Source organism: Cydia splendana, chromosome 19, assembly GCF_910591565.1.
Source record: "Cydia splendana chromosome 19, ilCydSple1.2, whole genome shotgun sequence".
NCBI lineage: Eukaryota > Metazoa > Arthropoda > Insecta > Lepidoptera > Tortricidae > Cydia > Cydia splendana.
In genome coordinates this window covers 2,273,074-2,394,969 of record NC_085978.1, presented here as the reverse complement: position 1 = coordinate 2,394,969, position 121,896 = coordinate 2,273,074, and the positions used below count along the sequence as shown (strand labels likewise).

The following is a 121,896-nucleotide window of genomic DNA, read 5'->3' as shown; positions in this document are numbered from 1 at the left end:
AATGTATTATGGTCTACATACATAATGTATTACAAACGTACCTACCCAGTTAGTTACAGAGACTGCTAAAATTATTAGTTCATAACCCTTCCTTTAGCTTTGCCAGGCTGAAGGTAATATATTTCCCACATACGGCACTTCAAACTTGTGTTCTATTTTCAATGAGTAAGACTTGTCAGTCTTACTCCATTAGTCCTCCATTGTCATATTTGAACTATCAGCCTGATAAAAGGTTAATCGGATAAAAACAGGGAACACATCACTTCCAAATCAAATAAAACCCAGCATCGATTTGCATCATATTTATTGATTGAGTCCTCCAAAACTTTGTTTTCGCTTTACTCGGACTTACAAGGATTATCTTTTCTTTCGGCTACTTAAATTACATTATTAATATTACAATTTATAAAGAAATCACAATGACAGGGCGCGCCGCGGCGCCCGCCCGGCTTCAACAGAACTTTAATATAATCAGTCGTTTTTACATAATATAAAACATTTACAACACGCCGGCCGTCGACACGCGCCACCTCGCTTATATACAAATAAACCCTAGTATACAATAACATACAAAACAATAACACTCGACCTCTCATTAGGTCTTCCATTCATCCTCGACGTAAAACTGATTTGATTCTGTCTGAAGCTAATATTAATTCATATAAAATTATAAAGCAAAGTATTGAGTAAATTTTAAGACGATATTTACCCATAATTTTGTTAATAATTGAAGTGTTTAACTCTTACTGAAATAACAGGAATTGTAAAATAATGTATAAGTAATCGATTTATAAATTGCAAAAATAATAAAGTATAAATAATAAATGGTGGCGGCGTCCGACGGGCTCGGTCTGATTTATGCTGAAGACGCGTCCCTGGCCCTCAAAGCGACATTTAAAAAAACCAGGGGTCTATTGCATTATAAAATACAAGCTAATCATAGCTTTTATTGTGCAATAAGCCCCAGAAGTCGATCATGAGAGCTGAACCCTCGCGGAGCTACTGCCAAAACTAAGTCGTACATTCCTTATGTTGCCAGCGACATTCGACCCGCTCGCGTCGCGTCTAAAACCCAAAGCTAGATCCAAGAACTAACTCCACCTTAGATTTTACCGTTTACCAGGCTGACAAAATGACAAATGACTTCAAAAATGACAATCGAATGTCAGTCTCACTCATCGAAAATAGAACACATGTTTAAAGTGCCGTATGTGGGAAATATATATCCCTTAGCCTGGTAAAGGGTTAAAACCCAAAGTTAGATCAATGTACTAATTCTAGCTTAGATTGAAGCTAACGCAAGCGAGTGTCAAGTATGAGATCTGTAGTAGTATATAGTTTGGCGGTGGGTCCGCCGGGCGGCGGGACGCGCTCGCGCAGCTCGGGTGCACACACGTGTAGATGGCCGGCGCGGGCGACGCGGGCCCCGCATGTGGCCGCTGGGGCCGGACCTAGCTAACGAAAACAAATCTCTATCGTACCTTAACTAAGTATAATTACAAATGCACAGAATGTATACATGATGGTGTTTATACCGATTACCGTGTACTAATATTTATAAACGTATATTGGGCCGGCGCCGCGATATACGGGTGCTATGTACAGGGAGCGCCGCGGGCCGGCGAGCGGCGAGGAATCTGCGCGTACACACGTACACTAGACGTTAGTCGTTACACGTTAGTCATTAGTCGCTAGTGGACGCCTAGCGACCGGGGCGACGGAAGACCTGGGTGCGGCCCTGACCTCCTACACCGCCGTGCGACACGACTAATATTACACCTTAGCTATTCGCAATAAGATTTAATATTGGTCAGTCACCATGTCAACTATAATGACAAGTAACTGGCGTTAGAATAAGGTTTAACTTTTGCGAAAAGCATAGACAAAGAATGAATATGCACATATTGATGTAAAATATTGCCAATTGACTCTAGATGGCGCTGTACAGCACTATACATTTTGTTGTACCTAGATTTTCGAAACTTAGCAGTTTACAATCTTATCCATAATACCAACTGTATATCATCAATTAGATCAGCTGTGAAATACACGCCTACATTTTGTAAATCGTCCTTTGTTCCTTTCTTTATCTACAATGAAAATCAAGCAATATTATAGTATTGTTTTGGTACTTAATATAAAATTTGAGACAGCGATATAGGAGCGTCAGGTCCGCTATATCTTGTGCCACAAAAGAAGTGGCAGTGACGCCGGGGCACCTAACTTCACATTACACCGATTCGTACAACATAACCAACAAAATTTCAAAGCCCCTAGCGATGGACAAAATCAACGTAATAAATATTAATATACACTATAGAAGCGTCCACAGATTCCTCGTACACTTAAAGCTTGCCACAACTCGTTATATATTCCCTGCTTTAATCGCCTAACACTTTAAAATTTACAATTGTCCGTAACACTCACTAAGTCAGTCACTTAACGTCCGTGACGCTCGAAGCATACACTATCTTACATTAAGCCAAGCCGGTTGGCGTAGTCAAAGTTTAAAACCTTCTCCTATGTTACTGAGGACGGCTGTTTGTTTCACGTCCAAGTCCAGTGCCCTCCGTATTATTCAACTTCCGTGTCGTAATTCAGTCCTTAAGTTTAAAATCTGAGTATTTAAGATTCTTCCGAGGACTGTTTCTAAGCTCTATCTTGTGAAATTTCTTTAGCATGACATCTACTGTCTTATTTCATTTGTTAAATTAGAGCTTAGTTTGCTTAAATTGGTGTGAGGTTCACTCAATTCGTTAAGAAATAAGCAAAAATTCTAGAATAGATTTTCAGCAAGTTTCGTGCCGTGTTTTACAGGAGCTTCCGTACTAGCTTTTTATTCACACAGCAGATGTTCGGTTACATCATAGTTTTATATATCTTCACTATTTTCTACATCTTCACTATTCGACTCGAGTCCGGCACATGTGGCCGTTCTAGATGTATATTAGTGGCCTTTAGCCTCGATGTGAAGTCACTCAGCGGACGCCGCGGTGGAGCGTCGGAGTGGCTTTCGGCCTCGTCGCGGACTAATAGTCATCACTTCCAACCCTGACGGTGTTTAATTTCTTCATCGGGCCATTCGGTCGCCCGGGCGGCTATTTCGAAAGCGTGCCTCAGGAGACTCTTGGCCTCCGGCCTCGGCGTGGGCGCTCAGCAGACGGCGTGGGCGGGCGGGCGGTGCATGCGGCGTCAGTCCTCGTCGGAGAGCGGCTCGTAGCGCGCCGACATGAGCGGCGCGGGCTCGGGCGCCGCGGGGGCCGCCGCGGGGGCCGCTGTCGCCGTCCCCGCCGCCGCCGCCGGACCACCGCCTGGGGAAACAATCTCATATTAATATCGCCTAGTTTCTACAAAACATTAAAAACGACATAACTTTACACCTCCTTTTAACATTTTTTACAGTACATATGGAGCACCATATGTACTAGGGTGGTAAAGTTGCTACTTTACCACCCTAGTACATATGGTGCTAGAGCGGGATTAAAGACAATACGTGCCTATGTCAAAAATTTAAAGGGCCATATGTACTGTAAAACGTTATACAGCTGTCGCAGCTCGTGTCGATTTGAAACACGACCAAGAGGAGGAGAGAGAATTTATCGCCACCTTCGAGCAACACGGAAGGGAGGCGGCATTCGCACTATTTCCCCTCTGCCGAGGCAGAGTTGGGCAAAAATTAACTTGAATAAGAATAAGAATAAAAATAGAAATTTTATTCTTATTCAAATCGATTTGAATTAGAATAATTATTGCACTAGTTATTTTAGAATAAAATTAAGGTGAATAAATCATGTGACTTTTATTTTAAATGCGGAATAAAAAACAGAATAATTATTCTAGAAGTGAGACTATTCTAAATAAGGTTTTATTCAATTAAAATGTTATTTAGAATTAAGTTAATTTTTGTAGTACAATCGGTTATACATATTTTGTAAGTTGATTTTCAGCCTTCTATTTAAAAGTCGGATTGAATTGATATTTGTCACTTTAGTTTAGGTACAGTACACATTGAAGAGTTCCGCTATATACTATCTAGTTATATCATCCGATCAGGGTGCTTAGCCAATATGCCAAACGTTAACGCTCCGTAGAGTTGCGTATAGTCTCTCTCTATCACTCTTACATATTAGTGCGATAGAGAGACAGATAGCCTTTCGTTGTCGTAGCACAAACAATTGGCATGTTGGCTACGCACCCAAGGTGCCTAGCCAAAATGACAATTTTTCTTTTTAATTTAATAGCCAAATCATTAGGTAAATTTAGCTGTTCTGGGGGCCTAGCCAAGATGCCAATCGCTTGTGCTCCGACAACGAAGCACTTTCTGTCTCTATCACTCTTACATATTAGTGCGAGAGAGAGACAGAGATAGCGTTTCGTTCTCGTAGCGCAAACGATTGGCATATTGGCTACGCACTCAAGGTGCCTAGCCAAGATGCCAATTTTTGTTTTTAATTCAATAACCAAATCTTTGGGTACAATTTAGTTGTTCTGGGGGCCTAGCCAACATGCCAATCGTTTGCGCTACGACAACGAAACGCTATCTCTGCCTCTGTATCGAACTAATATGTAAGAGTGATAGAGACAGAAAGCGCTTCGCTGTTGGAGCGCAAGCGATTGGCATGTTGGCTAGGCCCCCAGAACAGCTAAATTTACTTAATGATTTGGTTATTAAAATAAAAGCAAAAATTGGCATCTTGAATAGGCACCTTGGGAGCGTAACCAACATGCCAAACGTTTGCGCTACGATAACGAAACGCTATCTCTGTCTCTCTATCGCACTAATATGTAAGAGTGATAGAGACAGAAAGAGCTTCGTTGTTGGAGCGCAAGCGATTGGCATGTTGGCTAGGCCCCGAGAACTGATTGTACCCAAAGATTTGGTTATTAAAATAAAATAAAAAATTGGCATCTTGGCTAGGCACCTTGGAAGCGTAGGCAACATGCCAAATGTTTGCGCTACTACAACGAAACGCTATCTCTGTCTCTCTATCGTACTAATATGTAAGAGTAAGAGACAGAAAGCGCTTCGTTGTCGGAGCGCAAGCGATTGGCATGTTGGCTAGGCCCTCAGAACAGCAAAATTTACCTAATGATTTGGTTATTAATTAAAAACAAAAATTGGCATCTTGGCTAGGCACCTTGAGTGCGTAGCCAACATGCCAATGGTTTGCGCTACGACAACAAAACGCTATCTCTGGCTTTCTATCGCACTAATATGTAAGAGTGATAGAGACAGAAAGCGCTTCGTTGTCGGAGCGCAAGCGATTGGCATCTTGGCTAGGCCCCTAGACGAGCTAAATTGAACCAAAAAGAATAGATAGTATAGAGGGGTCCTGTCATTGTAAATTTTGTAGTCACTGTAAATTGACTGCCATCTATCGACATACGACTAAAACTCAAAATGAAAACGTATAAAGTTATCAAAAAATGTATATACTCGTATATGGATAAATGATTTTATTATTTTTATATCAGTTTGATCCATGTTCATTCACTGATATCTATGTGTTAAAATTGTTAAATATGAAACGGTGTCGTCACGCCATCTAGCCGAGGATAGGCTAAAGGTGTGTGCGCCATCTATTCGAGAATGACTTTTACTTGAATTCCGAGGCACGTTTTTTCCTTAGACTTTATTCGTCTTATACGAAGTTACATATGTCTTTGATTGAACCTAATGATTTGGTTAGTAAATTAAAAATAATACGGTTACTGAAACTATGCGACAGTCAATTTGTAAGATTTTATTCCATAAAATGGGTATCAATTAGACAAGAGACTAACTACTATTACATCTACCTAACTATTATACGTAATTAGTACCTATACGATACCCAGACCACATTTTTATTCGTGGAATATTATTTCGAATTAAAATCATGATTATATTTATTTGATTAAGAATATGTTATTCTCATTCAATTTTTTCTCATACGAATTATTCCCGACCAAAATTATTTGAGTATTTTTGACGGGAATAAAATCGAGATGATTTTATTCCTACAAATTCTTTTTGTTATAAAAAGAGGTCGGGGACATCAAATTTACAAAAAGAAAGTGTTACATTTCACATGTAATATTTTTTTTACATATTATACGTTTAATTACATTCAAACACAATTAATATATTTTAGTCTCATGTAATTGTTGGATTTATCGATTTTGCTCGCTCAGTACAAATTGCGGATCGGTCGAGCGACAAATCCGACTTCTCATCTCTCAGAATACAATAACATACTTCAACGAAAATGTGTTACTCGTCCGTACACAAAAAGAGATCGAGGTTTGCAAGATTTGTCTTTGACGTGTGTCATTTTCTATGTATTTGTGTCGTCATTACAGTTTGGATTTTGTATGTAAGTGTGTGAGAAGTGCGACTGTGTGCACCTTTCCCCCCGCGAAAAATGGCAGAAAGATTTGTACGGTGAGATATCGCTTGGGCCCCTCCCTTCCGATGTGTCGGAAGCCGGTGTTGCTCGAAGATCGCCACTCATTGCGAATTTCCTACTTTTCGCACTTATATCGTAATGTACTATTTTGGGACTTACGCTCAGCGGAGTCACTTTACATGACTTTCACAACTTGATTACACACTATTGTTGTTAGCAAGGTTGAAAATTCTTAACAAAAAAGTTATATTGTAAAGCATGTCTGTGGTATAACATACCGTCACTCGTAGAAAGAGCGCTAGAAACCGATCCCGCCGCAGTCGCAGGCACGTTTCACGCCGAGTAAGGGTAACATTCCATTTCTGACCACAGCCGCACTACTAATACGAAACGCGTCGATGTTATTGTCAATTTCCATAGTAAAATTAATGGTAGTGCTGCTGTCGTTAGAAATGGACTGTCACCTTGAAGATACGCATAGACGGTAGCGGGGAACGTCAGCTGAGATTTACACTCGCCATCACTTCACATGACTTGCACGAGTTGAATATGTACGATCGGTGTTATCATGGCATAGAACTATTCGAAAAATTGCAGAAATGTTGTTTCTAAATAGACTTACCATCACTAGTAGAGGGAGCGCTGGAAACCGGCCCCGCCGTGGTGGCCGGCACGTTGAGCGCGGAGTATGGATACGCGTAGGCGGTAGCGGGGAACGCCAGCGCCGGTTTCCGCTCGTCGGCGTCGCTGCGCATCACCTCCACTATGCGGTTGGTCACGTAGTCGAACGGCGTTAGCATGGTTGAGGAGTTGCAGCCGGAGAAACGACGCGTGCTGTTCGCTCTGGAATTAAAATGATTAACGTTAAAAGTTGTTTAAAAAGTAATAATAAGAAATATGAACTAATCATACACCAGTTTTACTAGTCAATGTCATATGAAACTAAATGATGATGATATAGATACATTCGTAAAGCAGCAACACATATCTAGGGGAAGTGAGAGGTACTTAAGCAGTACAAGTCTTTCGTTACCTTTATTTGCAATAAAATATAAAATAATACGAATACAACAAGTGCGAGTCGGATTCGCGCACGAAGGGTTCCGTACTATTACGCAAGAAACGGCAAAAAATCACGTTTGTTGTATGGGAGCCCCACTTATTATATTCTGTTTTTAGTATTTGTTGTTATAGCGGCAACAGAAATACATCATCTGTGAAAATTTCAACTGCCTAGCTATCACGGTTCATGAGATACAGCCTGGTGACAAACGGACGGACGGACAGCGGAGTCTTAGTAATAGGGTCCCATTTTTACCCTTTGGGTACGGAACCCTAAAAATGATGCGGGTGACAGTGTACCTGTTGGGGTGGTGGTTGTCGGGCGGGCTGACGGGCTCGAGGTAGGGCGCGTGCTTGGGCGCGTCGCGGCGCTTCCACTCCTCCGCGGCCGGGTACTCCGGCCCGCCCGCTCCCAAGTTGTATCTACTGCTGCTAAAAGACAACACAATAGGGTATTGGACTACTAATCAAATCAGTTTCTTTTTCGAACTGTCAAAACGATTTTGCTACTATACAATTTATATGAAACACTAGCATGTGACGTCACAATCAAATTACCTACTCTTTATAGTTTTATACGGGTTTAAAAATATAAATTGTGTCTAAAACTAGCTGCTGTCTACATTTCTCTATTAATCTTCTGGTGCTTTATTTTATGCATGGTGTAAAATAATTTATTTTAAATACAGTCAAATACCCTATTCATAAATCCTGTTCTTATATTTCACATACTAAAATGACAGGGTGATTGCTCAAATTTGTCGATCTGATCTGATTGGATTTGCAGTCGAATAGGTACATAAAGTAATCGAACATGGCCGATTGTATTGTCATTTCGGTATTAGGGCAGGAAAATTGAGCAGGGAACGTATTACACTGTGGCCACTGGCCGGGCACGGCAGGGTCGGCTTATGCTCGTCGATTGGTGTTAGGATTAAGAACTCTTCAATAAAGAAATCCCTCTGTTGGAGGCGACATACCGAAGAAGAAGAAGAAGGAACTATTTATTAGCACAATAAAATAACCTTAAAACTAAGAATAATTACACAAAATGAAAAGTTGCGCTAAATGGTCCTCACTCAGCTAGGTGTCGCGGTATGAGCCACATGGGACATACCGCGACGCTGGTTTCAGTAAGGCCCAGTGGATGGACTAGGTGGCACTCAGTAAAGGACACCATGTACAAAAATAAAGGAAAGCTTAAATAAAATTAACATTCTAATTACTTAAACAAAAACAAAATTAGCCTATAAGTCTTCTGGATGTTTGTGTGTATGTATGTAAATGTTAATGCAATTGGTGTGAGTGTGCACGGTTGCCTAAGTGTTGAATTCATACTGGCTAAGCTATATACTCACTTCTGATGATGGGGTGGTTGTGTGGGGCTGCAGAAGTCCCTCGTGATGATGTTGGAGGCGAGATCCCCGAGCTTTATACTGGCTGTGTGCGCTGGAGGTTCCTCTCGAGGTGGAGACTGCCGTTCTTCACGTAGCGTCGGTGAACATTCGCGAATTATCGTCTGCAAACACGAGAAATATTTATTATAATATACAAAGTTTTTCAACTGTTTACAATGTTTAAGGTTTTTGAGATATAGTCCGGTGACAGTCAGACAAAGAACGTAGGCTTAGAAATAAGTTCCGACATACTTACCGGTCGCCTTTAGGGTGCCTATACGTGCCCTCAATGGGCGCGAGATTTAAGAGCCCATCAACGTTTTTAAATATCTATCGTTAAATTTAAATAATCACAATTATTTACCAGTGGCGCTAGTGAGCGCGTTGATGGGCTCTTAACCTCGAAGATCGGCTACGTCAGCCATCTCCGGGCGCATTATTAGCACCAAACTAACTAGGACTCGAAGTGGTCGCCATGGTCGGAAATAGGCCAGAAGGTAATGTTCGTATCAAAAAGAATAGATAGTATAGAGGGGTCCTGTCATTGTAAATTTTATAGTCACAGTAAATTTACTGCCATCTATCGACACACGACTAAAACTCAAAATGAAAACGTATAAAGTTATCAAAAAATGTATATATATGGATAAATGATTTTATTATTTTTATATAATTTTGATCCATGTTCATTCAACTAATATCTATGTGTTAAAATTGTTAAATATGAAACGGTGTCGTCACGCCATCTAGCCGAGGATAGGCTAAAGGTGTGTGCGCCATCTATTCGAGAATGACTTTTGCTTCAATTCCGAGGCACGTTTTTTCCTTAGACTTTATTCGTCTTATACGAAGTTACATATGTCTTTGGTTCGTATTAACGCTTACTACCTGCGGCGGCACCGCTTCCGCTCGTCGAGATCAAATCAGTGACTTGGGAGATATATTGTAGGTACTACTCACGGGAGGGAAGCGCTGGTCGGTGGCGGACTGGCTGATCTGGTGCGTGATGATGGCGTCGATGAGCGAGGCGGCCGTCAGCGTGCCTTCCGTGCGGACCGCCGCTGCTGGCGGCGCCGGCGCCGGCCGGCTGCAATACAATTAAAATATTAATATTATATATGATTATGTGTTGTCTGTTTTTAATTGTATTATTGTCTGTATTCCCTATTAGCTTTAAGTTAATTATAAGCTAGGTCCCCACTGAAATCAGCGCTGCGGCTTACCGCAACATACTATTACTTTATTAGGCTGAGTCTGAGTGGGGGTCCTTTTTAGGGTTCCGTACCCAAAGGGTAAAACGGGACCCTATTACTAAGACTTCGCTGTCCGTCCGTCCGTCCGTCTGTCACCAGGCTGTATCTCACGAACCGTGATAGCTAGACAGTTGAAATTTTCACAGATGATGTATTTCTGTTGCCGCTATAACAACAAATACTAAAAACAGAATAAAATAAAGATTTAAATGGGGCTCCCATACAACAAACGTGAGTTTTGATCAAAGTTAAGCAACGTCGGGAGTGGTCAGTACTTGGATGGGTGACCGTTTTTTTTTTTGCTTTTTTTTTTGTTTTTTTTTTATATGGTACGGAACCCTTCGTGCGCGAGTCCGACTCGCACTTGCCCGATTTTTAACGTCCATCTGACATGTCTTGTTTTTAATTTAACTGGTTTTGTAACTATGATGTCGTAAATAAATGTATTTTCACCTCAGCAGCTCGAATAAGGGTACTTTGCTTCTTAAAAACAGTGAGCAAAATGCGATTTTGCTCACTGAGTCATTTTGTCTCACTCAGTGAGCAAAATAGCATTTTGCTCACTGAGTGAGATAAAATGACATTCAAGTGACCTTTATAGTCAAATGTCATTTCAACATGCGGGGTACAAATAACTTGGGTTCTATTATCTCTGTCCCTCTAGGCATTTTCTCACTGCTTAGGGTGAAAAATTTTGTGTACTACACGAGATCAAAGTTATTTACATCTAGTGCGCTTTTGAATCCCTTACTACGCTCAAGATTCTAAATTAAATTCACTCGCTACGCTCGTGAATCTATTATAGAATCTTTCGCTTGCACGGGACTCAAAATAAGCACTCGAAGAAATATCAAACTTTGATCTCTTGTTGTACAAATAACTATTTCTTTCTTTCTTTCATATAACCTCCTAAGTCCTGAGTTCCTTTAAAAAGAACAAATTGAAATTGAATTTTGATACTCTGGTTCTTAGGTGGATAAAGCAATTACATATACGAAAAGCTGCTTAGAGAAAATCTTCTAGACATTATGTGCCTTGAAATAAACGTCTTGTATTGGAGATAAAATGGCCTCTATACATTGTTATAAACGTCGAAGAATCTCTATTATTAACGTCGGTCTGGTAGACCACCCACGGCTAAATATATATCTAGTCCAACTGTGAATAAAACTCTTACTTTCTGTTGTTGTCGTTGTTGTTGTTGTTGTTGCTGCTGCTTCTGTTGTTGCTGCTGCTGTTGTTGTTGTTGTAGCTGTTATAACATAGCGCTGTTATAACGGAGGGTACTTACGTCTCCTTCCAAGTTTCAAGGTGCGGCGAGGCAGGATGCCGGTGGCGCGGTGGCTGCTGCTGCTGGTTCTGTTGTTGCTGGTGCTGTTGTTGTTGTTGTAGCTGTTATAACATAGCGCTGCTATAACGGAGGGTACTTACGTCTCCTTCCAAGTTTCAAGGTGCGGCGAGGCAGGATGCCGGTGGTGCGGTGGTTGTTGCTTGTACGGCGCCAGCAACCTTCTCTCGCCGTCCGCGTTGGAGCTGGCAGGCTGCTGTTGCTGTTGTTGTTGTTGCTGCTGCGCCTGTTGTTGTTGTGCTTGTTGCTGCGCCTGTTGTTGTGCCTGTTGCTGCGCCTGTTGCTGCGCCTGTTGTTGCTGCTGATGTTGTTGCTGCTGATGTTGTTGCTGCTGATGTTGTTGCTGCTGATGTTGTTGCTGCTGGTGTTGTTGCTGCTGTTGTTGTTGTTGCTGTTGTAAACAATTGACACATTACATTATAAAACAAGTCAACGAAGCAGCGTTTATCATTTTATTTTATTTATCGTATGGCATTTACATTACATTACACTGTTCATTAACAACTTAGTTTATTTATAATCTAAATCTACATTTTTCCAAGTAGGTGATGGCTGCACTCGTTATGGTTTTAAAATCTTCCACTGGGCCATCGTACTTTGTTATTGGGCACTCCAACACAATATGCCGAACAGTTTGCTTTGGGCAACCGCATTCGCAGCATTCTTGGTCGCTCCATCCCCATTTTTTCCATCATGGTATCTCAAAACATGAGATTGTTCAGATGGATGTGTGGAATGAGCAAGGTTCGGATTAAGAATGAGTACCATAAAACTTCCCAACTATAGTCCAAAGCTCCCAACTATGCTCCAAAATTAACTGTATTTTTTTCGTTCAGGTGTGACCTTTACTGTATTTTTTTGTAGTTCTAAGGCAAGATATGTTTATGAGTACCGGACGGTATCGGCCTGTCAGTTAGAACAAAATTTTGACAGTTCCGAACAACTGACAGGCCGATACCGTCCGGCGGACTGTTAATCAGTGGGCCCCTTTACGGTATATAAGGGGAAGTTTGAAAGTAGCACCAGTAACGGAGAAGATGAGGAGTAGGTTAGCGTGGTATGGGCATGTAATGAGGAGGGATGAATGCCATATAGGCAAAAGAATAGGGATGAATGTTGACGGACGGAGAGCGGATAGTAGACCCAAAAATCAGTACTGCTACTTGACAATAGATGTTCCGACGTGATAATTCCGCTACTCGATGCTAAATGTCGACTGCGAAAATAATAGTCGTTTTGGTTCTAAAACTGATGTATGGAGTGAGCTCTCTATTCATACTATATTTCTCTATGGCTGAGGTGACGAATGTGGTTAAGAGGAGTAGTTTACTAACCTGCTGTATCATGTTCTGCCTCTCGCTCATCATCTGCTGCTGTTGCTGGTGTTGCTGCTCTATCGCCATATGTCTCTCTCGCTCGTGCATCGCTGCTATCGCGCGTTCCCTAAAACATTAAACACATTTTAACATGACGTACAATCTTTAATGTTTCATGGTCTCTACAGAACAACAGAAGTTAGTTTAATAATAAGTTTTTGGTTTGTCACAGAGTTCCTATGGCCACCTCCTGTCCCCATCATCACATCCATGTCACAATAATATTTCATTGTCATCCGATTTACATATGTATTGTATGCAAAATTTCAGCTCAGTCGGAAATCGGGAAGTGGGTCAAATTTGGCTTCCAAGATTTGACCCACACTAACTAACAGGCCAAATGAAATAAAACCTTGTAATAATATATTCCTAGTCATACTGACGACTAATAAAAATATAGTTGAACTTACCTTTCTCGGCTTTGTAAGGCCAGCTGTCTGTCTCTCTCTAGCAGTTGCGCTTGCATTCCTCTCCTCTCGCGGTCCATAACCGACTGTCAACATAAACCAACATTAGATACAAGATTATTTTACTACAAAATATCTGGGAGACCGAGCTTTGATCGAAAAACATATAAAAACTCAAAAATACGCGTTTTCCCAGAGATAAGACCTAGTTAGATCGATTTATTGCCCCCGAAAACCCCCATATAGCAAATTTCCGAGATCATAAATAAATAAACAAGAATTGCTAGTTTTAAGGTATGTATTATTAGATTAAACAGTGAACAAAAGCTATACACTATAGTTCGTTTTTTTAGCATTAGAAAAAAGGTAAACAATCTTGACGTGTCTTCTTTATTGAAGAAATATGTAACATTTATGAATCATATACGATTATTTACATTCTTTTGCTTTCATAAGTAATAGTTACTGAGTTTAAAATGCGTTTTCAATTAAAAGGCACGTCAAGATCGCGTAGTCTTTTTCAGCTCTTTTCAAAAATCATGTAAGGCATTTTTGCCATAAAATGTATATTTTTGGGATATCGCGTAATTAGCGTAGACTACTTTTTTTTTAAATTTAATAGTTTTTTAATATACAAATGTATATCTGCTTGACAATGTGTGATGTTCTTCCATTTAGCGCCACTTGCTCCATCCCACTAACCCGGGTTTAACCGGTTTAACCTGGAGTTATCATGGTTACCAGTACAATTTGACACTGGGTTAACGGTTTAACCGGTTAACCCCTGGTTGGTGGGATGGTGCAAGTGGGGCTCAATGTGCTACCTGGTACTGCATGTGCTGCGGGTGGTGCGGGTGCTGCGGATGGTGGTATTTGTGCACGATGCCCATGTCGCGCTCGCGCTGCATCTTCTCGTGTATCCTGCAAGTAAACCCTTTTTAGTAGGGATGCCACTAATATTCGGCAACTATTCGGTATTCGGCCTATTTGGCCACTTAGCCGAATATTCAATATTTGACCGAATGTTGCTTACTATAGTCCGTTTTTTTTAGCTTCAGAAAAAAGTAAACAATCTTGATGAGTCTTTAAATTGAAAAATACGTTTTAAAAATAAGTCACGGCAAATATCTAACAATTATGAATCTAATACGATCATTTATATTCTTCTGCTTTCATAAGTAATAGTTACTGATTTTTAAAAAGCGTTTTTCAATTAAAAGACATGTCAAGATCGCTTACCTTCTTTCTAATGCTAAAAAAAACGAACTATATTCGGCCGAATACCGAATATCTGTTACACCTACCTTAAAAGAAAAATTACTTAGTAAAAATAACCGCAAACCACTATATTAAATATTTAAAATGTATTCTTGGAAAGTAGTTACAAACTTTTTTGAGCATTTGATGATTGCCTACAAATAATTCTATTTTATCATGGGTCTGATTTGATTGACTGTAACTACATTCAGTAGTTCTGAGCAATAAAAGTTAAGTTTTTAATCCCGATATAAGTTTACATATTGCGAAAGAGCGAGTCATACGTTTTCTTTAGTGTTCAAAGTTTTAGGCGGCCTAAATGTGCAAACTAACCTCATGTCGTGCTTGGCGTCAGGCTTGGCGTCGGGCGCCTGGCCGCGGGGCACCGGCAGCGCCGACGCCGACACGGCTGCGTCAACCAACGACGTGAAAGCTTCGTGACCTACAACAACATATTCAAATAAGTAAAATATGTACAAATCTATAGAATTCCAGTATGAAATAATTTTGATAATTGAGGTTTTTACAGCTTGAACAACTAAAAATTGGGTTAAGAATGATAAAAAGAAGAGCGACTTAGATCTTTGTATTCACACACTCCATTCTTAGAAAAAAAACAAGCATTGAAAGTATATTATATTATGTCATAAAAACAGATGTACAGTGGCGTTCAAAAGTGCATAAATAGGTGTCGACCGTAATGCCTGCCTTAATATTACGGTTGAAACATATCCATGCACTTTTAAACGCGAGTGTACAATTTCGTGCGAGTTACACAATGTTTGTAAAAAGTAGGAAAGTTATCGGACATTTCTCAAAAATAAGTTAATTTCTAGAGTTTCCAAGATCTTTCAATGTTGGATGTTTTTAATGACGTATTCATATTCATTTATTTACTGCTTTGATTTACAAAAAGATCTCGATCGATAGGAGGTAAACGAGCAGACGAAACGCCTGATGTTAAGCTTAACCTTGGACATCTGCAACACCAGAGGGGTTGAAAGTGTTTCATAATTTCTGTCGACATTAACCGTTCTGTAAAAAGGGGTGAATGTGATCATATATCAACTCACCGGGTGGAGGTGGCGGGTGCACATGGTAAGAATGTCTTATAACAGAAGGCTGCGAGTACGGCGACGCTGGTCGTTCGCGTTCTCTTCTCGCCCCGCCCGGCATCTGCTTCGACGTGATGAAGTCCGCCATGATTATCTGACGCTGGTCCATGCCAGAGTAACGGCCGAAGGCTGGGTTCTGTATACAAATAAGATTGTTTTTTTTTAATATTCATTTCTTCTTGAATTTAGGTTTATTACAAGGCACTAATGAATGTCAAGCACTACCACAAATGGTCCGTATCATTTAATTTTGATAAAAGAACTGAAAATCGATGCAAATTTAAAAATTCAGTGCTAGTAACGTTTGATTCAATTGGTTAAAAATCAATCAAATTGTCACCTCAAGTTTGTTACAATTGAATGTTATGCTGGACAAATTAGCGAGGTCCCAATTTGAAATATTTTTTTTATTTTATACGGGCCAGTTTTCCCGAAAACGTGTAACTTCTAAAAACAAGCTTCCCTTTCTGATACAAGGAGCTAAAAAGCACCAGACAATTTCGAAAACATGACATACTAACCGGTGAGAAAGACTGTGGACTCTGCGGCCTCTGCGCATTCTGCGCTCCCGGATAATACGCGCCACCCGGACTCTTCCTCTTATTATACATCTCGTGAAACCGCTGCTTGTCCGGAATATGGTGTCCATGAGTCCCATGCACCGGGGTCCCGGCCGTTATGGACCCGGGCTTCGTGTCCGGGGGGGTCCGTCGCGGCTCGTAGCGGGACTCGAGCGGGGTGCCCAAGGTTATGGAACCCTTGGGGTTCGGCGCGGGTTTCAAGGTCGGGCGTGGGGCGGCGGCGACCGGTTTCGGCTTGGAGTTGTAGAGGGTTGGAGACTCGCGCTCTAGAGGACGGTACTGCTGTTGGAAGTCCGAGTTGCGGTATTGCGGTTGAGATATTGATACCTGTGGAGAGATGAAATATGTGAAAGAGGGAAGCTGTGTAATCAAACTGTTGAATCTTTGTGGGTGATCGGGGTTTCAGATTGGTGGGAAGTTACAGGCTTGAAATAACATATATGTATACGTCCTATTAGCCTAGCGCAGGAGCGGTTAGAGTAAAAATGTTGTTGAACTAATCGGGCTAAGGATCGGACCCAATGGCTTTGAGTCGGGCGTTAGTTTTTCCACACGAAAACTATTAAAGGGAAATTAAGTTCAATATAAAATGGGAAATATATTCCCTTTACCCTTCTCTCTTCACACTTAACGACGGCTCCGGTGTGTAAAACTACGCCCTCTTTGGGGGCGTTGGACTGCGCGAGGGGATTGGAGATTATCTCTGAATCCCCTATAATATTTGCTTCTTCTTCCTCGCGTCGTCCAGGCATTTTTGCCACGGCTCATGGGAGCCTGGGGTCCGCTTGACAACTAATCCCAGGAATTGACGTAGACATTAGTTTTTACGAAAGCGACTGCCATCTGACCTTCCAACCTAGAGGGTAAACTAGGCCTTGAATATTGGGATTAGTCCGGTTTCCTCACGATGTTTTCCTTCACCGAAAAGCGACTGGCAAATATCAAATGATATTTCGTACATACGTTCCGAAAAATTCAATTGGTACGAGCTGGGGTTTGAACTCGCGATCTCCGGAATAATCCCCTGAACGGTGAATTCCCTGTAATATATCCTTCTGTATTATACTAACCGTTTTGCCAGGCTGAGGGAAGGCGTGCTCATGTCTCGGCTTCTTGACACTGAGGTCGAGCAGAGGCTCGGGTCGCTCGCGCTGGTCCCGGGGCTCGATGTGCAGCACGACCACCCCCTCCTTGGGCGCGTCGGGCTGCAGGGGGGTGATGGTGGCGGGGCGGTTGGGGGAGCGCGGGGGGGCGCTCACGTGGCCGCTGTTCACCACGCTCAGCGTCGCCAGCGACTCGCGCGGCGCGTGGGAGGTCACCTGTGGACACAAGGTAGGGTTAGAAAACAGTTAACTTTATAATAGAGGGTTTTTTAACCCCTCTGTTTTCCGGGAGTCTATGGGCGACGTTATTCGCTTACCATCAGGCGATTCGTCTGATCGTTTGCCTTCTATATCATAAAAAAAGTTTTGTCATACATTGTCAGGTAGGTAAATATGTACATGAACTGAAAACTGGACAACTTTCAGTATGAAGCCACAATGTTGTAAACCCAAAATATACTTTTGATTGTAAAAACATTTTGCCTTTTCGCATTATCGGTTGACGCGTTATCCCGTTGCCAAAGTTAAATACCGTTCAGTATGGCCAACAATTTCAAAGAATAGTGTTAAAATCACACCTTACTAAATACATTCTACGTTCATATGTATATGATCTGAGAACTGTTCTAAAAAGAGACATGTTATTTTTAAACAGGCTTAAAAAATCAGAGAACATTGTTTTTTTTACCGACCTTGGGTTTGACGCTGGGCGGAACGGGCTGGTTGTTCTTCAGCAAGCTGATCTCGATCATGTTGAGCACGACGTCGCGCACGGTGAGGGGCGGGGCGCCCGGGCCGTTGCGCAGCAGCGCGGGCGCGGGCGCGGCCGGGGGGGCCGGCGCGGCCGAGGGGGGAGGGACCTGCTGGGAGATTACATACTTCCTTAGTTATAGAACGCTGTCTTACACACCGTTAGACTCTAAAGCCCCCTTGCACCATTCCACTAACCCGGGGTTAACCGGTTAAGCCTGAAGTTACCATGGTTACCGGTACAATTTGACACTGGGTTAACGGTTAAACCGCTTAACCCCGGGTTAGTGGGATGATGCGAGTGGGCCTACGTTGTATTTGACAAATCAAAATTAAAATTTAGAAAAAATAAAAAAGAGATTAATGAAATTTTCCTTTGAATTTGGTTCGGACATTTTAACGTACCGAATATATATTATGTACACGACTGCGGAGGCCACTTGGCAACCACCTTAGTTACTTGACAGCTTACAACAAGCTGGAAGAGATCCCTTAAAGGGATAAGTTCGCCTTTGTACTAATGACGAATGTTATTTTTCCTGTTTTGTTTTGATTTTTGTATAATAAAGTGTTTTACTACTACTACTACTACAAATATCATATAGCAAAAAAATTTATCCCCCCAAGTTCAAAAGTGTCGAAACGTAGTAATTGTATTCTGTATCGAGCATTTTAGTCGCTTGCAGCACTAAGTGCGGTCGCACTATGATCCTGTGTTTAAAATTTAAACACACTACTACACATTTACCCCCTTATTCATAACCGTCTACTAAAGTTGACAAGCCGATAATAATCGTTTGTCCCTTTCCGACGTATTGGTATGATGCAAAGGGACAAACGATTATTATCGGTTTGTCAACTTTAGTAAACGTTTATGCATAAGGAGGTTAAACTTTAAATGGACAAACCTTAGCCTGCGGCGCGTCGTTCTCCTCGTCGGCTGTCTCTGTCGCACTGGAGTCGTACTCGTCGCGCCGCGGCCGCGCCGGCGCCGGCTCGGGCGGCGGCGGCGGCCGCGGGCTCTCCGCACTCGCCGTGTCCGTGTCGCCCGAACTGAGCACGCTGTGCAATACACAATACACTATTTAATATGACGAATATTAAAATCTAGTTTCGGTAAGACAGTGAGCGGTTGTAGAGTCATATGTAGAGCGAGGTGATATTTTAGTTTTGGGTTGATTATAGATGTAAAAAGGCCGCTATGCAGCATGTAATGTGAAGAAAATCCAAGTCGTAAGAGCGTAAGAGAAGGAAGAGCTGTAGAGCCATTTGTAGAGCAAGATTCTGATTATTCTTGAATGCCTTATAGATGTAAGCAGTTGTAAAGATCTGTATCTGATTCTTTCACTGAAATACTTGTTCAAGACAACAAAGAAATCATCATCAGCGGAGACATGATGGATTGATAAAGCGCCCATCACTTTTTAACGCCGCGTGATTTAAGTGACGAATACTATCTTTATCACCCTTTCAAGTCCGACCAACATATCCGTACTGCTTAAATATCTTTATGTCATTAATCACCACACAACACGCAGTATGCGTTTTAACTTTGAGTATAAGTGCGAGATACGAGATTTTGAAGTAGTGATGATTTATTAAATCATATGTGTACCCCATACATAGTTACCACATTTTTCTTTTGATTGACAGACAAGATACGAGTTTTTTTTCAAAATAGTCACGAAATACCAATACAAACATACCTATCATCGGTATCGCTGCCCTTCGGCGGCGGCCGCTCCGCCACCAAAGCGTCTAGTTGCAGTTTCTTCCGATACGTGAAGTAGAAGGCCTTGAAGCTGGCCGGCGTCTTGCCACTGCCGGCGGCCATCTTCTCCCAGGACGTCCCGTGTTCTCGGAGCAGGGTTCTGAACCTGGACGCCTCCTCTTCGGTCGGGTCCGGGGTTGGGTGCTCGCCGACCGTTTCCAGCCAACGGGTGATTTTCTTGAAGCAACTGAGACAGCATTTGCTGAGGTCGCTTGGGATGTCTGCGGAAGAATTGTTTTGTTAGAAAGGAAGTTACAATATGTCCAGTATTTAGGCTGTAAGCTGTTAAATGAGGAATTCAGCTGAATATAAAAAGGGTTCTTTTTAATAGTTGATAACATAACTGACGAAACTAAGCTGAAAAAAGATACTTTGCTGATTTAGACGGCTCTGGGTTGGGTAAAAGACATTTAACCCTTTACCAGGCTGACAGTTCAAAAATGACAATCAAATTTCAGTTTTACTCATCGAGAATAGAACACGTTTTAAGTTCCGTATGTGGGAAATATATATCCCTTATAAAGTATCCCTGGTAAAGTGTAATATATGACATAGAGAGCGTATGAAAACAAACTGTTTCTTCGGAAGACCGTCAAAAGGACAAAGAAACAATCAACTTACTCCACTCATCAAGAAGAGGTTTCTTGACTTCAGGCGAGAGATCGTGCCACTTGGGCGGCAGGTGCCGCAGTCGCTTCGCTCGCACCTTCGGCCCGTGGCACGACGGACACCATGTGTACCTGCCAACAATATAGTCATAGTTTAGTTTACATTACTTACGTATTCAAGTGAGACTAACGTTTGACCTGGATGCAGACCTCTGCAACCAGGTAAAGACCTCTTTAAGGATCGGTATCCTTGAGACCTCTGCGAAAGAGCCGGTACTCCACAAGTTTTGCGCTGACTGTTAGTGTCAAGTTTTTCGTCGAGAAAAGCTGTTTGAACAACACCATCAGAGCAGAGGTGAAGTGACCGCGAGGATAACTCTTCACTCCAATATATGACATCTAATTTTCTTCAGAATGCGAAGAGTGCCACAGATACTGACAGTATATATTAACAATGAACCCAATCCACCAACAGGTACTACTAGACGGTTTTCAATACTTAGACGCCGCTGAAGCATGGAACCCTCAAATATCTGATAGCCCTTGGATAGATCGCAGTGTCAGCAGAGGCCAAGGTATTCATGGGTGCCCTAGAGATAACTACACACAGCTCACCTGCAGCGGACGCACCTCGTGTGGCAAGCGTCGCACACCCGACTGCCCGCCGCGTCCTCCCTTAACCCGTAGAACAGCGCTCGGGAACGCGACACGGCGCGCGTGGCGCCGGCGGCGCCGCATACGGCACACGCCGCCGTCGTCGGCGTTGGTGTTGACGCCGGCGTCGGCGTTGACGCCGCGGCCGGCGTTGACGGCGTGCTGATGCGCTCGATCACGGCTGGAGACAATAGAGAAACTACAATTACAACAGTGAGCAGTCATTGATTTGTCAGTTCGTTACTTAGACAAGGAATGATTGGAGAATTATGTCTCTAAATAAGACATAAGGAAATTAACGAGTTAAAATTAATGATTTGACAATTTTACATAAAGGAGAGCATGGCTTTGAAATTCCCTGATTTTTGAGAAATATGAATGTACCTATGTATGCAGGGTAAATCGACAATTACTGGCCACTGTTTAATAACTAGCCACCTTATATAAAAAGAATTCTGTTTATAGGTCAATCGTCGGTGGCTTTCAATGTAGAATGAGTGACGAAAGTAGAATAGGACTAATTTAAGAACTTGACTAAAAACTAATGGGACGACCCAAGACGATACCATTTTTAGTATAAGGGGGCCAGTTATTAAACAGTGGCCAGTAATAGACGAATTACCCAATATGTTTTACTGTATAATATTTTGCACATAATAAAACTCGCTGACTTAATGTTTAATTACTAATGATCTGCTTTCAACAATATTACCGCTAATACCGTGATAAATAAATTTAATAAAACACTGTTTTTACTTCATGGGATATATTAAATACCGGTTAAACCTCGTGCTCGGCCGATAATCGGGCCGGTATAAATAATGAGAGCTAAGCTCTGTTAATCTGCTTTGGCTTGCAAATTGCTCAGAGCGGCGCGGCCTGGTTCCCAGTCAACACACTGAGCGATTCAAACGAACCAGTATAAAATGATTTGTGTTTACTTTTACACGCTTTGATTTAACCCTTTACCAGGCTGACAGTTCAAAAATGACAACCGAATACTGATCGAAAATAGAACACATGTTTGAAGTGCCGTATGTGGGAAATATTTATCCCTTAGCCTGGTAAAGGGTTAACTTGCCCTGTTAGTGTGTAAGGTACCATCGAGTTGATCAGATGATGGAGACAGGAGGTGGCCATAGGAACTCTGTTATAAAACAACGCAATTAACCTAATTGTGTTTGGGGTTTTTAGAATTGTCTCGACGAGTATTAATTGCCTGTGTTAAGAAAAGTACAGTCAGCGAAAAAACTTGCAGGTACCAAAAATGAAATTAATTACAGTTAATGATATCGTTAAAATCATTATATAACTACTGGATACATGGACACCCAATTTTTATTGAAGGAAAGTACTTTGGCGGATATTTCAACAATTTGTCAAATTGACAGTTTAATGCTTATCGGACTTCTCTTTATATAGGATTCAACTCATTGAACATTTGTCAAATTCCTCCTAATATGTTCACTTATACTGTTTGTATGAGGCGAACGCTTGTTGCCCTGTAGGTAGGTGTTGCAACAGCAGCCGTGAATATTGCATGGCCTGCCCGTCCGGCTGATTCTGATTTACGGATTAAGCCAGATTTGTTTGTACATTATCAAACGTACATTGTTACCTGCACTGCACAACTAACCTACTGAAACGGACGTTTTTTTAATCCTTAGCGAGCTTCTGTGAGGTGAATGTATATTAGGCAAATTTTGCTGTAGAACCAACCCAATCTGTTTCGTATGTTTTGACTAATCCGCTGTGAAAAAAACCGAGTTGTATACTATGTACAAATAGAAGGTAAATTTTTAAATAAATAAGTATGAAAGGAATTATGGGCATTGATCAGTGCATTTATCGGTTCGGATCTCCTATAAGCTTATCAAAGCGTGATTTTTTTAACAATCACAATCATAATTAATAATAAAAACCGATTCATGCTTTAGGGCATGTGCCTTTAACGGGTGGAATTCAAAATGATCAGTAAACTATGGATTTCATGTTGGGTGATCGTTGATCAACCCCATAAACAAAGAATACTCATATTTGCCGTACCACAGGTTACTTGGCCAAGGATTTAAATCCACCCTTACAATGACGCCCAACTTAAAAAAAAGTATCTACACACGCGGCAGCGTGCCAAGCCAAGTTCAAAAGAAAAAAAAAACCCGACTGCAAAAAAGCTATCTTTAGAAAAAAATAAAAAAAAAACTGAAAAGAAAAAAACAAGTTCAGTAGTCGAGAACATTGAATCAGTTTCATGATTAACATTTCGTATGTCAATTTGGACCTTAGAGTTTAAAAATAATGTCCAAATCGCTTGTGACGGATCCGGAACGAGGCATACGAATCGTTATGACACAGATAAAACAAACTATCATTCTTATACGAAACAGCAACTTCAACAGTCGGGACCCATTATTGTCGTCAACATTAGTGCCGCAGCCTAGACTTTTAATGGGTCCCGACTGTTGAAGTTGCTGTTTCGTATAAGAATGATAGTTTGTTTTATCTGTGTCATAACGATTCGTATGCCTCGTTCCGGATCCGTCACAAGCGATTTGGACATTATTTTTAAACTCTAAGGTCCAAATTGACATACGAAATGTTAATCATGAAACTGATTCAATGTTCTCGACTACTGAACTTGTTTTTTTCTTTTCAGTTTTTTTTTATTTTTTTCTAAAGATAGCTTTTTTGCAGTCGGGTTTTTTTATTTTCTAAATTATCTTTTTTTTATTTAACACTTTTTAGTTAGTATTATAAGACGGCAAATTTCGCAATCTTGTCATTTCATTGAGGGAGTTAATATCGTGAGGATTATTAAGTAGCTTGCGGTGGTCTAAACTACTGATAATTAATCCATTTAGAGACCTAATGCGGCTCAAAGCTACATATGCTTGACCTTTTGCAAAAATGCGAGAACTTAAATCAACCACAGCTCGGTCTAAAGTCGTTCCTTGTAGCTTATGTACAGTAACACCCCAGCACAATATCAATGGCAACATTTTTCTCTCTATTTTGCCCTGTCCACGAAGTGCATCGAATTCTGTCGTCGATGGTTCGAATCTTACGCCTACTCCAGGGACATTGTTTTTATTAATAGCTTTGTCGTCGGACGATACAGTAAGGTAGGTATACGCGCGCGAGCGAGCGCGAAAATTTTTCGATATAAAAATCGCATTTTGATAGACAGTTGTAAATTTTTACTTTTAGTATGGCAATCAGTCACATCATTTTATCACGAAAATTGACAGTGCCGCAGCAGCAACGTTGCATCAGAGTACCTAATGCTGATGCAGTCGCCACCCGAATGTCACCTTTATCATACCTTAGAAAGTTATCGAAAACGCGAGCGAAGCGGGCGCGTTAATTTTTCGATATAAAAAAACGCAATTTGATAGACAGTTGTACATTTTTACTTTTAGTGTGGAAATCAGTCACATCAGTTTATCACGAAAATTGACAGTGCCGCAGCAGTAATGTTGCAACAGAGTACCTAATGCTACTGCAGTCGCCTCCCGAATGCCGCCCCGGGCCATGGCCCCCTTGGCCCTATGGTAAATACGCCCCTGTTTATGCCACATCGTATTAAATTCAGCGCCATCTGTTAGTTTACCAGGGTACTCTATAGTGTTAGCACATATTTGAAAAAAGTTTGCCCCTCCTTCCTAAGTAGCGCCATACGATTCAGGAGCAAACTTAAGTCAATCGAGTGTTGTGGCTACCCCCCCTTTTAGGGGTTGAAATTTTATAGCCTATAACCTGGCCGGGGATTTTCTCGGCAGATTAGTAAAGTTTTCATCAAAATCCGTTCAGCCGTTTTCACGTGATGCGCGTTCAAATAAACAGACAAACAGATAAACAGACAAACAGACAAAAATTCTAAAAACTGTTGGAACGTGTTCTGTTATCAATTCTAAGTATTCCCAGCCAACTTTTTTTCAAATATCTTCCATGTACAGACTTTCGACCCTCTTCAGCTTTATTATATGTATAGATAGATAGAAGATTTATTCCAAATGAAGTAATATCTCACCGTAAGCTGTAGCCTGTAAGTGACGCTTTAGGTCGTTAAAACTATCTTTCGAAGCAGAAGCACTCTGGGTTTGTCAATAGTATTTTATACAATCGTGATCTAATGACAGCTTTTTCAACCGAGTACCGCGTTTAGGTCACGAAGCTTATTTAATTTTTCTTAGGTACCTATTCTAATCAAATTTAATGATAAGGGAAACGTAAAAAATATAATTTAAATAGGTAATACATAACGATATGACACCACTTGACATATAGTATGTCAACTTTTTATACTTGCATACATACATAAATACATACTTAAATAAATACGTACGTACATATAGGCTTCATTATCATATTTTTATTACCCGACTGCGCGACGCAAAGGAGGGTAATGTGTTTATTATCAGCCTATATATGTATGTATGTATGTATGTATGTATGTATGTTTGTTCCTATGTGGCACTCCAGAGACCAAACGCGTGAACCGATTTTGATAATTCTTACGTCAATCGAACCGTCTTACTTTTGCGTGTGTCACTAAAGACATGACAGTAATCAAAATTCAATATGGCGACAACCAGACGCCAAAATTGAAAAAAAAAAAAAAAAAAGTTAACGAAATATGTCGAGTGGGGTATCACTGAATAGGTATTTAAAAATTAGTTATAGGTTTCTTTTACAGTTTTTCATTTAAAGTGACCATTTAAAATCTATAACGTTATAAAGTTATAGTAATTCTGTTCAGTATTAATACTGCACTGCGCGACGCAAAGGAGGCCAATGTGACTATGTGACTAATGACTATCCTATAATATAAATAAAAATATGATAATGAAGCCTATATGTACGTACGTATTTATTTAAGTATGTATGTATGTATGCAAGTATAAAAAGTTGACATACTATATGTCAAGTGGTGTCATATCGTTATGTATTACCTATTTAAATTATATTTTTTACGTTTCCCTTATCATTAAATTTGATTAGAATAGGTACCTAAGAAAAATTAAATAAGCTTCGTGACCTAAACGCGGTACTCGGTTGAAAAAGCTGTCATTAGATCACGATTGTATAAAATACTATTGACAAACCCAGAGTGCTTCTGCTTCGAAAGATAGTTTTAACGACCTAAAGCGTCACTTACAGGCTACAGCTTACGGTGAGATATTACTTCATTTGGAATAAATCTTCTATCTATCTATACATATAATAAAGCTGAAGAGGGTCGAAAGTCTGTACATGGAAGATATTTGAAAAAAAGTTGGCTGGGAATACTTAGAATTGATAACAGAACACGTTCCAACAGTTTTTAGAATTTTTGTCTGTTTGTCTGTTTATCTGTTTGTCTGTTTATTTGAACGCGCATCACGTGAAAACGGCTGAACGGATTTTGATGAAAACTTTACTAATCTGCCGAGAAAATCCCCGGCCAGGTTATAGGCTATAAAATTTCAACCCCTAAAAGGGGGGGTAGCCACAACACTCGATTGACTTAAGTTTGCTCCTGAATCGTATGGCGCTACTTAGGAAGGAGGGGCAAACTTTTTTCAAATATGTGCTAACACTATAGAGTACCCTGGTAAACTAACAGATGGCGCTGAATTTAATACGATGTGGCATAAACAGGGGCGTATTTACCATAGGGCCAAGGGGGCCATGGCCCGGGGCGGCATTCGGGAGGCGACTGCAGTAGCATTAGGTACTCTGTTGCAACATTACTGCTGCGGCACTGTCAATTTTCGTGATAAACTGATGTGACTGATTTCCACACTAAAAGTAAAAATGTACAACTGTCTATCAAATTGCGTTTTTTTATATCGAAAAATTAACGCGCCCGCTTCGCTCGCGTTTTCGATAACTTTCTAAGGTATGATAAAGGTGACATTCGGGTGGCGACTGCATCAGCATTAGGTACTCTGATGCAACGTTGCTGCTGCGGCACTGTCAATTTTCGTGATAAAATGATGTGACTGATTGCCATACTAAAAGTAAAAATTTACAACTGTCTATCAAAATGCGATTTTTATATCGAAAAATTTTCGCGCTCGCTCGCGCGCGTATACCTACCTTACTGTATCGTCCGACGACAAAGCTATTAATAAAAACAATGTCCCTGGAGTAGGCGTAAGATTCGAACCATCGACGACAGAATTCGATGCACTTCGTGGACAGGGCAAAATAGAGAGAAAAATGTTGCCATTGATATTGTGCTGGGGTGTTACTGTACATAAGCTACAAGGAACGACTTTAGACCGAGCTGTGGTTGATTTAAGTTCTCGCATTTTTGCAAAAGGTCAAGCATATGTAGCTTTGAGCCGCATTAGGTCTCTAAATGGATTAATTATCAGTAGTTTAGACCACCGCAAGCTACTTAATAATCCTCACGATATTAACTCCCTCAATGAAATGACAAGATTGCGAAATTTGCCGTCTTATAATACTAACTAAAAAGTGTTAAATAAAAAAAAGATAATTTAGAAAATAAAAAAACCCGACTGCAAAAAAGCTATCTTTAGAAAAAAATAAAAAAAAAACTGAAAAGAAAAAAACAAGTTCAGTAGTCGAGAACATTGAATCAGTTTCATGATTAACATTTCGTATGTCAATTTGGACCTTAGAGTTTAAAAATAATGTCCAAATCGCTTGTGACGGATCCGGAACGAGGCATACGAATCGTTATGACACAGATAAAACAAACTATCATTCTTATACGAAACAGCAACTTCAACAGTCGGGACCCATTAAAAGTCTAGGCTGCGGCACTAATGTTGACGACAATAATGGGTCCCGACTGTTGAAGTTGCTGTTTCGTATAAGAATGATAGTTTGTTTTATCTGTGTCATAACGATTCGTATGCCTCGTTCCGGATCCGTCACAAGCGATTTGGACATTATTTTTAAACTCTAAGGTCCAAATTGACATACGAAATGTTAATCATGAAACTGATTCAATGTTCTCGACTACTGAACTTGTTTTTTTCTTTTCAGTTTTTTTTTTATTTTTTTCTAAAGATAGCTTTTTTGCAGTCGGGTTTTTTTATTTTCTAAATTATTTATATTATAGGATAGTCATTAGTCACATAGTCACATTGGCCTCCTTTGCGTCGCGCAGTGCAGTATTAATACTGAACAGAATTACTATAACTTTATAACGTTATAGATTTTAAATGGTCACTTTAAATGAAAAACTGTAAAAGAAACCTATAACTAATTTTTAAATACCTATTCAGTGATACCCCACTCGACATATTTCGTTAACTTTTTTTTTTTTTTTTTTCAATTTTGGCGTCTGGTTGTCGCCATATTGAATTTTGATTACTGTCATGTCTTTAGTGACACACGCAAAAGTAAGACGGTTCGATTGACGTAAGAATTATCAAAATCGGTTCACGCGTTTGGTCTCTGGAGTGCCACATAGGAACAAACATACATACATACATACATACATACATACATATATAGGCTGATAAACACATTACCCTCCTTTGCGTCGCGCAGTCGGGTAAAAAGAAATGGCGACGCAGCGGCCGTGTGTTACACGAATAGGTATAACAACAATTGTCAACAATAATTACTAGAAATTATCAACATGATACAGTTACGAATCGCAAATCCTAGTAAATTGACGGTCGACGCAGTGCGAGTACTTTGACGTGCAATATTGTATTCCAGCTGTCGGGTGCCGTTCAGATTTACGGATTAAACCAACAAACTATGTTACACTGGATAAATGTAAGTTTCATGTTCGTCATCAAACAAGACCTCAATTTAATATTATTTTACATTTACATACATACAAATTTCTACCACAGTCTATATAAACCGGTTGTCTCAAAAGCAAAATAAAAATCGATCAAGTAATCTTTTCAACAAAAAAGAAGCCCCCTTTTGTGAGCTACGGTAACAGACACATACAGATATAAAATGTATAATCGAAGGATTTGCGTCCGATATAAAAAAAATCCTGGTAACTTGGTTAAAAGTTCCACACTGTTACATTTTGACTGACTGACAAAATGTCGTAGGGAAATGATTTTAACCCTGTTTCTTCATTCAACTTAATAATCCGTTTGTCCTTACAAAACGCTTGCAAGCGTCTCTTCAAACCGCGTTATGGACAAAGTTAACATTCTAACTATCCCAACACAGTAATTGGCGCTAAACTCGGTCTGTTGAAGTTGCAATATTAACTCGGCGATAATTAACTTTGCCGACAACTGGCTTCATTATGCGCCGCAAGGGTTGGATATAATTATGTATTTAATTTTGTTCGTTCTACAACTAAGTATTGGTATGTTGTTTAGCTAAATATTAAGCTTTTTTAAGGCGTTTCCAGACGAGTCAATTTTTCGCCAATCCGATAAAATTGTCCGATGGAATCAGGCCGTGCTGATTTGGCCCGGTAGCCTTAGATCGTATCGGTTTCTGATCAAATCGGTCGATCTGGTCACCACTTCAATAAAAGAGGGGGCAAACGAGCAGACATATCGCCTAATAATAAGCAATTACCGTCGCTCGTGGATATCTGCAACACCAAAAGTTGCAAATGCGTTTCCGGCTTTTAAGATGGACGCTCGTTTCTTGAAGGTTGTATAGGTCCGGAAATACTTCAGGCGACAGTTCATTCCATTCCACACTGTAGCTGTACGAGGAAGTTTCTGGAGAAATGCATATTTGAGGACTGTCACCTTCTAAGTGGTTTCTAATCTGTATTACAATAGGATTTTATATCTGCTTATTTGTTACTCGATGGTGATTTGCTGAGAAACAGTTACGTTGTGGGCACTAGGATAGTCAGGAGACGATTCCTAACTTAAGTCTGTCTGAAAACCAGCGCTCGGCCCTCTGCTTGGCGTGCTTGGCATATGCTGAGAATGGAGCCGATTGCCCAATCATTCGTGTATAATTTTCTTATTAAATTGTACCTATTTTAGTATTTAAGGTTTATATTTTGTACTTAGTTCATAAGGTATTTTTTGTGGCACTAAATACTTTTCTGATTCCGATTCTAAGTGATTCAGATAAGGTGTGAACACGGCCGCTGAAAGCTTTGGTCAAATTTCCTTTAGCATAGGTATCACGACATCTATTTCAGTCACGTCAAAACTGCGCTGATTTGGCAGCAAGACTCAACTTCGCTTCATGTTGTTACTTGCCAAGTCACTGCAGAGTTAGTTTAGAACACTGTGTGTAACCAACTGTTTTTATTTTGCATTTCTACTCATAAAGCTACGTATGTGTCACGATATATTTGTGCACGTTTGCCGTCACTATTTGACGCCGCCTGTACTCGCAGTAAAACAGGGCAATTAGTGAATCCGAGTGATCTGTGTACTAGTTGTAATTGCCCGCTCCGCAAACTCCCGTATTGATCTTACGAGCGAGTCTAGGTATTATGCGGTCTAGGTATTATGAGCGTTTATCAATGTTGGGCTAACGGTGCACTTTACCCGCTTTAGCTTACGTTGTGAAATGCATACAATATTTTGAACAACTGTAAAGTTCTGTAAGTAGTTGAATAAATGAACTCGATAGCTTAATATCTAAGTAGACAGACAGACGGAGTAGACAGACAGGCTTAATTTTTACGGTATCGTCTTGGGTCGTCCCATTCGTTTTTCGTCAAGTTCTTAAATTAGTCCTATTCTGAATGCGTGACGAAAGCAGAATAGGACTAATTTAAGAACTTGACAAAACGATACCATTTTTACAGTTTTGGTACGGCAGCATAAAAAAATTGCGAAATATGGACGTAAGTCCCACTGCCAGCCTACGGACGAGAGATTTCATTTCATTTTTCATTTCATTTATTCTATTCTTAAACAATACAATCATTGTGTCAGAAATCACATTAAATACATTTTATAAATAACAACAATAAACCATTAATACTAATACTAAATAACAATTATAAATACCTTAAGTTAGGACCTATGGGACCTATAGGAGAAAATGCGATATATCGCATGTATAAGTGTAAAGTTGTATAAGTATACTTATACAAGCTATACAATACAAACTAGGTAGATTCTTTTTAATAGCATAACGAACGATAAGTAAATAAATTACACACATAGGCAAAAAATATATGAGAAAATGATAGATTTTAAAATGGCACTGATATTCTCATGTTAATAATACGCGAGGTTTTTGAGTTGAGTGACACCTCTCTAAAGCGCGATACAAAGATAAATAGAATAACTACATATAATATAGGTAAATAAAAGTTCACATAACAAGCAGATAGTCAAACGTTTAATCCCTAGATGTCGCTGTTTGCAAGTCGTTAAACTGTCGCGCTCGGCTGGCCGCAAACAGCGACACGCCGGGACGGTGGGGAGCCAATTTTACAACGCAAACACTCAAGACCAATCATTTCATTGGGTTATGTTTACATAAGTATTTGTTTGTATTACGACTGTGGAATTATAGGTTATTGAAATGTTTTAGGGTAAAAATAAGTTTTTGGCAAAAATTTCATTTTTGGTACAAGCTTTTATCACCGACTGTACTTTTTTTTCCACAGGCAACTAATACTCATCGAGACAATTCTATGAACCCCAAACACAATTAGGTTTCGTTGTTTTATCACTGAGTTCCTATGGCCACCTCCGGTTTCCATCATCAGATCAGCTCGATGACATCATAATATTGCATTGTCACCCGACTTACATATGTATGCAAAATTTCAGCTCAATCGGAAACCGGGGAGTGGATCAAATTTAACTTGCAAGATTTGATTACACACAGACAACGGTCAGGTGAAACTAAATAAAAGCTTGTAATAAAGCTAGGTATAAACAACATTTTCTAGTTTAAGGTTCGTCTACACCGCCGTTCAAAGACGTTGACGCACCGTTTACGCAGCAAAATGTAAGACAAAAACGCAACGCATAATACACATGATTGCGTACCTATATGCTGCGTTTTTATAAGGGCCGATCGATCTAAACAGTCGCTTGACTATTCAAATAACATCTGCCTGCAATACTTAACTATTTCGTCGTGAATTGCACACCCACTATCTGAAAAACATCTACCATTTTGTCTACCGCTTCTCACATCAACTATTTTTGCAATTTATTTATTTTATCAAATAGGAAGATTAACTCCTGGGCATTTTAGTCTTTTTTATCATCATCGTCATACTTTAAAAGCCTGGCTTTGTCGGTGGAAGACGCCAGTTTTCGCGGTCTTCGGCCAAGTTATTTAGGTCCCTGTAAGACACAACTTTAGTCTTGAACTTGGTCACTTTTTATTTGGTGTAGGACATTTATTTCAGTTTATAACTTTACTCTTGTATAGGTGTCTCAGTAAAAATTAAAAATGGCCAATAAACCGCAAAATTTCTTTTGCGTCTCCTGTGAGGTTTAGCCTTGTATTTGTACCCAAGTAATAATACAAATAGCCAATGAACAGCATTTTTAGGGCAAACGAAACACGTCACAAACCCCAATTACCCCGTAAGCACTTGGACAAAGCGGTTAATTGTCCAAATGGATGATTTGCTATTCCGTGTACGGTCCGGGATTACGGTGACGGGATTAAGTCCCGGATCAGCGATACATCGCCGGTTTTTGACGTTTTTTTACGTAATGGATATTACGTTGTGCGTCTTTGTTTGATTAAAATTGTCTACGGGTTGCATTATTAAATAATCTTACTTTTAAAATGAATATCTGGGAAACCGAGCAAAACATATAAAAACCCAAAAATGCACGTTTTCCCAGAGATAAGACCTAGCTAGATCGACTTTTCACCCCCGTAAACCCCATATAGCAAATTTCATCGAAATCGTTAGAGCCGTTTCCGAGATCCCCGAAATATATATATAAATGAATAAATATACAAGAATTGCTCGTTTCAAGGTATAAGGAGAAGCATGAACAGTGATCGTAAAATAATTACGACAGCAAAAGGTGTGTTGTATGTAAAGTTTGAAAGTTCATGGGATGACAGCTAGAGCTAGCTGACGTTACGCAGGCTGTCAAATGTGGTTACGAGGTGGCTGTTTGTGAGGAATCTCTAAGTGACTGAAAGACTTGTTGCTGCAGATAAGTTCGCAGGAGTGACTTGATCATAATATATGAATATTTAGAGACAATTTTTAGCGACATTTTAGAAAGAAAAAAAAATTAAAATACGAATGATTGAACTAATAACGGCCTCCACACGTACGTTCTTTTTCGTTATTTAGTTTATTATTTCATTTTTAATGGGACAATCTAATAATACGAAGTTGTTACCTACCTAAATATTCAGTCCTACGTAAAGAGCATAAAATGATTAAAAATATTGGGCTATTTCGGAGTTTTGAAAAAAACCGGTTCCGAGCCTTGATCATAAGTCATAACCCATCCCTTGAAAGTCTGAGACCAAATAGTTTTTAGATTTCCTTCAAAAAAGTATCTAAAGGACAGATGTTAACGATATTTAATAACAAAATATATTTAATAGCAATAGAATATAAATGAAATCAGAAAGCTCCTCGAATTGCATGTAAAATTATAAATGAATGTATTCCGACAAAAGATCTGTACCGAGTACCGAGCAAACACTTAATTCACTTAGAGGGTCCCGCGGGATGGTGGCTCGGCTTAGCACATCCACGACCGCGGCGTTTAGACATTTACAATTACAGGTAGGTACAGTCCGCAGCAGAAGTTGGTAAGCGGGCCAGGTGTTCAAAATGATCTTGACGCGACTTTAACGTTACGAGAATAAGAGTGTGTCAAGGTAATTTTGAACACCTCGCCCGCTTAGCAACTTCTGCTGCTGACTGTATTAGTGATAAGGGGCCCACTGATTAACAGTCCGCCGGACGGTATCGGCCTGTCAGTTGTTCGGAACTGTCAAAATTTTGTTCTAACTGACAGGCCGATACCGTCCGGCGGACTGTTAATCAGTGGGCCCCTTAAAAGCGGCGCGCCCCTCTCACGCGCCGCCCGGAAAACGCGCCTGTGTGACGAAGCCTTAAAGCTTAGACAAAAGAGGAAAAATTCACTCTCTCTGGTGAGACTCGAACTCGCGACACTGGATCACTAGCCCATGCTCTGCCGACTGATCTATCGAGACCACACCCGAGGACAGCGAATATTATATCATAGTTTGCCAAAATAAGAGGGATATTATTCTATGGGCGGAAGTAAAGCTCTTAATAATTACCTACTCTTAAATCACATTAAACATTTTTAAAAAAGAACATTGGAAAAAATACAACACCTTATTTTTTATCAGGTTACAGGTCATTCAATTTCTAGGTTTATTTTTTATGTAATGCAATTATATGCTTAAACTAATAGTCACTGTTATGACATTCAAGTTTGATTCGATTTACGAGAAAAAAACTCGAAAGAGTTACACACTAAAACTCATTATAAGTCAGAACAGAACTTAAATACAAATTCGTAAACTTCACATCACTACCAAACGTGTCTCAGGAATATGAAGAGGAAAAATCTTGATTCAATTTGTGATAACAGAAAAAAATTAGGTATAGAAAAATAAATACGGAGTCGGTCCGTGTGTAAAATATTCATGCGCCGTCGCGATTCTTTGCGTAGGACAACGTTTAAACAATTCGCGGGGCCCTGGGGACTCTGAGATACGAGTATGCGAGGCATAGCCAAGATTATATCATCCATATCAGAAAGAAATAGTACTTTTAAAGGGCGTATCTACCTCAAAGACAAGCGAAAAATCACAACTTTTAAATCGACAAAAAACGTAAATACCCCTAGCTAAATTTCAACAATACACCAATAACAATTCATATTCAAAACATGATATTTTCCTCTCAAACATCACCAGTTAAACAACCTCGGTTCCCTCGCCGCTGTAAGGTCCCTAGGGGCCGAATCTGAAGATTGGTCCCGTTCCCGTTTTAATCGGGATATAGACTAACAATCAACTTTTGTTTGCCTGATTGTCCCCTGGGTCCCCTTGCATATTGGGGTATGAATTAACTAACACGTATTTTTGTTAAAAAAAATACATAATTTCTAACCTATAGGGTTGTATTTTGGCGAGTTTGACTTCCTTTCCGACTGTAATGATTACAAATAAGAATAACTACTATTGCTAGAGCCGTTCTTAGAACCCTTGGTGCCTTGACCAGGATACCAACCACACATCCCTAGCCATCCCTATAAATGGTCCCGGCTTACGACTCCCGCTCGCAGTCCGCTGTCGGCTGCGGCCGGAGCATGTTGTCGCTGTACCGCGCGTGGCTCGGGCCGAGCCCGTGCGTGGCGCGCCCCGCGCCGCCGCCCGGCGCCCACCGCCCCGTGCCGCGCCGCGCCCGAGCGCCTTCCCCGGTCACACCACCAGCACCATCCCCATCATCGACAACCTCTAGCGAGTTGGACGTCGAACGCATCGAACCAGAGATAGACGACAAGCGGTCATCCAACACGGTCTTAGACATCGCTTCTTGCGACGGCCCCGTCCGATTCAGTCGCGTCCTAAACACAGCCTGGAGAGAATCATCCCCTGATCGCAACTGGCCGTGTCGACATCGTAAGACGCGGACGACCATCCAGTACTACCCGTGCAAGACGTGCGGCTCTAAGTTCCCGAGTTACTACTTCGTGCATAAGCACAGGAAGAGATGCCACGCTGAGGAGGTGGAAGCCGTGAATCTGTCCGGCGAACCGGAGCCGTCAACTTCTGGCGTTAATTAGGATTAATAGATTGAAGAACCCGACCGCATCACAACATTTTCAAAATTCAAAATTCTGATGTGTTTGTGTTTTTGAGACTGGAGTTGGCGAAACAGTAATATTATAAAGAAGGATTATCGAAAAGAAATTAGCTACTGGTTGCCAAGATCTCGTCAAAAGTGGTCACAAGTTGGATGCAAAATGCAAAGTTAGCATAATGTTCTCCACGGAAAACGATATTTACACAATAGAGTGTTGACAAAAGCAACATTTTAATAGACGACAAGACCTATTTGGTATGACAAGTTGCTGAAGTTCCAAGATTTGTTCAAACAGTACCTAAAGCAGCAAAAATTCTGCATTTTTCGAAATGGAAAAAGAAGTCTCTAAAAGAAAAGCGTCGACAAGGCATCTAAGCCGCTTAAACGCCGGACTATTAATGTTTAAGTTGTAAAAAGACTACATTTTCAAGATGTCGACTTGTCAGTTTTCTTTTGCAAGTGTTTTAGTGCCAAAAAGAAATGTTTAAAAGTGACAGTGGTCGGGTGATAGTTTCTCAATTCTTTAGTGTACAGTCACCATCAGATATATCGGAGCGGCCAAGGTGTTCACAATATCTGAACACACACTCTAACGCGCTGACAATAAAGGCGTGTTCAGATATTTGTGAGTGCCTTGGCCGCTCCAATATATCTGATGGCGAGTTAAGGAAACATATCAGTATTCGCGTGTGATGAAACGAGCTTATTTTACGGGCCATAGGTTAAATTGATTTATTGTCACTGTTAAATATATGTTTAAATGACGCTGCGTTGTTTTATTCTATTCGCTTCGCTTTCGTTTTTAGGGTTCCGTACCCGAAGGGTAAAAACGGGACCCTTACTAAGACTCCTCTGTCTGTCTGTCACCAGGCTGTGTGTCATGAACCGTGTTAGCTAGACAGTTGAAATTTTCACAGATGATGTAGGTATTTCTGTTGCCGCTATAACAACAAATACTAAAAACAGAATAAAATAAATATTTAAGCGGGGCTCCCATACAAAAAACGTTATTAGAAAATTGTGAAATTACCGCACTAGGGCGATAATTAGCACCATATGTACGGAAAAATTTATTAATTATTGTCTGTGTCGGAGTTTGATTGATTAACGTTAATCCCTTATATATTATACAAAGTTAATTACCATAACTAAATACTATTAAAATAAAAGTAATCAAACGCCTGGATTCCCGCGTCGATATCAAGTTTGCGCAAAAAGCTAGATAATTAGCGAGTATATTAATGAATCCAGCCGCGTTTCATTACGGCAAAACAAACGAACCGCTAATTTGTTGGTTTACTTCAAAAGTTTACTCACGAAATGTATGAAATTACGTAGAAACAGTCGCCTAACTAAAGGTACTATAGTTCGTTCTTTTTAGCATTAGAAAAAAGTAAACAATCCTGACGTGTCTTTTTATTGAAAAACACTTTTGAAAAATAAGTGACGGCTAATATGTAACAATTATCAATCATATACGATTATTTACATTCTTTTGCTTTCATAAGTAATAGTTACTGATTAAAAAAAACCGTTTTCTATTAAAAGACACATCAAGATCGCGTAGTCTTTTTCTAATGCAAAAAACGAACTATAGTTGGAAACCGGCGACGTGTCGCGACTGCAGATGACGTCGCGGCGACACGACTGGTTTCTATGTATTTTTATTTTCTATATTGTAACGTCGCACTCTCAGCGTGACCTAGCGTTACAATATACAAAGGTTTTATAAAAAAAAATAGATTTGAGCTATTAGTGCTATTAAATTATTGAACGGCCTCCTAACCCAGTCGGTAGTGACCCTGCCTACGAAGCAGGAGGTCCCGGGTTCGAATCCTGGTACGGGCATTTATTTGTGTGTTCATCACAAATATATGTATATTATATATGTCGTCATCGAATACCCACAACACAAGCGTTATTGAGCTTACTGTGGGACTAGGTGTCGTATAAATTTATTTATATTATTTATTATATTGCACATGTCGGACACGTGTCTCATTTATTTAGTTTGCTATATAAACTTTCCTTTCTCAAATAGTTCACTGTATATCGAATCCGTAAAAAAATAAACAAACCATGAGACCCTCTAAACAAATAAACGTGTTTGTAATACGGTGGGGGTCCAAAACCGAGAGCTTCGCAGTCAAATAGGACATCCCCAGAATCTATCAGTAGGTAGCTGGTAGTTAAACAAGTTTTCAATAAAAAATAATACCAATTAAGTTATTAGGCCATCGTACTTTAGGGCCACGAAAAAAAAGGCTAAGATACTGCTACCGAATTCAATCGATGAAGTTTTGTTCATAGCCAAGGTGTAACCTTTTTATGCACATCTGAGCACCATTAGCTATATCATAAAATAGACTAGCAACTCATAAAATAGACTAGCTATATCATAAAATAGAATAGGCTAGACACTCAATATTTTTCTGAGCATCTCGTGTGCCGATGGCCAAAGCGTTAGCTAGCACGTCTAGAGGTTTACCCCCTTTATGCATAAAACTTAGTAACCTCTTACAAAATTCTGTTAAATTTGGACTCTGACATAAATGTCAGATAGGTTCAAACGCTTATCAACGGTTTGTTAGATTTGACAGACGTTTATAAATAACGCCATTAGACACGTTAAAAACGCCACGGAATACATTACCACCTAACGCTATTTTGGGGAATGTCATTAAAATTGTTTTTTTTTCCTACCTGTCTCCGGCGTCGCCGCCGGCTGTGTCGGCGTCGGCGGTTGCGCCGGCTGCGGCGTCGGCGGCGCGGCGGGCGGCGTCGGCGCGACCGGCGGCGGCGGCGTCGGCGCGGGCGTCACCGTCACGGTTGGCGAGGGGGAGGGCGAGCATGTCGTCGTCGTTGTTAACGTTGTTGGGGGCGTTGAGGAGGTCTGTTGAGAAGTATGTAAAATGAGAATACTGTTGTTAAATACGCCGAAAGTTGGACCAGGAGACATAGTGGAGAACCAGGGAAGATGATCGCCCACCAGAAAGATGGGTGAACGAATTAGGGCGACACGCGAGCCATAACTGGTTCCAAGTGGTGAGGGACAGACAGAATTGGGTGGATTTGGAGGAGGCCTATGTCCGTAAGCGGACAAACTAAATGCTGATCAATATAGATAAATAGGTATAGAAGGTCTTTGTTGATTTTCCCAAATTTAGCGCTGCATCCCCTGAGTTTTGACATGATAAAGCATGGATACAAAAAAGTAAATTTTAGGGGCTCTAGAGGAGGCAAATTTGACGTAAGCAGTTTAATAAGTAAACGCTCAACTTCAAGCTCGGTTAATAATTTCATTCCATACTAATTTCATTGCCAGGTAATGTTTATCAGGCATTTTTTTGACACGACTCTTTGGCCGAACTCTATCTTAAGTTTGTGGTTAGACTAGGGTAAGAAATTAATGTGCCAAACCCATCTGACACTTTCTCGTCACGTTTATTTAAGACAAGTAGCCAACATTTATAATATTTGCTATAAAAAATATAGTACAATATTAGGTATAGAAAACAAAACTGACCGTTTGCGTCTGCTCAGGCTGCGGGGGCGGCGTCGGCGAGGGCGGCGCGGGGCTGCCGGCGGGCACGGCGCCGCCCGCCGTCGCCGTGGCCGGCGCGGGGGGCGCCGACGACGCCGGCGGCGGCGAGGGGGGTAGGGGCGGCGTGCGGGTGATTTCCGTCCTGTTCAACAAAAATAAGGTTAATGCAAATACTCGAATTATTTCTGAAGAATAAAACGTACGAACCCTTTGAACGCCGTGCCTATTACCATTCTCCCTAGGATGCTTCATATTGAACGGTAAGATTGTTTAATGATTGATCAACTAAGCCCAATACAAGTATGCCTATGCAACCACCATAGTTTTTTTTTTTAATAAATCCTAATCCAACAAACTCACAGGTCGCCTAATGATAAGCAGTTACTTGTAGCTTGCGTACGATTAACTCCATGGGTGTCACATGCACAATGGCACATAACCGACCCTATAAAGACCTATAGGTACCATCAGCCGTAAAAGTGCATAAATAAATAAATATTAAAGGACATTCTTACACAGATTGACTAAATCCCACAGTGCATGGTGATTTTATCAATGAATTCATTCATAATTTCTCCATGCAATTTCGCAGCTCACTGTACCAATGATACAATCTCTTTAACAACTCAGCTCGATAATTAACAATAGGTCAATTAACTATTTCTAAGCGATTGCCAATCATTTATTTTACGATGTTAGTATGAAACAGAGCCAAAGTTGATGACTACATAAAGCACAGCCAATGTCAAAAAGATGTACCTACCTAGGGCGACACGGACTGCAACCCTACGAGATACAGAGGATTACGGCCCAAAGAATCTGGAATTTCCTGGATTCAACGGGCATTAGTAGTGAACTTTAAAGGGCCGTCACAATAGATCACAGCTTGGTCGACGTGGCACTCAAAAGCCCACAACACCCCAATAATAATAAGCACAGCCAAAGCCGCGCGCCGCGCTAGTCTGCCGTAATGAATGATTAAGGGGCGGTGCGCAAACGCGCCACGGCAAACATCATTAGCGGGATCCGCCACTCTTTTAATTACCCCTCCCCCGGGTAGGGGGGATTGGGATTTTAGGCTGATATCTAGTGGATTAACAGGATATGTCAGACAGATTTTTTCTTAACTTAAACCTTCTTTAATAAATGGATACAGATTTTTTTTTGTATAAAATATCTTCCTTGAAAATGGGATAAAAGATGCTTTGACGAAAAAACGAAAATTCTATGTGTTTTCTATTCAGAATGACGTGACGAGCTATACTGTTCTGTGTATGTTCATACTTTTTTCGCACTGTACATTCCGTTATGAAATGCATTTAAAAATAATGGGACTCCTTTTCTGGATCGAAAAACTGGGCATAAAATCTTCCAAATATAAAAAAATTGTGAACAATTTTTTAAACGGCCCAAAAACCTGATTGTATGGGAAAACTAGCCCATTTTGCCCATTTTTAATTAATCCATTCGTTAAACACTTCACTGCCTAACTTTAGGGCCAAAAGTTTAAGTTTAGCATAATAAAGATTTTATAATTTTATCCTCGCAATATAATATGCTGAACGGGCACCACCAATCAACGCGGAGTATTTGAACATCATTAAAATCTGACCAATTAACAAGTAACAACGTAATCACGGGGGTGAAGCCAATCAAATTAATCCCGAGAATTGGGGTTCCATGGCATGGGAGGTAGAATCATCTGTTAATATTCATATTTTGTTTTTTTGCTTGCTGTTTTTGGACAAATAGCTGTAATGCACAAGCGACGCAAAATCGGCGTGTCGCGATGGTAATGTTTGCAAAATTCTTAGTGAGTATGATTTTTTTACAGCAAAAGTCTGCCTTGTACAGTCAGCAGCACAAGTTGCTAAGCGGGCGAGGTGTTCAAAATTATCTTGACACGCTCTTGTTCTCTTAACAATAAAGTCGCGTCAAGATCATTTTGAACACCTGGCCCGTTTAGCAACTTGTGCTGCTGACTGTACCATCGCCCACACTGTTAATTAAACTGTCCATCGGCGGACCTTACGCCTTTTGTAATAAGGTCCATCGATGGACAGTTAACAGTGTTGCTGTTTGTATGAAAGTGGTCACTCAATAGGATTCGAGAATTGGGCGGTGTGTTATAAGCCTGTCCGATTTCTAAGATCAAGATCGCCATAGATTTAGAGCGGTTTCGCACTACGTCCGATCCGAATCCGATCCGAACCCGTGAAAATATGGTCCGTAGTAGCCGTAGAACTAGTGCGTAGAGATCGGATCTAGTGCGTAACTTAATAGAAATAGTTTTGCGGCTACTACGGACCATATTTTCACGTGTTCGGATCGTATTCGGATCGGACGTAGTGCGAAACCGCTCTTACTATGGCATACTTGATCTTAGATTTTAGCAAGTCTCGATATTAGAAATGTTCCCGCCGCCACGAATACTTGTAAGAATGAATAGTCTTTAAGGATTCTAAGATCCGCCAGTTCTTCAGTTTGATATTCAATTAAAGTTAGCTAATCTTAGTTTTAATTTTATTCTAGGTTCGAGTTAAAACTATATTCTAGGTTCGAGTTAAAACTATCACTAAGTTCACAAATCAATAAAACTACGTAAAATACCAAGCAATAACGAAACAGACATAAAAACGGCCAGAAACCCGCACCGCAACGATTCTTGTTTAGATTTTTCCGCAAACACGGCGCCATCTTTCTAATTGCATTAATTAAAGCGATCGACCGACAAGCAAACAGACGTTTTTTGCCGATTCCAAACTTGGATTGACTGCGACGCATTTCTGTTTGAACAGTTTTTGAAGGCTGAATTTGTAGGTTTGGATCCTGGTGCGCGGGGAAAAAAATGTAACGTACCTGTCTTTGTGGAATGCTGTCATATTTTTAGAATAGTATAGTGTAAATGTTAAAAATATGAGGACATATCTTTTTCGTTTACTTAGCGCAATAAAAGGTTTAAAGTTTTAAACCAACTAAAACTGAAAAGGAATGTCAACTTTGGTACAGTCTCACTAAAACATAATTAAGCTTGAAGTTTTCTTTAAGTTTCATGCAAAAAGGCTGAACGGTATGAGTAAAAATTTGGCACACTGGTAGTTTATAACCGAAGTCACCAGTTATGATTTTGGCATTTTAGCACATTAGGTACCTAGGAGGGTAAAACGAGAGATGTAAGTTTTCTGCGCGGTCTATGTCACGGACAAAAGCTATTACATTTGTATAATATAAAGAACATAATTTAACAGGAATCAATTACTTTTCATGTTCACAGACTTAACAGAGAAAAAGCTTGTTAACATAAGATCGTCAAAGATGTGTGTATCGCGTGTTGACAATTACTTCTCTGATTACTTATATTTGCCCGCCCCGCGCGGGGGAACGCGTTTGATTCCTGATATTAATAAATAAGAAACAAACTTGATTTGCTATGAAGTATTTGAACAAATTAAATTATTTTTCAGAAAATATTTTAATTTGTTTTTATCAAGTAGAAACACTACTATATAAATTATAAACTGAAATAAATGTCATATACTAAGGGGGCGCCACAAGCCTTCAGTAGGAAGTGCATATACTTGGAAAATTTGACTAATGTCGCTGTGGCCCGGTGGCCGAGTGGTTCAGGCACCTGCCGCGATAGCAGAGGACGCTGGTTCGATTCCAGCCTGGGGCACTGGAGGCCTTGGTCACTTTTTCTTAGTATATGACATTTATTTCAGTTTAAAACTTGATTTGTCTTGGGCCTTGAGTGAATACGGAAAATAAAATGGAGTTTTTGCGAAGAAACTAAAAGAGCGTATACACCGTGTTTTTATTGAATTCCGTTAACTTCGGGGTATAGTTTAGTACGTTTATAAGAACTAAATGGCATAGTTAATTTTCAAAAAAAAATATTTTTTTTTTCTTTTTTGTTTTTTTTTTTTGTTTAAAAAGTAATTAAATGTAGCATATAGCGTTGTTGTAACACGGGCATTACATTTAACTCAACCAAACAATTGAAATCTGTGACATATCAATGTCATTTCGTACATCAATCGACCGAGATTGTACTTAAGTTTAGTAGCAAATGTATGAACTCATTCTAAACACTAATCAATATGTAAGCCGGCCCTAAGGCAAGTGTACACGCTTGTAGAGGCCTTATAGGAAAAAAATAAATTATGGATTATCTCCGAAATGGACTTAATTAGAACATCGGTGTCTTTGAGAAAGTTACTTGATTTAAGCTCAGGAATGCACCCTTGAAATTAACGGAAATCAAAAAAAACACGGTGTATAGGTAGGTAGGTAGATATTTTATTGAATGCCCATCAAAATTTACTTTGGTGCATAAAGTACTTCATCTTATACCTTTAAACGAGCAATTCTTGTATATTTATTTATTTATTTAGGGGCTCTCGGAAACGGCTCTAACGATTAATATGAAATTTGCTATATGGGGGTTCTTGGGGGCATAAATCGATCTAGCTAGGTCTTATCTCTGGGAAAACGCGGATTCTTTATATGTTTTCCGAGCAAAGCTCGGTCTCCCAGATATTAATACTTATGTGTTAAAGATCTGGAGGTAACGAAACGCTAATCAATCTGTCGCACTTATATGGAAGAGTGATAGGGAGACATTACCGTTTCGTTTGCTACGGCCTATGGCGCAAGCGATTGGCATCTTGGCTAGGCTCCCTGCTAACATATACATGTATCGATTTTACATGCGAATAAAGCAACATTTATAGTTCATAAATTTTAGACATTCAGATCATATCTATAAATTAACTATACTTACTCACAATTTAGTACTTTTCGTTGCTGAACTAGCTTCACAATCTCATAAATGAAAGACCAACTTATACAACTAATTCATATCCAACATTCAACAACCAGCTGAATTAATATCGCAATTAAATGAACTCTTTTAAAATTCAAGCGAACTCAATAAAAAGTATAAAAGCCCGCAAAAGGCGGTCGGGGAGCGCAAAAAACCATTCTTCTAAAATAAAAGATTGAAACGATTAATATGGGAGATGAAAAAGCTAGTTATGGGCTATGGCGAAGCTCATAACGCGAGTGAAGGCAAATATGAAGAGGCGGGCTCGCTAGTAGGATGATTGCTTTACGTGTTTTGAATGAGGGACTGAGGGGAAATTGTTTTTGACGAGGTAACTTGAGGAGCAATTTTATAAGACACCTTTGTAATTATTGAGTTGTTTTTGAGAAAATATCATTTTCACGTTGTGATTGAAAGGAAATTGGGTAGCTTGCGGACTAAATAATGAAAGTATGAGGAGCTAAACAATTTTCAGTGTTCCGTACAAAACTTTGTTCACGGAACACTTATTAGGAGACGATATCGTGTCAAAGCGCAGTACTCTAATATACAGTATACACCGTGAGGTTGAAATAATGATGTAAATTGATGTTTTATTATTTTGTTATAATAGACGCCAAATAAATCCTAATGCTTAGAAAATTGTGCAGTGTGCACAGGATCTTACGAAGAAAACGAAAAGCATAATGGCTTGTCTGAACGTAGCTGTAAACTTATAAGATGTAAGTAAAAGTCTTAGTCAACATTTTATTACTTGATTTTGAGTTACAGGACAAAGTATGTATCTGAAAGTTGATCTCTTATAATAAACTACAACAATACATCTTATGATCCACTTTAGCGGCCTCGCGGTCTCCGAGGGCTGTGAATAATTCATTTCTCGCTGTTGACTCGTCGTAATTAAAAAGCTGCGGTATTCGCGGCAGTATGGTTTTATTAGTTGCCAGTATTTGTGGTGGTGATTGGATGGATTGTTTCTTTTTTCATTGTTTGCGGGTTTGTGAGCGGTTGGGGGGTTAATTTTAACTCGGCTGACGAGGGAAGGGTTGTTTTTCAAGTGTATCTAAACATATTCAGATACATTTCTTTGTCAGGGACTTTAAATATGTTCTACACAATATTTAACACATAGAGATGTTATAAGATTCGTTTTAGGTGTCCATGTCCCTCAAATTTTGTAGTATACTGGAAAAAAAGGTATCGATCAAATACGGCTTTAAAGATAGCTACAAAAGAGAAAAACAAAAAATAACGAAATAACCCATCGTTGTGTTAAGAACAAAATTACCTAGAAACATTCATTATGTTATGTTCATATTTCAACACTTACAACATTATTAAAACACACACTTCAATTTTATTCTACCCTAATCCATCCATTCTTAACGCTTAAAATTACTGAGATGTGTATATTTTTTGACGCCTTCAGTCAATTTGCTCAAACTTTAGCGCAGTTTATTGCTTCAAATATCTGGAGACCGAGCTTTGCTCAGAAAACATATAAAAACTCAGAGATAAGACCTAGCTAGATCGATTTATCGCCCCCGAAAACCCCCATATAGCAAATTTAATCGATATCGTTATAGTGTAAACAACTTTATTTACGGTATTTGACACATTATGACTGACGTATATAGAGATGTAACTAACGCAAATCGATTGTCACAGCAAGCGATTACGATTGGATGGCACGTAGACTGAGGTATCGAATTGTGACGTATAATGAATTTTTATTTGAGATTTAAATAAAGCTAGAATTATATGGTTTTCCCGCAAGCTACCGGTCGGTCGGTGTATTTAATACACCGACCGAGTAGGTCGCACCCATTGTCAAAATTGAAACTAACTGGGGATCTATTTTAAAGTTTATTTATGTTATTTCTGTGTCAAATTTGTTGTCTGTTAAGTGACGATAAATATATCCATATTTACAGTTAATTATCCACCTTTTCCTTATTTTTATTAAAAGAAAAATGAAAAATTCATATCGATTTACTTAGACGACTACCGATTCATAACGATGGTGTTCGGCCAACCCTAAAATTAAAAAAAAAAAGACGTAGAACGTAAACGTTCGCAGTGCAGTTGTTTTCCTTTGTGATTTCGATGTGCAAAACATTTTACGTAGTGTTGCTGTAGTGAGTGACAGACGTCAAATACCGTAAATAACGTTGTTTACACTATAGAGCCGTTTCCGAGGTATATGTATATATCTGTGGCCCTAGTGAATAAGGGTACAAGTTACAGGCAGCGCAGTTGTAAAAGGGCGTAAGTTCCACGTAACACTTATGCCCTTTTACACCTAAGCTGCGCGTGACTTGTACCCTTTTTCACTAGGGCCACAGATATAAATACGATATATGTATAAACAAGAATTGCACGTTTAAAGGTATTATAGATAGATAACAACACGTAACAGATCTCTGGTAGATCTTATGTCCTTGCAATACAGTTTACAGAAGGTCAATACACTATTCAAACGCAGCTACAAACCTAAACCACGTCCTTGGTCCTAGTAGCGACCTCTACCGACTTTCAAACGTCTTCGAACCTGCCCATACGCTCCGTATGCCATCTATCGGCCTCTATTACATTTAAGTTGAGGTATATTCGAAAAACATGTCTATCGTATAGTATAAAGACTGAATCACAGTGGTAGCGCCATCTAGAAGTTAATACAGGAGCCAGTGGTTATAGAGTGCCGTTTCAGTTTTGAAATTTCATTTTAGTGATGGTTCAAGTACTAATCGCCTCCAACAGATGGCATCACCGTTGATACTTAAGGACCTAAAAGGGAGCGTGAGAGAACTGTAGCAGGCAGCACGGGAGCCCACCAATTCATTCTGATTTAGGTCACAAGGTGGCAGTTCCTTCAATGGGCACCGCAAGAAAAAATCGTGCCCCCGAGTTAGACCCGACCTAGATACAGCGCCATAGGGAACGAAATGAACTGTAGGGGGCAGCACAGAAGCCCTGAAGACCTGAATCGAAAGTGAATTCTTTTCGCTTTCGATTCAGGTCACGAGATGGTAGACCCTCCAACACACACGATATCTATTGTTACCTATCGCATAATTCATCCCCCATCCACTATTTCTTCTGATACTTACACCTGTACCACAGTGTAAAAAGTAGGTAGGTAACAGTGGACCGACGCCTGTGATGTTTGCGTAAATGCCGACACCGCACAAGAACACAGTAAGGTCACAGACTTTTCGCACTTAAATTAGGTAATAACATTTCAAATAAGACATGCTACGCTAGCCCTGTAAGTAGTACCGAGCTCCTAACAATGGCGATGTATGCAGCTCGGGTGCGCGCGACCCACCCCTCGCCCCTCGCACCCGGCACGATTGCCTGACTGTGCCTATATTGAAAAGTTTCTGATAATTATATTTTAAGTAACTCACGGGGCGGGTTGCAGTGGCGCCGCGGCGGGCTGCGCGGGTATTAGACTCGCGTCCTGCCCTAGCGCCTGTTGCTCTTCTATGCTCGCCTCCTTGTCCGCTGGTCGCGCCACCGTGCCTATCAAAGCAACACATGTATTAGAGACAATAGTACATTGTGCAACGAGGGGGGGTAAGTGAAATTTTGGGAAACGAGGGTGGGAATAAAAGACCCCAGTTTTAAATATTCTTACCCCCGGAGTTGTAACACACACACTGTTTTTCATCACAAAGGCAAAGAAAAAAACTAAATTTTAAGCAAAATAATTCTTAAATAGGGTGACACGTCCAACATTCGTCCGCAACGTCGTTTCTTGACAGGTTCGTCATCGAAGGCACAGACCTATTCGGCATTCAGCCACGATTGAAAATTACGTAAAAATATTTTAAACCTCTATTAAATTGTGAACTCTGACAGACGGACAGCCAGACAGACGCACGAGTGATCCTGTAAGGGTTCCGTTTTTTCCTTTTGAGGTACGGAACCCTAAACATAAAGAGAGATGGATTACCTTGTGACCGCTGTAGCCTGGTGACGACGCCGGCGGGCAGCTCCGGCTCGGGCGCCGGCCGCGGCGGGTTGCCCCGCGCCGTGCGACGTTGCCGCGGCTTCCGGAGGAGCTGCTTGTAGTTCTCTCTCTTCTTCGATAGGTAGTAAAGGGAGATGGATTACCTTGTGACCGCTGTAGCCTGGTGACGACGCCGGCGGGCAGCTCCGGCTCGGGCGCCGGCCGCGGCGGGTTGCCCCGCGCCGTGCGACGTTGCCGCGGCTTCCGGAGGAGCTGCTTGTAGTTCTCTCTCTTCTTCGATAGGTAGTAAAGGGAGATGGATTACCTTGTGACCGCTGTAGCCTGGTGACGACGCCGGCGGGCAGCTCCGGCTCGGGCGCCGGCCGCGGCGGGTTGCCCCGCGCCGTGCGACGTTGCCGCGGCTTCCGGAGGAGCTGCTTGTAGTTCTCTCTCTTCTTCGATAGGTAGTAAAGGGAGATGGATTACCTTGTGACCGCTGTAGCCTGGTGACGACGCCGGCGGGCAGCTCCGGCTCGGGCGCCGGCCGCGGCGGGTTGCCCCGCGCCGTGCGACGTTGCCGCGGCTTCCGGAGGAGCTGCTTGTAGTTCTCTCTCTTCTTCGATAGGTAGTAAAGGGAGATGGATTACCTTGTGACCGCTGTAGCCTGGTGACGACGCCGGCGGGCAGCTCCGGCTCGGGCGCCGGCCGCGGCGGGTTGCCCCGCGCCGTGCGACGTTGCCGCGGCTTCCGGAGGAGCTGCTTGTAGTTCTCCCTCTTCTTCGATAGGTAGTAAAATCTGAGGACAAACATTTATTGATTTATTATAAGCACATTAACAATACTGCACAGATTTAAATCCACAAAAAAATCCTAGGCTTTGACGACGGGGCAGCCCTACCGCAGCCCTAGCCCTAACCAACCACTATTAACCAAATCTCTTCATACATGTATTTTTTCCTTGTTTTAGTTTAACTAAACTTGTTGTGTCTATTAATATTAACTAGCCTTGGGTTTGCAATAAATACGAACGCTTAAACCAGCCATTTAAGATAACAGTGTAGTAATATCGCTTCGGAAAGTTTCTAAACTGTTGAGATTTCCACACGGAATGATTTGTAAACTTTTCACATTTTTGCATGGGGATTCAACATTTCCATTCCCGAAAAGACGCTCTTTCTTTCCTACGAAATTTGTAGGGAAGGCTGTACAGTTTAAAGAGGAAAATTCTCATCTCACCTGACACAATCCCCGACACTCTTTCTAGGCAGGAACGAGGCTATCTGGACGAAGTTCTTGGGGTGCTGGAGGTACTTCTCCTTGAACAGGTCCCGCTCTGGCGTCGTCCAAACGTTTTTATGTTCGAGCTCCTTGTGTTCCGCCTCCATGTCCATACACCGCCCTGGGAAAGAAAATAATAATGTATTTTTTATTTAATTTACGTATCGCCGAAATAGGAATTGTCAGTCTCATGTTACTAAACATTAATAGTACATTGTGTATTAAGGGCGGGAAATAAGAAATTACGAACGAGTGTCAATTTTAAGCCCGACGCGAAGCGAGGGCTTAAAATGTTCACGAGTTCGGAATTTCTTTACCGCCCGTGGCACACACAATGTTTTTCATCACACTTGTAAGGAAAAAAAGGAGAATTAATAAAAACAAACTTCTGTATAAAACACTTTTCCGCCCTAGGGCGGAAAAAATCTTTTCCGCCCGCAAGCCCTACGTGTAAATAAGTGTTTTTCATCACACTTGCTCGGAAAAGATTTTTTCCGCCCTAGGGCGAAAATTTCAATTTCCCGCCCGCAAGCCCTACGTGTAAATACATCTTTTCCGAGCAAGTGTGATGAAAAGATACATTAATTGAGTAAGATACGTAAAATCTAAGACAATTTCGTGCTTCAAATTCAGGTAAACGAGATGGCGCTGTACAGCTCCATACAATTTGCGATAACTCTGATTGACAAAACTTGACGTTTGACAATTCAGTGACAGCAAAACATATGGCGCAGTACAGCGCCATCTGTTTTGGATGTCAAACTAAGGGGCACGTTTTTTCCTTAGACTTTACCTCTCTATTACAATCAGTTCTCTTTGCTAAACTGTTATAGCTTTGTTCGCAACACAACACAGCATGGATGACAAACTCGGCAGCGATCCTCTTGTTCCTGGCATTTAATAGTATTTTATACAATTGTGATATAATAGAAAGCTTTTCACGGTACTTGTTCGTCGAGTACCCTGTTTAGGCCACGAAGCTTGTACGAAATTGAAAAGCTTGATTAAATGATTATTATCACTATTCAATTCAATTCATTCATTCTATTCAGATAACATTGAATGATATGATCCCATTAATGTTAATAAATTCTTAAAAATAATGTTAGTACTTAAATGCTAAATCATATTTTACATTTAAAATTATTTCATTAAGTTCAGGACAACACACATGATCAGCAATCATTTTTCGGATGCTGTTCAGTCTGTCCCTCGTTCTGCTCATCAGAGACGTTGCTTTTTCCGCAAAATTGCTGCAAATCCATCGGTGCGTGACTCCGCGAACATGGTGGATGCGCTGCAGAATTTATACAATAACATCGTATACTATACTTTTTCTACGAGTCAACTAAAATATTTTTTCTACAATACAACCTAAATTTTGTAGATAACAATGTAATACGCCATCTTGAGCGAATGGGAAGTGATCGGCGGTGAAAAGAGCGTTTGAGGGAAAACCGATAGGACGCCGCCCGGTCGGGCGACCTAGGTATCGATGGGCGGATGTGGTGGACGCTGATCTGCGCGAGCTCCGGGTTGAAAACTGGCGAGAAACGGCACAGGACCGGGATCTGTGGCGAGCAGTCGTGTTGGAGGTAGGGTTACCAGATCCAAATCTGGGATTTCCTGACAACATTCCTGATTTGGGAATTGTTTTCCTGACGCTCGTATCGGTGACGGGGGGGGGGGGGGGGGGCTAATCATAAACGATAGAGTTAGACCAAGAAAAATCTGCAGAGATTCAGATAGCCCACGCAGTGCATGTGTAACTCTATCTATGTATGATTGATACATTGTTTAAATTTGATTTGTTTTGGATTTATGTAAGTAAATTTGAATAATGTTAATGCTGTCTGTTAATTCACTAAAATTCCTGACATTTTCCTATTCCGGCCGCATTCCTGACAAACGACCAACCCTGAAATGTCAGGAAAATTCCTGACAACTGGTAACCCTAGTTGGAGGCCAAGACACACTTTGGGTCGTTGCGCCAGAGGAGTAAGTAAGTAGTAACAATGTAATACACAAAATACATCAGCGCATTATATGAAATAGCGCGTTGATCTGTTTGGTTCTCGACCGCGGCGTCAAGTGATTGGTCGAATTCATTACAGTTGACAAAAGCGTTTCGATATGAGACATTGTGTACAAATAGAGAAAAGTATGCGTTTACAGTTTGGTATACGAAGTCTTAATTCAACCATTAAAGTCGACGAGTAGAAAAAGTATTTATTTACGTATTTCGAGTCATAATAGCCCGTAGCCATGGTTTTTTAAATCTCTTGGAACTTGCTATAAGTGGAATTTGGTGATGAGGGAAGGTGCAAGTTTGTTATAATATAGAGTGTTAACACGTTGCCTGCCCACCATACTGCACCTACAGTATTGCTCCCACGCTAAATAGAAATTTAAGTGAGCTTTTGATCCCACCGGTGAGGCTCATGAGCTCATGACAGCCAATGTTTTAAACTTTTGGACGCCAATGACCGATATATCCGAACCGCAGGTCCAGCGTCAAAGACGGATTAATCGGTCACAGACTACAGAGCAACATAGACCAACGAGAATATGCATAAAGTTCAATTTCAGTTTTGACACTTCGGTGACGTGGCGTATGAGTGACAGCTTTTGTGTTTGACACGGCGGCGAAAAGGTTAAAGCATCGAATCGTAGCGATATGCCCTATTTCGCTGCCGATAGCTAATGATTTAGAAACATTCAGACAAATGACTTAGTATTTGCAAAGAGAATTTAAATAGAGGCGTATTTTCAAAGTAAATTTTGTAGTTACAGTAAATTTTCTGCCATCTTTCGACACATGATTAAAACTTTTAGAACGCCAAAGTTATGGCACCATTTTTTCGAGAGATGGCGCCACCTTTGGCCTATACTCGAGTAGATGGCGACAGTTTTTGATATTTAACAAATTTAACATTGCATTTAATACTGCCAATAAAATTAATATGAATATGAATATAATATGCTTCCGATGTAGCCCACAAGATGGCAGAACCTACTATGCACAAGGAAACGTACCGACGAGAACGGTAGATGGTAGCACTTGCTTTGGCAATGATGTGCACATATATTTCCGATTCAGCCCACAAGATGGCAGACTGTCCAACGCGCACGTTCCCTATACGCCTCTATACTAGATTCTCTTTGGTATTTGGTATTATTATATAGTAACACTCCGGGCTCCGGGTTGAAAACTGGCGAGAAATGGCACAGGACCGGGATCAGTGGCGAGCAGTCGTGTTTTAGGCCAAGACACACTCTGGGTCGCTGCGCCAGAGGAGTAAGTAAGTACCTATATAGTATTTGGTGCTACAGATGTAGATACTCACGGTTTGTATCTTTATAGACAGGGGCGGGATCTCTAGGGTCCCTGAGTAGCGGGGGTACAACAGTCAACGACCTCATCTTCTTGACCTCGTGCTCCTGCTCGTGGAGGCCGTCGGCGATCTCTTCCAGTTCCGCCTCGGACTTCACGCGAGCCCCTAGCCGGTTGAAGCGCTCTCGCTCCTCCCGCTGCTTTCTTAGCTCGGGGAAAACCTGGGGAATTATTTATATTATTAAAATGTTATAGGCAGTAGTTAGGCAGAAGGGGGAGGACCCCCGCTCCGAGTCGTTTCTGGTGCAAAGGCTATCCATAGCCATCCAGCGCGGCAATGCCGCGAGTATTATGGGCACTTTTGTACCGGAAGCGTCTAGGAGCGGCAGCAGTGTTTAGTTAGTAACTTGTGTGTGTTTAGTTTGTAAGTATGACTAACTGTATGTAAAAAATGTTACTTTTAGATACAATATTTTATTGACAACTGTACTTTTCTTTCCCATTTCGGCCCCGTACAGTCAACTGTGAAAATATGGGTGTAGACAACTTACTGAAAAATATGTCCCAACTTACTCAAGTGTAGGCAGACCAAAAAAGCGATGGCTCGATGTCGTGAAAGCAGATATGAGTGTGAACGGGCTCACACGAGACGACGCCCAGGATCGCGCAAAGTGGAGGAAAGCAAGTTGGAAAGCGGACCCTGGCACATAATAAATAATAGTACTAGGTACAGAAGACTCACTCTCTAACAAAACGCGTCTGTTGCGATCAGCACATATATGGCCGCTAGGTGGCGACAGCGCCACGCGCGGCTTATGGCAGACCCCAAAATTGGGGCCGAACGGATGTACTTTTAGCTACCTGTAGCAAAGCGACGAAATCGCGGAGTGAGCCACGCCTGACCCTGGCAAAAGCCGGGATAACGCTAGGTAGAAGAAGAAGATATCCCATAGTTCTTAATTCACTGACATAAGAGTTATGGGACATATATTTTTGAGATGATTTGTACACCCATATTTTTGCAGTTGACAGTACATTAACCTATTAAACTATTATTCATAAAACTTTACGGGCCTGATTTAGTTAAATTATGTTTTATCCCTTTCTTACAAATACATAAGTCAAAATGACAGGTAAGGACAAACGATTATTAGCTAATTGAGGTTTGTAGCGCGTTTATGAATAAGGGGGTGTATCTTTAGGTATTTAAATAAAAGTATACAAACAATTTGTAAATTTTCGGGTAGTTATAACATTTATTGGTTCACCGACCAATTACAAAATCGCCTGGATCAGTCACTGAACGACCGGACTTTAACCTACATTATTTGATCGTGTAATGTTTTCATCTACCCTCAACTGGCTTAAGGAGCCATTTGAGGGTAGATTTTGTTTACTTTTATTTAAATACCTAAAGATACAGAGTATAGGTTATCAAGGGCTAACATTTGGCGATCTAGTTACGACAAAACGAAAGCGATATGGCGGCATTATATTCTCATCAGTAGCCTTACCACGAGTTTTACACTGACATATTCGCTAGCGCCTGCGTAACTTACTTTCTATACATGTCGCTCGTATTGGCATATTAGTGCGAGCGAGATGTATAAAAAGTAAGTTACGCAGACGGTAGCGAATAATTCAGTGGTGCGGCTCGTTGTAACTCGTGGTAAGGCTATGTGGCTTGGCATGACTTCGCGTTTTAGTATTATTTAATTTATTTTGTGTGTAGTTGTTCTGTAGTAAGCGGTGGTGGCCGAGTGGATCTGACGTCCGACTTTCAATCCGGAGGTCGTGGGTTCAAATCCTGGCTCGTACCAATGAGTTTTTCGGAACTTATGTACGGAATATCATTTGATATTTACCACTAGCTTTTCGGTGAAGGAAAACATCGTGAGGAAACCTGCATACATCCGCGAAGAAATTCAAAGGTGTATGTGAAGTCCCCAACCCGCATTGGGCCAGCGTGGGGACTATAGCCTAAACCCTCTCGTGCTTGAGAGGAGGACTGTGCCCAGCAGTGGGACGTCCTCCCCTCCTCGCGTCGGTTTCCTCAATGCTGAGGGTCGTGACCATCTCGTCGAAATAGTTTTGTGTGGACCACTCGGCGCCACACACTTCTATCTGCTGCCTCGTGAAGAGCGTCGTGTACGGTGGTGTCGAGGGTGGTGCGAACCTGGTCAGTCCAACGTATCGGGCTTCTGCCCCTAGGTCTGTTTCCTTCCACTTTGCCAGTGACCACTAATTTTTCGAGATTATCGCTACTTTTCCTGGCTATGTGTCCGAAGTACTCCAGAATCCTTCGCAGGCAGGTGGTAGAAAGCCTCGTCTGGATCTTGAGCTCCTGAAGAATGGGACGGGACGGGAGAGTGGGACGTATAGAGGCTAAATTATTATTATTATTTTATTTTTAGTTACCTTCTCGAAGAACTCTCTGTTTCTCGCATCCTTCGCTTTCCTCTTCTGCCCCTGCTCTATCCTCTCCACTCTTCTCGCCCACTCTACCGCTCGCTTGCTGTACTCTTCCGCTAGCGCGTCTTCTCTCTGAAACAAGTGAGACAACAAACACATTGAAATATAGTTCCATACTTCTTAATTAGAGTAATTTTCGTCAAAAATCCCGCTTTAAAAAACTATTTATTTTGTTTTAGAATATATTTTATGCTATTCGTGCACTCTGTAAATAATGTATATAATGTATGTTTGTATTTCTCTATGTAAGTGAATTGTAATATTCTTTGGAGAAATTACTTCTTAAACCATATTTATTGCCGACTGTACTAAACGCCCTCAAAGAATTGGACTCATTAATTCTGATTGTGATTTGATTCAGATGTTGGCAGATACTTTTGACGCCTTGTTTCATCTATGACGCTAATACCAAAGAGGATTTGAAGAAGAGAGTTACTGTCATGGTAAATTATGTAGCTACAGTTCATTTACTGCCATCTTTCAACAGAAGATTAAACCTGTTTGAACGCCATTTGATTTTGATCCTTATTCTTTAACTGATATGTGTTAACTTTTTAAATATTAATATTCTCGCCATCTACTCGAGCATAGGCTGAAGGTTGTGGCGCCATCGCTCGAAAACATGGAACCATACCTTTGGCCTATAGTCGAGTAGATGGCGTGAATACTAATATTTAATAAGTTAACACATATCACTGAAAGAATAAGGATCAAAGTCAAATGGCGTTCTAACAGTTTTATGTTCTGTCGAAAGATGGCAGTAAATTTACAGTGGCTACATAATTTACTTTGACAATCCGTCTCTATAGACTTTATTCTCTTTGCTAATACTATTGATGCTCACTGTAAGCTGTAAGTATAACAATTTTACGGTTCTCTTATTTATCGCCGAAAATGGTATGCCCGATTATCACTTCCCAACTCACGTTTCGCGTAATTGTATTTCGCCGAACTTTCATTTCCCAACTTATCAAATTTGTAATTTTTTATTTGCCAACTAGCTGGTTTGTTAGCCCCAAACTAAACAAAGCTTGTACTATGGGTGCTTGGCAACGATATACATACTTATAGATGTAGATAAATACATACTTATATACATAGAATAGTGCTTACCTCTTCAGCTTCGAGTCGTAGCCGGCGAACATGTTCGACGAGCCGTTTCTTGAAGCCGCGGTGCTTGCGGATGTTCTCGTGGTAGACCTCCGTCTCTTGGGGCTGGTTGTACAGGGGGTATAACACTGGTGGGCCGAGGTGCGCTAGGACTGCAAGACGTGAGTGACCACCAGAGAGAGTGACCACTAGAGACCATATGCGTGAGTGAGCACTATACACGTACCTTCTCAGCCTCTAATCGTAACCGCCGAACATGTTCGACGAGCCGTTTCTTGAAGCCGCGGTGCTTGCGGATGTTCTCGTGGTAGACCTCCGTGTCTTGGGGCTGGTTGTACAGGGGATAGAGAACTGGCGGGCCGAGGTGCGCTAGGACTGCGTGAGCTGACGCCGCCTGAAATGGAAAAAAAAAATCCAATAAATATTTTGAATAATGTCACACTAAAGCAGGGCTCTCCAAACCCCGGCCCACGAAGCGTTTCAATCCGGCCCGCCGACAGCGTTCCAATCCGGCCCGCGGGAGCCAGGCTCCAGGGGTTCAAGCCCTAACAGCAGCAACCAGATACAAGGGTTAATGGTCTTCTAGGGTTCTTACTAAATTGGAAACATATTCTACAATAGCGTAAGTATTGAACAACAATCGCGGAACGTAATGGTAGACGATCAGTACCCACTCCACATCATAAACTTTAAACTTAGTGTCATTGGTTACGGACAGACACAAATATGTGAAATTGTCAACACGCCTTTGTCAAGGCGCTAAATTGCGTGTTCAGATATTTATGAGCACCTCTGCCGCTTCGATATAGGGAGCGTGCATGAACTAAGTATAGGAGCACAGAAGCCGTCAGATGTTTGCCGTGTGGCGTAAATGTGAAGTTTATGCTTCCAATTCAGCCCACAAGATGGCAGACCCTCCAACGCGCACGGTCCCTATATCTGACGGTCTAACACGAGTTGCGTTCTCGCGCGCGACTCCATACATCTAGCGCGACGTCAAGTATGGACTCGCGCGCGCGAACGCAACTCGTGCTAGACCGCCTGATGGCGACTGGACCAGTACCCAGGACCTACCTTTTTCCGGTTCTCCGCGTATATGTTCTGCGCGAGACTCCGGTGCCGCGGTGGCGCCTCCTCCGGCTCGGCGGCGGCCGCGGGCTTGGTGGCGACCTGCTCGAGCTCCTCCTGCTTCTTCTTAAGCTTCGCCAGCATCGCTTCTGACAGCGCCATCTCTCGGTCCACCTGGAATTAGGGAAATACACGCTCGTTACTACAAGAACTATTGTATAACAGAAAAGTAATGAACAGTGAATACATTTTTCACCATACGCCCATGTGACGGTAGCGAAATGGCCAAGCCACATATTTAGGGCCAGTTGCACCATCCACACTTGACAGACTGATCAACGGCAATCGGCCGACAACTATGAAACTTCCCATATAATAAAAAATTGCGAAAGCTTTAACGGTGACAGACAGTTTGGTACAACCGACCCTTAGACTAAGGTGTAGAGTTTGTGAAGTTGGGGCTTGTAGAGTTAGGGCGTGTAGAGGTAGAAGCTTGGATCTACATGAGATCTGACAACTTTTTGACAGTGCGAGCCATATGGTCTCGTAAATTGTATGATTTGGATCAAGAAAAAGAAGACATTCAATAATCAGGCTAGGTCATGCATCTCCTGGCCTATCTTCATCCTAGGTGATGCGGAAGCTCGTCTACTCCTCCACCGTGGGCTCGGGGGGGTGGGGGGGGGGGGGGGAGACACTCCACCGGTAGCTGTCCACCGGCTCCTGGAGACACGTACCTTTGAGATCTGCTGTAATTATGAGCTCATCCTTGGTGGTGCGGAAGCTCTGCTCCTCCACCGTGGGCTCGGAGGGGGGAGACAGCACCTCCATCGGTAGCTGTCCAGCGGCTCCTGGAGACACGTACCTTTGAGATCTGCTGTATGAGCTCATCCTTGGTGGTGCGGAAGCTCTGCTCCTCCACCGTGGGCTCGGAGGGGGGGTTGGGAGACAGCACCTCCACCGCCCCATAACTGTCCACCGGCTCCTGGAGACACATACCTTTGAGATCTGCTGTATGAGCTCATCCTTGGTGGTGCGGAAGCTCTGCTCCTCCACCGTGGGCTCGGACGGGGGGTTGGGAGACAGCACCTCCACCGCCCCATAACTGTTCACCGGCTCCTAAAAAACAAAACATATGCATCATCAGTAAAGAAACCTTTTGCGAATGTTTGGAAACAGAATACCTACACTTATAATATAACACTTTAAACTCTCGCGTTTTGTAAACATATTTAATTACACAAACGGGTCTACCGCGATATAACAATGAAATTATGTCGCGGTAGACCCGTTTGTGTAATTAAATATACCTACACTTGTTTTAATTGTCAGACGGTATTATTTTTGGGGTTCCGAGTTTCCGACGTCAACATTTATACAATAAAACAAAGTCCCCCGCCGCGGCTGTCTGTCTGGATGTATGTTCGCGATAAACACAAAAACTACTCAACGGATTTTCTTGCGGTTTTCAGCTATCAATAGAGTGATTCTTGAGGAAGGTGTAGATGTATAATTTGTTAAGGTTTACCCGTGCGAAGCCGGGGCGAGTCGCTAGTTCCTTATTGTTTTGAAATGTCTATCTTTCTATCTGTGACTTAACCACTTTAACCAGTACCTACAAAAAATCTGTAACTTGGCTTAACCCTTAAATGCATAGTGATGTATTTATACATCACGACATAAACATCAAATTTTATGCATAATTAAACAAATTATATTTGTTCTTGTATATTATTTCAATAGTAAAACTAATCCATTTTCTGAATTATTACATAAATTTACGCAGTATTTTAATTTATAAATATTACATTTTTAATACAGTTGCTCACAAAGTGCTACTTTACGTAGCTGTTTAGCGTGCGGAAAGTTGGTTATGTCGAACTAGTGCTTTTTACTTTTCCAATATTTTTAAATTTATACTTGTTCCAATTCACGACTACTTATTGATGAGTGTTAATATTAGTTTCCTTTAAACGTCGTAATCAGCATAAAAACCTACTGTTAATGTAAGAATATGAAAAATATACATATTTCATATTTTAATACTTACCTCTTCATCATTATAACACGTTTATTTTTTAATATTGAATATTGAAAATTCCGTTCTTAATAAGGTGTCTGAATGGAACGGAATAGCTGCCAAACGCCCATAGATATAATATACTTAAAGACGACGTCTAAGCGAGCTGTCACTGTTACCACTTTTGTTTAGTGTACGATTAACAATGTTTTACTTATTTTTTCGCAACTGTATTAAAAAACGTCGTTCGATACACGTGCGGAAATGTCATTCTTCACTCGTCCCGAGTCTTCCCACTCGCCTGCGGCTCGTGGCAAGATATCTCGGTACTCGTGAAGTAATGACATACCTTCCGCACTAGCATCGAAATGTACTATTGTTTAAAGACGAAATGTCGGAAAACTTGGAAAAACCTGGAAGTTGATGATTTTTAGTATGTGATTTTGGGCAGATTTTTCGGGGTATGTAATTATTTTATATTTAAAAACTTTATCATAGGTATATCACAAATAGTGTACCTTTCTAATGGTAGTAAAAAAAATCATTTATATATTACTGTAAATTGCATATTTATATAAATATGATTTAGCCAATTCAACTTCTAACACTGATTTCGCAGTGAAAATCGAAGTTATTTTTTTTTTACTATTTTTCCTAGAATCTACAAACAATTATGTGATACATATATAAATTTCGGGCAAAAAGAAAAAATCATGCATTTAAGGGTTAATTTGCTTCTACCCACACACATACCAAAACATATCCAGACAAATGCAATTTTATTTTGTTTTGAAAAAATATTAAAATACAATGGAATATAAGGCCTTTTTTTAGCCTTTGGACTCTGGTCTTTGAATGAATTTATTTGCAAGCGACATGGTTATACAGATGTCAAATTAATACAATTTACAATAAGTCGATGTGCGCTCATATCTCGCCAACAATACTAACCCCCTTATTCATAAAACTTTACGGGCCTGATTTAGTTAAACTATGTTTTATCCCTTTCTTACCAAAATGACAGATAAAGACAAACGATTCGTAGCTAATTCAGGCCAGTAACGCGTTTATGAATAACGCCATAATAATACATTATACTCCTAATACATGTATTAAAATCAACCACCCTGACAAATTTAGTGTTAAATTGAATTCTTGAATAAACATTTTAGTCTAGACTCTAGAGTCTCGTCACATGTTAGGTATAGTTGAATTATCGAGAAGATGGAATTGCATTTGTAGTGGTTGTATGCTGATAGTACAAGAAAATAGAAAATTCAAATATAGAATGCCTGTAAACAAACAATACTACTACATATGTAATTCCACGCTCTCGATGATTCAACTATAATCCTTCTAACTACTCCAAGGTTAGTCTTTCAATATTCAATTATTAAATAATAACTGACAGACACTAAAAAACATTTCTTATTGCAGTTAAAAAAATAACACACTCAAAGCAATTGAGAACTCACGATACAGCACTTGAGTTTCTTTTCAACACAATTAAAATGCTTTGGTATCGGCCTTCAGCGTTGTTTACCCGCCCGTAATGACATAACCAAATTAATATGTCCATTGACTTCGTGACATTGACATTATTAACGAGAGGTCTTGTGCGCATAGTATCAAGCAGTGAATAGGGAATATTACGTTAAACTCTGCGTAGGAGGTGAAAATAGCACAAACAGTAAACAAACCGCCTTGATGCATCAATGTCATATTTATTCGTAATAAATAACCTGTGAAAACTTTTCAGAAACTGTTTAACTGACGAGCCTTCCAACAGTCCAATTAGCGTGGCTGCAATCCAAAATCGGTCCGTGAATGTCAAAAACGTACAATGTCTAATATTAGGAGCCATTTGGAAGGCTCGTCAGTGGCCTGCTTTAGGCATATTATATTTGAATGAGGGTTTCCGCGATCGAAATTTTCACTAGATGGCAGCACCGTGATGAGACGTCTTTAGGACAGCTGCTGTTAAAATCCACCAATAAAAAAAAACAGTTAAACATGATTGGTGGATATGAGTAATTGTGACAACTAGCTGTCATGTAGTGAAAAACTCGATCGCGGAAACCCTCATTACAGTCATTAGTGTCATTACTCTATACTTCTATACTATAGTATAGCCTCATTACTCTATCTATTAGTATATGGTTTACGGTTTGTGCTAGTGCTGCATTCTGGCGGCAGAACATTGAACAGAACTTTACGAGGCAACGGCGAAACAAAATTAATTACACTGATACCTACATGGTAAGCGATTACCGTCACCCATCACCCATGGACACCCACACCCGCAACACCAGACTCTGGTGTCCTCAGTCTGAGGGGGTTTTAAACTAATGCCGGTGTCTGGTATTTATGTGGGATTAGTTTATCGAGCGGACCCGTCAATCTTTAAGATGGATCCGGGAAAGTAAGACTACCCTTAGGAAAGGGATGCAAAGACAGTCAGTCCTCCTTTTAATCGTGTCATCAATAACTAATACATTTAATTTTTTTTAAATTCCTGTAAGTAAAAAAAACTATTTTAATGCCAAACATAATTTGGGAAAAGAGGTGATACTCTTCAAACTGCTGGGTCGATTTCTATCAAACATAGCTCAGAACCACCGCAAGGAAACTCGCTTTCACTCAAAAAAACTGCATCGAAATCGGTCAATTCGTTGCAGAGCTACTATGCCACAGACAGACAGACATTGGCGTGAAACATATAACACCTCTTTTAGAAAAAAAGCTTCCGGCTGTGTCAAAAACTTTCAACAATTTCAACAAGTCATGGTCAGTATGACTTATCACTTTGTTTCTAGTGTTTTTGTTGTGTCCGTTCAGGGTCGGTTAAAACAGAGGTCAGAACACGGTCATGGTCGTGCCCTTGGTTCAACTACTGTGCTATGCATGTACTGTGTTGCATTAGCCAAATTACGTACAATTGTTATTGGGGAGGTCGTCGATTGTTTTAAATTGGGTTTTATAAGACGCTTGTGTTCATTGGTCAAGTTGTACTACTTTGTTTAGACTGAATGCGCTTGTGGCGTCTCCTGTCACTGTCAACGTCGTGCCACAAGATCTAGTAGGTAGATGGCGTTAGTACAGCGACTTCCATACAAAGAGTGCAACATTCTATGAAACGCCACACATTTCCTAGATCGCGCTTACGGAGTTCTGAATGTCAGCTGCAATATATACAAAACCCGCTTGTAAACACGTTCAAGACGCGTGATGATATAATGATTTGTATGGAAATGCAATACAAAATGTACAGCGGGCTGCAAAATTACTTGTAAACTTTATAAATGGATTCATTTCTTCAGTAGCCATGCTATTTTACGGCTGGTGACGGTCAAGAAATTTAATTTCAGTACCATTTCGTACCTTTCTTCGTCATCATGTATGGATCAGAGTGTTGGGAGCACAGACAAAACATCCTCCAGACTTAGCATAGTCGTGCTACCCCCTCTGCCACGCATACGGTAATTTTACTCCATGTCCGAGTCGAAAGTGTCTTTGTGTGACGTCCGTGTATTTGAACGGACCAATCACGGCACGGGATTTCGCTCACCTCGTCCCGCGCACCCCCGCATTTTTGGCATCATCGGTTGCATGAAATAATTGCTCTAAACTCGGTCTAGAGGATTCCTAGTCTATGGTTGGGAGTGACGAGAAACGTATTACGAATGAATGTGGAGGGAAGTACGAGAGAAGGAAAACCGAGGAAAAGTTGGATGGATGGACTGTGTGAGAGATGATATGAAACAAACGCAAGTAAATGATGAAATGACGGCAGGCGACAGAGAGGTGTGGAAGAGAAAGACATGCTGTGCCGATCCCAAGTGAAAGGGACAAGGGCAAGAGAATGATGACCAATTTCGTACCTTTGTCACAGTGACAATAGTATGAGGTCCGTAGCGACTTTCAGAATCAGAATCAGAAGAACTTTTATATTGATTGTCACTGTGGCAAGGTACGAAATGGTACTGAAATTAAATTCTTTGCCTGTACTTGTATTTGACAGCATGAAGGTACCACACATACAGCATACAGCTAAAAATTAAATGTGACAATATTAAAAAAACTTTAGAAACACTGATAATGTATAATATTTACACGTGTAAGCCATTTTCATTGCTTTTGAGTGTATTGTAATCTGACTGACATCTGACATCCGTTTCCTGCAACCTTGACCAGGTCACGTAATCTCTTATCAGTAGGTCGGAATGTCGTAACGTTATATCAGTTTCGTCACATAATGTAGTTTTAGGTAAGCAATGAGAGGAAGCTAAGGAATTCAGAAAAATACTTACCAGAGGGCCACGAAACGCACGTTCCGAGTATTTTGTATTTACGCTTGACGCTGACGCCGACCGCCACACACTGGTTGTATTGTATCCAATGTAATGCGGTCGGTTTGAGGGTCGAGCGTGCGTTTTGTGGCCGAAGGGTTACGGCTCGGCCACGACATCGAGCGACTTGCGACGTCGGGAGCGATAACCATAGGTTGGAGCGTGACACAGCGATCGGACCTTTCGCTCCAACCTATGCATATGGTTATCGCTCCCGCCGTCACAAGTCGCTCGATGTCGTGGCCGAGTCGTTAGGCCGCGGACTGGACGCGAGCGGCGAGCGGCAAATCAAGATCATTCATACAGCCTTACGGCCTGGCCACGACATTTCGCGACTGGCTTCGGCTAAGGCGAAAACCATAGGTGGGAACGAAAGGTCCGACCGCTGTGTCTCTCTCCAACCTATGGTTGTCCTCTTAACCGAAGCCAGTCGCGCAATATCGTGGCCAGGCCGTTAGGGATGAGTACTCGACTCGATGACTCACCCTAGTATCGACCCTGAGCGGCTGGTGGCGCTCGGCGGTGAGACGGATCTTCTTGAAGGGCGGCGGGTCCGCGGGCGGCGGGTGGTGCGCGGGCGGCGCGGGCGGGGGGAGGTAGGCGGTGCCCAGCAGCGACATGCGGGTGCCCGCGCGGTATTCGCCGACAGCGCCGCCGCCGCGGTAGTTGCTGTCCCTGGAACTGTTGAAGGTATTGTTACGATTGATATACAATGAATATTTTGGGGAGGATCTTAGGTACACAGCGCAACCTAGCCCCTAAGTAAAGCTAACTATGGATACTAGGCGATGACATACATAAGTACATAACTAAGGAGCAAATATTTTGTGATGACACACAAATAAATGCCCTTAACGAGATTGGAAACCTCCTTCTTCGTAGGCAGGGTCTCTGCACTACCGACGTACCGACTAGGTTAGGAAGCCATTAAAGGTTACCAATTGCACTAAACCCAGCAGCAACGGCCGGTGGTATCACGGGCGTTAGTGTACGGCCTCAGTGGCGAGCGTCCAGCGGAGCGGGCAGCGTCAAAATAAATCTGAACACCGTGTACTAACACCGCACACACGACGCCCCACTACATGCTCCGCTTGAGCGTCCGCTCTCTACACTTAGGGTCGGTTGCACCAAACCGTCTATCACCGTTAAAGCGTTCGCTAAATTTATTTTAGGTACGGGAAATTTCATACTTCACTGCTGTTTGATGTTAATCAGTCTATTACAAATACAAAAATACAAATACAAATACAAATGCGTTTATTTCATTACTTTTTACATAAGTTCTTAGGTATAGTGTAAGGGTTAGGTAGGTAATTAGTCCATCTTAGGTATAAGGAGTAAGTAGGTAAGTATTAAATGTGCAACTGGGCCTTACACTTGGTCTTCGGTTGACGTCGCACGTTGCATAAAGCGTCACATTGTATGGGAAGACAATCACATATAATTTCTAACATTACAACCGGTGTGTGCACCGATGTGTCTACGCAAAGAGCTGAAACGGGGCTTTTACACATTTCGTTTGATATTTAGCCTTACCACAGCTTGTCACTGACATGACACTGACATATTCGCTAGCGTGTGCGTAACACACTGACTTAATATTAGAAATAGACACACAGAGCGGAATAAAAACGTCAACAAAATGTGGGTCAGAATGACATTAGCGGAAAATTTGCATTGATGATAAAAACGCTTACGTAAATTTTGAGTCAAGATAAATATTTTGTACGGAAAAGAACTTACTGTCGTAAGCATTAAGTGTCAAATTTGTAAACATTAGTACCAACACTGTTAAAACTTTTAAGTCCGATGGCACTAAACGTAACGTCACCATTGTATTTACGTCAAACAACGTCAAACGAGAATAATGAACGAATAGAGTCCCTTTGGTACATTTTAATAGGTATTACTGTACAGAAAAATCAAAGTAATAAATGAAACAAATTTAATTTGATCGGGAGTTCAAATAAAATTAATTCATGGTAACATCCCTTGTAAGTTATCATCAGTGATCGTTATCAACGTGCTGTATCGGTAGCAAAGTATGGTTGACAAAAAACAAATACGCAAGTATTTTAAACATTATATATTTCACAAATTATGGGATTTATATACATATTTATAATCACTTATCCAAATTATACTGAATAAACGACTAAAATTTGCTCAACAGATTTGGCTGTCAGTCGTTCGTTCACGACTATTGGAAAAAATCCATTTTAAATAGCTAAATGACCTTTCTACGTTAACAGAAGTTACAGGAAGGTTAATTTAAGTCTCTAAAATATTGCACGCAACTATAGTTGTATTTTTATGACATTTAATGTCATTTGACGTACATTGTTTTAAAAATATATTAGGGCGGAAAAGGTTTTTTAATACAGTTGCTCAAAAAGTGCTACATTACGTAGCTGTTTAGCGTGCGGAAAGTTGGTTATCTCGAACTAGTGCTTTTTACTTTTCCAATTTTTTTAAATTTATACTTGTTCCAATTCACGACTACTTATTGATGAGTGTTAATATTAGTTTCCTTTAAACGTCGTAATCAGCATAAAAACCTACTGTTAATGTAAGAATATGAAAAATATACATATTTCATATTTTAATACTTACCTCTTCATCATTATAACACGTTTATTTTTTAATATTGAATATTGAAAATTCCGTTCTTAATAAGTTGTCTGAATGGAACGGAATAGCTGCCAAACGCCCATATATATAATATACTTAAAGACGACGTCTAAGCGAGCTGTCACTATTACCACTTTTGTTTAGTGTACGATTAACAATGTTTTACTTATTTTTTCGCAACTGTATTAAAAAACGTCGTTCGATACACGTGCGGAAATGTCATTCTTCACTCGTCCCGAGTCTTCCCACTCGCCTGCGGCTCGTGGCAAGATATCTCGGTACTCGTGAAGTAATGACATACCTTCCGCACTAGCATCGAAATGTACTATTGTACCGTAAAGAGTTATATCTAGAGGTGTAATCCTAAGATAAGTATTTATTTTATAGTTAAGAACAAAAGTGAATATTCAAATGTATTTATTTTTTCTGCCAACCATACCCTCTGCTACGAAAACTGCACGTTGATAACGATCACTAGTTATCATAAAACAAATTTATTTTTAATAAGTAAGCATTCGTCTTTAAATACTATTTTCCTTGAAATAAATTCAACTTATTAAATAACTGTGTATTTTAGATCTACATAATACTCTTCGCGCTTTAGTTCTTTGCAATATAGTGCACGGGGACATTTAGGTCGCTACTGGTACTGATTGGTTATGGTCTTTATCAAAAAATCCTGTGGTTGTCACTGTGTTCAGACAGGTTTAGCATTTACAGTTAGTCGATGACCTTATTGGTCGTGTATATGTCGGAAACAAGGAAATGGGCTGAACACACAAGTGCCGTTTTGCCTTTGTTTAAAACTGCATCACCCCTATCTCTTGCTATAATAGCAGTCCACACTGCACGTCGCATAGGTTTTCTTGGAAATCTTGAATTTAAACATAATATTATATGTTACGAATTCCATATAAAAATAAAAAAGTATTAACCTCACATCGACTCATTAGATTTTTGTTCCTTCACATCCCTTCTTTGGTACTAACAAAATAATTTATTCAAAACCATGAAATTACCACCAGATTACATAAATTATGTAATGCTATCCAAAGCACTAACCGAAAGAAATACATTCCATGCTTTTTCCTTGTTTTATCATTGTTATTTTTGCATATTTTAACGACATTGTTGACAACTTCACATTTGAGCGGTCCATACAAGACTAAACGAAAAAGTAACGCGTGATCTGTTTTAACGTTACTTTTGCGGGGCCATTTTTTGCGGCTGATTGGGTATCCAGTTCTTATTCTATATCAATGGCGTAACATACTTTCTATGCATCTTGCTCGTACTGGCATATTAGTGCGAGCGAGATGTATAGAAAGTAAGTGACGCAGACGTTAGCGGATTTGTCAGTGTCAGAGGTTAGTGACAATCGTGGTGGCCGTATTGGTCAACGGGAGGCATGCATCTAAAAAACTAGAAAATATAAGAAGAATAAAGAATTCGGATAATAAAGTAAAAACCACGTGGAAAATAATATCTGAAAAAACTAAAAAGGTAAAATCACAAATTCAACCCCAAATGAACCTCTCAATCAATGGTATTTTAACTAGCGACCCTGCTACTGTAGCGAACACTTTTAATACGTACTTTGCGTCAGTTGGAGCACACTCGACAAATGATGTACCTTGTGGCCGTCGTGTTCTTAACCCGTGTACTAACTCATTTTTTCTGTCACCGGTTCAGCCATCCGAAGTCTACAAATGTATACTAAAGCTAAAAAATAAAATTAGCCATGGAATTGATGAAGTCCCCCCAAGACTAGTAAAACACTGCGCCAGAGAACTCACTCATCCTCTAACTTACTTAGTCAACCAATCATTCTTTGCTGGAAAATTCCCTGCATTATTGGAAAACTCTCTTATAAAACCTGTTCCTAAAAAAGGCGACTTAACTGACCCAGGACAGTATCGTCCCATCGCTTTATTAAGTACCTTTTCAAAAATATACGAATCGGTCATGGCAAACCGAGTTACATCCTTTTGTAACAAATTTAATATATTTAATGATTGCCAATACGGTTTTAGGAAGCAAAGGTCCACGACCCTGACTGTCTTTAAATTCACCCAGGAAACTTTAAGAATAATCGATACTAAACAACATGCATTCGGCCTACTCGTCGATATGAGTAAAGCCTACGACAGGGTCCAACATAACATTCTGTTAGAGAAACTCGTCGGCATTGGTATACGCGGAGTGGCTCGAGATTGGTTCGAATCATATCTACAAAATCGTGAACAGATTGTTGAAGTGGATCACTTCAATACCATAAGCAATACTGTAACTAAAGTACGATCGAACAAAATAGTAACGACGTGTTCTATACCCCAAGGAAGCGTACTTGGATGCATCTTGTTTTTACTCTACGTAAATGACGCAGAGTGTTTCCTCTATGCGGACGACATATCTCTTGTACTGCCTTGCCTAACCAGTACTGTGCTAACTGATAAGTTGGAATCTACTCTGAATGTCATGTCAACTTGGCTGAGCGAACATAACCTATGCATAAATTTATCAAAAACAAACTTAATCGAGTTCAGGCCTCACCAAAGAACAGCGTTAGAAACCGAAATATCCTATAACGACACCAAACTGGAGGTTGTTAAAACATGCTCTCTGCTTGGTATTCAAATTGATCAGCATTTAAATTGGAAAAACCATATAGATTAGATTTCTTCAAAGTTATCCCAATTTACTTACGCCCTGAAAGAAATTAAAAAAACCTCGGACCTAACTACAGCAACTTCCGCTTATCATGCATTTGCGCAAGCGTGGTTACAATACGGCATTATTTTATGGGGCGATAGTACTAATGCCCCTGACTTATTCTTAATCCAAAAAAGATGCATTACAATTTTGAGCAATATATACGTGGACGAATCATGTAGACCCCATTTTATTAAACTCAAAATACTAACACTGACATCCTTGTACATTCTCGAGTCATGCAAATTCGTGCGGAAATATTTTTATCTCTATACCCAAGCTAAAGACCTTTGTAAAGGAAACCATAACTTGAGGCCAAGGAACAAACTGGTGCCGATTGGAATAGCCAAACTCAAAATGATCTCGAACGGACCACATTCCATGTCGATGAAAGTCTACAATAACTTACCTAGTCACATATAGTACAGCGGCCAGAGGGGCTTATATACTGGTTGATGTGACTGGACAGTATCGTACCGACGAGTGGTATCGTTGTGTTCGGCAGAGTTTACTGAGTACGAAATAAGAACTCGTCACTTCCTAAGACTGTGGAGGGGATAACTGTGACGTCACAAAGATGGCGGTCCCGGATTTCAAAGTTTGGATAATTACTCGGCAAGTTATTATCAGATTTTAAAAAATGAGGTGTCCTATGATAGCTGATGAAATGTAGAATAAAACATGGCATATAACTAATAGTGTAATTTAATTAATATTTTTTTTATTTACAAAAATCCGAAAATTTTACATTGGGCCTTTTTTTGTAGCCCAAAAAACACAATGTAAACGGCCACATAGATGAAAAATATGTCATATAAATCATTTAGATACATAAATAACCTATACGTTTCTTTTTGAATTTTATAAATCGGATAATAAATAAGTAAACTACGATGATTTTACCGCAGGCGCGGCGCATCGCACGGCGCGCGCTCGGATACTTGGAGGCGCGACTGAGAACGCTACTTAGAAGAAAGATGAAAAATTTCCAAAATGTTCTTGTTATCTGGTGCTTGTCACATCAGTAAATAAATATAATTTATAAACAATAATCACAAAAACCAGTCGCTTTAATTCATTTATACCTTGAAAAACAGTTTCAAATATGAAAACCATATTTAAAATATTATACAAAAATGTCTCACTGATCGCCATAGCCTCACTTTATTACTAAATTTTCATAATGGTAGTATGGGATCTGATACGTACACCTATATCAAATTAAATTAATTAAAAATTAATATTATTCAAAATTGTACTGATTGTAACACTGCTCTCCGAGATGGCAAACATCTTTTAAACATTTTTGTTTTCTTGAAGCACAGCCACAACGAGAATTTCGGCAACCAGTCTTACAGTTACATGAAATAAGCTCTAAATCCCTTAACTTTATTGGTGGTCTAGATGATGTTATGGGCCGCAAGCACTCTTCCGACATCCTCCACCCGCTATCAAGAGGCGCAGGTAAGTTCTGTATGGTCTTATCCGCAGTATACCAGCAGAATGCCTGGAAGTTCGCTCTTTGTAGGTGGTGAAGAAGCACATCCTTTGTAGGCGGCAATTTATCCAGTTCCCTGACGTTCGAGAACAAAGCTGCCCTCAAATCATTAATGTTGTTAATATTTTTAAGGGCCGGCTTTTTATTAATATACATCTCAATCACGAATTTCTCAGCCTTTTGGAGTTGAGGTTCATTAAGTTCCCCAGAACGGCCAAAGTCAGATTCTTGCACCATTTTTGAGTAAAGCAGTATAAATGACTCGGCTGGAAGGCTTCTTCCGAGCCTCGACAAAAATGTACTATTAATAGCTTGAATAAAACTTAATATTTACTTACCATCAAGCCGCTCAAATAAATCCTGTGATGACAAATCAAGGAACTTTTTGCGTGAATTTAATGATTCCTCAAAACGCCGTAAACTGTTTTCAGACACATTTTTAGGGTTCCGTACCCAAAGGGTAAAACGGGACCCTATTACTAAGACTTCGCTGTCCGTCCGTCCGTCCGTCTGTCTGTCACCAGGCTGTATCTCACGAACCGTGATAGCTAGACAGTTGAAATTTTCACAGATGATGTATTTCTGTTGCCGCTATAACAACAAATACTAAAAACAGAATAAAATAAAGATTTAAGTGGGGCTCCCATACAGCAAACGTGATTTTTGACCAAAGTTAAGCAACGTCGGGCGTGGTCAGTACTTGGATGGGTGACCGTTTTCTTTTTGCATTTTTTTCCGTTTTTTTTTTGCATTATGGTACGGAACCCTTCGTGCGCGAGTCCGACTCGCACTTGCCCGGTTTTATTTAGATTACCTCTTGATTGGCATATAATACAACGAGTCCAATCGACACTTTTTCGTAAAAATAAACTTTCAACAGTCTCAAACATCAGTATGTCACATAAAATTCCTCACATTTAGGAAAAATACAATAAAACATACGCAAACATATTCAGTTACTCTTATACATCTAGGGAATGCGTAGGTAGATAGTTTTTTTTTACGTATTTCAATTGTAGTGTAGACTTTTTTAATAACCTGGATACAAGTAATTTTAGCCAAGTAATGATAAAACAAACATTATTTTAATTACTTATAGTTCGTAAAAACTTCTATATTAAGTTATCATAATTTATTGTGAATTGCATAGAAATGTTGGATAAATCGCTTGCCAGGCTACTTATGCTTAAAATATCATTCATTTGGTTCAATTATTATTTTGATTTTTAATGTTTATTTATAAGGTAGATACAAACATTAAAAATAAAATAAACTAACTTATCTATAAAATAAAACTAAATTAAAACTAAAACTAATAAGTACTAAATAAAATATTTTGATTAGTTCTCACTAATTATCTTTATTTAATTAATAAATAAAGTGTAGAGTTTTTTGTTATTTTTATTGTTTGTTTATTTCCAGATACTTGTTTATGAGATGATAAGCACCAGTTACACCCACATTTTTTTGGTTATTTTAATATCTTTGATATGATATATCATATTTTAAAAAACGTTAAGTAGTTTTTGATCTACACTATACAATACAGCCCTCTCAGTCGCGCCTCCAAGTACCAGAGCGCGCGCCGTGCGATGCGCCGCGCCTGCGGTAAAATCATCGTAGTTTACTTATTTATTATCCGATTTACAAAATTCAAAAAGAAACGTATAGGTTATTTATGTATCTAAATGATTTATATGACATATTTTTCATCTATGTGGCCGTTTACATTGTGTTTTTTGGGCTACAAAAAAAGGCCCAATGTAAAATTTTCGGATTTTTGTAAATAAAAAAAATATTAATTAAATTACACTATTAGTTATATGGCATGTTTTATTCTACATTTCATCAGCTATCATAGGACACCTCATTTTTAAAAATCTGATAATAACTTGCCGAGTAATTATCCAAACTTTGAAATCCGGGACCGCCATCTTTGTGACGTCACAGTTATCCCCTCCACAGTCTTAGGAAGTGACGAGTTCTTATTTCGTACTCAGTAAACTCTGCCGAACACAACGGTACCACTCGTCGGTACGATACTGTCCAGTCACATCAACCAGTGTATAAGCCCCTCTGGCCGCTGTACTAATAGTAGCTGAAGAGAAATACACTATTTTTGTTACAAAATTAAAACAATATTTATTATCTAAAGCTTTTTACACTCTCGAAGAATATATGAATGACGGAGCTGAAAATATGTATTAGTTTTAAGTGTAAATTTTTTTTTTTTTTTTTCCTAGGTTAAGTTATATTTTAAGATTTGTCACGCCCTAGCAGGGTCCATGCTGTACTTTATAATGTTATTATTATAGTATGTAAACACCTTGTAATACCATGGTTGGCATTCAATAAATGAAATGAAATGAAAGGCATGTCCGAGCGTAAAAAACATTGACAATGACAGCTTTAATAACCTAAAAACTAGATTACCAACAACTTTAAAAGGAATGTTGCGTTGCACTCACAGTTGAGGCGGCTTGACAAAGTCAGTCTCATTAATTAACTACCTCATTAAAGCCGCGGAACAATGATAGTAAATAGCAAAAACAATAAAAATGTTAATAACGTAATCGTCGGAATTTCTAAGAAAACGGTAATTATTATTTCAGTCATTAAGTCATTCCAGATTCTGATTAACTCGTCGTTATTGTGGTGTTAATAATTTGTTTGTGAGTAATAATTTATTCATTGAATCGTCAGTTCCGATTATGCGGGTATGGTTATTCAAATTGAATTGGCAGTCGGCAGGTTGGCGCTATCAAAATATGTATTTAAATTGATATGTGCCTGTATTTATTTAATACAGCTAAATATTATTACATCCGTTCTTCTTCAGGGTGAAATGTAAAATCATCACAAAACTGAGGAATTATATCAGAAGCACTACCACCAGTTTTGACATTGACAGATACGCTCGCGTCTAAGTAACTTACTTTCTATGCATCTCGCTCGTACTCGCATATTAGTGCAAGCGAGATGTATAGAAAGTAATTTACGTAGACGCGAGCGTATCTGTCAATGTCAAAACTGGTGGTAGCCGTACAGGTTCGTCACAGTTTCGTAACGAAAGTGATAGAATTGTAACAAAAATTTTAAAAATTTGTTACAAATCTATGTTAAAACTTGGAGAGAGAAAAAGGATCTAATATCGACATGAACAATTTGAACAAAGCGCCAAAAATAGGTGTACACGACTTTACGTTACGGTACTTATAGGCACTTAATCCATATTTTATATTTTAGACCAGCGGTCGGCAACCTTTTAGCAGCCAAGGGCCACATAGCAGTTAACGAAGTGGACACGGGCCGCACTTTGTTAATATCTATGATTTTAACAGACAATGCCATTTGTCAATATTACATACAAAATAGCCAGGAAGGCTCGCGGGCCGCAAGTGACAGGTTCGCGGGCCGCATGCGGCCCGGGCCGCTGGTTGCCGACCGCTGTTTTAGACCATTGTAGATCTATATCACCTAAAAAACATATAAAATATATGCTTCATATAAGGTCGATTCGATAGTCGATACGTCATGAGAAAGAGACTACAATACCTTATAAATAAAACAAAGTCCCCCGCCGCGTCTGTCTGTTTGTGTGTTTATATGATCGCAATAAACTCAAAAACTACTGAACAGATTTTCATGCGGTTTTCACCTATCAATAGAGTGATTCTTGAGGAAGGTTTAAGTGTATAATTTGTTAACCCGTGCGAAGCCGGGGCGAGTCGCTACTTCGCTAGTTCTCTGTAAAAATAAATCGTTTTCTAAATTTTTCTTATGGTTTTCAGTCTACCAAATTGGGAAATTATGTTCCCCTACCCTATGTCTAAACTCTGACCGTTTGTGAAAATATTTAACTTCAACTTTGAGAAATCGGCTGTCGAAGAAATGTTCAAATTATAAGGAACAGATACAATAGGAAGTCATAATAAAATCATAAAGCGCACTAACTTTTCGATTTCCTCCATTTATATTATCCGGCTTTTATTTACTTCCATTCCCGTAGCAGTAACAACAGCGATATTCTGAATACGTATAACTTGTGTAATATAGTCGCGACGCATATTTTATTATTTTCCATCGCAAAACAACACGAAGCCACACAGATGTCAACGATTTTGTTTAACTTTTTATAGTGTTTATGGCATCCGGTTTTGTCAATTGTCTATGGTGGGCCATAGATTGGCCAACGAATGAGGTTAAACTCGTCAATACTCGTTTTTTAGCAATAAATAAATACTTTACTCTGCACCGACTTTGACAAAAACAAAGTTTGGATTGCCGCAATAAACGTCATTTTTTTAATGGAAATATTTTGTCATTGCACAATTTGTGCAGTTTGCTTTATCCGATTCTAGCATTGTTTTATATAGCAGGTAGGTATAAGCCGTATAAGCAACTGTTATTTTATTTCACCGTGTAGCCCCAAATATTGGCCAAAGTTTGCTCAAAATGTACATCGAACTTTACACAGATAAAATAAAAAGCGTGGAAGCTAAATTAAAACGCGGAACGAATGAACGATCCGCGTAACTCACGCTGCTGCGTCTGACGTTTGATAGATGGCGCTTGGGAGCGGAAAGGGTAAAAGGCCAAGGCCACTGCTACCAACCGCGCGGAACGGGTATTCTTTTTTAACCGACTACGCAGAGCTAAAGTTGCACACAACTTTTTTTTTATATTGGTCATATTTATCTTATTTCTAAGACTCGGAATCACAGGATTCCTGATAGGAGAAAGTGTCCCAAAATGTTTAATTCCATGGTCAAAAAAAAGGTCATTGATGTACATACAACTGTGAATAAAATGGGCCTAAAACTGTAATAGATTTTAGTTTATAAATTAGAAACACAATTTCCACTAGACAAGCCTTACTTACGTCACCAGGTATGAATTTTAACAATGAACATTGTAACATAGATTAGCAAGCCGTGATGTAAGTCTCGTAAATAAAAGCTCCAATGACTCTGATAAGCGAACGCATGCAATCGAATAGATAAGAAATATTGTATTTACATTATCCTTATTTATCGGTAAATGGCACTTTAGATAATAATGAGCGTCGTAAATTCGTAAACATGAAGTTAAGGGAACGCAGAGATATAATTTTTAGGGTTCCGTACCCAAAGGGTAAAACGGGACCCTATTACTAAGACTCCGCTGTCCGTCCGTCCGTCCGTCTGTCACCAGGCTGTATCTCACGAACCGTGCTAGACAGTTGTGTGCTAGACAGTTGAAATTTTCACAGATGATGTATTTCTGTTGCCGCTATAACAACAAATACTAAAAAGTACGGAACCCTCGGTGGGCGAGTACGACTCGCACTTGTCCGGTTTTTTTTATAAAATACGCTGAATTATTTCTTGAGCTAAATAAAAAATCATTGAACATAGGGGTTATTTAAAACAGTTGAAGGCTATCTGGTATTGGTACTATGTTATAAGCAAAGTCTGTCTCTCGGTATCTGTCTGTATGTCTGACAATACTCTGGGGGGTCAATATAGGTCATACTGAACAAAAAAACATTTACAGTGAAACCTGGATAAGTGAGACTTCAAGGGACGAGCAGATTTGTCTCACTTAAAGAGGTATTCCACTTACCCAGGCTCTCAGTTAGGCAAGTACAAATAAATTTCTGTCTCATTTACAGAGGGTCCCATTAATAGAGGTGAGAATAGAGGATATATCTCAGTTATAGAGGTGGTTAATAAGGTATTTTGTAATTATCTTTATATGTTTAGGTAAAATAATCCTTGTCCCTAAATATTTTTTAAGTCTGTTTAAATATTTCTTTGAATTTATTTTGAATGATTTTCCAAAGGATAGATTTTTTCAATTAAATTTGATACGGACTTCATTGCGTCTTAGAAATTAATAAAATGAAAATTTGTTTATTCTTGTTACTTTACAAGATTTCAGCTTTCGTTTCGATAATTTTAACTACATAAAGTAACTAAATGAAACTTGAAGTCGTTTAGACAGAATTAAGCAAATGCGGAATTTGTGGATAGACTAAGAGTTAGTAATAATACGGAAATAGATCAATAAAGTCCAAGTTAGAGAGGTCGTAGATTGACGTTATCTCAGATACAGAGGTAATTCGTATAAAATTCTAAAAAAACAATTAGGAAAATGTAATCTTATAAATATAGTCTCAGTAAAAGAGGTAAAATACACTCTCTGTCTCAATTATAGAGGTAAATGTGACTATAAAATCACAACAACTAATCCCAGTTATAGAGGTTCGTTTTATCTCACTAACAGAGGTAATTCAGTGCTAAAGTGTCGGGACCGCACCATGAGTCCCAGCTATAGAGGTTTCTCACTTATCCAGGTCCCACTTAACCAGGTTTCACTGTACTATGAAGTCAACCCTGAACCCGAAATAAACACAAAAAAAATCAGCTGTCTCATACATTTTGGCGAATCATAGGTACGTCAATGCTTTCTACGTAACATTATATCCTTTTTTGCGATTTCGGGGTTTGCTCCATAGCAAAAATTGTTCAGTTTAGACCTACATTATGTAGGTCTAAACTGAACAACTGAGGGGTGATTATGTACCTAGGTATGTAGGCTACATACCTAGGTACATAATCACCCCTCAGAGTATGGTCACATCAGACATAACATAATCACTCTGTATATCCTCGATGTAAAATATTTCTTATATTATCACATTTATCACAGTAAATATATTAAAGTTGCGTTCAGAATGAAGCTCTACATTTTAATTAAATTATCCGCACTAGGCTATAAAGAGATAGTAAACCCAGTAATGTACATCACGTGCGCGCGTACTCGCAATTTATTTGCAACACCGCACGAGAATACAATTTTACAATATGTGCCAAGTTTACGTTTTATTTTTACATTCTTACGTGTAACGGAAATAGCCCGCATGAGCGCAATTCGAGATATCTTTGACGTAAATTGCAGCATTGCGATTTTTTCACTTTTTGTTTTTATAAAAATGACAACATAGTCTGCCCTCGCGAATATACAAAAATACGTAAAATATAACTGTGCCGTCGTTGCTAACTACTAATAGGTACGAGTACATAATTATATCGTCGCGGGGTTATTACAAATCATGGGAATCATAACTTTATGCCCATTCTTATGAATGGGCGTAACTTTATGTATGTCGCTCAAAGAGTATATGATGTTGCTACTCGTATAGTCATTCATAGTCTTCTAAAACCCTTTTTTTCGCAAACTTAAATATTCAAATTCAACGCTAATTTTCCAAGTATCTATAAAAGTCAAAACTCGTCATGTTTAAAACTCGTGCTCAGCGTTTTTGAATAAGCGCATTACTAAATTAAAAATACAGAAAAACACGTGTTATGCCGATGGCGCCACGAAACACATCATCGGGCCACTTTACTGTCGCTAAAATAAACATTCTCATATTTTCTTGGCATAGATTCAGCCCTTCAAAAAAGCCCTATCGTCGTAAATGTTGAAATAAATTCAGATTACCAAGGCGGAAACGTCTATGTCGATCGTCTAGTTGTCTCTGGTTTGGCGCCAACTCTCTATAATCTAATTTCTCTACGTTGGTATGCCTGCGTAATTCGTGGAATGAGACCGTTATGTTGGCGCCAAAACTTGTTTTGTTGTCAATGTTGTCATAGGAATAATGTGTTGACATTTGAGTGTGGGTGTGTGGAATATGTGTGGCATAATAAAGTGGAGTGTTTCGTGTCCATTAGGGTGGTATTTCATCTGTCCAATGTGTATTGCGTATCACATTTTGCTTAATGAGAGAGTGAGATGCAACGAATACCACACTTAGGGACTATGGGAATTTACACTTCGAGTCCAAATGCATTGCATACCTGTAGGGTTGCCAGATGGTCGGGATTTGGCGGTATTCTCCCGATTTTTAGCATGTGTTCCCGATTCCCGACGAAGGGAAAATTGTCCCGAAAAATAGCTTCACGTTATAAAACAATAATTTCATGTTCCGAACTGTCGTCGAGCGAGCGAGCGACCCGCGTCGAGCGCGTAGCTAACGTAGTGCCAATAATGTACAATATCGTTGTTTTTAATACAATTACTTTAATATGAATGTTTTTTTTTTCCGACTTAAGTCCTAAAATCCCGAAAAATTTATATTTTTTCCCGATAATAGCGCCTTTCGATCTGGCAACCCTACATACCTGTGGTCTATTTGATAGGTATGATGACAATTTTATTTATGTAAATTGCAATAAGTACTTACTATCAAATTTTCTGAATGCATACTTATTAAACTAACGAATCATATCAGTTCGATATATTCCCACGATTCCAAACAGCCCTACATGTCCAAAGTCTCAAGTTCGATAATAATTAAATAAATAAAATGTATAAATAGGTATTATTATGGGACAATCTTAGGGCGTATTCCATCTGTCCAATATGTTTGTCCGATGTAATTGCATCTCACTCTATCATTAAGCAAAATGTGAGACAAAATAGGTACACATTGTACAAATAGTCTAAGAAATTGGACAGGTGGAATACCATGTTACCTATTTCTTTATGCCAAGAATAATCTATTTCTATATACCACCCTTATGGCACCTCTACACGATGGCCCAGCGCTGGACCAGCGAGATGACCATGCGATGGTTGAGAGCACGCACTATCTATGGAATAGGCCACGTGTAGAGTAGATGTGCGTGCGCACCATCGCTGCATGGCCCTCTACCTTTGATGTGCGGACGAAAAACCGACACCGTGGCCATCCCATCGCCATCCCGCCGCGCCATAAGCCATCCGACACCGCTACCCTCTCTACACGCTGGCCTGTCTTAAATAGTGGGCCATTATGATGGCCCATCGTGTAGAGGAGCCATTACACATATCGGTCTGGTCCCACAGTAAGATCAATACGGGACCTCCTGCATCGTATTATTCGTGGGCAGGCAAACAGATAATACAGTTTCAAATTACAATGCTATTCTATAGGTACCCATTACTGTCAGATAAGCGGATTCTAATTACTGCAACCTAATCAGTAATCACAATACATTACAACTGAAGCTTAACGTCAAAGGATAAGAACTATTCTCCCATAGCAAGATGATCAAGCCGATTTACAAAAGGACTTATGTGACATGAATTTTATATGAAACTTCGTCATTTTGTTAAGATAACTGTTGAGTAGAATATAGAAACAATGAGGCATGGGAATTCTTTTTGCAAGATATTTTTTTTAATGCTCAATAACATCAAGACATATTCCAATATAAGTGTTACTTATTCTCAACCATAACTCTATCAAGTCACGGCTAAATTTCGAATGACTAATTAGGTCTTTATCGATAAAAGTTCACGTGTTATGTGAACATTGCAAAATACGTGGGTTTAGATTTCACCCGATGTGCTTGGAAATCGTATATAGCAATTTTATCATGTTTCGCGTGATTTTGCTTCGTAGAAATTTCCTGGTACCGAATGTAAAAACTAGAGATGCCACGAATATTCGGCAACTATTCGGTATTTGGCCTAATCGGCTATGATCTTTCTATCCTGATGCTAATGTTGTCTGGAAGAGTTCCCTTACAGCGATAAGACCGCCCGTTGCTACCTTTATTTACATTGTAAATCTGTTATTTAATTTTTCTTTAGTGGTGCGACAAAGTGTATTTACTTACTCATTATGCCGTTGAGGCTACAGGGCAATGAGGTAGGTCATGGTGGCCTATCTGCGTCTTTGCGACAACCTAGTTTACCTAGGGCAGCGTGAAGGGCATGTGCAAAGTTACCTGAAGGAGAGCGCAGCCGACCCATATCCGGGCTGGTGGAGCCGCAGCGCGGGGTACTGCGGGGGGTAGGGCGCCGCGGGGGCGCGGGGCTGCACCACCGCCCCCGCGGCCGGCTTCCCGCCGAACGCCAGCGCGCCGTGCCCGTGATCAGACTGCCCGGGCCTGGGACAAGAGAGAACAAGGGTTAATGGTGAACCAGAAACACCAACAGGTATTTTCGTAATGCAATCACAAAATTGTACTTTTACAAATGAATTTTAGATAGCCGTTGCCAGTTAACTTGTCATACTCGTAAATAAACGATTGGTATTAAACACTAGGTGTAGGCGTAAACCTTCTATGAGAAATAATGGATTTTTTTGCCCTGGATGGCCCTTTAAGCCAAATTTCATTTAAAAAGGGGCAAGCTAAGATGGCGCCATCTATGCAAACCTTTGACAGTTGCCAACCCCATTGATCTGTGTCTTAATTTAATCTTAATCATTTAATCAATTACAAAACTCGTATCATACATTATAATTAGTAATTTCTCCAATCAGAGCTTCACTATCGTTAACATATTAAAGCTAACATGAATCATAGCAAACAATGGTATAGTTGAATTATCGAGAAGATGGAATTGCATTTGTAGTGGTTGTATGCTGATAGTACAAGGAAATAGAAAATTCAAATATAGAATGCCTGTAAACAAACAATACTACTACATATGCAATTCCACGCTCTCGATGATTCAACTATACTAATACTACTAATAGGCATAAACGCCATAAAGATTAGGATGACTCATGTTGACGCATAGTAAACAGAGTAGTAACCTCATAAATGAATGTCAAAGTCACAGGTATAAAATAACTGAATTTGAGAATCCTTTGATTTATGCGTTTTACGGTCCTGAATTTTTACGTCGGCATGTTTTTATTTTATTTTCATACTTGTGCAGTCAAGTGTAAAAATATGGGTGCACAAATCACACTCAAAAATATGTCCCATAGCTCTTATGTCAGCGAATTAAGAACTATGGGACATATATTTGAGTAAGTTGTCTACACCCATATATTTACACTTGACTGTACACATACCTTTATATATATTTTTTGTATGAGTTAAGATTATGCGACTTATGTACTTGTGGAAATAATAAATTAAACTGATTTTTATCGGCATATTAAAACCTGCTTCCTTAAATGTTTAAGATGAAAGTCTAAGAATCTTTTTTCCAAATCATTAACTTTAACTTATCGTTAACTTTAGTAATGTCGACAGAAAAAAACCGGTTTTCCCAACGTTTTTGACCCATTAGCGTGTATAAATTGAACATGCGGTGATACGGTCAATGGATTCTCAGATTTAGTAGTTAGAAAGTTTGTAAGGAAAACCGCTAAATTCTCGAAATCATGCGTCTGCGCACGTAGGTAGCCCCGCGCCACCTAAACTACATCCTACACCAGTGGTGGGCAAGGTATAATAGGCTTCTTCAATTCAATTCAATTCAATATTTTTATATCGAATAAAAAATCCATAATTATTATTGTTAGTACAAGGCATATTAAGGATATTATGATTAGGTATTATTAGGGTTCCGTACCCAAAGGGTAAAACGGGACCCTATTACTAAGACTTCGCTGTCCGTCCGTCCGTCCGTCCGTCCGTCCGTCCGTCCGTCCGTCCGTCCGTCCGTCTGTCACCAGGCTGTATCTCACGAACCGTGATAGCTAGACAGTTGAAATTTTCACAGATGATGTATTTCTGTTGCCGCTATAACAACAAATACTAAAAACAGAATAAAATAAAGATTTAAATGGGGCTCCCATACAACAAACGTGATTTTTGACCAAAGTTAAGCAACGTCGGGAGTGGTCAGTACTTGGATGGGTGACCGTTTTTTTTTTGCTTTTTTTTCGTTTTTTTTTTTTTTTTGCATTATGGTACGGAACCCTTCGTGCGCGACTCGCACTTGCACTTGCCCGGTTTTTATTAGTAGAGATGCAGATGCAACGGATAGTTGTTTGGCCGCATACCGAATATTCGGCCTGACCGTCGGCCGAATATTCGGTATCCGGCCGCCGAACGGCCACCTAAACTATTACCTCCTACACCAGTGGTGGGCAAGGCAAGGTATAATAGGCTTATTAGTAGAGATGCAACGGATAGTTGTTTGGCCGGATACCGGATTTTCGGCCTGACCATCGGCCGAATATTCGGTATCCGGCCGCCGAACGGCCACCTAAACTATTACCTCCTACACCAGTGGTGCGCAAGGTATAATAGGATTATTAGTAGATGCAACGGATAGTTGCTTGGCCGGTTACCGGATATTCGGCCTGACCATCGGCCGAATATTCGGTATCCGGCCGCCGAACGGCCACCTAAACTATTACCTCCTACACCAGTGGTGCGCAAGGTATAATAGGATTATTAGTAGAGATGCAACGGATAGTTGCTTGGCCGGTTACCGGATATTCGGCCTGACCATCGGCCGAATATTCGGTATCCGGCCGCCGAACGGCCACCTAAACTAATACCTCCTACACCAGTGGTGGGCAAGGTATAATAGGATTATTAGTAGAGAAGCAACGGATAATTGCTTGGCCGGATACCGGATATTCGGCCTGACTATCGGCCGAATATTCGGTATCCGGCCGCCGAACGGCCACCTAAACTATTACCTCCTACACCAGTGGTGGGCAAGGTATAATAGGATCCCAACAAAAACATAAATGTGAAATGAGAGCCAAGTTCAATATTAAGAATATGTGTTGTTGTTGACTCGCTGACAAAAGAATTGAGATCTATATTGGTGCCAAGTTCTGTGCTGTGTAGAAAATCCTGAAATTATAAAGGATTTGTCTTGGCTAGTTTTTACGTATAGGTTATTTATTATATTTGACTAGGTACGTTACTTTTCTAAAATTTGGTTTGTTGGTTGCCTAAGCTGAAAAGGAGACCCTCGCTAACGCGCGGTCAGTTGTCAAAAAGTTTCAGTTTTCAGATTTTTTCTTTTGTATGCGCCTAATAATCTACCTTGATGCCAAATATCAAGTTTCTAAGTCATCTAGAAGTGGGTTAGGTTTTTGGTCTATAAGTATTCATTTTTTTTTCCATCGAAATATCAATAATTTCCAATTTTCAGATTTTTTCCTTTATATACACCTAATAGTCTATCTTGATGCCAAATATCAAGTTTCTAAGTCATCTAGAAGTGGGTTAGGTTTTTGGTCTATAAGTATTAATTATTATTTTTTCCATCGAAATATCAATAATTTCCAGTTTTCAGATTTTTCCCTCTATATACACCTAACAGTCTACCTTGATGCCAAATATCAAGTTTCTAAGTCATCTAAAAGTGGGTTAGGTTTTTGGTCTATAAGTATTAATTATTATTTTTTCCATCGAAATATCAATAATTTCCAGTTTTCAGATTTTTTCCTTTACATACACTTAACAGTCTACCTTGATGCCAAATATCAAGTTTCTAAGTCATCTAGAAGTGGGTTAGGTTTTTGGTCTATAAGTATTAATTATTTTTTTCCCATCGAAATATCAATAATTTCCTGTTTTCAGATTTTTCCCTTTATATACACCTAATAGTCTACCTTCATGCCAAATATCAAGTTTCTAAGTAATCTAGAAGTGGGTTAGGATTTTGGTCTATAAGTATTAATAATTTTTTTTCCATCGAAATATCAATAATTTCCAGTTTTCAGATTTTTCCCTCTATATACACCTAATAGTCTACCTTGATGCCAAATTTCAAGTTTCTAGGTCATCTGGAAGTGGGTTAGGTTTGTGATCTATATGTCAGTCAGTCACAAAAATGCCGGTTTTTACACGTTGATTTACCAATAACTGTATGAGCTATTTTTATGAAATTTTGTATTTTGGACAAGCTAAGGGGCTTGAATACATGTGCCAAATTTCATTTGTGTAGATTAAGTAGGTTTCAAGTTGTGAAGGGGTCAAAAGTAGCTCGAAATGGTTCGTGTAATATTACACACGGTTGCTGCGTCGCCAGTTCCTTTTTCTTTGAACTTGGCTGGACACGCTACCGCGTGTCTAGATTATTAGTAGAGAAGCAACGGATAATTGCTTGGCCGGATACCGGATATTCGGCCTGACCATCGGCCGAATATTCGGTATCCGGCCGCCGAACGGCCACCTAAACTAATACCTCCTACACCAGTGGTGGGCAAGGTATAATAAGATTATTAGTAGAGAAGCAACGGATAGTTGCTTGACCGGATACCGGATATTCGGCCTGACCATCGGCCGAATATTCGGTATCCGGCCGCCGAACGGCCACCTAAACTATTACCTCCTACACCAGTGGTGGGCAAGGTATAATAGGATTATTAGTAGAGAAGCAACGGATAATTGCTTGGCCGGATACCGGATATTCGGCCTGACCATCGGCCGAATATTCGGTATCCGGCCGCCGAACGGCCACCTAAACTAATACCTCCTACACCAGTGGTGGGCAAGGTATAATAGGATTATTAGTAGAGAAGCAACGGATAGTTGCTTGACCGGATACCGGATATTCGGCCTGACCATCGGCCGAATATTCGGTATCCGGCCGCCGAACGGCCACCTAAACTATTACCTCCTACACCAGTGGTGGGCAAGGTATAATAGGCTTATTAGTAGAGATACTAGAGATGCAACGGATATTTGTTTGGCCGGATACTGGATAACGGATATTCGGGCTAACCATCGGCCGAATATTCGGTATCCGGCCGCCGAACGGCCACCTAAACTGCTTCCTACACCAGTGGTGGGCAAAGTACGGCCGGTACGGTATAATAGGCTTATTAGGTATATGGGGTCATCTATTAATTACGTCACACGAATTTCTAGGTTTTTTTACCCCTCCCCCCTCCTTGTCACACTTGGTCACATTTGGCAAACCCCTCCCCCCTGGTGTGACGTCACATTTCCTCAACGAAATCGGCAAATATTTATTTAAAATTTTATCGAAATATTTTTGATAAAAGAATTATTAGTAATTTTATAACCCAAAACTGATTAAGAAATAAAATTAAACGAATAAAAACGATTATCGTTTCAAAAACTTTTTATTTAACTGTATAGCGAATAAAATAATTTAAATAAATTTTCGATTACTGATGAAGTTAAAGTGACATCACAAAGTTTGTGACTCCCCCCTCCCCCTAGTCACAACATGTCACATTTTCTTGACCCCCTCCCTCCCCCTAAACGTGTGATGTAATTAATGGATGACCCCTATTGGGGTCGCTACCGTCCAAGTGAAAGTATGGCAGACAGACATGCAGACAACTCTAAGATGGGCAATCGAAAGTGGAGTTTCATAATGTAGTCCTCATTTTCCTCTCTGGATATTAATACTTAACATTATTAGAAACATAGCATGAAATAAGTAAAAAAAAAATATACTTAATGGCAATATCGAGAGAGGAGAATGGGGACTACGTTTGTATGGAGGAGCGACCGTCCCCTTTTTTGACCCCCTTCCCCTAAACGTGTGATTTTATTAATGGATGACCCCCTACTAGAGTCTGTGCGGAAAGAGAAGAGTCGTGGAATGTATGGGGCCCAATACAACCCACAACCTTCGGCTTGAAAGAGTAAGTACCACTGTACCACTCCTGAGCCACTCGACTCCTTATAGGCTTATAAAGTACAAGTAGTAGAACAACGTGACACAAAATCGTCAAAACAGTGGCATAAGAAAGCTTGCCCTTGAGCTAATAATATCGAAAGCAACAGTAAACTAAAACAATCACCTTCAACTCAATATGAACTCTAACCCGTTGAAATAAAACATAAAATCAATAAACAAGAAACGAGAGGAACTGTCTGAGAATACAGGAGCCTTTTACGCAAGTGAAATTCAACTCTATTTTAATTCGTTAAGGTTCAAAGTCGGTAAACTAGGAAATACAGGAATACAAGAGTATTTATATGGAGCTAACTTTAAGCGAAAATATACCTTCAGAAGGCTAATTAAAGTGGCTTTTAGAATGGGTGGTAATGAAATAAAGTTTGGAATTGCGTTAAGCTAGCGGGGCTTTGATTAAATTTCTATCTCGGTAGTGGTTTCCTTACTTAAGCAGGTACCGTAATATCACGTAGTGTAGTAGACATTATTATTATCCGACTATAAAGCAAGGTTATTCTATTATTAAAGTTATAAAACCGTATGTTATAGAATCTATTTCAAAATCATTAAATTTGTGTTTGTTTTGACATAATCCGTGGTGTGCACTTTATTTATACGGCAATTGATGATAATGGAATTTCCTTTTGCAGAGTTGGTCCTTTTGACTCACAGATTGATTTAAGAAGGAGAGATACAGTCAACGGTAAAAATATGGGTGTAGAGAACTTACTCAAAAATATGTCCCATAGTTCTTAATTCACTGACATAAGAGTTATGGGACATATTTTTGAGATGATTTGTACACCCATATTTTTACCGTTGACTGTACATTACTTATATTACAGTTTCTACCTTATACCAAAGTACCTAACTTATAAAATTTTCAATAATACAACGTTTTTCACTTCCGGACACCTCCAATGGATGTAAAAACACTTTCTTTCACAATAACATAAAACGAAAACATCCTCCGAATGCATAAGTTGGAATTTCCTGCTGACACCTTACTCCATTAATATTCAATACATTCAATGTTACCCCTCGATAGATTTTGACAGGATTCACGTGCCATTAAATTTGTAGTCGAATGACATGGACAGCAGTTACAAAATGTATAGGTAATTGTTACATATGAACAACTTTTACACAAGACTTATATCGACCGGGATATGAACCGTGATTACCTTTTACACCGTTTGTCTCTGGCGGTGGGGCCGTGGGGCTCAATGAAATTTCTGAAACTGGTTATTATTACGGAAGTGAAGTTGCTTTTGATTTTATTATATTACATTTTTTTGTATTCACGTGGTCTTAAAAAATATCTTTTGAATCACGCTAGACCAGGACGGGCCCGGGCCGAGGCGTCCGACATGTCATTTTCTATGACGGCTGATCGGTGATCACGTGGTGCTTTCCATAGAAAACGGAGCGCGCGCCGGAAGTCGCGGCCCGGTCTAGCGTGAGTCATTGTTTAACCCTATTTTTATGAGTATCCATCCTGATTCCTGATCCTAGTCACAGGTAAAATCTTATACAACTGGCCTAAAACACAGCCCTCTTTGATTTTCAACTTTACTAAACCTATAAACATAAATTGGGTGGTTGGACGACATCCGGAAGATTGCGGGTCACTTCTGGATGAGATTAGCTCAGGACCGGGACAAGTGGCGTACTAGAAGAGAGGCCTATGCTCAGCAGTGGGCGATAAAGGGCTGATATGATAATGGGCGTTTTTATTTAAAGTTGTCCCCTACTCTTTTTTTCAAATTTGGGATTTATTATGTTATTTCTACTCAGAATCATGAGCTCTTTTGATCCTAATAGGAGAAAAAAAGTGTCCCAAAATTTCCATACAATTTTCGATCCTTCCATTCCGCAACCGCCATACAAAGTCTATGAAAACCGGTCAAGTGCGAGTCGGACTCGCGTTGCAAGGGTTCAGTACATAAGTCCGACTCACGCTTGACTGCACATTTATAATAGGTTTTCCTGTCATCTATAGGTAAAGTATAGAATAGAATAGAATAGAATATAAATAGTTTATTCGTGGCATAAAGGACACAGGTACACAAAAATGAAAAAAATAAAAAAAAACTTACACTTAACATTGCAACACATAATTATCATTACATAACAGAATAAGTAAATAAAATAGCCACGAAATGGTCCCGACTCGGCATGGTGTTAGCCTTGATGGGCCAACGCTGGTCTTCCGTCGGGGCCATGGACGAGTGAATCACGGAAACGGAAAGTACACAACATTTAAATAATGAACAGTGGCAATAAAACAAACGAATTGACAATGAATAAATAACAGTAATACATTAATATTATAATTACATTTTATGGAAATAAAATGAAACTAAAAAGAAATAATGGCGATAAGACTGATGTGTGAACGCGACCAATTGTGACATAAATGTCAAGCAGTTGGCGCCATCTGTTACAACGTGGTTACAACTTACAACACAGCACGGATTAAAACGCGTTGAGCAAAAACAACAACAACGTGAGTCGTAGTTCATGTGATGGAAAGTTTTATAAGCGAAAATAATACATACTACGTACAATTACTAAAACTACGACAACACATATTGAGAATTATATTAAGAACTACGTAAAACAATAAAAATGAGTGTGATGGCAGTTGCGGAAGGGACAGAAAGATGGTAAGTACTTATACATACATGTAATTATATGATATATATATATATATATATATATATATATATATGTATGTATATACATTAATACGATAAGTACTATTTAGTGTATTTTTTTCAAAATTTTAGGCCCAGTACTTTCAGAGATAAGGGGTCATCCATTAATTACGTCACACGTTTAGGGGGAGGGAGGGGGTCAAGAAAATGTGACATATTGTGACATGGGGGAGGGGGGAGACACAAACTTTGTGACGTCACTTTAACTTCATCAGTAACCGAAATTTTTTTTTAAATTATTTTATTCGCTGTACATTTAAATAACAAGTTTTTAAAACGATAATCGTTTTTATTCTTTTAATTTTCTTTCCTAAGCACTTTTGGGTTATAAAATTACTAATATTTATATCGTCAAAAATATTTTGATTAAATATTAATAATACTTAGGTACTTACTTAATTCGATTTGGCGATTTCGTAGAAAAAATGTGACGTCACACTAGGGGGGAGGGGTTTGCCAAATGTGACCAAATGTGACAAGGGGGGGGGGAGGGGTCAAAAAACCTAGAAATTCGTGTGACGTAATTAATGGATGACCCCTAAAGGGGGGGGGGGGGGAATGGTCGGACAGACGCACGAGTCATCCAGGTCATCCTATAAGGGTTCCGTTTTTTCCTTTTGAGGTACGGAACCCTAAAAATGGAAATAAAAACCTTGGGACCCTTTTTTTCTCCTATTAGGATAGAAAGAGCTCATGATTCTGAGTAGAAATAACATAAAAAATCCCAAATTTGAAAAAAAGGGTAGGGGACAACTTTAAATAAAAACGCCCATTATCATATCAGCCCTTTGTCGCCCACTGCTGAGCATTAGGCCTCTCTTCTAGTACGCCACTTGTCCCGGTCCTGAGCTGAAACTACCTGATAAACCTAAAACTAATCTACAGTGGGATCTGCTGCATTCACGCACACGTAATCGTAAATTTAGCATCCGGTCTGAGGCTGCGATTCTGTACGTGTGTTTAAAGGCTCCTCTTCACGTTGGGCCAACGCCAAGCCAACGAGGGACGCATTTATGCGTTAGAGGGAGCAAGTGATATTGCTATCTCATTCTACCGCATGGCTGCGTCCCTCGTTGGCGTTGGCGTTGGCCCAACGTGAAGAGGAGCCATAATTCTATAGCACTAAGCACTCTTTAATTTGACCAGTGGTAGTTCTTATGTCTTTACTATAAGGTTCACAAATTGTCAGTTTTCAATTTAGACGATAGAACAACAGGCCCTTATTTCACCACGGTAGCAGGTGCGACAATTCGACAAATGTCACTGTTGCTGACGTCACAGGCATCGATGGGCTACGGTTACCGCTTACCATCGGGCGGGCCGTATTCCTGTTTGTCACCATCATTGTATTATTTAAAAAAAACTGTATTATATCGACCAAAAATAGGTATTTCTCTTGCGAAGTTTATAACGACGATGACAGTTGTCACAAGATTTAAAAGAATTTTCGGCAATTCTTGACAGGAAATGAGTTCTCTGTCGGAATTTCGTGACAATTGTCGTGTTTCGTGTGACAATTGTCATTAGCTTCGCAAAATAAGTAGGTACTTATTTACCGGCGATATAATGGAGTTTTTTTTATATTAAAATGTCAGTGGCAAACAAGCACACCGCCCGTCCGATGGTAAGCGGTTACCGTAGCCTATGGAGGGCTGTGACGTCAGTATCAGTAATGTCGACAATTGTCGCCCCTGTCACCGTGGTGAAATAGGGGCCAGGCCTTATCTGACCGTAGTTCAGAGAACACCCGGACATACGAAAGTATTTTATGGATTTTAGAGTTTTTGCCCACGCTGAAACGGAGACCTTCGCTTTTGATCGGTCAAAAAAAGCTACTTAGAAGTAAGACTCAAGTAAAATTTATATTTAAACCGTTTTTATTAGGGTTCCGTACCCAAAGGGTAAAAACGGGACCCTATTACTAAGACCGCTGTCCGTCTGTCTGTCTGTCTGTCTGTCCCCAGGCTGTTGCATGAACCGTGATAGCTAAGACAAAGACAGTTGAAATTTTCACAGATGATGTATTTCTGTTGCCGCTATAACAACAAATACTAAAAACAGAATAAAATAAAGATTTAAGTGGGGCTCCCATACAACAAACGTGATTTTTTTGCCGTTTTTTGCGTAATGGTACGGAACCCTTCGTGCGCGAGTCCGACTCGCACTTGGCCGGTTTTTTACAAAATAACGGTCATTATTAACTTCAAAGTCTTCACAGCAACAAGTCAACAGCAAAGTATTGACATTTAATAAAAAGTTAAGACAAGTGCACAGAGGCATTCCCAACAAAGTTAGAAATGAGTTACACAAAACAACTCCGCCATTTTGCAATCTTTTACAATAAGAAGCTGTAAAATGTAAATGTTTGTAACAATGTTGACCCTCGAGAATAACTGAGATGAATAACATTGTACATTTTTACGATTTTTGGAGGTTTATTGAACTTTTTTCTTGCAAAGAATTTCAACTTTTGTTTTACATGCCTTACCCTGGGTTCGTTCTCAAATGTTTGCGGTCAGCCTCAACTCCGTCAAATTTTTTCATAAGTACGATTTGACGGAGTTTAGACGCAAGCATAAATCTAGAGAATGACCTGAATGACCCACCTAAGCCTACATCTTTTGAGAAGAGCCAACCTCAGAAATCATACATTTCTTGAAATCTCAAAGAGCCGCAAACGTTTTCAGTGGTTTCAGAACTCAAGTGTTATTTTTTTGGGTCGCTTCAATATTCTACTAAGGGGCTATTCATAAATTACGTCATTTCAAATTAGGGGAGGGGGGTCTGGACATCGGATGACGGTAGCATGAAGTAGGAGGAAATGGGGTCATTTGAAGCATGATTTTTGGATGATTATGGGGGGGGGGGTCAAAAATCGTCAAAAATCGATGACGTAATTTATGGACAGCCCCTAAGGTATACCCCAAAAAAAAACATATGCTGCTCGGGAACCCCGATTTGCCGAGCCCTGTAACCTATAAGTACCGTCACCATGAGTATTACGCGGCATAAACGCTAGCGACTCACTCAAACTCAATTCATCTCGCTTTCACTTTCACCAATATCAGTACGAGAAATATGCATATGTGAGTTAGTTTACGTAGCGAATATATCAGCGACAAAGTCGTAATAATAAATTCCCGTTTGGAAATATGAGAAATATCCTTATATCCTCTTAACTACTTTATTTTTGGACATCCACCCCCTGGCAGGAAATGAAACGGACCAAATCCCACGCAGCCAAATCCCAGGCACTGTTACTGAATCATGATACTCATAATAGGTAACACGAAACGCCATGACTCAACAGAAGCACGGTTGTCATGTCAGTTATTTCTGTACCACGTTAACATGTACAACGTGGGTTGTAAAACCAACGGAGACGATAACATGTCAGGATTATTTTGATCCCAAGATTTGACAACGTGGCGACACTGGTTTCCCCGCCAAACATGTGCCACGATTTATACGTCGTGCAGACGACACACTTTGACTAGATTGCCAATTTTATTGTTGTGTTCGTATGGGAAATAAATATCATGGAAATTGGCTGAGATCTTTTCATTAACTCGACGACTGGCGCCTTAGAGGATATAACCAAACGGAGTAGCTATTAACAGGCGTTTCCCTCTGTCGAAAATAGGCGGCCAATGGTTATACACATTGTATGGACTGACGTTTATCTGATATGGCTATTTTTACATTACCTATACATTTGTTGTGCCCCTCCCCCGCAAAATTCGGCAGACTATTTGTACCGTAAATTACAGACATCATCTCCGTTTGGTTATATCCTCTAAGACTGGCGCCTATTTTGCTTGATTTTAGTAGGTAAATACAGCATGTCTCGTGTGTCTCCCTAAAGTCAATTAACCAGTATTACCTCATTTGTTCCCAATCAATCTCGAGACGCGTCTCAAGGACGAACTTTATTTATTTTGCCTTTCAAATCTCCTCACGTTTAACCTTTAGGTTAGGCATGTATGTATAAAATGATCACGTGTGAACGCTGGGATTTGTGCATTCAAAATTGTATGTAGCGGTGCACTGCCACGTGAAGCAAAAAGTTTTTACAAGCATTTATTTAACTTGCAATGTTCGGGTCAAATCTTACAGACTAAATTTGATTTGGGATTGTTAGAATTGTTAGTTGCCTGTTCAAAGAGCCAGTGATAAAAGCTTGTAGGTATAGTAGTGCAACATAAAATAAAATAGTAGAAATTAAATAAAATGGAACTAAAAAAAACCATACTAAATTGTTGTCATGTTTATGCATTTTACATCAAAAATGTGACAGTTACGTACTTACGTAGGAAGTGGCGCCATCAATAATTTCCTACTCTACAATTTCTTGTCGGATTATATCAAAAAATCAAACTTTGACAATACCGGGGAGGGCACCCTGTATGATCATGTTGTCTTGTAGTTTGTTCATGTTAATGTTAAATGAACAATAAGAACAATACTGTTTGTAATTGTAGGGAAACCTTTGTATCGACTCGTGTAACCTTCAAATGACATTGACCTTTGCGAATTGCGAATCATCTATCTACAGGGGAATAACGTGACACGTCAACAACATGAACCTTATCTATTTGACCCACACTTGAAGTATAGAATTATAGATTCTTGCTTTTGCTTCTGTTGCGTGAGAGTTTCTAGAACGGGGAGTTTTTCTAATCCGGTTCATTCGGCACAGAATCTAAAATAAAATACACTGCCAATGAGAAGGTCGTCTATAAGCTCTTTCGTCGCATATTCCAACTTCATTCCATGTTATTTCTTCTCAGAATATAACCATGAATTCTGTCGAAGAAACAGGCGGCAAATTGGAAAAAAGTAGGGCGGAATGTTCTCCCATACAAGAATTTCGCGCTTTTACTAGCAAATGATTTGCCAATTTATAATGTGAATTTATTAGAATGACGCGCCCATTACTATTCTCAAATCGGCCCAAATTCATGCGAAATGTCCAAATCCCGTTGGCATCCGCGCAGGAAATTCGGGCGCCATTTTAGGTAACGGTGCATGCGAAACGTTTTTATTCGCGAACCGTTATCGCTTGGAAAACGGAACTGAAACTGAATGACATTGTCAAAACTTGCAATACACTTTAAAACTAAAATTTTGAACAGCTAAATAATATTTTTGAATTGAAATGTCATCTTCAGAAATTAACAAATTAAGACCCTTAAAAATATTTTGTGTGTGTGGCGTCTACAAGATTACTTAAGATGAGGGTGTATGCATATTGCATTATTATTCGCGATCAAATCAAATCACATATTGTTAAAGTTTGGAACAATATTTTAAACAACCTGTATATCTGATCGCGACTGTCACATTAATGAAAGACAAAAACATTTATAGCCAGTGTTATATATTAAAAAATAAAAAACAATAATAATATTTTTGCAAGTAAATTAAGATCAAATACTAAAGTCGGTATTCTATCTTTATATTTACTTTACTAATGAAAATATTGTTTGCGGCGCTATTATTTTATAAGAGACTGCGCAACACAAAAGAAATGTCTAAACAAGATAAATTTATAAACAGGGAGCAAGAAACTCTCGCTTTAATATTCTAGAATCTACACGATTCGTAGGTAATGCAGCTATGTATTTTATTTGTTAAAGTTGCTACACAGATGGCAGGCGTCAATTCTCAGTTAAGTAATGTATGTCAGAGCAACTGTCAGCCTGTACCGTATTCACGACCTCATTAGTTTGAAAAACCGAGAAAGTATGCCGTATGCAGTTGTTACCAGGTCATACTGCATCAAAACAGCCTAGATACCCCACGCGTTACAAAATTTCTCAGAATTGCACTTGCGCTGTACCGTTCAAAAATAAATACAACCACTTTCCCGAGCTTATCTTACTCAATTACCGAGTAAAAACAACCCTAATCCAACCTAAATGAAACCTTAATTCATGCGCATAAGGTTTTCATTCAAATGCGCTTGAAACAACATCCGCCATTTTGATTTCGGTGAGCGATGCGTCACGGCAGGCGGCGCGGGTCATCGTGCTAAACGCGCTATGTATAGCGCTTGGGATGTCTACCGCGCGGCGTTGCCAGCCGGCTCGAAGGTCATTCGATATGTCGAAAGTTACGTTTTGCGACAATGAGTTATACAATGTTTTTTACTATGCGATTAAGGAATTAGAGTTAGAAGGTTTTATAGATGTGGATATGTTGTTTTAGAGGTTTTCGTTTATATCTTTATACTTTGTTTCATTTGCGTCGTTTCTATAAAGCTAGAAAGGTAATGGACGTTTAGCGACAATCCTTTTTACTTACTACAAAGTTAGTTAGGTTGTCAGGACAGAAGTAGTCGGTAGTTTACCGTTATTTTCTGTAGTTCCTACTTTTATTTTGACTTGATAAGAATACGTCATATAGTTAGGTTATTTTTACGATGTTTTCAACTAAAGTTTATACATTTTTTAGCAAAGTTTCGTAAAGGGTACATTTACAATTTGGTGCCGTGACCAGGATATCTGAAGGGAGTTCAAATAAATGTGTAGTTATATTTTAGTTAATTCTTACTAACTTTTCATTTATCCTTCTAGTGATCGTGTAAATGTATAGTAACGGAAACAGTACTTATAATTACTTACAATAAATTACGCATAACATCGTAAGTTAATGGCGCAGTTACTATATCAATATATCTCAGAACATAACATGCATCCTTATCGACATGTGAACAAGATAATGTGCTATTAGCTTCAAGACTTTGGGTCAATGTTTGTAAATTCTGATAAAAATGTCGCATAACGAACAAAACATACGCACGCGATAGCGCTACTACAACCTTTGACCAGACACGTCCGAGTTATAAGAATAATGAAAAGATATGGAAGCAAAAATACATATGAACAATAATAACTATTATATTATTAGAGTCTGTCTAAGCTTGGACGTACTTGAACAGAACAGAGTGATGAGGTGCCAATATGTATAAACGTCTTATTTTCATAGAAATTTGACATTAATGATGACTTTCCTACACTTTGTCATTGCTTAGGCCATGCAAACAAAACTTGATCCAACTGTATGTATTCTATTTTTTAACCACGAAAATTGCAGGAATTTGGAAAAAAGGCCCAAAAGGATGAGAGGAAACACAGCCCACACTTTCATTGATGTTTTTGTCTACTGACAGGTAACTAGCCAGACTATAGTTTTGTTAAATACCATACAGACGACAGGCACTTTTATTTAACTAAGTATACTTGTTGTTTTCCACTGGCGCATTTCAGATTTCGGCGCACTTCCACAACGCTGACTCAGAGGAAACTCGTTATTACCTGAAACAAACATAATTTGTTAAAACGCCGACAAGTAAGTAAGTAAATAAAGTAAGTAAATAAAATAAAAATAATTATACATTAATTATTATTGGTTATACGACTTATACGTCGTATTTTACACTAAATATCACAACAGCCGGAACAGGAATTGACAGCCTTGTGATACCGATGTCATCGCTCATCCGCACAGCAATTCCGTATATCCTGGCCCGGCCTTTATAGTAAATGTAGTAAAATTGGCAGCAATGTGGATCTGGATAATGTCTATGTATTCTACGGTACAGTCGCCTGGGTCGCCATCAGATATTATATCGGAGCGGTCAAGGTGCTCAAAAATATTTTTAACACGACTTTATTGTCAAGGCGTTAGAGTGCGTCGTCTGCTTCATAATATAAGTTTCATATGCTACTTGTACCGTTTTTAATCTGAGCTGCGCGAAACTTGTACCCCTTTTCACCAAAGCTACATTTTTAATTCCTTAGGAGTTAGAACTCATGTGCGCAGTATACCAATATTAAGCGGAGGGTTGAAGTATCTCCATAAACTACATAAAAATAAAAAATAAAATTTGCCGAAGGTTGATTGTCATGTCACAGTAAAGCTTCAGGGAAAAAAATTACCAAGTGAAATTCGGACAATAAAATTTCGACGAAAAGGTACAACTCCTAAAAATACCTTAGCATTTGCTGTTACGCAACCTTTTATACGTAAAATTTGATTCTATTACATTTTTTATAAAGTTCGTGTGAGTTTTGTTAAATAAAAAGCAAGTATTCGAATTATCCGTTTTATCCGGATAGTAAAATTAAAAATAATCGAAATATCCGGATACAAAAAATGGTCGGATAATGCAAGCCCTACGCAGTACCCGATGTCAGAATCAATCATGTTCAACACAATTGTTAACTTGCACAGGAACCAACTGAATCAATATCAACGTCACTCAAACATTGTATGATTGTATGGTTCCACGTGTATTGCACGAACGGCGTAGTATTGCATCACACAAATCATACGTGAGTCAGACTGTTTTGCTTAATTTGTTGATAACGTGGTTAATTGAGTAGGAAAAACAACGTTTGTGGTCTGGCGGCCTAGATTTAGCGTGTATCCTGGTACCTATTTATACCATATTTTTTGTTGATTGTAATATGCAACGAATATAAAATAGTGGGCCCTAATAAGTTAAATAACTTTGCCCATACAGTAAATTATTTAATGTAACATTAGATTATGACACGATGTTTTTAATATTCCGTATTCAAAAGGATTCAAATATTTCAAACAGAACTGTGGGCCTACTGCAAAAATCTAAATTTCGTTATCTGCCTCTATCATTTTTGCGTATTCGAGCGAGAGCCAGATAACGACAGAAAGATAACGAAATTTCGATTTTAGTTGGCACAGTGGTTATAATGTATTATCTAACAACAATGAACAGGATATACTCGTACACGTAACAATATTATCAACCACACTATAAGCGTTTGATTTATTGAATTGTATTTGTATATAAGTACGTAAACCTGTGTGTTGGTAAATGGGGGCAGAAAACATGGAACTTAATAAACTTTAGCCTGTTTATCAGTAATATGAATGACAAATAATTCCATCCAAACAAACATCGTATTTAATACCTATTTGCTTACCCAAAACTTTTGGACACAAATATCACTCAAATCATTATTTACTATCTGACAATGAATATGACTTATATGACAAAGAAGAACAAGTGGCTCCATTTTTCGCATTTGTACTAACAAGGGCACGGGGTTGTTATCAGAATGGCCGGGTGTAAGTTTTGATTTAATTTTATGATTTTTTTTTCGTCTTGTTTTTAGTATGGTGTATTCTGATATTTCTAATAGCATTTTATTATATAGATAAATAAATAATAAATAAATAAATATTAGGGGACATCTTACACAGATCAAGCCTAGCCCCAAACTACGCAAAGCTTGTACTATGGGTACTAACTAGGCGACGATATACATACTTGTATAGATAAATACATACTTATATACATAGAAAACAACCATGACTCAGGAACAAATATTAGTGTTCATCACACAAATAAATGCCCTTACTGGGATTCGAACCCAGGACCATCGGCTTAGCAGACAGGGTCACTATCCACTAGACCAGACCGGTCGTCAAAAAGATTGAATTAGACTTATATAAATATATGAAAGAGTTGTCTATCCCAAAATTAACAGTTTTCTTTTTTATTGCATAGTAGGTACGTCACCTTCAATTCAAACCAAATGTTGAAAAACCATAGTTCAAGTAAAGCAAAGCCTTAAGGAAATAATAATAATATCCGTTAGTCGCATGTTTACACCATTTACTAATGTTAGGTATTGTTCTGGCACTACAGCGAAGTCATTAGCTATCGATTGGGGGTCACTGAACTTTGCACGCGAGGTGTTTATTAAAAGGTAGTAGGTACATGTTCATATCAAGATTAGTGTCACGTTAGCTGTATTTATTGACAGTTAACTATGAAGGTTCTAATTTCAATATTTAAATTTGTCATCCATAAGATGCGTTATCTATAAAATAAGACTACAGTGCGACATAAAATAGTAGAAATTAATAAGTGTTTTCCAATAAATAAACGTCAAGTTTTTGTCGTTTTTTTCTAATGTTAAAAAAAACGAGGTATGGTCAGCTGCGTCATTCTCCAGATCTGTGCCAGCAGCGTCTAAACTCCGTCAAACCAATAATGTATGAAAAGTTTGACGGAGTTAAGTCTGACCGCAGTCATATGATTTGAGATTGATCCAGCTCGATTTATCTTGCTCGCTCGCTAACCTTGTGAACTGACAGTTGTGCTAGCCGTACAGCAATATACTTACTAAACTCTTTGATGTAAGTTCGCTAGTCAAAGAGTTGTATAATATGCGCTAGTACATGACATGATAGATGAAAAAAATGCAATAATCGTATTTATATTAGTAGGTACGGAGTTTGACGGAGTTAAGTCTGACCGCAGTCATATGATTTGAGATTGATCCAGCTCGATTTATCTTGCTCGCTCGCTAACCTTGTGAACTGACAGTTGTGCTAGCCGTACAGCAATATACTTACTAAACTCTTTGATGTAAGTTCGCTAGTCAAAGAGTTGTATAATATGCGCTAGTACATGACATGATAGATGAAAAAAATGCAATAATCGTATTTATATTAGTAGGTACGGACATGGTACGGATAAAAATAGAATAGTTTGACAAGCAACGCTACTAAATATGTAAGGTAAACATACTAGTGCTCGACATGCTAATGCCCAATAGATGACACCGTGCTGTCACCTCTATTGACAATGACTTAAGTTTCAAGATGACATGTACTGGGACCGCGATGAGCACCAGTACGTTTACCTTATGTTGAAATCAATTGTTTTCGACGATCGGGTCGATCGGCCTAAGCAAACAGGAGCGCGTAAAAATGTGTTGCCGTTGCCAAGCGTGGGAGCGCGCGCGTCAAGGTCGCTGCGTGTGGGCACACGTGGCCAGCAGTGGGCCGCGTGGGGTCCCCACTTATGTATGGGAAGCTTTATCGACGAGAAGGTATGTATTTGTATATTTTGTAATTCTTTCTTATACCTTCAATTTTCTCTCGTGAACGCAAATCGGAAAATATCTACATACTTAAGTCGCTTGGTGTATGCAAGAGTGGTTCTCGTTTGACTCACGTTAGACCAGGCCGTGTCCGGGCCGGAGCTTCCGGCGCAGCATCACGTGATCACTTGTCATGTCATAGAAAAGTAAGCGCCGGAAGCTCCGGCCCGAAAACGGCCCGGTCAAACGTGAGATCCTTAACCCTAATAATATGTGTCGAAATCTAGTGAAAGCTCGCACTTTGCCGCTTACCATAAGGACGAGATTTGCTTGTATCTGTATACGAATAACCTGTCAAAGCATCTTATGGCAAGCGACAAAATGGGACCTTTTTCTTGGAAAGGACACGTACATATATAGGTAGTTATACAACAACACTGGCATACTAACTGACTTTATGAGCACAGTCACCAAGGAATACATCTAAAAAGACTATTGACATAGCAATAGAGGGTGTTCTTATATTTACGACCCATTTAATAGCCACTAGTTATTTACTACTACATCTGAATATTCTATAGCAGTAACATCTAACAAGTTTTATTACGTCGTTTGTTAGGGTTCCGTACCCAAAGGGTAAAAATTAGGGCTTGCAATATCGGACGGTTTCCAATTCCGGAACTGATTTTCGATATTGGGTCTCAATTCCGGAATTCCGGAACTGGTTCCGGAATTAGGGTTAATCATATTTTTATTCGATTTTTTTGTAAAAATCAACAAAAATGCGAAATTCTGATAATTTACATTTATTAAAGAAAGTAAATTGTTTTAGTGGAATTTAATTTGAGGTATTATTAATCGAAATATATTAATAAATTGGGTAGTGCCGTCTTTGCACCTCTTATTTTAGCACCTTATTACTATGGTCACTTTTATTCACTTCAATGATACAGCGTATATATTTGGGGAAACTACGAATGCCGGCAAACCATTTGATGTCTAGTTTTATATAATCTTTAAATATAACGGCCTCGTAGACCACCTAGTGGCTCTGTTTACGAAGATGAAAGTCCTGATGGGGTTCCGATCTCAGTAAGGGCATTTATTGTGTTAAGGTATAACGATTATTTGTTCCTGAGTTAAGGTTGTTTTTTATGTATTAAAGTAATTATCTATTCAGCTACTTATACATATTACCTTTATGCATTGCCCAAAACGTAAGCCTTATTGAAATTAAACCAAATGGGCTAAATGATTTCATTAGCGCTTCAGAATATAAATAATGTTCTGCTGCTGCTACACTACAGAATCCGAAATCTTTCATTGAGGAAATTTCTTTCTGAATTGAGAATATAATATCCAAATATTTATAAATTTAAAATTCAAAGGGTTCGCGTACCTAGGTAGGATCCTGGACAAGTAAATGTATGGCTTTGCTTCAAAAGTAAATATCGATGGTTAAGTTAATGATGCATGTTAATAATGCATGCTGCTAGACTTCTGACTTTTGTCTACCACGGCTAATAACACCAGCATAGTGTAGTTTCTTGGCACTTTTCAATAGTAAATCTAATAAAAGTACTTAAATCCAATTCCGGAATTTTCGATATTCACTGGTCTCAATTCCGGAATTCTAATATCGGACAATTCATCCGAGATTCCGGAATTTCGAAATTCCGGAATTCCAGAATGCAAGCCCTAGTAAAAATAGGACCCTATTACTAAGACTCCGCTGTCCGTCCGTCCGTCCGTCCGTCCGTCACTAGGCCGTAACTCGAGAGCCGTGATAGCTAGACAGTCGAAATTTTCAGAGATGATGTATTTCTGTTGCCGCTATAACAAAAAATACTAAAAACAAAATATTTAAGTGGGGCTCCCACACAACAAACGCGATTTTTTTGTCGTTTTTAGCGGAATGGTACGGAACCCTTCGTGTCGAGTCCGACTCGCACTTGGCCGGTTTTGTTCAGAAATTTATCTTTTATTCCCTTCAGGCTTTTGAGAAAAGAAATAATTAAGTACTCCAACTTGAGCAAAAACATCTAAAATGGCGTAGTCCCTGCGCAAACATCTAAAACATGAAACGGCCTGGGGTAGAATTATAACTTTATTTTCAACCTCGCCTCGTCAGACGATTTTCAGCTTTGTACTGAGGAGATAGAGATGAAATTAAGCTGGAATCTGTTATGTAAAGATGGTATATAAATAAATCTATGTAACGTCGGAAGCTTAATGATTTAAGGAGCACAGAGATACATTGTTTATCCATAGCAAGATTTTGCAGCTATATCCGATTCTGTTAACGAATTCGTATATGTAATAGTAGAGGAAATAACGCACCATCGTATCTACTCTCGATCCATGAGATCCGAAGCATTTTTCGCCAGCACCACATTTTTTGAGTGGGAATGCATATACACACGGTGTGTGGGACCCACCGCTCCTTTCCTCCTAGCGAGAGGAGTAGATCACCACATCTAGAATGTATTCAACCGGATGCGTACAGAAATATCGAGAAAAGAAGGGTCCGCATTAGTGATTAATATTTTTATGTTCTACATTACCTATCAATTGTACCTACAAGTGTACACAGTCGCTATCAGATATATCGGAGCGACCGAGATGCTCAAAATATCTGAACAGACGCTCTAACGACAATAGAGGCGTGTTCAGATATTTGTGAGCACCTCGGCCGCTCCCATACATCTGATGGCGGCTGTACCTTGTCAATTTATATGTAAGTAAAACCATTTATCACTAATGCAGTTCAAATAATGCGCTAGAATCATTTAAGCTTATTTACAAATTTGAAGGAGGCACTTGTCCAACCAAGAGCGAGTAAGCGATTAACTATCGGCGATTTTCTCGCCGAAGAAACGAACAAAAGATTAGGATCCTGTGTTAGTAAAAGAGACACATATATTAATAGTTCATCGCTGGCTGTTCACACTGCCGGCGAGAACACTCGCTCTACTAGTTTGTCGCCGCGACAAGATAAAACTAGCTCAGCGGTACTCGCTCGGCGATGCTCGCTTCGTAGTTAGAACTCAAGCTGCGAGACCAATCAGTCTGCGTGTTCGGCTACGCTGCACCGCCCGAGCGAGTGACACGAGTAAGCCCGTCGCACTCGAACACTCGCCTATAGCCGAGCGACAAAACTATTGGAGCACACACTCGCTTCTCGCCGCTCGCCCACTCGTTTCTAGTTTATCGTTCTACTCATATCGCTCATCGTCGGCAGTGGAACAAGTGCCTAAACAACACCGAACAACACTTCTGTTTTTCACCGCCAAAGATATACCTACGTATATAAAATACCTACGTAGATTACTAGTAAACATCGGAGCAAAGTCCCAGTTCGTCGACTCGCCCTAGATAATGTATTTTTACTCGCGCTCGGAAACAATGTGTCGTATCTTATCTTTTGAGGTCTTTACACACCTGTGACCTTATCTTATCATTTGAATCTGTACAAAGTCTCATATTTATACCCCTGTGTGTGTTCCCAGCCTGTGTGTTCCCAGCCTGTGTGTTCCCAGCCTGTGTGTTCGAATGATCTGCAAAACGTATGACTCGGTGTAACTATTGCGTTATACCTACATAATAAAGGGTGCCTAAAAATTAACTGCATTCCCGTTGCCAGGGACGTTTTGGGGATTATACTGAGCAACTATGGGATCGACCTCGAAATAGCGAAAAAAAATTGTCTGTTTCATACATTTTGGCTGGTTCATTTTCCATGGGGGGGTGGTACTTACATTTTTTCGCGATTTCGAGGTTGGTCTCATATATAGTAAAAGTTGCTCAGTATAATCCCAAAACCTCACTGGCAACGGGAATGCAGTTATTTTTTAGCCACCGTGTAGAGGGTTTTGCCACACGTCAAGATTTCTCATATCCCCTGACACGTCAGGATTTCTGGTCCCTCATCACCATCAGGATTACAGGGGACTTGGTGAGTGTCAGGCTTATTTTTGAATGCTCAACTAACCATTATGCTGATATTTGCTATCTGGACCTTACGGAGGACCAGCTGAATAAGCTTGAGCGCCTCCAGAATCTCTGCATAAGGTTTATATTTGGCCTGCGCAAATATGACCATGTGTCACAATTCCGTTCTCAGCTCAAGTGGCTTCCTATTCGACTTCGCCGTGACTCTCATGTCCTCGCCCTTCTTTATGGCATTCTCTTTAATCCCGCTACACCACCTTATCTCAAAGAGCGTTTCAAGTATCTCTCTTCTATCCGATGTTCTCAGACTCATATTCTTGCTCCTCCTTCATCTACTTCAAAATTTTATAACACCTCGTTTACCTTCCGGGCTGTTCGGTTGTGGAATGCTTTGCCAGTAGAATTAAGATTAGCTAAATCTCTCCCCATTTTCAAAAATCAGCTGAAAGTATACTTTTTATCTCTGCCTTAAGTTGCCATTTTATATATTGTATATATGTAAGTATAAATATGTATTATGTATATATATATTGTATATTTATTTGTGTATTAGGTTTTGTTGTAATACTAATATAAGTAGTTTTGTAATATGTGTTTGTGTTTAATAGTCTCCATATTTTGCTCCGTGCACTACCTGTTGACTTTTGTTTGAGTTCTACATTTCCTGCTACCCAAAGGTTGTCTGGAAGAGATCGCTCTTTAGCGATAAGACCGCCTGTTGTTACCTGGTTCTATTTTCCGTTAAAATTTCTTTGTAGTTTTACATGTATGTAAAATGTATAATTATTGGTGCAATAAAGAATATTTACTTACTTACTTACTTACATTATAAGCTTAATAACTCACTCAATAAAGTGTTTACTACTACTACTACTACTACTACTAATAATAACAGTTTGGAGTTGGCAGATGGGTATATGGCAGACTATGTCGGTGTTGGTGAGACGAGTGAGACTTTATTAGAACGGCCAGAGGCTGGCACAGAATCCGGAAGACTGGAAAAAGTGGGGGGGCCATTGATCAGCAATGGAAGTCGTGGGACACTAATAATAATGAAGTTTAACCTTGTGGACGCCAATAACCGATTTACCGCACCGCAGGTCCAACGCCAAAGACGGATTAATCGGTCACAGACCACAGAGCAACGTAGACCTACGTGCATATGCATTTAAAGTTCAATTTCAGTTTTGACACTTCGGTGACGTGGCGTCCAAGTGACAGCTTTTGTGTTTGAGACGGCGTCGAAAATGTTAACAGTTTATTCTTCATTTTATAAACAACGCTAACATAGTCTAAAACCTTGAATAAAGAAGGAAATACGCATAACAACCAGTGTAATGACAGTTACGGAGAACGTGACTAGTTTTAAGGAAAACGCTATTTAACGAGGCAGAGGAATGCTAATAGGTCAATTAGGTTATGGATTTTATAGAGGAGGATTGTTAATTGAGTATAGAAATAAAAACAGATTTTGAATATTTGTGAGAATATATTAACTGTAACCTTAATGTAAATTTCATTCGGTAGCGTGACGTACGCGTTTGCGTTAAGTTGTCATTTTGTATGGGATTTTGAGTTTCTAAAACGTCCCGCTATGCGCGCTGTTTAGAATCCCATTAGTAATAACCCCATTTCTCATGTGGTAACCCCACTTGTATTCGACAACAGAAGATCACGAATTTTTGAACAAACTATGTTGTTTTCTCAGCTCTAATATTCTCTTTCGCCTCTTTAAAGTCGTTTAGATTATATTCCACTGTTATTGGTCTAAAACCGGTTTATGACAGACATGATTTCGTCCTACACAGAAATTGCGTATGCATGTTCCGTTCCATTTTGCTAACATGGAATTTTAAATGCTAAATGACTTAAATGAGAGTCGAAATGTTGCTAAAATGTATGAGGACGTTATGCTGCTAAAATATACTTGCCATAAAAAGTTGCCAAAAAAAACGGGTACTAAATGGCTTGTAAACTTCCGCCGCCGAAGTTCTTCAAATGCAATGACAAGAGATATCAAATTGCAAAACTTGATGTATTTGGCACATTTTAGAGCATTTCCTGAAAAGTTTTCCAAATTTCCGATAGCATTTCAAACTTTTTTGGAAGTTTGTATACCTATTTGTATGTAGTTGCCGTCAAAAGTTAGTCTTTCTAAGTTTAATTTTGTTGCAGTGTTGCTCCACAAAAGTTAATTGCTATTTGGATGCACCTTAAAAGGATGACTCACGAAAAGTGTAGTCCTATAGAAAAAATGATTTTTCGGGCGAAAAAATTTTTTTTTCTACTTTTCCCACTATTTTTGTTACATCCTGTATTGGGCATTAGCAAGTCGAGCTTTGGAACGTTTACTATCTATACTCTGTGTCTTTAGGTAGGTACTTAAATAAAAGTAAAGAAATAAATTGTACATTTTCGGGTGTTATATATTATTATAACATTTATTGATTAACCAACCGAATACAAAACCACCTGGATCTGCCACTGAACGACCTGACTTTAACCTACATTATTTGATCATGTAATGTTTTCATCTATTACCCTCAACCCCCTCCCCTCGTTTACTCTTTTTTAAATACCTAAAGATACAGACCATAGATTTCAGTTTCACTAATCTTAGCTCCTTAGCCAATATTATTTCATTCGTCCTTGCTGACGGTCAAGAGCGATCCGATCAGTTATCGCGTTTCCGTCCCGTCTGACCTTCATTGGTTTTTATTGCTAACCTGGTTTTAAGACATATACGGCCAAGGTGTTCACAATATCTGAACACGCACTCTAGCGCCTTGACAATAGAGGCGTGCTCAGATATTTGTGAGCGCCTTAGCCGCTCCGATATATCTGATGGCGACTGTACATATAGGCATTTTAGTTGAGTCGGTCATTAAATTAAAGGTTAGTGAGTAGACTGGTAACTAAAATAAACGTAGAGGAGTTTCGGTTTCCTTTAGAGAAAGACCGGTTCTCCCGTAGTCTCCATTTTCCTCTCTGGATATTGTTTAATTTTGGAAAATATTTTTATAAAATGACATGTTCATAGACTATATCTATGCCCCATTGTTTGTTTTTTTTTTTTATTTTATTTTATTATATTATATTCCACCTAGCCTAAGAAGAAAAAATAATAAATGTCATAATTATTATGAGTTAGGAAATACTAATCCCATACGATATTTTTAAAAGATCATAATTTTGTACCTACTTAAGACCACTATGTAACCATATTCATATTACTGCGAATAAACCATTTGTATTTGTATTTGCACAGTTGTATTTGTAATACTTAAAAAAATCGAAAGAAATCAAACGAGGGGGCATAGCTATGGTCAATATACAATGTGACGTTCCACGGGTAAAGGTACCTTATATGGCAGTTGGCGCTTACACTAAATCTATCTATCTAATACCTTTAAACTAGCAATTCTTGTTTATATATATTTCGGGGATCTCGGAAACGGCTCAAACAATTTCGATGAGATTTTCTACATAGGGGTTTTCGGAGTCGAGAAATCGATCTAGCTAGGTCTTAGCTCTGGGAAAACGCGCATTTTTGTGTTTTTATGTTTTCCGAGCAAAGCTCGGTCTCCCAGATATTACGCTAACGACGCTCCTATACTAATGCGATGCTGACGTCACATATTTATAAACTACCTACATTCATTATGTTTATACGTCTGTATGTTCATCTAATGCTATAATTAAATGTCAGATCAACATTGTCTTGAAAGGTTAATAGCACAGCTGTGTCTGTCTGTCTACATGTAATTTGTGGGTATCTATACCTACATGTACTTATGTATTATATTCGTATTTAGTCCTAGATAATTATACCTCTCGCTCTCGCGTCGAACGATGGTCCGTATGGCAGTTAATTTTTATATGGAGTAAGGTGGTGGTACTAGTGCTCGAGATATGCTAATGCCCAACAGATGACACCCTGCTGTCCCCTCTATTGAGAATGACTTGAATGAAGTTTCAAGATGACATGTACTGGGACCGCGACGAGCACCAGTACCACACCTTAAGGCTCCGTCACACAGGCGCGTTTTGCGGGCGGCGCGTGAGCGGGGCGCGCCGCTTTTACATATAAAACACTCACGCCCCGCCCAGAACGTTTTCTGTGTGACGGAACCTTTAGCTGACACTTAAGATGTTAGACATTTTTTTGGATCGGTAAAAGGCATAAATGGACCTACCAAACCCAACCCAAGTAAGCATTGGCAGTAAGCACTGGGGGCCTAACGATGTTGACATTCGTACATCGACAAACGAATAGAAAGAATGTGTCGGGATGACAGATGTAATGTAATGAAAAGTCACGTGATCATTTCCATACAATATTTAAGTATCGATTGGCGGTTTCGAATTTCGATTAACCATTGTCATCATGGGTAGACCCCCTGGTGAGATAAGGATGACACGTTAGACCGGGCCGTGTCCGGGCCAGAGCTTACTTTACTAGGTATGACATGACAGGTGATCACGTGATGCTTTCCATAGAAAACGAAGCTCCGGAAGCTCCGGTCGGCCGCGACCCGGGCTAACGCCAGTCATCCTATAAGCAAGATCGCATTTTATGTACTTCGAAAATGCTTTTCAGTGTTAATAGGTAGGTAGGTAAGAGTCCGTCTAACCTAACTTTGCACCGCCACCGATTTGAATATGTACAACAAAGTGAGAGTTTCATAGAACTTTGACATTAATGATGACATTGACAGACTGACCACACTGTCCTTGCAAATGCCAAGCAGAGTTAAGGGGCCCACAGATTACCAGTTCGCCGGACGATATCAGCCTGTCAGTTGTACGGAACTGTCACCTTTTGCATTTAACTGACAGGCCGATATCGTCCAGCGGACTGGTAATCGGTGGACCCCTTTAGGTCCGACTTTCACACTCACACTACAGGGTGTGCTCATGCACTGGTTTTCTATATAAAAACAGTGAACCAGGGGACCGGGAATTCTCAATTCTCGCGATACAAGTTCAGTACCGGTAGCTGTTACCTACCAACGATGCCATGATTTTGATCACGGATATCCTGTTCAGATTTGACACGCCACCTATATTGTTATATTCAAGCAATACCCAAGTAGCATGGAAGTGTCGGCAACATCAATATAGCAGCCAATTAAGAACTTAGAGTGATTTAAGGGACGTATAAGAGTGTCAGAAAAGATTTAAGCTGTATAAAAGGTACTTTACAGACATTATACAGCTCAAGCTGTATAAAATCATTATAAAGGATTCTGCGGAAGCATGGGGTGCTTTATCAGAATATAAAAAATCTACTATAAAACTAAAAGTGTTGTGAGAGACTACAAGCTAATTCTATCGTAAAAGCTGTATACAGGCTGTATTGTAGTAACACTTGGGACTTTTAGCTGTACAAAAGTATCTGTCAACTCCATTTTAAAACATTAAGTGTTGTGAAACACTACAAGCTAATTTTATCGTAAAAGCTGTATACAGGCTGTATTGTAGTATCACTTGACACTTGTAGCTGTACAAATGTATCTGTCAACCCCGTTTTAAAGCTATTTCTTATGGCGTAATCTTACTTTCCTATAAGAATAGTAGTTGTATAACTTCTGTCTGTAAGGGTATTATAAAACCAAATGAATAAATGGCAGCTATAGTACAGCTATTTTCTGTATTACTGATAGAGTCGCTTAAAACAATCTTTTGGCGTAATTTTACACTCGTATAAGTATAGTAGTGTAATGATTTTTGAAAATAAGTGTATTATAAAACTAAAGGAATATATGACAGTTACAGTACAGGTTTTTATTTGTTATACGGATCTCTAAAGAGAATTATAACTTATGTACGGAGAACCGAAATACATCCAAACGAATACAAATATTCTATTATAAAGCTGTTTTAATTACAAAAGCTGTAAAAGACACTCCATTTATTACACAGCACAGCTACTAATATTATAATGCTATCCAACTATCCTGTAGGCTGTTTAAAAATTGTCGCCATTTTACAATATAAAAAAAAACCGGGCAAGTGCGAGTCGGACTCGCGCACGAAGGGTTCCGTACCATAGTGCAAAAAGAAAAACAAAAAAAAAGCAAAAAAAAAAAACGGTCACCCATCCAAATACTGACCACTCCCGACGTTGCTTAACTTTGGTCAAAAATCACGTTTGTTGTATGGGAGCCCCATTTAAATCTTTATTTTATTCTGTTTTTAGTATTTGTTGTTATAGCGGCAACAGAAATACATCATCTGTGAAAATTTCAACTGTCTAGCTATCACGGTTCGTGAGATACAGCCTGGTGACAGACGGACGGACGGACGGACGGACGGACGGACGGACGGACGGACGGACGGACGGACGGACGGACAGCGAAGTCTTAGTAATAGGGTCCCGTTTTACCCTTTGGGTACGGAACCCTAAAAAACGTATTTGTAAATATAATTATAGAAATACTTGCAAATATTTAGCAGACTAACGCCGTGTTATGATTACCAGCTAAAATAAATTGTTTATGTTTAGCCTTAGAATTAATATTTATAAATATTTATGATACTCTAACCTTAAAAACAAACAGTAACTTTACCGATTTTTGATATTTTCCTTATGGTTTCTCTTTGTTATTTTGCAGGCGCGTAAATATTTTGCCAGAAAAGATACACAGGTTCACAATAAATAATAATCCGCACTTACCAATAATGTAATATTCCATTCAAGTCCTGTATAATATTTACTTTTACTTTTACCATCCACTATAACACTTTATTGTCGCCATTACTATATTAAGAATGAACAAGATTAAGACATTTTAGTTTCTTAAATGATTATTATTCTCTTGTAATTCTTTCTTATAACTCATTTAAAACTTATATTCTTATATCGTACTTATAAGAGATTATCTGTAGTGTTAAGGTTTCCTGTTACACCGAAATATAGCTGTAATGCAGCTATTATGCAGCTTATGTATTGCTTATACAGCTACTCTACAGCTCTAATAACGCCAAAGGCTGTATAATTTGGGCCCTTTTTTTACTTATAAGGGCTGTATAAGCGCTTATACAGCCTTTGTACAGCCTAACTGTACAGCTTATAGTCTACAAATAAACTTTAATACAGCTTATATACAGCTTGCAATGCTACTTGGGTAAGATCGAGTAGGTATCGTAGGTATAAAGCCCCTGCTACACGGCAGCCGACAAGCCTACTAACCGTCTGACCTTGGCCTGTCCTTGGTGTGTGGGTCCGTTTGAGTTGTCTGGCTAGACGGTGGCAAACCACAGTGTGTTCAGAACTCGCGGACGGACAACACGTATTGCAAGCGCACAAAATGGCCCCTAACCTTTCAGAAAGTTGGCGTGGCATTAGTACCTACTCAGTGGCGTATGGCCCTAAGGGCGGCGTATGCCACCCCTGGCGGATTGCATTTTGTTTTTCTTGTTTCACTTCTGGGGCAGCAAAACTTATTGGTCGCGGCGCCAAATTTCATAACCTACCTACTCATACTAGTGCAATGACAAAAAAATAAGTTTATGGCAAAAAAACAATTTTTGGTACAAGCTTTTATCGCTGACTGTACTTTTCTTTCCAGAGGCAACTAATACTCGTCGAGACAATTCTAAAAACCCCAAACACAATTAGGTCGCGTTGTTCTATCACAGGGTTCCTATGGCCACCTCCTGTCTCCATCATCAGATCAGCTCTATGGTACCATAATAATGCATTGTCACCCGACTTATATATGTATGCAAATTTTCAGCTCCATCGGAAACTAGAAAGTGGGTCTAATTTAACTTGCAAGATTTGACCCGTACAAACATATTTACATACTTACGATTAGGTATATTGCAAGTTAATAAAAAGTTTGTAAAAAAAGAAAAGGGTATATGAATGAAACGCTGGCTCAAAAAACGGCATTTGTTGAGTCATTTCAACTTAATGAATTCGCTGGACTACGCTACGGGGACATATATAACTTTCTGAGAATGAAGAGGAAAGTATTTGATAAATTATTAGAAATGCTACTGAGTACCCATGGCATGTCTATTAACCACACGAGCGCACACGGCGCGTCCTCCAAGCGAAATGGCCTAGTGCGGTCGGCGTCGGGCGGCTACACGGTTCCGGACCGACCGCTCAGACCGCGGTCGCTGGCGCGCGCTCGCATGCCAAGGGCGTCCGGAGGTCAAACGAAATTTTGTTGGTAACAACTGTCTACACGGTCCGGGACAGACCAAGGCCACGCGGTTTGGGGGCTTGTCGGCTGCCGTGTAGCAGGGGCTTAAGAGATAAGGATATCCTGCTAAGATAATAATGTATGTACCAAAAATATATACGGTAACACGAGGTAAGGAAGACCATCTGTGAGTTACCTAACTAAGTAAGGTAAACGTACTGGTGCTTGACGCGGTCCCAGTACATGTCATCTTGAAACTTAAGTCATTCTCAATAGAGGTGACAGCAAGGTGTCATCTATTGGGCATTAGCATGTCGAGCACTACTACGTTTACCTTAGCTATAGTACCAAGTTGTCATAAGTGTTAAAGATGTAGGTAGATATGTTATGTCTAAACGTAAGAAATTCCTTAATATCTATAGGCAATGTGGCACGTATGAGTAGGACAACCAGTAGATAGGGCTAGGAAAATGAGAGCATAGAGTAGTGTAGTTGGGTCATATGATATTGACACATGGTCGACCAGATAACGGAAATGTCACCTGCCGGCCCGGCCACGTTGTGCCAAATACCTACCTTGAGTACTCGATCAAGACCTCCCCCGAAGGCGATGACCACACCATATCAACACACAACACTGCACCTCCTACACATCACTGGGTATCCTAAGCACGAACGATAACACGATTCACCACCACACCAAACAAAAAAAACCGGGGGTCCTAAGAAGGTCGAATCTGATATTTTTTCACGGTAAAGCTGGCAACGTCGCACTGTCGCCGGACGGACGCGCGTTCGGCCCGCGCAACGCTCATTGGCCGAATGTGCCGGCGGCCATCATGGCACGGCGCGAGGTCGCCCAATGACGCCGCGTCCCGCACGCCCCGCCCATATCCTAGCGGCCTGTTGAATGAACTCGCCGGCAGTCGCGGCCGGGCTGTCGAGCGTGCCGCACGTATGAAAACAACTTGGGATGTGAACGGACAGTGATCGGTTAGCACGACCAGTCCGTTTGCATACAGCGATAATGTGTTACGAAGGTAATGTACAAAGAAGTTTATATAATTTAAATAGGCTGTGACAATCACTATGGTTACAAACACGAAAAAAATTAGTGCAACGAATGACAAAAAAATCACGAAAGTATTTAATACTTAATTAAAGCACATTAGTAATGACTTCACTGTTATCATGGGCGTTTAGTGGTGATTTATGTGATGAAAACAAGCCGTAAATCTATTTGATTGTTTAGATACCGGCAGACATCTTGGCTAAGTCTCGTATTACCTGAAAAAAATAGTCAAATCAGTCTCATAACGACTAGTTTGCGTGTTGTTTAACCATTACTGTCTAGATAAGTGCATCAACTCAGATAATGCCTATTCCTAGAAACGTGGGACTAATTCCATAATACGACTCCAGTGGTCGAACTAATGAGCTTTACGATAATTTATCGATGTTTTTAAATAATTCAATTCAAGTAATATTTTTTGTGTTTTCCTTGAGTTTTGAGTTTCCTTGAGAAGATGAATTATGAACTTCACAAATTACTTGATGGATCGTTTTAATTTTAAGGATTGGATAATATAGGTACCTATTTGTATACAGGCAAATTAAAGCACATTTTCAGACAGGTGATGCTGCATAAATTCTAAATTCTAGCGAGTTTTAGCTAAGATTTCTTACAATAAAAGTGGACTCGCGCTAGAACGGTCCGAGTCTGGGCCGAGGTGTGCGACACTTCCGTTTTGCATAGAAAGCATCATGTGATCGCCGATAACCCATCATAGAAAACGAAATGTCGGACGCCTCGGCCCGGACCCGGACCGTTCTAGAGGAAAATAATGAAAATACGTGAACCGATTATTTTAATTGGTACTTGTAAATAGATACATGAACTTTCCTTGAACCTCATAATTAAATAACGATTAAGTAGCAAGTGTAGTGTAGCCACTCTAAGGGCCCATTTAGAAAGATGGCATGCGAACTCGTATACGATTTTAGTTACATTGCGGACCATTAAGGTTACATCAACTAAGCCGACCGATCAAAAAACGCAATGTAGGTACCTACCTAATGAAACTCGCATGCGAGTTCTCGCATCGTCTAAATGAGCTTGAACCCTAACCAAAAGCTAGGTCGTTACGTAAATACTTAGGAAAACACATAAATATTTTACCCAGCTCAAGTGGGTACTTAGTAAAACTAAACTACCCGCAAACAGAACGGCCGGCCAAATTGAAAGCCAGCCAAGTTTGGGGAGTTAAGGGCTGAAAGGGAACCATTTGAGGACCTAAAACTATTCGTTGGGCACACGATATTACGAGGGAAAATTTATAGAAGGTCCCTATTAGGCCGTTAGGGGTCATCCATTAATTACGTCACACGTTTAGGGGGAGGGAGGGGGTCAAGAAAATGTGACATATTGTGACATGGGGGAGGGGGGAGACACAAACTTTGTGACGTCACTTTAACTTCATCAGTAACCGAAATTTTTTTTTAAATTATTTTATTCGCTGTACATTTAAATAACAAGTTTTTAAAACGATAATCGTTTTTATTCTTTTAATTTTCTTTCCTAAGCACTTTTGGGTTATAAAATTACTAATATTTATATCGTCAAAAATATTTTGATTAAATATTAATAATACTTAGGTACTTACTTAATTCGATTTGGCGATTTCGTAGAAAAAATGTGACGTCACACTAGGGGGGAGGGGTTTGCCAAATGTGACCAAATGTGACAAGGGGGGGGAGGGGTCAAAAAACCTAGAAATTCGTGTGACGTAATTAATGGATGACCCCTTAGGCAGGTACAGCCGCCATCAGATATATCGGAGCGGCCGAGGTGCTCAAAAATATCTGAACACGCACTCTAGCGCCTTGACAATAGAGGCTTGATATTTGTGAGCACAGGCCGCTCCCATATATCTGATGGCGATTACCTATTTTAGTGCAAACTATGTTGTACGCTAGAGCGGAAAACGCTAATAGGCAAGTGTCTCGAATAGTGAAAGGAAATTCCTAAAGATATTTTAGGTATAACACCTACCTACGGTAATTTCAAACGTATTAATTTAATCTGACATGGACAAGACGTGAAAAAATATCTACACAAGCATACACTATAAATATTGTAATATCTACTAAGGAACTATGAGCATTGACCAGGTACCTATGTACCTGTGCCTATACCAGACAACCGTCCGTAATCAAATCAGGACCCCAGTCAAAACAAATGTTTTGGAGACAATAATAAACCAAACAAATCAACGTAGGTATGTAGCCCTAAACTAACTAAACTAAACTTGTGCACAAATCACGCGAGATGCGGTAGCGCCCCGGGGTCACGAAAAAATCGGGCAAGTGCGAGTCGGACTCGCGCACGAAGGGTTCCGTACCATAAAAAAAAAAAACAAAAAAAAAGCAAAAAAAAAAACGGTCACCCATCCAAGTACTGACCACTCCCGACGTTGCTTAACTTTGGTCAAAACTCACGTTTGTTGTATGGGAGCCCCATTTAAATCTTTATTTTATTCTGTTTTTAGTATTTGTTGTTATAGCGGCAACAGAAATACATCATCTGTGAAAATTTCAACTGTCTAGCTATCACGGTTCGTGAGATACAGCCTGGTGACAGACGGACTAACGGACGGACGGACGGACGGACGGACGGACGGACGGACAGCGAAGTCTTAGTAATAGGGTCCCGTTTTACCCTTTGGGTACGGAACCCTAAAAATCAGGACCGATTATAAGGAGACCTCACGTGTATTTTTCTACAGTGAACGAAACTAAGAAAAAATACCTACCGCATGAGTAGTTTCTGGGTTTCGTTAAACATAAATCTTCACTCCGCCCGCACTTCAAAATAGCGAGTTAGCTAGTCTATTTTACGAAATTTTGAAGCACGTGGCCTTGACTGGTCGGATGGAAAAATTTCAAAAAAATACACGCGAGGTTCTGTGGGGGAGGGGGTAGCTAAAAACCTCACCAAGGGGGAGGGGGGTCACAAAGTAGACAAAACACCTCACAACCCCTAAGCAAATTTTGTACTTTGAACCATCAATTATTATGGGTAGTCGCAGTCCCATTTTTAGAGCTCCGTACAAAACTTTGTTGACGGAGCTCTTATTTCATTCGTTCTCCGAGCAAATCGGTCTTAATATAATACCAGAACGGCAAAAAGTAAGATAAATCACCGTGAATGTTTTCAGAACACGTGATTTGCTTACACGTGCCTAAAATCCTAATAACTAAAACTGAACAGCTGATTCAAGGTCTGTCGAGTCACAGGGGGAGGGGGGAATGTCGATAACGGTAACCCCTGTAGTGGGGGGCGACAAGCGAGATTCGGTAGGGAAAATTACATTTACAGGATAGGTATGTTGGGTTGGGGTACTGTTACTACACGACTACCTATCAATTACGTGGTATGGTTAGGTATGATTTAACGTTAAGGAAAAAGATAGGATAATATTTTATTGACAGAAAGACAAGTATTGTAATATATACGTAACGTAACGTATTTGTATAAAGTTATGTACTCACCGAGTATAATTGCATGAATTCTATAGTACTTAATTTATATTGTATTTTTCTTAATTACTCGTAATGCATGTTAATTATAAGATGTAATAATGTTTTGAAAAGATGTGTCCCGCCGAGCTTGTTGCCGGTCCCATATTGGGATACCCTCCTCCAATTGAGGGGGGATTTAAATCTTCTCGGGGCAGAGGTGTACGGTTGGAGCCGGTAAAGGTTTATTTGACGTTGATAAGCGCATTGTAATATGCCTACTTGAATAAACTATTTTTTATCTTATCTTTATCTTTTATATTACCAAGTCTGTGTCAGCAGAAATAATTTCCTATTTGTGTTTTACCTACTTATACTTAATTTCATAAATATATTAGGTCAAGCATTCACCATAAATCACGTAAAGCACACATTTGTCATACAGTTGGATAATGTTCAAGCAACAAACAGGACAATACTTTAAAATGGCGCCCAGTCCGACGCGGATGTTATTGCAGTTTTTACATTTACCTACGCGTTATATACAGCTAGGGTTGCCAGATATACTATAATATATAATATATTTTACTATATTTGGCCTACGTATGCTTTATGAAATACGAAACACATAAAGTATGCTAAAATACTTTATTTTAAACTGAAACTAGAACAAAAAAAATGTAAAAAATAAAGAATTACTTTATTTTTTCTGCGTATACTTTATTTTTTGATCGTTTAAACCGCCAAATACTATATATCTGAAAAAAAAATCTAGTCACCTTTACAGATAGATAGGTACTACATTCCATTTACAAGGGTGTGTCTGGGCTAACAAAAGTCTTGTGTAACTTAATTGCTTTCAAAATGTGTTTTAGTGTTAACTTTTAATAAAATGGGCTGGGCCTTATGTAGGATGTAGGCCTTTATGTAGGATTGCCAATATTGTCATCTTGGCTAGGGGCTGTCCATAAATTACGTTTTCGTTTTTTGACGATTTTTGACCCCCCCCCCCCCCTTAAATCATCCAAAAATCATGCTTCGAATGACCCCGTTTCCTCCTACGTCATGCTATCATCATCCGTATTTTTATCCCTAATTTGAAATGACGAAATTTATGAATAGCCCCCTAGGCGCCCTGTAGGCTGGGTAGCTACTAGCTACACATAACATAGCGTCGGTCGCTTTTTACATGACACCACCGTCCGCCATTTATAACCGACTTCAATTTCATAGAAGGAGGAGGTTCTGTATTCGGTTGTGGCTATATTCTTTTTTATTTTTTTCTATGTACGTTCACCGATTACTCCGACATCCGTAGTCCGATTTGAGTAATTCTTTTTTTGTTTGAAAGGAGCTACTTCCGAGTTGGTCCCATTTTAATTTGGTTCTGTTCTGATGATGGGATCCATGAGGAATTGAGGGAACTCCTCAGTTTTTAAAGGCACATGCATGGTGTTTTGGGCGTTTTCTTAAGCAACTCGAGCATTTTCTCCCGAAAACCACCAATTTGATGAAGTAGACCTGATGATGATGATTATTTTGATGATAATGATGATGATTTCTTTAAATGTAAGTATGTTCAGCGATTACTCCGGCACCTGTGATCCGATTTGAGCAATTATTTTTTTGTTTGGAAGAAGTTACCTCCAAGATGTTTCCGTATTATTTTTGGTCTGATGATGGAATCCATGAGGAATTGAGGGAACTCCTCAATTTTTAAAGGCACGTGTTAAGTGATTTCGGGGTTTTCTAAAGTAACTCGAGCATTTGCTTCCGAAAACCACCAATTTGATGTACTGCAACTGTAGCCTTACCACGAGTTTGACATTGACATATTCGCTAACGTCCTTTAATGCATCTAAATGTAACTTTTTATGCATCTCGCTCACACTAAGGTTAGTACGAGCGAGATGCATAGGAAGTAAGTTACACACATGCTAGCGAATATATCAATGTCAAACTCGTGGTAAGCTGGTAAGGCTACTGATCGGGGGTTAGGGTTAGGAGTTAAGGGGTCAGGGATTAAGGGGTCGGGGAAGGGCGGTTGAAGGGTTGCTGGTTCAGGATCGAGGGGTTCCTGGATCAGGGGTTGATGTGCTGTGAGGTTGAGTGATCGGGGGGCTGAGGGATTGGGTCAGTGGCGGGGCGGGCGGATGGATTTAGTTGACAGGAATTATAATTTCCCAGACGGACTCGACAAAATTCCTGATTACATATTTACTAAAGTAATAGGTACACGAATTTAGTGTTAAACGTGATCTTGTTTTTCATTCATGCGTCGCGCTCTTAACAATGCGTTAAAACTAAAAATGGTAAAATAAAAACTTTTTACAAAAAAAAATAAACCGACTTCAAAAAGGATTAAATAAAATATTATCCTTTTTTATGTCTATGCGTTACCAACTGATATGTTTGAAGTCGGTGCCAAGCCAAGTAGTAACAATACCAGTCAAAAATAATCAGCTTTATGGCTATAAATCCCATTAGAACTGTACTAATAACTATTATAAATGTGTAAAGAATGCTGTCTGCCTCTTTGTCGCCTTTTCATGGCTAAACAACTGAACCGCTTTAGGTGAAATTTGGCAAGAAGGTAAATTCCTTGAATTGTTTTATATTTTGAAATGTAGTCCTCTGGATAATGGACGGGAAATAACTCAGTCCCAATCCCACACTTGCGTGCTATAGACTGTTCGAGCATTAGTAAGAAATGCTCTTTAAAAAATACGACGGCAAAAAAATGCATTTATATTTACACTAATGTGCCGACAAATATGGTACGGCCTGCGCCAAGAAGGTTCGATCGTGTGTTCTTAGGTCCAGTCGACGTCAATGATATGTTTACACTTTTGCACCTTAGTCCTTTGTAATAAGGCGAAAAGTGTAAACATATTTTTAACGTCGACTGTACCTACAGAAAGTACGTTCATTGTCGTCGTGTAAGGCAATCCAACGTAGGTAAATCCTTATCGAATCGCACCAAAGTCATGGTATGCTTCAAAATTTGGCTTGGCACCGACTTCAAACATATCAGTTGGTAACGCATAGACATAAAAAAGGATAATATTTTATTTAATCCTTTTTGAAGTCGGTTTATTTTTTTTTGTAAAAAGTTTTTATGTTTTTAGTTTTCTCATTAAACTGCCTTAAACTTCAGATCCAAGGCCATTTCAAATTCTCAAACGCGACAAATGGTATAGTCATTGTCTTTAGTTTAGTCACGAAAAACAAATTAGTGTTGGGACTAGGGTTGCCAACCGTACTATATAATATAGTATTGTACTATATTTCGGCCTTGCGTACTATATATTTTTAGGATACTATATAGTACGCAAAAATACTATATTTCGATGGGTCCTTACGCTGTGCTTTTTTTTTTCATAAATATGAAATAAGTTCTTAAACTGAACAAGCGCGAGTGTTGCATGCTTGAACGTGAACCTACATGTCAATGTTACTGTCAAGAGTGTTATGTCAAAAGTGACACTATCAGTGTCACTGTCACGTCCTCATGTACTTACAGCGCTCAGCCAACTGTCAACGGTTTTTTCATCTTGTGATGTGAAGTTTCAGAAGTTTGTAACTTTGCATCGACGAAATAAATTGAAATAATATTTCAAACTACTTAAGAAATGGATGACCAAAATGATAATCTGATAATGATCAAAGTAATAAGGATTATAATAGGAACAATGGGTCGGCCTAAAGCAAAGGGGGTGCAAAAAAAGACCAAAAGTGCAAAATGTAGAAAAATTTCAATCAAAACGCTAAAATAAGCATGTTATGTAGGAAAAACTTTTCTCTAAAATCGAAAATGGCCAAGATATTTGACCCGAAAGTTGGGAAAAGTCTAGGACTTGGAAAATTTCGATGGATGATGTGTCATTATAACACTTATTTTTTTAATGTGTTATCGTAGAGAATACGCTAAAATAAGCATGTTTTGTAGGAAAAACTTCTTTAAGTCAAAAATGGCCGAGATATTTGACCCGAAAGTTGGGATATTAACACGAAAGTTGCTGTGTAATTACGTTTTTTGGGTTGTTGAGAAAAATTACCTCGAAGCTTTGCTCTCGCCTTAGTCTTCTAACCTAATCATATCCAAGTCGGCTCTGCCCAGGAAGGTCTTGCTCGCTCGTTTCGCTCGCTCGTTGACACTTCCTTCAAATATTAAAATATAAAGTCTAACAATTCGGGCATTTTTGATTTAAAAGAAAAGTTTTTCCTACAAAACATGCTTATTTTAGCGTATTCTCTAGAATAACACAACAAAAAATAGGTGTTATGATGACACAACATCCATCGTAATTTTTAATGTCCTAGATTTTTCTCAACTTCCGGGTTAAATATCTCGGGCATTTTTGATTTTAGAGAAAAGTTTCAAATAAAAGATTCTTATTTTAACGTAGGTACGATAACGTCATGAAAAATAGGTGTCGTAATAACATCACTCGCATGATTTTTTTTCTAAGTAATGCAACCCCTTTGCTTTAGTCCAACCCATGATTTTACACACGCCTACTGGCACGCGCGAGATTTGGCATACTTTTCATTTTTTTTATACCATCTCCTGTACTATATTTTCTTTCAGTGTACTATATATTTTATATGTAATTTTGCAAAATACTATATTTCACTAAAAAAAAGTTGGCAACCCTAGTTGGGACTCTATTTGAATTTGGTTAAAACGGAACGTATAGTCGCCATCAGATATATCGGAGCGGCCGAGGCGCTCAAAAATATCTGAACACGCGCTCTGTCTCTAACGCCTTAAAATTAATTAAAATAGAGGCGTGTTCAGATATTTGTGAGCACCTTGGCCGTTCCGATAGGTATATGTAGTATACCTATCTGATGGCGATTGGCGACTGTCCCTATGTTGTAGGGTGTTAGATATAGTAGGAAACACTAAATATAGACGAACGTTTATGTATTCAACCGCGTGACTATGTCACGCGACAATTTTTTCCTGTGTCTGGTTTTTAATAAAATATTAAGATTTAAATGCTTGCTTACATACATAAAAAAAACTTCCTAGTGATAACGCAACAAATGAAATCACCGTTTTGAACGGTAGGTTAGGAGCAGAATAAATAATAGTACTGGTTAGGTTAGGTTGGAGTCGCCATCAGGTATCTTTGGTATCAGAGCGGCTGAGGCGCTCAAATGTATCTGAACACGCACTCAAACTTCAATATGTAGAGGCTTAGAGGCGTGTTCAAATATTTGTGACCACCTTGGCCGCTTCGATATATCTATATCTGATTGCGACTGTACTTAGGTACCTATAGGTAGTAGGAAGCTAGGAAGGTACCTGCCTACGCACGATACCACAGACAGAGACAGAAGTTGGCATTATTTTAACATTTCATTGTCTGAGTTAGCACAGCCGCTCAAATTTGCTCAACCTGATATCAAGTCACAGCAGAACAATGGCATCCCACAATAAACAAACCGAGTGATAAAAGATAAACTCGGATCAGATAAAATTATACGCGCGCGACGTTGCCGCTCCGTGCGGCCGCAGTGGAGGTTAATCAGTAAGTCAGTACTATGACTTGCACGGCGAGATAAGTAGAAAGTAGTGGTCATAGTCCGTATAATAAATTAGTGTTTTCGTAACTACTTACACTAACTAACGTTTCAAAAGATCTTGAATGATATTAAATTAAAAAGTAAA

General features: G+C 39.6%; 1 protein-coding gene across 1 annotated transcript; it reads right to left on the bottom strand.

Annotated features, from left to right (window-relative positions):
- Window positions 1-287: 287 nt before the first annotated feature.
- On the bottom strand, window positions 288-112,581 carry LOC134800353 (nuclear receptor corepressor 2-like). Its single transcript, XM_063772852.1, has 33 exons — window positions 112,275-112,581; window positions 80,348-80,509; window positions 64,228-64,423; window positions 58,373-58,492; window positions 57,380-57,547; window positions 56,532-56,699; window positions 55,142-55,267; window positions 52,737-52,944; window positions 49,348-49,510; window positions 48,598-48,907; window positions 48,437-48,563; window positions 48,115-48,261; window positions 47,567-47,681; window positions 39,314-39,473; window positions 38,491-38,680; window positions 21,033-21,252; window positions 20,431-20,549; window positions 19,745-20,030; window positions 18,947-19,100; window positions 17,981-18,151; window positions 17,256-17,504; window positions 16,126-16,512; window positions 15,563-15,740; window positions 14,823-14,931; window positions 14,057-14,153; window positions 13,236-13,318; window positions 12,784-12,892; window positions 11,533-11,840; window positions 9,809-9,935; window positions 8,810-8,970; window positions 7,752-7,883; window positions 7,012-7,232; window positions 288-3,311 (listed from the first exon to the last, which is right to left on the bottom strand). The coding sequence occupies exons 1-33, from the start codon at window positions 112,319-112,321 to the stop codon at window positions 3,193-3,195; spliced, it is 5,637 nt and encodes a 1,878-aa protein (XP_063628922.1). The 5' UTR covers window positions 112,322-112,581; the 3' UTR covers window positions 288-3,192.
- Between the last annotated feature and the right edge of the window lie 9,315 nt (window positions 112,582-121,896).

What these genes read in the sequence shown, in the direction of transcription:
- LOC134800353 (XM_063772852.1), bottom strand. Translation starts at nt 112,321, where the DNA reads ATGGTGTGGTCATCGCCTTCGGGGGAGGTCTTGATCGAGTACTCAAG. An exon ending in GCGCCACTGCAACCCGCCCC is followed by an intron (nt 39,474 to 47,566) that starts GTGAGTTACTTA and finishes TTTGTTGAACAG; the next exon opens with GACGGAAATCACCCGCACGC. An exon ending in GGCAGAACATGATACAGCAG is followed by an intron (nt 11,841 to 12,783) that starts GTTAGTAAACTA and finishes TGTTTACAACAG; the next exon opens with CAACAACAACAACAGCAGCA.